Here is a 144179-nt window from a genome sequence, read left to right as displayed (position 1 = left end):
GCAGAACATTTGCCAAAGTATTCCATAATCAATCATCTGTGGGAACTGCGATGCCTTTAGTAAAGATCACTAACGCATGATACCGCTCATCATTCAACTCAGCATCCATTGAAAAAATCCATGCTTTGTTAATTATCACTCTTCTTGAAGTGTACCGAGTGCTTTGCAGAAGACATGTGCAAACATGACTTTTACCCAAATGGCTTTCGGTGCATGCTTCTGCTGTATCCCAACAAAAGCAACAAAAATAGCGGCAGAATTGGGTGTAACCCAGTATAGAAAGGACAAATTGTGTGAACTGAGGAAGTTTCTTCAAAATACAGACTCAAAGTAATACTGATCCCTTCCTACCTATTCTTAACCTATGTGCTTTTCAGTGCTGATAAAACAGTTTTGTTTCCAAACCCTAAATTGTGCATTGTCTAACAGCATCCTTTAGATGTCTATAATTACCTATGTCATAACAATATGCAGATGAATTATGGTACATATTAGTTAACGTGCTAAATAACAAGTCTACGTACAACTGTGTTTTTGTTGCTTTATCTACATGTACATGGAAGTGCACATAGAATCACAAGGTTGGAAAGGACCTACAAGATTATCTAGTCCAACCATCCTCCCTTTACCATGCCTATGGAAAACCACTAAGCCATGTCTCCTAGCTCCCTATCCAGACATGCCAACTGAACTCAGCGATACTTGGTGTTTCTCCTTTTAGATCTCTGATAAGGAAAATTTTTCCTAGGATACCGTGGGATCCTGACTCGTTCTTGCTGAAATTGTGGATGTACAGGAAATTGAGCGTTCATGTCAAGAGAGAGAACACTGGAGCAACTGCATCTCAGCTGTCCATTGTATGTTAGAGATAATGGGTTTCATATGAATGAGAGCAGTTGCCAATATTGATTGCAAAATCAAAAACTTCTTTAGCGAATGAATGAAATAATGTTTTTTTTATACAGCTCTCTTGACACCTTTCTACTTATTCTATGCAACCAAAGACATTCAGACTGAACAGCAAAATTTAGTAACACAATAAAAACACAGAAGGGTCTGGAAACAAAGCAGTGCAGATCCCTTACATAGGTTGTCTTACACCTCAGGTTTTGTTGAAGGTACGAAAATGCCACACCGGCATAAGCTTTGTGCAATCACAGTGTGTGCGCATATGCTTGCATTTGCCAAGCAGGATGACTTTTTCAGCTGATTTAAACCAGCATATTGGATCAATGCTGTTAGTGTTTTACATCAATGGAGAATGATGCCTGTACTATGCAGCTGGCATGCTAAAATAAAAAGCTCGTCTTCTCCTGAACTTGCTGCTGTGCTTGCCACAGCAGGAGGCAAAACTGAGGGGCACATCCCCCTTAAAGCATCCACAGGTGAATGAAAATGTGATATACAAGAAATATTTGACTTAGATGCAGTTGGATTCATGTAATAGACACAGCATCTACGTGGTTCACTCTAGCTTCTGACACCTGCTCTTTACCAATTGAGTGTGATTGTGCTTTCACGTTGGAGTGAAGCTGACAGCATTCTTGCAGACCCTCCAGGGTCTCGTGCTGTTGCTTTTCAAGCTAACAGATGAAAAACGAGCACAAGAAACTGTTGGTATGGTTATTCAAAGTTCATTTTCTCTTTCTGTTTATTGTCCTCCAATAGTTTCCTTAACCCTCGTTATTGATCTAGGGAGCAAAGGCTTAGTGCTATGCTACAGTCACCTGCTCCTTGGGGAAGGAATAAATGATCCCAGAAAAAGAGGGGAGAAAAAGGAGGAAGAGAAAAAACCAAACCACCAACAAAGAAAGGAAGAAAGAAAGAAAGAAAAAACCCTCAAGATTGACTGGCTTGTTGGATACCCTAGTGGATTTCTTCTTACACCAGAGCATCATTTAAGTCTATGTTCTCCCATCTACCTTGTTTGCAGTAAATAGCTGCCCATTATGTCAGGTCAGGCAAGCGCCGTGGCGTCACAGCTCAGCAGCCGTGAGCGGCTTGCCAAGTGTGGAGGGGACAGCCTCCGGGGAGCAGACACATGTGTCAAGTTCTTGAGCTGTCAAGGCTCAAAGCGACAGTTTATCTGGAGGGTTTAAAACATCCCCGCGAAGTTTTCCCCTTTCTTCCCTTCCCACTGCCCTTGTTGACAATCTGCTTGAAAGATGACAGATGCTGTGGAGCAGTTTTCTTTAGACTCACATTAATTCCACAAGGTGCAATACACCGAATGCAATTCTGCCCCTTGTTAAAATGCCAAGCTGAGAATCAAGGTATGCTGTTGATGGGAGGAGAGGCGTCCCCTCATGCTAACGTAAGTATTTCCAGATAAATTTGATGCTCTCACTGTACAGTCCTGGTTTTCTTTGCCCACAGTAAACACATTACATGGGAGTTCCTGGAGAAAACAAAGATGAGGTTTGTCAAGCCGCTCTTCAACCATGTTTGGCTGAATATTTTATACGACTTTAACACAACGTTGAACATTGATGGGCTCAATGTGAAATATTTTCTCTTACATCATTCTAGCCTAACAACACAGGATTTGTTTTCATGAAAATTAGATTTATCTTGTAAACAGAGCTGAATTGCCTATGACAGCACAGCTTACAAAGTCAACCTCATAGACTGCTGTGTCTGCAAGATGGTTCTGTTCATGGTACAAATCCAGATCCACCTGTGGTATAAGTATCATTTAAAAGTATCACCTCTAAATGTATGTCTATGTAGATTACAGTTATCATTGTTACCAGTGGTCCCTTTCACGCCAGGATTCAAGGGCTAAGCCTCCGCGAATCCGGCCTCCTCCAGCCGGGGCCCATTTAACTACACGTTCACACCAATATGGTGAATAGCTAAATGGCGTTTTAATGTGTGTGTTAGCGGTTTAAATAAGCCGCTATCTACTTCGTCTACACCCCTTCTACATATGCATAACTCCTTCTACATATGCATAACCGAGCAGGGGAGGGCCTATCGCGTTACATCCCGAGTGTTCGTGCACGCCTAATGCAACATATCATATCCAGTGTTTGTTGTTTGTCATCCATTGATCAAAGGGAGGAGTAGATTACAGTTATCATATCCAATGTTTGTTGTTTGTCATCCGTTGATCAAAGGGAGGAATATTTGCACTCCAGACGAACGTTTTCTGCTTCCGAGTTCCTTTTGCCACACAAAGAAATATATCTTCTATATTTCCTTCCTAGGTTGCCCTTGTGTAAGGAGGGAAAACACACTCTTCAGGCCAACTTTTTACTCTTTTCCCTCCTGTTGGCAAACATTACTCAGGCAGCTTGTAATAGCAAATCTTCCTCTGAGACCCTCCTGCTATTTGCTATCTGTAAAAAGGATGTGACAAGCATACTAAACAAATGGAACAGTCCTCCCCCACCACCACTATATTTTCCATGCTCAATCTCGTTGAGTAACAGCATATCACCACTAAACGTTATGCAGTTTAGAAGATCTCCCACCAGGAGAGGCACAGCCCGAACCAAAGAGATGGCAGAAATGTGCAGTAGGTTTATTCTGATGCTCTGCTTTTCAAACAGGTTAGGAAGAGTTCTTGGGCTATCTAAAGACATGAGCAATCAAAATGTCTAGGTTGTCATGGTATTTTCAATCAATTCCTTTTATTTTCTTCTGATTTGCAACCAAATTCAGAAGAAAAAAAAGAAAAAAATCTAGTCGATCCTGCTAATACAAGCAATGATATTGAGCCTATTTCTCTGGGCTAGACCTCCTATTTCCTTGGTACAAAGACTCTGCAGAACTTCCTTATCTCCTTAGTACAGAGACACAGCTCTTCCTGTTATCTAAACAAATGCAGGGCAGAAGTATCCATCAACAATTGCTAGCAAGCTTAATAATATTGTCACAACAAGATATGAGCCTGGACATCACTGTGCATAAATGACAAAATGTAAGAACTCTGAAGCTTCTCCAGCACTAATATTTTACTGGTATTGCTATCAGAGAGACATTTTAGGCTCCTCAAACTTATGCTCCGCACAGTAGAGGCTGAACATGGTCCCAGGACAGCAATGCAACCCAGGTGCAATGGGTTATACCCCAGTTTGTGGTCTCCAGATGGTGGGAGAGTGCAGTTCTCTCACAAGGGCAGCAATAGCTGTCCGTCCAAAACTAAGCCTGTATCATTTGCATCCCTAGCCAACTCTTCTCTTAACCATCCTTGTTCATAAGAGTATTTGAACTTGTGTCTTTCCTGTTTGTCACATCCAGCATCCTTAATATTTTCTTCCACTAGATGACTGCACACTGACCCAGAGACTAAATTAAAAGAATGAATATATTGCTTTTTGTCAGAGTTTATTTTCTTCCATTTCTTGAAATGGTAAGTGGCATAGAAATGTTTAAGGGGCAGGTAAAGTTCCTTTTGTGCAATGCAAGACGTTAAGGATGTATCCCGTGCATAGGACAGTCCCAGATGGTGCAGAGAAAACAAAATATTGACCAGGCTATGCTAAATAATAAAATGAACCTTTGTAAAGTATGTGTTCATGAAATATACAACTAGATGATGCATCATTGCATTTTTGAGGGCAATTCCCTGTGTAAACATATTTCAATGGAGATGTTTCCTAAAAAAAATGTGCTTTTTCCCTATATATGTATTACATACGCCTTCCTGGAGAGGCACATTTGTACTGACCACATTCAGTGACTGACTGATAGGTACTTAAAAAAATACGTATCCAATCATGTAGAAATCAATTTCCTCAACATCTCCGTTTCCTCTCATCTAACATGATTCAAAAGTCAGCACCATTCTGTCTATTCTATGTCTTCCAAAACTGGGAAAGCGATGAGTTTAACTACCTTACATGGTGGTGACGTTCTCTCTTAACAGTGCCCTTCAAAAAGTGACCCTGCACAGTGCAACCAGTAACCAAGCCTTTTGTGGGAGCAATTCTCCATCATTTTGTGGGAGCTTTGAAAGCCTTTCTCAACTTTAAACAGTGTGTTTTATCTTGAACAGTAGAACTGTGTGTATTTGGCATTCTCCATTAAAATTCAAGATTTCAGAGTTAGTAAGAAAACACAGGATATCACTGTTAGGATTCTGCTAGTGCCCTACTTGTTATATGGTCCAGTGGAAACTTAGCAAGCCGTCCTTTAGGATATCAGGATTCTGTACAACGCAGGAATGCTCAGAATTATAACTAGGAAGCATCTCAATTCATAAAAAACAAACTGCAAAAGAAAAAGAAGATTTGTCTGGATGAAGTCCGAAAGTGATTTTTTTGCTTCTAAAACGCATCAAACGGAATAAACAAACTACATCATTTCTGTTACTGAAGGAAAATTTGCCTGGTGATTAGAAAATGCCATTAAAAAGAAAAATGATTGGCTGTAAAAGTCCTATCCTGACAAAATGTGTTGACCTAAATGATATTCCTCAAAGGTAAGTCAGAGTGTTATGTGATGTTCTCCTATCGATTGTTGATTCTGCGTTTCCCCTTGGGAACAAAACTCACAAAGAAATGTTTTGAAAGAAAAAAGAGTGACCTTTTCGATGGAGGCATTTTAATACTACGTGATGCTGAAATAACTAATAGAAGTTATAACAAAGGTGGAGGGTGGAGGGGGGGGAATCTTTGTGTAAAAGTAGGCGTTTCTATGTATTTGGGATAAAACCAGAGTTATAATGCAACAATTGCTATCCACTCTGAAAGCTATAACTTCAAACCTGCCCTTGAAATTCATACACTCAAGACAGGAGAGGTAAGATGAAGTGGGAATCTTTATCTTTTTTTGCATATAAAGCATAAAATCACTCTTTTGGATGAGTGTCACATCACTGTCAGCATTAAGAACAGCAATTTCTGCAGTTAAGTTTTAGAATCCTCTTACAGCATGAAAAGAATATTTTCCATGGCTTCACATTTGTTTGATATTTCACCCAAAGCTAGTGGTATTGTTTATTAGACAAGGTTGTGCATTTCCATGCTCTTGAAAGAAGAGGCATGGCAGATCCTGTAAATGTAGAAAGAAATTAAACTGCATTTACATTACTGAAAGAACTCAAAAGACCGAGATTATTTTTAGTGCTATATTTGAATCTTGTCACTGGAAAGCTTATTTCTGGCCATCTATCAGCCTAACATATATGCCAGGTTATATACAAGCCTTGCAGGGAATGCCATGTGAATTATTCCTCGACAGATTCTTTATGGTCTAAAGAGAACTAAACAATCTATCCTAAGCATAATGCATTACAAATACCGAGAGGAAGAAAGAGAGTAAGTATGGATCTATAGAGGGTTATGACCTTTAAGAGAACTCCAATTACAGGTACTGTGGGTAATTTCTCTTCTATCTTCACACTCCTTCAGACTGAGTAGTTATTAGTCCTGTGTTCGAGTTGTAGCTGTATAAGCTAATAAATATCATGGAAGCATTCCTAAACATTTTATCTGGAATATATGATGGACGTGGTACTCTTGAAATATTTAATATTGAAAATCAAACAAAACAGAATGAAACAACAAGGCACTTTTATTGAAAAGAGTTTGTGTAGAATAATGAAAATATAAGTTGTTTAGACAGAATATTCCACCTGTTTTTTGTACCTCGTTATAGTTAAATTGTAGTAGTTGTAAGACTCAGTAAACTGATGAGTATCTAGAATTAAGAACTAATTCTAGAGCTGGGATACCAGGTCCCAACAGGTCATGGAGGCCAGTGGCTTAAATCTTTGCCTTTCCTTCTAAGGAAACCACTGCCACCACACCCTCCTTTTTTTCTCATTATTAAAAAAAAAAAGCGTTGATTAAATTGTTTCCAAGTAGTTAACTTGCTCTGCTAAAAGACTCTCCCATCTCTGTCCTGTAGCCCCATTTAGGTACTGAATGGCCACTGCAAGGGCTCCCCAGGTCCTTCTCTCTCCAGGCTAAACAACTGCCAATTATTCAAATTATTGATTGGGCAAATATGTGCTTACCAGAGCTTGCTAAAAACCATCTCCCTGCCTGAGTTTCTGTGTGGTGTAATATCTGAAGCAGTGATGTGAACAAAGAAAAGCATGGGAAAATTGTTACTGCCTGAACAATTTCTTGCTTTATACATGGGGTTTTGTCTTTGGCTTCTCTCAACATTTTATACATATTTGTTGCTGGTATTTTTCTTCAATGCCTGTGCTCAGTTTTAACTATCGCTGACTGCATTTACTTTTCCAGTTTGCTTATACGATCTATTTACATTATTTTTCTTGTTCTTATCTCTCTTTGCTTTTGATTTCATTGTTTGTACAGTTCATACCTATTAAACACTCTGTCTGCACAAACAAATTGCCTTCTGAGTGAGAGGCTTAGGTATGGAGTATCAGGAGAACTCCCATTGCTTGCCTTACACAGATGGTCATGCTGTCTGGGAGAAGTTGAATGGGTTGAATGAATATGATTGCCTGTTTCCTAATTGATAAAGGAACAGTGCATTCATTCACTGATGCAAAGTGCAAAGGCTTAACTCGGAAGGACCCACCCCTGGAGGTGCTCAAGGTCAGGTTCAATGGATGGCGTCACTGTCAAGCAGTTGGATCTGCAAGATATTTAAGTTCTCTTTCAACCCAGACCATTCTATGATACCATGATTCTATGCTTTTCTTCATATTGTTTCCAGAGTTTCATCTAGGGAAGTCTTCCAGTCCTCCAAGCCCGGTGCTTCATGACAGCCCTGTATCAACAAGTAGTTTTCTAATGAGAAGCATTCACTGATCCAAACACTGTAAGTCATGACAGAAACACACAATCAGAGATGAGAAAACTCTTTTCCTTCATCATGATAGTTCTTGCTGAGCCAAAAGCTTGTTTTGACCACTCTGTCTAGTGTATAGTGCAGTATTAAAGTAGTTTCACAGTTGTTTCTGTATGTCTAAAACAATCTCCAGCCCCTGCCTGGAAATAGTCAGGATAAAACAAAGTCATGCCAACTCCTCCTAACAAAGGAACGGTATGATGCATTTTGGGGAAGGCAGAACAAAACTGTAACCTTATTTAGCATTTATATCAGCCATGTCTACATGGACACAGCGAAATAAGGTCTTGAAGATCATCTTGGCGGTTTTGTAAACAAATAAAATATAAGATCTTATCTTTTGTATGATTTTATCTGTTCAGGTGATAGATTTATTGTGCTAATACCAAACATGACTTTAGAAAATTTGTGATTGCTTGTAATCGAGCCAGTCTTGATTGTATCAACGTTTTGCTGGGAGACAAAAATGTGACTCTGAAAAATACCCTGATCTTGTGCAATCTTTAGCTTACATGGGGGAGATGCTATCAAGATGTATCCAAACATTACAACTCAAGGAAAAGTAATAGAGAGAGATCTGTGTGGCAACAGTAAACTGTGTTTGTCTTCTTCAAGGCATTGACTCTTGTCCATTTACTGCTACGGGCTGCCTTGTAGGTTAATAAAAAATAATATCTGGTATGAGACTGTGCTCTCTGCTTTGACTGAGAACGACAAAACACACAATTAAGCTGCCTGCTTTTCTCCTCCTGATCTATTTCCATGCCTCTTCATGCCAAAACAATGTAATTCATATTAAACTGAAGTTAAATTTTCAGCCATTTGCAGATAGATTCCTCAGTGCTGAGTGTTGCTGCAACTCCCTCAGCTTCAGAAGAATGACTCAGTTTAATTTGGTGCAAGGTAACTGCAGATTTCTTCTACAGATTAGACAAAAGCTCAGAAGAGACTGAAAGTGGAATATTTATGATTAGAAAGGTTCAATATCTTCATGGGAAAAAAAAAAAAGTTTTAAAAATTTGACAAATACTGGATATATTTGGAGACAGAATGATAAAATCACAGGGTCATAGAATGTCTTGTATTGGAGGGGACCTTAAAGCCCCCACAAAGACTGTAGCTGATTCACAGATCATTACCAGGAGTAGTCTTCAGTAAATGATCATTACAAGTCAAAAGGCTTTTAGGATTTGCTGCCTTTGTAGAGCCTCATGAAATATGTACTTAGGATTTTTAATTGAGTATGTTAACAGATGAACCATTTTCAGTTGTTCAGTACAATAATGGAAAGAAGACTTTGTGATTAGATTTCTACTCTTCCGCCCTTATTCTTTACACACTTCTTATTGATTCAACTAATGCATCCATCAGGGAAATAAAAATGTTAGGCCTTATTTAATTAAACCAAATTACTTTAGTGGCTTTTACATACTTTTGCTTATTTTTCCCCTTCTGGGAGTCCTGGTAACTTGTGTTGAGCTTTGCATTTTATTTGTAACCAAAAATATACGAGCAGAAGTATGAGCCGCAGTGGTTTGACAATTATCAGACAGCTCAAATCAAGAAGCAATAAGTGAATGTTCTTTGGAGCTACATTAAGCTTTAGAAAAGAATCAGAAAAGTCACAAATCTAATATTATTTGACTTTAATCAAATATCTGTGTGGGACAGGGCAGGATAGCCGCAGGAAAAGGGGTTTTGCATACACTGCGCTAAGAGCGTCCCAGCTCTACTGCTAACCCAAACAGATTGCAGACCCGATTAGGTAGAGCTCAGTAATGGAAAACCCTCTGATTCATTCAGTATTCAGGGTGGGCAGCTGTATAACAATTTGTTTCACAACAAAAAAAGTTGACAGAACAAATCCAAAACAACTCTGTGTGCATGTTTACATGGGAAACTATTGGCATTAGCAGTGCATTTGAAGGTGTGCTTTAAGTCCCTTATGCTTTTTGTAACATTTTCAAATTCATTGCTGTCTTCAAGATGACAGGAAATTCAGGTCTGCCTTCCTCCTGGGGGATCTTTATTCACAGACAAGTCAAAAACCCTTGACAAAAGGCAACCAAGGGAACTTGCTGACCTTTTAGCTGCCTGTCTAACATCAGAGCAAGTATTGCTTCCTGATAAAATGAGAAATTCAATTTAAGGGGAAATGTAGCAGGTACTTGAGTAGAGCCTCATTTTATTTTACTTCTTGGGCTGTCTCTCAAACTGAAAACGAATGTAAATAAACAGAATTGCATCCTTCATTCCCCAGTTACCTCACAATACACACAGAGGTAATATTATTCTTGCATGATTGTCCATCCCACTGTCTGCTGGTTTTTATCTCCTCAGCATAAAACATTTAAAAATCCTCTTCTCTTAAGACATTCTGGTATTTTTTTGTCACTAATTTTAGGAGGAGTGGTCTCTTTCATATTGAGAACCAGTTAGAACTATATCTAGGGGAATTAGGTGAGTCCCTAGCTGTGGTAACATCATATTGCCTAGTAGAAGGATGCATTAAGTTTGCTGGGGAAGAGGGATTCCAGATTGTTGTCCCAGAGTATTCAGCAGCCTTTCAGTTTGAACACCATTTCCATCTACATATTTGTTATTTGCCATTAGTATCTGCATTGTGGTAGGTACATTAGGGAACAGTAGCTCCCCATCTCAATCGAGTGATGTAGCACAAATGACTCCTGGATCTTCCTGCGCTTTCAGTTTGCGACAAAAGTAGATAAAATAAACTTGGTCTCTCACCACCTCCCTTCAAGTAATCTGTAATATTTGTATCTAACAAGAAGAGCAAAACAGATTCCTGTTTCCTGCATTAAATATAAAGAGAAATAAATAAAAGTCTTGAGAGCAATTTGCTTTCTTAACAACGCATGCTGGTTACACGGCAAAGTATTCGAGCACGCGGGAAACATCTTCTGGCATAGGAGCACAATTATCTGTCACAGTAAGCGGCTAAAATTGCTTGGCGTCACGCAGGTCAGCAGGTAGAACAATGCTGGGACCAATCACAACAAGGCAGATCATGTGAAGCCAACTATTTGGGTCATTAAGGAAAGTTTATTTCAACTGCCGTGAGTTGTTCTTTGTAACTTGGTCTAAGCTGAGCCCATTTAATAAATTAGCAGAAATTCAACTGATGTAGGGATGGAAACGTAGAACTGTCTTATTTCTCCTGGCCTTTCTAAAGATCCTGGTTAATGCTTCGGGATACCACGGGAGTGACATTTCAGATTGACATCACAGAGTTCTCTGTTACCCCTTCTAACTTTTACATATAACTTTGTAGGGCAAACGTTTTTCTGCGTGCCATCATCTTGAACTTTGGATTACTCATGACTGACAGCTAGAATGTGATGACTGAAAGACTATCTGCACACTCCAACAGAGTATCAAAAGGCTTCTAGGTGGAAAATGTACTTTCCTATGTAATACACACGCATTATGGTCAGGTCTGTCAGTGTGTGTAAACTTCAACACAGTTTTGTGTATGTGGAACAGAGATTAGCTGGAGACATTGTGGAATGTTTTATCAAACCCAGTCGTCTGCCAAACACCACCTGTTCCTAGAAACCAAGCATCCAGAACATTCAGAGAAATTCGTTTCTTGAAATATCAAGCTGGAAACAAAAATACAGAAGTAAGACTTCTATTATGTGACATTTCTTCTGCAAATTGTTAAAGAATCACAAAAACGAATGACTTCACAGCAGGTTTTTCCTCTATTGCTACCTGCCCGTGGCATAGACTTGATCCAAGTCCAGACCCTCACCTTAGTGGGTGATATTTTTCTTTGGTAGTGAAGCACCTTGTTATAGGTAGTCTGCCTTTCCTGTGATTTCCCTAAAGCTGAGACAATTTGGGTAGGAAGGGGAAGGGGAAGGGGAAGGGGAAGGGGAAGGGGAAGGGGAAGGGGAAGGGGAAGGGGAAGGGGAAGGGGAAGGGGAAGGGGAAGGGGAAGGGGAAGGGGAAGGGGAAGGGGAAGGGGAAGGGGAAGGGGAAGGGGAAGGGGAAGGGGAAGGGGAAGGGGAAGGGGAAGGGGAAGGGGAAGGGGAAGGGAAGGAAGGAAAGGAAGGGAAGGGAAGGGAAGGGAAGGGAAGGGAAGGGAAGGGAAGGGAAGGGAAGGGAAGGGAAGGGAAGGGAAGGGAAGGGAAGGGAAGGGAAGGGAAGGGAAGGGAAGGGAAGGGAAGGGAAGGGAAGGGAAGGGAAGGGAAGGGAAGGGAAGGGAAGGGAAGGGAAGGGAAGGGAAGGGAAGGGAAGGGAAGGGAAGGGAAGGGAAGGGAAGGGAAGGGAAGGGAAGGGAAGGGAAGGGAAGGGAAGGGAAGGGAAGGGAAGGGAAGGGAAGGGAAGGGAAGGGAAGGGAAGGGAAGGGAAGGGAAGGGAAGGGAAGGGAAGGGAAGGGAAGGGAAGGGAAGGGAAGGGAAGGGAAGGGAAGGGAAGGGAAGGGAAGGGAAGGGAAGGGAAGGGAAGGGAAGGGAAGGGAAGGGAAGGGAAGGGAAGGGAAGGGAAGGGAAGGGAAGGGAAGGGAAGGGAAGGGAAGGGAAGGGAAGGGAAGGGAAGGGAAGGGAAGGGAAGGGAAGGGAAGGGAAGGGAAGGGAAGGGAAGGGAAGGGAAGGGAAGGGAAGGGAAGGGAAGGGAAGGGAAGGGAAGGGAAGGGAAGGGAAGGGAAGGGAAGGGAAGGGAAGGGAAGGGAAGGGAAGGGAAGGGAAGGGAAGGGAAGGGAAGGGAAGGGAAGGGAAGGGAAGGGAAGGGAAGGGAAGGGAAGGAAAGGAAGGGAAGGAAAGGAAAGGAAAGGAAAGGAAAGGAAAGGAAAGGAAAGGAAAGGAAAGGAAAGGAAAGGAAAGGAAAGGAAAGGAAAGGAAAGGAAAGGAAAGGAAAGGAAAGGAAAGGAAAGGAAAGGAAAGGAAAATGCTTTTTGAGTTTTTAGCTGAATCTGTTTGTTCTTTTGTGATAGACCATGTATAGTGTTATGCAGGAAACAACTACTTAATAATGGATGTGTATTCACACATGCACTTTGTAAATCATTGCTGCCTTCACCATATGGTATTGACATGAGATGACAGAGATGATAACTTGCTGTCTGACACCTTATGTCCTCACTCTCAGTCCATTATCCTTTAATGCTGCAAGAGACTGGACTGAGACCTCCTTGCCATCTGGCTGTCTCTCAGTGTTTGTTCCTGCATCACCTATCTCCATGCTATTTCTAGACTGAAGGGCACACATAGAGTACGCTTACTGCCCCTCAAGCCATTTGGGTATGTGTGCTAGCAGACTGTGTATGCACACCACCACTACTCCTAGCAACACTGTTAATATGCATTTTCAAAGAAAGTTGAATTCCAAAGAGATCCCTTCAATCTGCTGCTGTTTCTTCATGTTCCCATATGCAGAAAACAATCTATAGTAGAAAATGGTTCACTCTAGCAGCTCAAAAGCAAAGGTAAAACAAAGCTGGTATACAGAGTTTGAATTAAGTGGCATGCAATGGAGTCCTTTCTACTTGTTTTCATTATCAGTATGTTTCCAGTACACTAACAAATGAAAGTTTATCACGCAGTCATCAGCCTTTTCTTAACTTACTTAATATTCATCATCTAAACCTGTTTCTCTCCCAAGCCCAGCTCTGTTAGTGAATCAAAATGATTAAGCACAGCTCTACTGGCTTGGGCTTTATCACACCAGACTGACAGCAGCATTCCCTCCTATTCCTGCCTTCTGATGTCAGATGTTTTCATAAATTAATTTATTGTTATTATTTCTCATTAGCCTTGCCAATTTAGAGAAGCACATCACTTTTCTTAACGCGTGAGCTATTCACATGCTCCTTTCTGGGACCACTGTAACAAGGATCATATCAACAATAAGAAGAAAATAGGATGTTAAGATTCCTCTTTTCATGACCAAGAAATTTCCCCGTTATTTCTAAGTGTGCAGCTGTTGCATCAGACAAAATTTGCCATCTCACAATGGAACCCTTCTCCATTGCTCACTGCTTTGTGGCTGCCATGGGCTGCTGCATCAGCTCTCCTTCCCTATTCCTTGCCAGTCCAATTGGATATTTCATCTCCTAACCTTTTTCTGCTTTCGCATGACCTAAAAGCTGTCCCTGCATAGATTTACACCATGCACAGGTGGCCACTGACTCAAGCAGAGGATTATAGGTTTGTGTCTGAAACCTGAAGGGCTCATTCTCTTTCTAGGTTTTATTCCCCATTTGGACATATATCAGGAAGATTTTCACCATGTGGCCCCGCCAACACCTAGCTGCTGGGGAAAATGTGCAGACATCCTGGGAGATTAGATATGCACATTTATACATCACAGAAATGGAAACTAAAACCAACTGAAATACACTGAAGGCTTCAGGCTCCATCCCCTCCTGGGGTCCCATCCCAAATCCAGGTGAAGAGCAGCTCCCTTCTGCTTCCCCCACTGCCCCACAAACAGCTTGACCAGGCAGTGCTGGACCCATGGGGAGATGAGGGGTCTGTGGTCCCACTCCTTTAAACTCAGGGTCCCAGTGGTCATCACATCTCCATAGTGCCTACTGTGGCAGGTCCTACCTTGCTGCTGACTCTCAGCCCTCTCATTTCACTGCATCTCTACACAGGAGAATTTTCCACCCTCTGGAGGTGGTGTCTTCAAGAGAAGATGTTGGTTCTCACTCTTTTACAACATCAGAGACAACCTGAAGCTCACAATGCCTTGAATAACACAGAAAATAAGGTTTTCTGTTCTCTTTATGAAAGAAAAAAAAGAGAGATTTTCGGAGTTGTGCTTCCATCTTTATTAACTGCGCAGTTCTGCTTGGCATGGCTTAAAAAATCTTCCTAAAACTGGAAGGAATCCTTTGAATCTTAAAAATGCAATGTTAATATCACTGCTGCCACAAAGATATCTGTGAAGATGAAGACTGATTTTGAATGAGCGCGAAACAAACAGGTGTTTTTATAAACATGAGACGTGGGGGCGAGTGGACCAAATTTATTCTCCTTTGAAAAGACTTACTAACATTATCAAGGAAATTTGGCTGATGGTCTCTTTCCAGGAGTGAACTCTCTTCAACAAATGAGTGTTTAATAATCCTCATGCTCTCATTTTTGCAGTCACTTCAGTATGATTATTAAATACGACGTGTTCAGATGCCTCTCAGATACAAGGTATGTGTGCCAGTGTTTGGACAGAGAATAATTGGATTTATATCTCTGTTGTGCTTTTAAATTGCTAGGTCAGATTTGGGTCTCTGGCAGTAAATTCTTCAATTCTATTCTAAGTCAAAGGAATGTGACAGTTTTAATACCTGGCATAAGTTATTAGCTGCAGTGGTGCATAAACCAGTGGCACTCTTATAAATAGTACGTCCATAGCGCTCCTGTTTTCTAAAGGGAAATAAATAAATACGTCTTATCTGTTTGTTTCTTGCAGTTCTTGTCAATGTTTTTCTTGATTAATCTATGAAGAACTTGAAGGTGAGCCCAAAGGAACAACCTCCTTTTGCTTTTTTATTACAGTAATAATTTGTGTTGGAATTAGTTTTACTTTCAACTTAAGTACATAATTTATAAGAGCAAGAGGAATTTGTCCACATACATGGCGTTAAAGCATCACTAGCTATAAGCAGTTAGTGCCTGTTCATACCATGAACTGTTTACGAAAGGCTAACATAGAGTTATGTGCTGTGTGGAAAGAAATCAAATAAGACTGTGCAAGCAGGGAACCTGGCCATCCTGTGCGCGTGCCCAGCTGAAAACTAGGTAAATAGATGTTGGAGTTTACTGGGAGATTTGGAGAAGGAAAACTACATTACCTGCCAATGATTCGATTTCCATTTTCTTATCTTTGGGAATTTGTCCCTGCTTAACGGTCTAATATATATATATATATTATATATCATATATAATATGGGCTACTCCATATTTGTAGAAAGCCCATGAGAAATGTAATAATTTTTCAATACTTAAGATGATACAACCAGAAAATAGAAAATAGATCGGATTTCCAGCACTCTGTTTTGCTTCGGGGAATTTTAAGACATGAAATGTAGCCACATCTTGCCATGGTTAATATGTGCTTAATGTCAGCTAAAAAACAACTGCCATATTTCACATTTCAGATCCTGATATCCCTCAAGATTGGCTGGAACACGGTGTATACAGTTTTTGCCAGATATCTGTGTTTTCTTAGCAGCTGTTTGGATGGATGTCTTCAGAAACAAGCCAGTTTCCTTTTCTGTTTTTTGTTTTTTACTTTTCTGAATAAATCAGGGTTTCTTCTTTGTTTTGTTTTGTTTGTTTGCTTGTTTTGTTCCCTTTAACCAGAATAATAAAATCTTTCACATTGTCCGAATGGTAGAACTAACTTCCTCGTTTATTGCAGGAAAACTGATCTATAGCTGGGACTTGAACTTAGGGCTCCTATGTCTGAGAAAAACAGCATAATTTCAGAATTACATCTCTCATTTTCACTGCAAGATTTATTCTAGATCTGAGAAAACAGTGCTTTTGTAAAAAGTTCACATCTCAATACGCTTTCAGAAAACATTTTTGCTGAAAAGTTGCCAATTATCCCTAACAAGAATACAGAATATAATACATAGCACAGAGTGACTGTGGAAGAAATAGACTTTAATAAGTCTTACATCCTTTCTACTGAAACTGAGGTGTTTTGGGAAAACTGCCTGCTAGGTTAGAACCAAGAGAATTTATGAAGCTGTCATGAAAGCCTACGAGGACCAGTCCCATTGACCTAAAGAGGACATTTTTGATTATTAAGTAGCATAATAATCACAAGACATGATGACAATGTATTGTCCTTTCAGGAGTTCTCTCATGAGACTCTTCATCCATTCCACTCAGAAGCCATGTTTAATAAGTATTAAATATCTTCCTTGAGGTAGTCAGCATCAGATGGTCTAATGGCTCTTGGCTACTAAGGAGCCAAGCTCTGGCAATAAGAAAAAATGATCGAGAAATACTTATTCTTTTTTATTTTCATGGTGTTGATACTGATCTTTATAGAGCTTTACTACTGTCTTCAGCTTTTTACAATTTACAGAGTGATTTAATATAAATACGACATCATCATAGCTAAGTGCTTGGGCTTAAGTGATAAATTCATGAAGCTGAGATTGTCTTTTATTCACTTTCACTGTATTTTCTCTAGTTTTGAAAGGGATTCTGAAGCAGAAGGGGAACACTTGTAACTATAGGTCAGGACCAGTCCTCACTCCTATTTTGATGTGGGAATCACTTTCTGATGTTTAACGTACCCTGGGCACATAATTTGCTTTACGAATAGTTACTTTTATACCAAATGATGTGTTTTGCTTTGACAGCTTTACCTTTTTGTGTAACCAAAACTGGTGGCTGCCATGGGGAGGCTGCAGGCTCATTGGAGTCCATACAGAATGACAGAAATCCACAAAATGGTGGAATTAGAATCATCAGGAAGAAAGAAAATGTGGAGCATGTTTCAGAAGATTGCTACTGGGATCACTCATGTGCGACTCTGTACTGTCTATAGAGTCACTGTGCTGGATCTCATGACAGAAGGTTTGTTTTTTCTTTTCAAGAGTGGCAAAAATCCCAGTAATTTGAGAGATATGGTCAACTAAATTGAAATTAATTCGGAGGGGCTAGAGGTTCCAGTCTTTATCTTTTAGGAAGAAAAAAAAAGAAAAAGAAGGTAGCAAAAACCAAATTGTATCTTGGAAAATATGTTGAAACAGGCTTTCATTTCATGGTCTTTTTGATGTATTGGAGGTAGTTTTTATGATGTCATCCAGGTAGTTTAAATAAACTGTTTGCATATAAGGTTAACAAGCTGCAGTGGTAGCACAGTCTGTGTGGGATTATATTAGAATTAATTTGATCAATTACTTTTAGTTCCAAGGGTCTCCAGATGAGACAGAAGCCAGCATATGCAGTCTGGCAGATGAAGAATCAGTGCAGTCAACACATGTCGTGAAGGTAATGAACATTCTTTTAAACTTCATTTTTCATCCTGAGTGGAGAAGGCAACTAAGCCCAGACATTGCTGCTTGGAGCGGCCAAAATGATAACCATAAATTATCATAATAGAGAGTCCACGGCTTAAATACAGTTGTGCAGTATAAAATAAGTATTCTGCCATTAAGATGATATTGTTAAACCCAGAATTTTCATTACAGTTTGCCCTGGAGCACGTGAAAGTTCCTCTACCTTGAGATGCACATTCTAAATTAAAAGATTGCAGAGCATTTTCATTTGATAAACTGCTCAAAAAAGAAGAAGCTGGGGAAAACATCATATAGTCAAACCAAGGAAAACCTCTCTGACACTTCATTTCATTTCCACAACTAAATTGAAAGGATCAGGTCCACCTGCCATGCACGTACACCCTGCTTTCTACTAAGCTTGTTCTGTAGCATGAGACTGGACTCAACCATCTCCAGAGTTCCCACCCTCATCCATTCAGTGTGTGATTCTCTGTGAGATATAACTAGATTTACTTGCCAAGTAAATGAATACATTCTAAATGAGAGTTGGCTATGCAGACACTTAATGCGGTTTAGCCGATCCATTTTAAAAGTTAATTCAGATTGATTTTTCTGCACATTCTAGACAAAACCGCCAGCTCTCAAAGCAGCTATCTCTGAAATGGAAAGCAAAATACTATTTATTCCAGGGATGTAGTTTAAAATGTTACTTGCAAGCTCCTCTAAGAGTTATCTTGCTTGTCTGTACTGTATGCGCTATACCTGGATTTTATTTCTTATTGAAGAATTGAAATGCCTTCTGTGTCCCATTTACTTGGCAACAGAGGATTCCTACAGGAATGCCACTCAACATCTTGGGACCTTCGAACAGCAGTAACTTTTATAATAGAGTTTAATAATACGTGTTTTCAGCTCATGCTTTAAGAGCCGTCGCAAATGTTCATAACAAGAAAAATTAGCACACAAATTAACACATCCTATTCACACAGATGTAGTTAGGATATTTTCTATGGGAATGTTTTAACTATTTATCAAATTCAGAGCAGGAGAGGAACTATTACTTTTTAAAAAGCTGAAGCACATTTTGTTCTGCTGGAAAGAACTGTTAGTATATCATTAGTTTGGCACTAGCACAAGCAGCCCCAGTTGTTGACTGATTGATAGATAGACAGATAGAAGAGCAATATTTATTACATGTATGTGCTGCAGAGATAAGTTAGAGGAAGACTTATGAAGTGCCTCACTGAGTTAGTATAACAAATTTTACTGGCAGTCAATAAAGATTTGTGTTCCTAACCTTCTTGGTGATTTTGATGGGAAATTAAAGATATGTCTGCCTAAGAAAGTGCAATTGTATAACATCCTAGTATACTGCTTCTAATTTAATTAAGTGTCCCTGGAGAGTTTCTTTCCTGATAGCACACGCTAAAATTGCTGCTGCAATGGCAGTTATTGCTATCAGTGCTATGAGGTTAGTGTAGATAAACTGGGATGTCACTGTGTTGTGCAGATGAGTCTGAAGAGGACAACGTATCTCTGAAAAAGAGATACTGAAAGACTTTTGGGAAAGAAGGAGGCAATAATTTAGGTTAATATCTCAGAAGTTTGGGGATAGGAAGAACCTTAGGACTGTTAGATTTTAAGTTAAAAACCATGAGATAGAACAGTTTTCTGGTGTTCCACTCCCATGAATACCTGATTTCACTTACAATTGTAATAATGAAATGGTTAGATTATGTTTACAGGTTTTTAGTAGGCCATGCAGAAGGCCTTCACAGTTTTCACATCTGGTCTCAAAGTCTTATCTTTCTTTTTAAGATCGGTTGGTACCTCAAAGATCTGAGTGTAGTAAATCTTCCAAAAATAAAATCTAGAAATGCCCAGCAAAGTGTCACACGTTTAGATCTTAAGCAATCTGAATCTTATCACACAGCATAATCTTGCCCAGGAAACATACAAAAATCTAAGCTTTCAATGTGTATACAAGACACATTCAGAAATCAGACCGTGTACCTGTGGTTCTAGCACTGCGTTTTTGTACTTGTTAATACAGAAGAGATGTTTTATCTCTGTACAGCTTTCTACCTTCCCTTTCAAACCAGTAGTTAGGCTCACGGGAATAGTAAAAACCAAATATCCTATGAAAAATATATCCCTATTATTCACATCTGTGTCATACTTCATGTTCTAACCCAAACCAGGACCTTAACGGCATACACACCACCGCAAGACTTCATTCCTATGCTGCTAATATAAGGATATTCTGAGAAACAATAAACTACACTGAAGAAATGAAAAACCTTTAATTAACTGTGGAGCAAATTGATTCAATTTTCTATTTGGCAAAGGCTATTTAATATTCCTTCCTGAATGTACAAAGATTTCTCTGGGACTGCTGAAGCAAGATAATAATAATAGAAGTGGAGCGCACTCACCGAAATGTCTAAGCTACCACCTTCGTGACATAGAAGATTTATTTAAAGTACCACTGGCTACTCGATCTCCTGGGGATATGGCAATATGAGCAAGTAGAATGATCCAGTACAAAAACATTTGCAAGCTTTCTCATGTGAAGTTCTGTATGCGTGAAAGCTGTCCTTCAGCTTGTATAAAGCAGTTCCAAATAAATAAATGAATTCATCCATGTTAGAATAAGTGGGGAAAAGGTATAGATAACAATATATAAAGGATAGTATGTATAGGTAGAGCTTTGAAGCTCTTCTAGGTTTTGCTGCTTGATATATTGGAACAAATACCAGCTGCATTACAAATATACGCAATCAATTTTTAAATGCGAAGGCTTTACCAATCAAAATAGGATTTTATCTTCCTGGTTAGAGTCTACAGAAGTCTTATTTATGCTAGATGGCACAACTAAGGTCTTTTTGCCTTCCTGCTTTGGGCCAGCCATTCAACAGTCTTCTCTTCCAGTATTCCTTGAAGCTATAGCAGTCATTCATAATGCTTAGGAATCAAGACAGAAGTTGGCAAAGGTTGTGTCCACAAACAGTGGCCATTCTCATGTGCTATGAGCCAGCCAGAGGCTGACACCAGTGTTTACTGGAGCCATCCTCTTATAGATGGACAAAGTCTGCCTTTGGAAATCCATCTCCCTTGGCAGCGGAGCCAATAAAGACACCCACTGTAAAGGAGAAATGAAATGGGGTTGCCTTAAATGCTGCTTGTGTTCTGGGACACAGTTGTGAAGCTAAAAGATATAAAGTTGTGTGGGAAGTTAAATTGGCTCAAAAAAAGCCACATCTAACTCAGCAATGATCAATTAGACTGTAAGACCTTTTTTGACAGCCAAAACACAGTGCTTGTAAGCGCCTAAAGCAGTGGGCTCCCAGCTGATGACATGGGCTCAAGCATTCAATTGCATTGCAAAATACTAGTAAGTTATTTGATGATATTATTATTATCCAGTGAATGCCATAAAGTGCAACAAGCCAGTTTAGCTCTGCGGTGTTGCAGCATTGCAAGTAAACCTTCTCTAGCTCGCCAGAAGTCTAATTACAACTCACTGCAAGCAGACAAATGTATCTGTGCTCCAGGTTCGCAGGGCAGGCACATCAAAGTGTTTGATGAATGATGATGAATCCATGATCCCCTACTATATATATATATATTTTCAAAGCATAGGATTTGATATCTGTTCAAAGTACAAAAGAAGGGGTAAACAAGCATCACTCATTTTTAACAAGAGATGTTCCGTGGGGGGAAGGAACAAAATCCGTCTTGTGCTTATGCTACACATAAAAGAAACAAATTCAAACGCAGAGCTTCTGTGGGAAAGCAATGAGAAAAAAATACAACTCTTGTATATAAAAAAAATAAAATCCACATCCTGACAGAGACATTTTGGAGAGCGAAAAAGAGAAAAATAGATGCGGGAGACAATCACTTTGCTCTGTGCTGCTCAAACAGACCTAGATAAAATAGCCTGTTAGCTCAAAAAAACATCTCTTTATGGTACGGAGAGGAAACTCCCACTGGTATCAGTATAGTCCTTGTGGATGTCAGGGGCCATGGCCTCTGCCCAGTGACTTCGCTACTGCAAGACACGGTCCAGACACAGCTGTGTAACACAAGGTTTACTCCACAGTCAGTAGCTGCTCTCAGATTGAAGTATTTTGACAGGTAGGAGGATAGAAGGATACCATGGCACAACGCCATGGTACCATCATTGAGGAAAGAGGGGAGAGGCCTTGCCAAAATACACTCCCTAAAAGCTTGCTGCTTACTGTAATCGCACATCATTTATTGAACGTGAAAGACAGTCTGAGACAAGCAGAGTGCAGTGACCTTGCAATTTATTTCACTTTTCTTTGTCACGGACAAGACACTTTTGGGTCAGATGGAGGTTCTTATCCACTCTCCAACCAACACATGCTTTTTTTCCCCCCTTATATTAACTACCTTTACACAGACCAATTAGGAGAAATTCCTCTTCAGAAGTCAGCAGCTCACATACAGTGCAGGTGTTTATACTGACCTGTCTCAACTACTTGCTGTGAAACCAAAACACAGTCCAGTATCTTGGTGATTTCCAGATAACACACAGACCCTGTCTTACTGATCTTGGATGTGCCCGCCAGGGCAGAAAGGGTGACAAGGATTCATCCAGCAGCAGGTAGAAATAACACTTGTCCTTGCCCATTGCACCCTGACACCAACAATTTAGACATCCAAGAAAGTAATTTGGAGGTTTGTTTTTCAGGTATTTCTTTGGGACCATATTAAAGGTATCAGAGATTCTCACTACTGGAATGTTCTGCCCATATCAAAAACATCCGGGCAATTTAAGGCAACAGATGGATTTGCTGAGTTTTAACAGGTTATTTTCTTTCACAGCAAACATCACCGGGTATAGCACAACTGTGCAGACTAGGGTGCATGAATATGCATGAACATAACGATCTTTTGGATGCTCCCCAGTGTCCATTGGATACACCTTGGAAACTTGGCGTATTTCATTTACCCGTAGACAACCAGGATTAACATATTATTGACACATAAACAGATAAAAAGTTGTGGGCAACTTTTGGCAGGTGACCATCTCTTGACGTGACAAATGTGCTGCTTTCATGCCAGGTGCCATAAGCAACCATTTACGCTCTGCATTTTGTAATACACGGTACATCATACAAATAGGGGAGTTCAAAGATCTCTTCTTATGAAATATACACTATGAGTGCGCAAACATAATTTATTTACCTAATGAGCTTACCTGCAGAAAGTCGTGCTGCTCAGAATAAGAAAGCATGGTCAGCGTACTCATCAGCAGGTCTAGCGGTAGTCCTGTGGCAAATAAACCCTTGTTTCATATCAACTGTTAAACTTACGCCTTAGTTCTACTGGTTAGTATTCAGAGTGCTCGCTATTATTTCTTCCTTTCTTCCTTTCTTGCCTTTTTCTCTTGGTTTGAGGACAACAAATTTGACAGCGCAATACTCAGTCCAAGTCTTTTCCCTTAAAAATGAAATAGAAGCAAAACGTTCACCTCTGGAGTGCTTTTATCATCAATGACTAAAGAAGAATTTAGGTTTTAGAATTATTTTTGATTAAAAAACACCTGGCAGAATGTTCTGAGACTCACGGTTAATGTTACAGAAGATAAAAGCAGGTAAGATAAGAAGATGTTCATGCCCTCATAACCTTGGGCTCCTGTCTTCTTCACCATCATCTCTGCTTTAGCACATCCTTTGGAGATGGATGCTGTTGAGTATCTCTCCTAGCATCAAAGATTGCTAGTACCTCCAAAATACATCTCCAAGGAGTTATAGGAGCCCCTGCACATTATCAGAATTATAATGAGTGTTTATAGTAAGGACATACCAAGGTTACTTTCAATTCCTCTTTTTCTATCGTCTCCACACTTTCTTACTTGTAATTCTTGGTGTTCTTGTTATCAAAACTCACCATTCTTGCCTACATCAAAACAAATGGCTGCCTGGGTAAGACCCAGTACTCTTTGGGGTTTCCCAGGGTACTCACTGAAATGGGTGGGCATTATCCAGACAACTGGATGTTACTATGCATGCTCAAAGTGTTCTCTTCTTCCCTGTTTCCAAGCAAAAACAAATCTTTGCTGTTAGATGCTGAGAAATACAGCATGCTTCTTAATTACTTAAATTCTTTTTCTTTTTGTATATAGGGTATAAAATTAAAGGGAGGAAGGGAGGAAGGGAGGAAGGGAGGAAAGGGAGGAAGGGAGGAAGGGAGGGAGAGAGGGATAGAGAGAGAGAGAGAGAGAAAGAGAGAGAAAGAGAGAAAGAGAGAAAGAGAGAGAGAGAGAGAGAGAAAGAGAGAGAGAAAGAGAAAGAGAGAGAGAAAGAGAGAGAGAGAGAAAGAGAGAGAGAGAGAAAGAGAGAGAGAGAGAGAGAAAGAGAGAGAGAGAGAAAGAAAGGAAGGAGGAAGGAAGGAAGGAAGGAAGGAAGGAAGGAAGGAAGGAAGGAAGGAAGGAAGGAAGGAAGGAAGGAAGGAAGGAAGGAAGGAAGGAAGGAAGGAAGGAAGGAAGGAAGGAAGGAAGGAAGGAAGGAAGGAAGGAAGGAAGGAAGGAAGGAAGGAAGGAAGGAAGGAAGGAAGGAAGGAAGGAAGGAAGGAAGGAAGGAAGGAAGGAAGGAAGGAAGGAAGGAAGGAAGGAAGGAAGGAAGGAAGGAAGGAAGGAAGGAAGGAAGGAAGGAAGGGAGAGAAAGCTGTAAAGTAGCCCAAGGAAGAAAAGAAAAACAAAATCAGTCAACAGAGCAACGTACTGAAAGATGGGCAGGACATATTTTACCACATTTTATTTAGGCCCGAAATACTATTTTTTCTACCATGAAATTTTCATCTCAGTTTTTCCAAAGATCAGAATGAGAAGAAAAATAGCTCATGTTCTAAAAATGGACCTATGCATTTTGTCAGGCAGGAGACAGATGAGCATTAGGCGGTGGGATGAACGAGAGATTTCTTGAGATCTATTCCAGCTCCACCTCCTACAACCCCACGATAAAGCAAAAAGTTATCACAGGCAGACACACAGCTGACAAAAATAACTGATCAGGTTGAACAAATGTGAGAAACGAGATCTTTTTCTTTTTTTCAAAGAGCCCTTAAGAAAATACTGTATACAGGATTTATATTGTGACAGAATGATCTCGGTGCTTTTGGTTCATGTTTTAGGATTACTATCTTGCTACACATGAATTGGAACACTTGTTTGTGTTGGATGCTTCCCGTTTAAAAATTCCCCCGTGGCTTCTTTTTCAGATATAAATAAAGCTGGAAAAAAATATGTGAAGTGTGGATGAAGGAAAAAAGCAACACATCCAGACTCCCTGGTACCATTCAGTGGTAGCAGATGCCAAAAATAACAAGTTTTACAAACTTAATGCACCAGTCACCTTTCTCAAGAAAAATGTGAGGCAAGAAAAAATGAGTTGAATTCTGCACCTCTCAATAGTCTTCACATATCCATAAAACATAGATATCTTCAATGCAGTGAATGAATCCTCTGCTTTTTTTGTGCCTTTATGGCTACAGTCTAAAACTGAGCAAAAGGAGTTATCCTACAGGAGCTGTGTAGATCCAGAGGTGAGAGGTCCCATCCCGTGACCTAAAAAAAGGGGCCCAAGTCTCTCCCTGATTTGAGGAAGGCCCTTTTAGACAGACACTACTTAGACCATTGCGTACTAAAGACACACAACTATTGATCTGCAGTCTGAGCTGTGTAGAAAAAAAAAACAAAACCAAAAACTATTATTTTTTTTCATTCTTACATAAAATGCTTCTGTTAATAGTCCAGAAATATTGCCTGGTTTTGATAAGACTATTTCACTCCTTGTCACGAGAGATGTGATAGCAACTAGTAGCCACCTCCCCAGTGGCTTCAGATGGCTTTATAAGGAAGGGGATATGTCTTTTAAAACGCAGATTACAATAATTACTCAAAAATATGAAGTGAAATATTTTATTTTCCTAAGCACAGCGAAGTATTTAGGGCTGCCAGCCAGTGGTTCACAATAGTTTTGATCCAGCTGATTGCCATGTTTCAATATCACATGTAACTTCTTTTTTCTTTGATTTTTAGTGTTTTCTTATCCTTTTGGATGGACAGTGCACAGAGCTCATTTCATCTGCCTAACAAGTTTTTATGATACTTTTTTGGTGCATGGATCCATGGCTTTTGTGATTGAATTCGACAACCACTTTATGAAGGAGTGTGAAGGCAGACTCCAGTTAAATTAATTTTATGGTAAGTTTTGGCACATATTCACCAGCATAGCTATGTTATCAACCTAGAAATGCAGCAATCCTTGAGTGATCTGGGTTTGCAGTTAACCGCCAGAGGGAGTTTACATAGCTCCACATCCAGCGCAAAATACTCAAGGAGGAAAGAGGAAAAGAAAGGGGAGAAAGTATTTCTGATCATAAATTTTATATGAATATGAATAATATATAAAGTCCGACAACGCATCTATGAAATATGAAAACATGAGTGGCAACCTTGCAGTTCTAGGCATAATCTTTGTGTCCAAGTGTGTTTTAAGCACATAGAAAAGGAAGTCTTGTATTCTATTGCCTTCATCAAGCATTGTGCTGCTTCTGCCTGCCAGCTTTGACATGTCTGGATAAAAAAAAATAAAAAAATAGCAATAATAATCTAACACATTGTTTTTCTTTGAGGAAAAAAAAAAAACAAAAACAAAATCCTTTGACTGAAAATGATTATTTTTTTCCAGAAATAACTTGTTCATCTAAAACAATAGGTTCCACACCAGCATACTGACTTAGCAGACAAAAATATGTCCTTGGCAGTAGCTTAGAACAGAAAGCTCACTGGCCCAAAATAGCATTTGTTTTGGTTCTTTATACTTCTGATTAAATAACAGCGTGAGAATTTCCTAAGTTGATGTCTTATGCTTACAGTTTTTTTAAAGAGAAATGGCTTCTTAGTAACATTTGTTCCCCAAACCAGAAAACTCAACAATGCATTCCTGTCATACTGAGGTCATCACTACAAATCCACTTGTGTTTTCAATTTGATCTCATTTTTACATGCCAGTGCTTGGATCTAGAAAGCAGTACATAGGGTTTAGAAAGCAGGACTTAGTCAGTATTTAAGTTTTCGTCCTTTGCTATCAGAGAAGACTTTTATTTCCTCTAAGTTCTAAATTGCTTAAGTCAAGACATGTAAGTCCTGGAAAAAATATATATATGGAACCTGATGATCTTTGAGGTCCCTTCCAACCCAAGTCATTTTATGATCCCATGATTATGCATCTTATCAAACAGAGCATTTATATTCCAAAACCTGAAGGTTAATTCAACATATAAATACATTATTTGGATGAACTGTGGGTGACACTAGGTGTTATGAACGTCTAAGCCCTTTTCATCATTTCAACACTTTACAGAAAAAAGGTGTATGGCAGCTGAATAATAGTTTAATCACTGTACATAACAAAGTATGCATTCTCTAAACATGGATATTTATTCAGGGTTACTGTTCCAAATCCACCACGTTTTCACCACATTCTCTATGTCAGTTATGAATTGCCTATTTTCTTATCGCCAGGCAGGAACTGGGAGGTTACTTTTCCTTCTTCCATGTTAATCTACAAAACTGCAAACAAGAAGGGGAGATATCAGTTCACTATCATTAAACTAATGCATCAGTACACAGGAAGAGGGCTCCGTGTTCTCCAGGAAAAACAAAAGTTTTTATTGTATGCTAAGAAATCGTACACAATTGTACAACATAATACTTCGACGTGCTCAGACAGAATTATATTAATAACACTTCAACTTATTAATTTTTCCCTGAACAGGTTAAGTGATTGTACTATTTAACCTGCTGGCAGAATCATATTGTATCACCTATTCTATTGAAACGAGATGCTTGAAACTCTGTTTTTTTGACATGCATAGCGCTGCTTTAATCAAAGAAAATGAATTTCACTCTAGAATATAGCGCATAACCCACACAAAAAGAAGATAAAAAAGCAATATGCACGAGGTTTTTAGCTAAATTTCTAGCTAATGTAGGTCAACCATTTATAAACAACCTTCTAAGACATCAAGCGAATCTCAGCAACTCACTTCTGATGCTCCCATCTCTATGGCAATGAATTCCTCTCTGTCTTGGGACTGCTGTGTTCCTCTATAAACTTCTCCGAGCTCATTAAGTAGCTTTCTTAGAAAAATAAAATAATAATAATAAAAAAAATTAATTTTAATAGAATAATTAAAAAGCAATCATTTATTTATACAGTATACTTTTTACTTTCTTGGTGTACTTGAGTGATTAAAGGGCACTGCAGTAAAACCAGATTTTTACCTAATACACATGAAAATAACTTATAGAAAATACACGTATTAATGCTTTTGTGGCTACAGTGCCAGCTTATTCTTTTGTGTTGGTTCCCTGTTACTTACAGGTCAAGGCATAATCAACATTAAATTGATAAACTAATTGTTGTAACAGCCAGAGACAGTGCTATTTGGTGGAAATCAATTGTGTTGGAAGATTTTCATTTTTCCTACTTATCTTTCACCTGGCCTGGCCATAATGTAGACAGATGCCCCAAGTCAGCTTACAGCAATATTGTAAACGATGCAAATTACAGCTGCATTTGGGCTGTGGAACTCTGAAATAAAGCAAATACTGTTTCATGTGTAATGAATAATTGCTCTCGTGTACCCTTATGTTACATGTTTCCAAAGAGGAAAAAAAGAAATCAGAAGGCCAGAAATTGTGCTCTGGAAAAAAAAATGACTAGAGATACTTGAAACATCCTTTTCTGGTACCTCCCTCTCTTAACGCAGGCAAAAGCAAATATTTTGATAGATATTTTTAAGTTTGAGTATTTATTTTCTTTAATTCTAAGGATCTGGGTTTTTCGTTTGTCATGTTTTGTTTTATTTATGCCATTTGTTACTTTTTTTGAGCAGAGCTTTATGCCTGTAAAAGAAGGAAAGTCCATTTTTTGGCAGGCTGATTTTGGACTGAGTATTATCAGTAGTACATTGAATCTAGTTAATTCTAATTACTTTATAATTAAGGCTCAATACTGAAGAGGGTTTACACTTTAGTATATACATTCATGGTTTGGTGAATGAGATTTTCTCACCTAAGTGCAGTTGTCCTAAGGTTCAGCACCTACGTATGTAGGTGATTTCTATAATCACCCGCTACACAGTGGAAATAGGCAGACATCACGCTATTCATTCTAATGCAGCAGCTTAGGACAGGTAGGATTGCAGAGGAATCACCTTTTATTTTGACTCCCTCTTTCTATTCCCTACAAACTGAGCTGAATACGTTACAGTAGATTCCTGACTTTTAGAAAGCTAAAGACAGTTAAACCCTACGTATATACGGAAATGCTGAAGATTTAAGTCTATTAGTGCTAAAATAAAAACAAATATTTTCTAGAGGGTTTTCTGTCTCTTTTAAAGCATAAACAGCAGAGGATGATGATGACAGCAGATAAATGATGAATGTGTACTATGGTAACCAAGGTTTACCTCTTGGTTCTTATCTGATATGAATGATTTTGAAAATGGAAAAAATAAAAATAAAAATAAATAAAAATAAAAATACAAATGAAAATGAAAATAAAAATAAGAATGAAAAAAATAAAAATAAAAAAAATAAAATAAATAAAAATAAAAATAAAAATAAAGATAAAGATAAAGATAAAGATAAAGATAAAGATAAAGATAAAGATAAAGATAAAGATAAAAATGAAAATGAAAATGAAAATGAAAATGAAAATAAAAATAAAAATAAAAATAAAAATAAAAATAAAAATGCCATATGCTACACCAAAGAACAGTCACCATAGTTATATATAGGATGATAATATATAATTGTATTATATATATTTTTCATTTATTATATACAACATATAGCATATTATATATATAATAATATAGTAATTATTACTATAATTATATAATATATATTATAATATAATATTATAATATTACTATAATTTATTATTATAATATATAATATTGTATTATGATATTATATTATGATATTATATTATTATACATATAACATATAATAATATAATATCATAAATTATATAATTATATAATATTTTAAATAATATCTAATAATATATTATTTAATAATATTATATTATATTGCTAAATATAATAATAAATATTTTTATTACTTATATATGATAATATATTTATTTTTATTTATATAATATATAAATATATGTTTATATAGATATTTATTTTATATAAATAAAATATTTTTATTTTTTAATTTTATATATATATGAAATATGTATTTATTATTATTTATACAATAATATATCTAATATTTAATATATGGATCAATACAATATAAATAATAAATTCATAATATAACATATAATAATATATGTTTAATAAATAAACATAAATTACATAATAATAATATATTATATATTATATTTTAAAATATTTAATATATTATTTTTTATATTTTAGTATATTATATATATGTAATTACATGATATATGTAATTATTATATAATTATATAATTATATATGAAATATTAATATAATTATATATGATATAATTATATTTATAATATTCTGTATAATATTTTTATATTAGATCCATATTTTAGATCCGTATATTAGATTAGATCCATATATTAGATCCCATAGACCCCCATAGAGACCCCATAGACACCCATAAAGACCCCTTAGATCCCCATAGAGACCCCATACACCCCCATAGAGACCCCTTAGATCCCCATAGAGACCACATACACCCCCATAGAGACCACATAGACCCCAATAGAGACCCCATACACCCCCACAGAGACCCCATAGACCCCCATAGAGACCTCTTAGATCCCATACAGACCCCAAGACCCCCATAGGGACCCCATAGAGACCCCATAGAGACCCCATAGATCCCCACTGAGACCCCATAGACCCCCAGAGAGACCCCATAGATCCCCACAGAGACCCCATAGACCCCCATAGAGACCCCATAGACCCCCATAGAGACGCCTTAGATCCCCATTGAGACCCCATAGACCCCCATAGAGACCCCATAGACACCATAGAGACCCCATAGACCCCCATAGAGACCCCTTAGATCCCCATAGAGACCCCATAGACCCCCATAGAGACCCCATAGACCCCCATAGAGACCGCTTAGATCCCCATAGAGACCCCAAGACTTCCATAGAGACCCCATAGACCCCCATAGAGACCCCACAGACCCCCATAGACACTCCTTAGATCCCCATAGAGACCCCATAGATCCCCATAGAGACACCATAGACCCCCATAGAGACCCCAAGACTTCCATAGAGACCCCATAGACCCCCATACAGACCCCATAGACCCCCATAGAGACCCCACAGATCCCCACAGAGACCCCATAGACCCCCATAGAGACCAGTTAGATCCCCATAGAGACCCCATAGACCCCCATAGAGACCCCTTAGATCCCCATAGAGACCCCTTAGATCCCGATAGAGACCCCATAAACCCCCATAGAGACCCCATAGACCCCATAGAGACCCCTTAGATCCCCATAGAGACCCCTTAGATCCCCAAAGAGACCCCATAGACCCCCATAGAGACACCATAGACCCAAATAGAGACCACTTAGATCCCCATAAAAACCACATAGACCCCCATAGAGACCCCTTAGATCCCTAAAGAGACCCCATAGACCCCCATAGAGACCCCATAGACCCCCACAGAGACCCCTTAGATCCCCATAGAGACCCATAGACCCCAATAGAGACCCCATAGATCCCCATTGAGACCCCATAGACACCCATTGATACCCCTTAGATCCCCATAGAGATCCCATAGACCCCCACAGAGACCCCATAGACCCCCATAGAGACCCCACAGATCCCCACAGAGACCCCATAGACCCCGATAGAGACCCCATAGATCCCCATAAATACCCCATAGATCCCTAAAGAGACCCCATAGACCCCCATAGAGACCCCATAGACCCCCACAGAGACCCCTTAGATCCCCATAGAGACCCCATAGACCCCCATAGAGACCCCTTAGATCCCCATAGAGACCCCATAGACCCCCATAGAGACCCCATAGATCCCCATAGAGACTCCATACACCCCCACAGAGACCCCTTAGATCCCCATAGAGACCCCTTAGACCCCCATCGAGACCCCATAGAAGCCCATAGAGACCCCTTATACCCCCATAGAGACCCCATAGACCCCCATAGAGACCCCATAGACCCCCATAGAGACCCCATAGACCCCCATCGAGACCCCTTAGATCCCTATAGAGACCCCTTAGACCCCCATAGAGACCCCTTAGACCCCCATAGAGACCACATAGACCCCCATAGAGACCCCATAGACCCCCGTAGAGACCCCTTAGAGCCCCATAGATCCCCATAGACCCCCATAGAGACCCCATAGACCCCCATAGAGACCCCATAGACCCCCATAGAGACCCCATAGACCCCCGAACAGACACCATAGTCCCCATAGAGACCCCATAGACCCCCATAGAGACCGCATAGACCTTCATAGAGACACCTTAGATCTCCATAGAGACCCCTTAGATCCCCATAGAGACCCCATAGACCCCCATAGAGACCCCACAGACCCCCATAGAGACCCCACAGACCCCCATAGAGACCCCTTAGATCCCCATAGAGACCCCATAGACCCCCATAGAGACCCCATAGACCCACATAGAGACCCCTTAGATCCCCATAGAGACCCCATGGACCCCCATAGAGACCCCATAGATCCCCATAGAGACCCCAAAGACCCCCATAGAGACCCCATAGATCCCCATAGAGACCCCATAGACCCCCATAGGGACTCCATAGACCCCATAGAGACCCCATAGACCCCCATAAAGACCCCTTAGATCCCCATAGAGACACCATAGACCCCCACAGAGACCCCATAGACCCCCATAGAGACCCCTTGGATCCCCATAGAGACCCAAAGACCCCAATTGAGACCACATAGACCTTCATAGAGACCCCTTAGAGCCCCATAGAGACCCCTTGGATCCCCATAGGGACTCCATAGACCCCCATAGAGACCCCATAGACCCCCATAGAGACCCATTAGATCCCCATAGAGACCCCTTAGATCCCCATAGAGACCCAATAGACCCACATAGAGACCCCACAGACCCCCATAGAGACCCCATAGACCCCCATAGAGACCCCTTTGTTCCCCATTGAGACCCCATAGACCCTTATAGAAACCCCATTGACCCCCATGGAGACCCCATTGACCCCCATACAGAAAACATAGACCCCCATAGAGATCCCTTTGTTCCCCATAGAGACCCCATAGATCCCCATAGAGACCCCTTAGATCGCCTTAGAGACCCCTTAGATCCCAATAGAGACCCCATAGACCCCCATAGAGACCCCATAGAACCCATAGAGACCCATTAGATCCCCATAGAGACCCCATAGACCCCCATAGAGACCCCACAGACCCCCATAGAGACCGCTTAGATCCCCATAGAGACCCCATAGACCCCCAGAGACCCCATAGATCCCCACAGAGACCCCACAGATCCCCACAGAGACCCCATAGACTCCCATAGAGACCCCATAGACCCGCATAGAGACCCCTTAGATCCCCATAGAGACCCCATAGACCCCCATAGAGACCCCTTAGATCCCCATAGAGACCCCATAGACCCAGAGAGACCCCTTAGATCCCCATAGAGACCCCATAGACCCCCATAGAGACCACTTAGATCCCGATAGAGACTCCATAGATCCCCATAGACACCCATAGACCCCATAGAGACCCCATAGACCCCCATAGAGACCCCATAGACACCCATAGAGACCACTTGGATTCCCATAGAGACCCAATAGACCCCCAAAGAGACCCCATAGATCCCCATAGAGACCCCATAGACCCCCATAGAGACCCCATAGACCCCCATAGAGACCCCTTAGATCCCCATAGAGACCCCATAGACCCCCATAGACACCCCATAGACCCCCATAGAGACCCCTTAGATCCCCATAGAGACCCCATAGACCCCCGATAGAGACCCATAGACCCCATAGACCCCCATAGAGACCCCATAGACCCCCATAGAGACCCCTTAGATCCCCATAGAGACCCCATAAACCCCATAGAGACCCCTTAGATCCCCATAGAGACCCCACAGACCCCCATAGACACCCCATAGACCCCCATAGAGACCCCTTAGATCCCCATAGAGACCCCATAGACCCCCATAGAGACCCCTTAGATCCCCATAGAGACCCACAGACCCCAATAGAGACCCCATAGACCCCCATAGAGACCCCAAAGACCCCCATAGAGACCCCATAGAAACCATAGAGACCCCTTAGATCCCCATAGAGACCCCATAGACCCCATAGAGACCCCTTAGATCCCCATAGAGACCCCATAGACCCCCATAGAGACCACATAGACCCCCATAGAGACCCCACTGATCCCCATAGAGACCCCATAGACCCACATAGAGACCCCATAGACCCACATAGAGACCCCTTTGATCCCCATAGAGACCCCATAGACCCCCATAGAGACCCCATAGACCCCCATAGAGACCCCATAGACCCCCATATGGACTCCATAGACCCCCATAGAGACCCCATAGACCCCCATAGAGACCCTTAGATCCCCATAGAGACCACATAGAGTCCCATAGAGACCCCCTAGAGCCCCATAGAGACCCCATAGACACCCATAGAAACCCCATAGACACCCATAGAGACCGCTTAGATCCCCATAGAGACACCATAGACCCCCAGAGAGAACCCATAGACCCCCATAGAGACCCCTTAGATCCCCATAGAGACCCCTTAGATCCCCATAGAGACTCCATAGACTCCCATAGAGACCCCATATACCCCCATAGAGACCCCATAGAACCACATAGAGACCCCATAGACCCCCATATAGACCTTTTAGATCCCCATAGAGACACCATAGACCCCGATAGAGACCCCTTAGATCCCCATAGAGACCCCATAGATCCCCATAGAGACACCATAGACCCCCATAGAGACCCCAAAGACCCCCATAGAGACCCCATAGACCCCCATAGAGACCCCATAGACCCCCATAGAGACCCCTTAGATCCCCATAGAGACCCACAGACCCCAATAGAGACCCCATAGACCCCCATAGAGACCCCAAAGACCCCCATAGAGACCCCATAGAAACCATAGAGACCCCTTAGATCCCCATAGAGACCCCATAGACCCCATAGAGACCCCTTAGATCCCCATAGAGACCCCACTGATCCCCATAGAGACCCCATAGACCCACATAGAGACCCCATAGACCCACATAGAGACCCCTTTGATCCCCATAGAGACCCCATAGACCCCCATAGAGACCCCATAGACACCAAGAGACCCCTTAGATCCCAATAGAGACCCCATAGACCCCCATAGACACCCCATAGACCCCCATAGAGACCCCTTAGATCCCCATAGAGACCCCATAGACCCCCGATAGAGACCCATAGACCCCATAGACCCCCATAGAGACCCCATAGACCCCCATAGAGACCCCTTAGATCCCCATAGAGACCCCCTAGAACCCATAGAGACCCCTTAGATCCACTAGAGACCCCATAAACCCCATAGAGACCCTTTAGATCCCCATAGAGACCCCACAGACCCCCATAGACACCCCATAGACCCCCATAGAGACCCCTTAGATCCCCATAGAGACCCCATAGACCCCCATAGAGACCCCTTAGATCCCCATAGAGACCCACAGACCCCAATAGAGACCCCATAGACCCCCATAGAGACCCCAAAGACCCCCATAGAGACCCCATAGAAACCATAGAGACCCCTTAGATCCCCATAGAGACCCCATAGACCCCATAGAGACCCCTTAGATCCCCATAGAGACCCCATAGACCCCCATAGTAACCACACAGACCCCCATAGAGACCCCACTGATCCCCATAGAGACCCCATAGACCCACATAGAGACCCCATAGACCCACATAGAGACCCCTTTGATCCCCATAGAGACCCCATAGACCCCCATAGAGACCCCATAGACACCAAGAGACCCCTTAGATCCCAATAGAGACCCCATAGACCCCCGTAGAGACCCCATAGACCCCCATAGAGACCCCATAGACCCCCATATGGACTCCATAGACCCCCATAGAGACCCCATAGACCCCCATAGAGACCCCTTAGATCCCCATAGAGACCACATAGAGTCCCATAGAGACCCCCTAGAGCCCCATAGAGACCCCATAGACACCCATAGAAACCCCATAGACACCCATAGAGACCGCTTAGATCCCCATAGAGACACCATAGACCCCCAGAGAGACCCCATAGACCCCCATAGAGACCCCTTAGATCCCCATAGAGACCCCTTAGATCCCCATAGAGACTCCATAGACTCCCATAGAGACCCCATATACCCCCATAGAGACCCCATAGAACCACATAGAGACCCCATAGACCCCCATAGAGACCCCATAGATCCCCATAGAGACCCCATAGACCCCGATAGAGACCCCTTAGATCCCCATAGAGACCCCATAGACCCCCACAGAGACCCCATAGACCACCATAGAGACCACTTAGATCCCATACAGACCCCAAGACCCCCATAGGGACCCCATAGAGACCCAATAGAGACCCATTAGATCCCCACTGAGACCCCATAGACCCCCAGAGAGACCCCATAGATCCCCACAGAGACCCCATAGACCCCCACAGAGACCCCATAGACCCCCATAGAGACGCCTTAGATCCCCATTGAGACCCCATAGACCCCCATAGAGACCCCATAGACACCCATAGAGACCCCATAGACCCCCATAGAGACCCCTTAGATCCCCATAGAGACCCCATAGACCCCCATAGAGACCCCATAGACCCCCATAGAGACCGCTTAGATCCCCATAGAGACCCCAAGACTTCCATAGAGACCCCATAGACCCCCATAGAGACCCCTTAGATCCCCATAGAGACCACATAGAGTCCCATAGAGACCCCCTAGAGCCCCATAGAGACCCCATAGACACCCATAGAAACCCCATAGACACCCATAGAGACCGCTTAGATCCCCATAGAGACTCCATAGACTCCCATAGAGACCCCATATACCCCCATAGAGACCACTTAGATCCCCATAGAGACCCCATAGACCCCCACAGAGACCCCATAGACCCCCATAGAGACCACTTAGATCCCATACAGACCCCAAGACCCCCATAGGGACCCCATAGAGACCCAATAGAGACCCCTTAGATCCCCACTGAGACCCCATAGACCCCCAGAGAGACCCCATAGATCCCCACAGAGACCCCATAGACCCCCATAGAGACCCCATAGACCCCCATAGAGACCCCATAGACCCCCATAGAGACCCCTTAGATCCCCATAGAGACCCCATAGACCCCCATAGAGACCCCATAGACACCCATAGAGACCCCATAGACCCCCATAGAGACCCCTTAGATCCCCACTGAGACCCCATAGACCCCCAGAGAGACCCCATAGATCCCCACAGAGACCCCATAGACCCCCATAGAGACCCCATAGACCCCCATAGAGACGCCTTAGATCCCCATTGAGACCCCATAGACCCCCATAGAGACCCCATAGACACCCATAGAGACCCCATAGACCCCCATAGAGACCCCTTAGATCCCCATAGAGACCCCATAGACCCCCATAGAGACCCCATAGACCCCCATAAAGACCGCTTAGATCCCCATAGAGACCCCAAGACTTCCATAGAGACCCCATAGACCCCCATAGAGACCCCACAGACCCCCATAGACACTCCTTAGATCCCCATAGAGACCCACAGACCCCAATAGAGACCCCATAGACCCCCATAGAGACCCCAAAGACCCCCATAGAGACCCCATAGAAACCATAGAGACCCCTTAGATCCCCATAGAGACCCCATAGACCCCATAGAGACCCCTTAGATCCCCATAGAGACCCCATAGACCCCCATAGAGACCACATACACCCCCATAGAGACCCCACTGATCCCCATAGAGACCCCATAGACCCACATAGAGACCCCATAGACCCCCATAGAGACCCCATAGACACCAAGAGACCCCTTAGATCCCAATAGAGACCCCATAGACCCCCATAGACACCCCATAGACCCCCATAGAGACCCCTTAGATCCCCATAGAGACCCCATAGACCCCCGATAGAGACCCATAGACCCCATAGACCCCCATAGAGACCCCATAGACCCCCATAGAGACCCCTTAGATCCCCATAGAGACCCCATAGAACCCATAGAGACCACATAGACCCCCATAGAGACCCCATAGACCCCCGTAGAGACCCCTTAGAGCCCCATAGATCCCCATAGACCCCCATAGAGACCCCATAGACCCCCATAGAGACCCCTTAGATCCCCATAGAGACCCCATAGACCCCCGAACAGACCCCATAGTCCCCATAGAGACCCCATAGACCCCCATAGAGACCGCATAGACCTTCATAGAGACACCTTAGATCTCCATAGAGACCCCATAGATCCCCATAGAGACCCCATAGACCCCCATAGAGACCCCACAGACCCCCATAGAGACCCCACAGACCCCCATAGAGACCCCATAGACCCGCATAGAGACCCCTTAGATCCCCATAGAGACCCCATAGACCCCCATAGAGACCCCTTAGATCCCCATAGAGACCCCAAAGACCCCCATAGAGACCACATAGACCCCCATAGAGATGCCTTAGATCCCCATAGAGACCCCATAGACCCCCATAGAGACCCCACAGACCCCCATAGAGACCCCACAGACCCCCATAGAGACCCCATAGACCCGCATAGAAACCCCTTAGATCCCCATAGATACCCCATAGACCCCCATAGAGACCCCTTAGATCCCCATAGAGACCCCACAGACCCCCATAGAGACCCCACAGACCCCCATAGAGACCCCATAGACCCACATAGAGACCCCTTAGATCCCCATAGAGACCCCATGGACCCCCATAGAGACCCCATAGATCCCCATAGAGACCCCAAAGACCCCCATAGAGACCACATAGACCCCCATAGAGACGCCTTAGATCCCCATAGAGACCCCTTAGATCCCCATAGAGACCCCATAGACCCCCATAGGGACTCCATAGACCCCATAGAGACCCCATAGACCCCCATAAAGACCCCTTAGATCCCCATAGAGACGCCATAGACCCCCACAGAGACCCCATAGACCCCCATAGAGACACCTTGGTTCCCCATAGAGACCCATAGACCCCAATTGAGACCACATAGACCTTCATAGAGACCCCTTAGAGCCCCATAGAGACCCCTTGGATCCCCATAGGGACTCCATAGACCCCCATAGAGACCCCATAGACCCCCATAGAGACCCATTAGATCCCCATAGAGACCCATTAGATCCCCATAGAGACCCAATAGACCCACAAAGAGACCCCACAGACCCCCATAGAGACCCCATAGACCCCCATAGAGACCCCTTTGTTCCCCATTGAGACCCCATAGACCCTTATAGAAACCCCATTGACCCCCATGGAGACCCCATTGACCCCCATACAGAAAACATAGACCCCCATAGAGATCCCTTTGTTCCCCATAGAGACCCCATAGATCCCCATAGAGACCCCTTAGATCGCCTTAGAGACCCCATAGAGACCCCCATAGAGACCCCATAGACCCCCATAAAGACCCCATAGAACCCATAGAGACCCCTTAGATCCCCATAGAGACCCCATAGACCCCCATAGAGACCCCACAGACCCCCATAGAGACCCCACAGACCCCCATAGAAACCCTTTAGATCCCCATTGAGACCCCATAGACCCCCAGAAAACCCTTAGATCCCCACAGAGACCCCACAGATCCCCATAGTGACTCCATAGACCCCCATAGAGACCCCTTAGATCCCCATAGAGACCCCATAGATCCCCATAGAGACCCCATAGATCCCCATAGTGACTCCATAGACCCCCATAGAGACCCCTTAGATCCCCATAGAGACCCCATAGACCCCCATAGAGACCCCATAGGTCCCCATAGAAACCCTTTAGATCCCCATTGAGACCCCATAGACCCCCAGAAAACCCTTAGATCCCCATAGAGACCACTTAGATCCCCATAGAGACCCCATAGACCCCCAGAGACCCCTTAGATCCCCACAGAGACCCCACAGATCCCCACAGAGACCCCATAGACTCCCATAGAGACCCCATAGACCCGCATAGAGACCCCTTAGATCCCCATAGAGACCCCATAGACCCCCATAGAGACCCCTTAGATCCCCATAGAGACCCCATAGACCCAGAGAGACCCCTTAGATCCCCATAGAGACCCCATAGACCCCCATAGAGACCACTTAGATCCCGATAGAGACTCCATAGATCCCCATAGAGACCCCATAGACCCCATAGAGACCCCATAGACCCCCATAGAGACCCCATAGACCCCCATAGAGACCACTTGGATTCCCATACAGACCCAATAGACCCCCATAGAGACCCCACAGATCCCCATAGAGACCCCATAGACCCCCATAGAGAACCCATGGACCCCCATAGAGACCCCTTAGATCCCCATAGAGACCCCATAGACCCCCATAGACACCCCATAGACCCCCATAGAGACCCCTTAGATCCCCATAGAGACCCCATAGACCCCCGATAGAGACCCATAGACCCCATAGACCCCCATAGAGACCCCATAGACCCCCATAGAGACCCCTTAGATCCCCATAGAGACACAATAAACCTCATAGAGACCCCTTAGATCCCCATAGAGACCCCATAAACCCCCATAGACACCCCATAGACCCCCATAGAGACCCCTTAGATCCCCATAGAGACCCCATAGACCCCCATTGAGACCCCTTAGATCCCCATAGAGACCCACAGACCCCAATAGAGACCCCATAGACCCCCATAGAGACCCCAAAGACCCCCATAGAGACCCCATAGAAACCATAGAGACCCCTTAGATCCCCATAGAGACCCCATAGACCCCCATAGAGACCCCTTAGATCCCCATAGAGACCCCATAGACCCCCATAGAGACCACATAGACCCCCATAGAGACCCCACTGATCCCCATAGAGACCCCATAGACCCACATAGAGACCCCATAGACCCACATAGAGACCCCTTTGATCCCCATAGAGACCCCATAGACCCCCATAGAGACCCCATAGACACCAAGAGACCCCTTAGATCCCAATAGAGACCCCATAGACCCCCGTAGAGACCCCATATACCCCCATAGAGACCCCATAGACCCCCATATGGACTCCATAGACCCCCATAGAGACCCCACAGACCCCCATAGAGACCCCTTAGATCCCCATAGAGACCACATAGAGTCTCATAGAGACCCCCTAGAGCCCCATAGAGACCTCATAGACACCCATAGAGACCCCATAGACACCCATAGAAACCCCATAGACACCCATAGAGACCGCTTAGATCCCCATAGAGACACCATAGACCCCCATAGAGACCCCTTAGATCCCCATAGAGACCCCTTAGATCCCCATAGAGACTCCATAGACTCCCATAGAGACCCCATATACCCCCATAGAGACCCCATAGAACCACATAGAGACCCCATAGACCCCCATATAGACCTTTTAGATCCCCATAGAGACCCCATAGACCCCGATAGAGACCCCTTAGATCCCCATAGAGACCCCATAGACCCACATAGAGACCCCTTAGATCCCCATAGAGACCCCATAGACCCCGAGAGACCCCTTAGAGCCCCATAGATCCCCATAGAGACACCATAGACCCCCATAGAGACCCCAAGACTTCCATAGAGACCCCATAGACCCCCATAGAGACCCCATAGACCCCCATAGAGACCCCACAGATCCCCACAGAGACCCCATAGACCCCCATAGAGACCAGTTAGATCCCCATAGAGACCCCATAGACCCCCATAGAGACCCCTTAGATCCCCATAGAGACCCCTTAGATCCCGATAGAGACCCCATAAACCCCCATAGAGACCCCTTAGATCCCCATAGAGACCCCTTAGATCCCCAAAGAGACCCCATAGACCCCCATAGAGACACCATAGACCCAAATAGAGACCACTTAGATCCCCATAAAAACCACATAGACCCCCATAGAGACCCCATAGACCCCCACAGAGACCCCTTAGATCCCCATAGAGACCCATAGACCCCAATAGAGACCCCATAGATCCCCATTGAGACCCCATAGACACCCATTGATACCCCTTAGATCCCCATAGAGATCCCATAGACCCCCACAGAGACCCCATAGACCCCCATAGAGACCCCACAGATCCCCACAGAGACCCCATAGACCCCGATAGAGACCCCATAGATCCCCATAAATACCCCATAGATCCCTAAAGAGACCCCATAGACCCCCATAGAGACCCCATAGACCCCCACAGAGACCCCTTAGATCCCCATAGAGACCCCATAGACCCCCATAGAGACCCCATAGATCCCCATAGAGACCCCATACACCCCCACAGAGACCCCTTAGATCCCCATAGAGACCCCTTAGACCCCCATCGAGACCCCATAGAAGCCCATAGAGACCCCTTATACCCCCATAGAGACCCCATAGACCCCCATAGAGACCCCATAGACCCCCATAGAGACCCCATAGACCCCCATCGAGACCCCTTAGATCCCTATAGAGACCCCTTAGACCCCCATAGAGACCCCTTAGACCCCCATAGAGACCACATAGACCCCCATAGAGACCCCATAGACCCCCGTAGAGACCCCTTAGAGCCCCATAGATCCCCATAGACCCCCATAGAGACCCCATAGACCCCCATAGAGACCCCATAGACCCCCATAGAGACCGCATAGACCTTCATAGAGACACCTTAGATCTCCATAGAGACCCCTTAGATCCCCATAGAGACCCCATAGACCCCCATAGAGACCCCACAGACCCCCATAGAGACCCCACAGACCCCCATAGAGACCCCTTAGATCCCCATAGAGACCCCATAGACCCCCATAGAGACCCCATAGACCCACATAGAGACCCCTTAGATCCCCATAGAGACCCCATGGACCCCCATAGAGACCCCATTAATCCCCATAGAGACCCCAAAGACCCCCATAGAGACCCCATAGATCCCCATAGAGACCCCATAGACCCCCATAGAGACCCCTTAGATCCCCATAGAGACCCCATAGACCCCCATAGGGACTCCATAGACCCCATAGAGACCCCATAGACCCCCATAAAGACCCCTTAGATCCCCATAGAGACACCATAGACCCCCACAGAGACCCCATAGACCCCATAGAGACCCCTTGGATCCCCATAGAGACCCAAAGACCCCAATTGAGACCACATAGACCTTCATAGAGACCCCTTAGAGCCCCATAGAGACCCCTTGGATCCCCATAGGGACTCCATAGACCCCCATAGAGACCCCATAGACCCCCATAGAGACCCATTAGATCCCCATAGAGACCCCTTAGATCCCCATAGAGACCCAATAGACCCACATAGAGACCCCACAGACCCCCATAGAGACCCCATAGACCCCCATAGAGACCCCTTTGTTCCCCATTGAGACCCCATAGACCCTTATAGAAACCCCATTGACCCCCATGGAGACCCCATTGACCCCCATACAGAAAACATAGACCCCCATAGAGATCCCTTTGTTCCCCATAGAGACCCCATAGATCCCCATAGAGACCCCTTAGATCGCCTTAGAGACCCCTTAGATCCCAATAGAGACCCCATAGACCCCCATAGAGACCCCATAGAACCCATAGAGACCCCTTAGATCCCCATAGAGACCCCATAGACCCCCATAGAGACCCCACAGACCCCCATAGAGACCGCTTAGATCCCCATAGAGACCCCATAGACCCCCAGAGACCCCATAGATCCCCACAGAGACCCCACAGATCCCCACAGAGACCCCATAGACTCCCATAGAGACCCCATAGACCCGCATAGAGACCCCTTAGATCCCCATAGAGACCCCATAGACCCCCATAGAGACCCCTTAGATCCCCATAGAGACCCCATAGACCCAGAGAGACCCCTTAGATCCCCATAGAGACCCCATAGACCCCCATAGAGACCACTTAGATCCCGATAGAGACTCCATAGATCCCCATAGACACCCATAGACCCCATAGAGACCCCATAGACCCCCATAGAGACCCCATAGACACCCATAGAGACCACTTGGATTCCCATAGAGACCCAATAGACCCCCAAAGAGACCCCATAGACCCCCATAGAGACCCCATGGACCCCCATAGAGACCCCTTAGATCCCCATAGAGACCCCATAGACCCCCATAGACACCCCATAGACCCCCATAGAGACCCCTTAGATCCCCATAGAGACCCCATAGACCCCCGATAGAGACCCATAGACCCCATAGACCCCCATAGAGACCCCATAGACCCCCATAGAGACCCCTTAGATCCCCATAGAGACCCCATAAACCCCATAGAGACCCCTTAGATCCCCATAGAGACCCCACAGACCCCCATAGACACCCCATAGACCCCCATAGAGACCCCTTAGATCCCCATAGAGACCCCATAGACCCCCATAGAGACCCCTTAGATCCCCATAGAGACCCACAGACCCCAATAGAGACCCCATAGACCCCCATAGAGACCCCAAAGACCCCCATAGAGACCCCATAGAAACCATAGAGACCCCTTAGATCCCCATAGAGACCCCATAGACCCCATAGAGACCCCTTAGATCCCCATAGAGACCCCATAGACCCCCATAGAGACCACATAGACCCCCATAGAGACCCCACTGATCCCCATAGAGACCCCATAGACCCACATAGAGACCCCATAGACCCACATAGAGACCCCTTTGATCCCCATAGAGACCCCATAGACCCCCATAGAGACCCCATAGACCCCCATAGAGACCCCATAGACCCCCATAGAGACCCCATAGACCCCCATAGAGACCCTTAGATCCCCATAGAGACCCCTTAGATCCCCATAGAGACCCCCTAGAGCCCCATAGAGACCACATAGAGTCCCATAGAGACCCCCTAGAGCCCCATAGAGACCCCATAGACACCCATAGAAACCCCATAGACACCCATAGAGACCGCTTAGATCCCCATAGAGACACCATAGACCCCCAGAGAGAACCCATAGACCCCCATAGAGACCCCTTAGATCCCCATAGAGACCCCTTAGATCCCCATAGAGACTCCATAGACTCCCATAGAGACCCCATATACCCCCATAGAGACCCCATAGAACCACATAGAGACCCCATAGACCCCCATATAGACCTTTTAGATCCCCATAGAGACACCATAGACCCCGATAGAGACCCCTTAGATCCCCATAGAGACCCCATAGATCCCCATAGAGACACCATAGACCCCCATAGAGACCCCAAAGACCCCCATAGAGACCCCATAGACCCCCATAGAGACCCCATAGACCCCCATAGAGACCCCTTAGATCCCCATAGAGACCCACAGACCCCAATAGAGACCCCATAGACCCCCATAGAGACCCCAAAGACCCCCATAGAGACCCCATAGAAACCATAGAGACCCCTTAGATCCCCATAGAGACCCCATAGACCCCATAGAGACCCCTTAGATCCCCATAGAGACCCCATAGACCCCCATAGAGACCACATAGACCCCCATAGAGACCCCACTGATCCCCATAGAGACCCCATAGACCCACATAGAGACCCCATAGACCCACATAGAGACCCCTTTGATCCCCATAGAGACCCCATAGACCCCCATAGAGACCCCATAGACACCAAGAGACCCCTTAGATCCCAATAGAGACCCCATAGACCCCCATAGACACCCCATAGACCCCCATAGAGACCCCTTAGATCCCCATAGAGACCCCATAGACCCCCGATAGAGACCCATAGACCCCATAGACCCCCATAGAGACCCCATAGACCCCCATAGAGACCCCTTAGATCCCCATAGAGACCCCCTAGAACCCATAGAGACCCCTTAGATCCACTAGAGACCCCATAAACCCCATAGAGACCCTTTAGATCCCCATAGAGACCCCACAGACCCCCATAGACACCCCATAGACCCCCATAGAGACCCCTTAGATCCCCATAGAGACCCCATAGACCCCCATAGAGACCCCTTAGATCCCCATAGAGACCCACAGACCCCAATAGAGACCCCATAGACCCCCATAGAGACCCCAAAGACCCCCATAGAGACCCCATAGAAACCATAGAGACCCCTTAGATCCCCATAGAGACCCCATAGACCCCATAGAGACCCCTTAGATCCCCATAGAGACCCCATAGACCCCCATAGTAACCACATAGACCCCCATAGAGACCCCACTGATCCCCATAGAGACCCCATAGACCCACATAGAGACCCCATAGACCCACATAGAGACCCCTTTGATCCCCATAGAGACCCCATAGACCCCCATAGAGACCCCATAGACCCCCATAGAGACCCCATAGACCCCCATAGAGACCCCTTAGATCCCCATAGAGACCCCATAGACCCCCATAGAGACCCCATAGACACCCATAGAGACCCCATAGACCCCCATAGAGACCCCTTAGATCCCCACTGAGACCCCATAGACCCCCAGAGAGACCCCATAGATCCCCACAGAGACCCCATAGACCCCCATAGAGACCCCATAGACTCCCATAGAGACGCCTTAGATCCCCATTGAGACCCCATAGACCCCCATAGAGACCCCATAGACACCCATAGAGACCCCATAGACCCCCATAGAGACCCCTTAGATCCCCATAGAGACCCCATAGACCCCCATAGAGACCCCATAGACCCCCATAAAGACCGCTTAGATCCCCATAGAGACCCCAAGACTTCCATAGAGACCCCATAGACCCCCATAGAGACCCCACAGACCCCCATAGACACTCCTTAGATCCCCATAGAGACCCACAGACCCCAATAGAGACCCCATAGACCCCCATAGAGACCCCAAAGACCCCCATAGAGACCCCATAGAAACCATAGAGACCCCTTAGATCCCCATAGAGACCCCATAGACCCCATAGAGACCCCTTAGATCCCCATAGAGACCCCATAGACCCCCATAGAGACCACATACACCCCCATAGAGACCCCACTGATCCCCATAGAGACCCCATAGACCCACATAGAGACCCCATAGACCCCCATAGAGACCCCATAGACACCAAGAGACCCCTTAGATCCCAATAGAGACCCCATAGACCCCCATAGACACCCCATAGACCCCCATAGAGACCCCTTAGATCCCCATAGAGACCCCATAGACCCCCGATAGAGACCCATAGACCCCATAGACCCCCATAGAGACCCCATAGACCCCCATAGAGACCCCTTAGATCCCCATAGAGACCCCATAGAACCCATAGAGACCACATAGACCCCCATAGAGACCCCATAGACCCCCGTAGAGACCCCTTAGAGCCCCATAGATCCCCATAGACCCCCATAGAGACCCCATAGACCCCCATAGAGACCCCTTAGATCCCCATAGAGACCCCATAGACCCCCGAACAGACCCCATAGTCCCCATAGAGACCCCATAGACCCCCATAGAGACCGCATAGACCTTCATAGAGACACCTTAGATCTCCATAGAGACCCCTTAGATCCCCATAGAGACCCCATAGACCCCCATAGAGACCCCACAGACCCCCATAGAGACCCCACAGACCCCCATAGAGACCCCATAGACCCGCATAGAGACCCCTTAGATCCCCATAGAGACCCCATAGACCCCCATAGAGACCCCTTAGATCCCCATAGAGACCCCAAAGACCCCCATAGAGACCACATAGACCCCCATAGAGATGCCTTAGATCCCCATAGAGACCCCTTAGATCCCCATAGAGACCCCATAGACCCCCATAGAGACCCCACAGACCCCCATAGAGACCCCACAGACCCCCATAGAGACCCCATAGACCCGCATAGAAACCCCTTAGATCCCCATAGATACCCCATAGACCCCCATAGAGACCCCTTAGATCCCCATAGAGACCCCACAGACCCCCATAGAGACCCCACAGACCCCCATAGAGACCCCATAGACCCACATAGAGACCCCTTAGATCCCCATAGAGACCCCATGGACCCCCATAGAGACCCCATAGATCCCCATAGAGACCCCAAAGACCCCCATAGAGACCACATAGACCCCCATAGAGACGCCTTAGATCCCCATAGAGACCCCTTAGATCCCCATAGAGACCCCATAGACCCCCATAGGGACTCCATAGACCCCATAGAGACCCCATAGACCCCCATAAAGACCCCTTAGATCCCCATAGAGACGCCATAGACCCCCACAGAGACCCCATAGACCCCCATAGAGACACCTTGGTTCCCCATAGAGACCCATAGACCCCAATTGAGACCACATAGACCTTCATAGAGACCCCTTAGAGCCCCATAGAGACCCCTTGGATCCCCATAGGGACTCCATAGACCCCCATAGAGACCCCATAGACCCCCATAGAGACCCATTAGATCCCCATAGAGACCCATTAGATCCCCATAGAGACCCAATAGACCCACAAAGAGACCCCACAGACCCCCATAGAGACCCCATAGACCCCCATAGAGACCCCTTTGTTCCCCATTGAGACCCCATAGACCCTTATAGAAACCCCATTGACCCCCATGGAGACCCCATTGACCCCCATACAGAAAACATAGACCCCCATAGAGATCCCTTTGTTCCCCATAGAGACCCCATAGATCCCCATAGAGACCCCTTAGATCGCCTTAGAGACCCCATAGAGACCCCCATAGAGACCCCATAGACCCCCATAAAGACCCCATAGAACCCATAGAGACCCCTTAGATCCCCATAGAGACCCCATAGACCCCCATAGAGACCCCACAGACCCCCATAGAAACCCTTTAGATCCCCATTGAGACCCCATAGACCCCCAGAAAACCCTTAGATCCCCACAGAGACCCCACAGATCCCCATAGTGACTCCATAGACCCCCATAGAGACCCCTTAGATCCCCATAGAGACCCCATAGATCCCCATAGAGACCCCATAGATCCCCATAGTGACTCCATAGACCCCCATAGAGACCCCTTAGATCCCCATAGAGACCCCATAGACCCCCATAGAGACCCCATAGGTCCCCATAGAAACCCTTTAGATCCCCATTGAGACCCCATAGACCCCCAGAAAACCCTTAGATCCCCATAGAGACCACTTAGATCCCCATAGAGACCCCATAGACCCCCAGAGACCCCTTAGATCCCCACAGAGACCCCACAGATCCCCACAGAGACCCCATAGACTCCCATAGAGACCCCATAGACCCGCATAGAGACCCCTTAGATCCCCATAGAGACCCCATAGACCCCCATAGAGACCCCTTAGATCCCCATAGAGACCCCATAGACCCAGAGAGACCCCTTAGATCCCCATAGAGACCCCATAGACCCCCATAGAGACCACTTAGATCCCGATAGAGACTCCATAGATCCCCATAGAGACCCCATAGACCCCATAGAGACCCCATAGACCCCCATAGAGACCCCATAGACCCCCATAGAGACCACTTGGATTCCCATACAGACCCAATAGACCCCCATAGAGACCCCACAGATCCCCATAGAGACCCCATAGACCCCCATAGAGACCCCATGGACCCCCATAGAGACCCCTTAGATCCCCATAGAGACCCCATAGACCCCCATAGACACCCCATAGACCCCCATAGAGACCCCTTAGATCCCCATAGAGACCCCATAGACCCCCGATAGAGACCCATAGACCCCATAGACCCCCATAGAGACCCCATAGACCCCCATAGAGACCCCTTAGATCCCCATAGAGACACAATAAACCCCATAGAGACCCCTTAGATCCCCATAGAGACCCCATAAACCCCCATAGACACCCCATAGACCCCCATAGAGACCCCTTAGATCCCCATAGAGACCCCATAGACCCCCATTGAGACCCCTTAGATCCCCATAGAGACCCACAGACCCCAATAGAGACCCCATAGACCCCCATAGAGACCCCAAAGACCCCCATAGAGACCCCATAGAAACCATAGAGACCCCTTAGATCCCCATAGAGACCCCGTAGACCCCCATAGAGACCCCTTAGATCCCCATAGAGACCCCATAGACCCCCATAGAGACCACATAGACCCCCATAGAGACCCCACTGATCCCCATAGAGACCCCATAGACCCACATAGAGACCCCATAGACCCACATAGAGACCCCTTTGATCCCCATAGAGACCCCATAGACCCCCATAGAGACCCCATAGACACCAAGAGACCCCTTAGATCCCAATAGAGACCCCATAGACCCCCGTAGAGACCCCATATACCCCCATAGAGACCCCATAGACCCCCGTAGAGACCCCATATACCCCCATAGAGACCCCATAGACCCCCATATGGACTCCATAGACCCCCATAGAGACCCCACAGACCCCCATAGAGACCCCTTAGATCCCCATAGAGACCACATAGAGTCTCATAGAGACCCCCTAGAGCCCCATAGAGACCCCATAGACACCCATAGAGACCCCATAGACACCCATAGAGACCCCATAGACACCCATAGAGACCGCTTAGATCCCCATAGAGACACCATAGACCCCCATAGAGACCCCTTAGATCCCCATAGAGACCCCTTAGATCCCCATAGAGACTCCATAGACTCCCATAGAGACCCCATATACCCCCATAGAGACCCCATAGAACCACATAGAGACCCCATAGACCCCCATATAGACCTTTTAGATCCCCATAGAGACCCCATAGACCCCAATAGAGACCCCTTAGATCCCCATAGAGACCCCATAGACCCACATAGAGACCCCTTAGATCCCCATAGAGACCCCATAGACCCCGAGAGACCCCTTAGATCCCCATAGAGACCCCATAGACCCCCATAGAGACCCCATAGATCCCCATAGAGACCCCATAGACCCCCATAGAGACCCCATGGACCCCCAGAGAGACCCCATAGACCCCAAAGAGACCCCATAGACCCCAAAGAGACCCCTTAGATCCCCATAGAGACCCCATAGACCCCCATAGAGACCCCTTAGGTCCTCATAGAGACCCCTTAGATCCCCACAGAGACCCCATAGACCCCCATAGAGGTCCCATAGATCCCCATAGAGACCCCATAGATCCCCATAGAGACCCCTTAGACCCCCATAGAGACCCCATAGACCCCCATAGAGACCCCTTATATCCCCATAGAGACCCCATAGACCCCCATAGAGACACCAAAGACCCCCATAGAGATTACTTAGATCCCCATAGAGACCCCATAGAGACCCCATAGATCCCCATAGAACACATAGACCCCCATAGAGACCCCATAGACCCCCATAGAGACCCCATGGGTCCCCATAGAACACATAGACCCCTAGAGACCCCATAGACCCCATAGAGACCCCTTAGATCCCCCATAGAGACCACATAGACCCCCACAGAGACCCCTTAGACCCTCATAGAGACCCCATAGACCCCCACAGAGACCCCTTATATCCCCATAGAGACCCCATAGATCCCCATAAAGACCCCATAGACCCCCATAGAGACCCCATAGACCACCATAGAGACCCCATAGATCCCCATAGAGACCCCATAGACCCCCATGGAGACCCCTTAGAAGCCCCATAGAGACCCCATAGATCCCCATAGAGACCCCATAGTCCCCCATAGAGACCCCATAGACCCCCATAGAGACCCCTTAGATCCCCATAGAGACCCCATAGACCCACATAGAGACCCCATAGACCCCCATAGAGACCCCTTAGATCCCCATAGAGACCCCATAGACCCCCACAGAGACCCCATAGACCCCCACAGAGACCCCTTAGATCCCCATAGATCCCCACAGACCCCCATAGAGACCCCTTTGATCCCCATAGAGAACACATAGACCCCAAAGATACCCCTTAGATCCCCATAGAGACCCCATAGACCCCCATAGAGACCCCTTAGATCCCCATAGAGACCCCATAGACCCCCATAGAGACCCCTTAGATCCCCATAGAGACCCCTTAGATCCCCATAGAGACCCCATAGACCCCCATAGAGACCCCATAGATCCCCATAGAGACCCCATAGGCCCCCATAGAAACCCCATAGGCCCCCATAGAGACCCCTTGGATCCCCATAGAGACCCAATAGACCCCCATATAGACCCCATAGACCCCATAGAGACCCCTTAGATCCCCATAGAGACCCCTTAGATCCCCATAGAGACCCCAAGACCCCCATAGAGACCCCTTAGATCCCCATAGAGACCCCATAGACCTCCATAGAGACCCCTTAGATCCCCATAGAGACCCCATAGACCCCCATAGAGACCCCATAGACCCCCATAGAGACCCCTTAGATCCCCATAGAGACCCCATAGACCCCCATAGAGACCCCTTAGATCCCCATAGAGACCCCAAGACCCCCATAGAGAACCCTTATATCCCCATAGAGACCCCTTAGATCTCCATAGAGACCCCATAGACCCCCATAGAGACCCTATAGGCCCCCATAGAGACCCCATAGACCCCCATAGAGACCCCATAGACTCCCATAGAGACCCCATAGACTCCCATAGAGACCCCTTAGATCCCCATTTTTGTATTAAAAAATAACATTAAAACCGATATTAATTTAATTGCCGTACCACACAGCGCCGCGCGCTCCCGCCTCCCTGCGCGCTCCCGCCTCCCCACATCACGTGCCCCACAGAGAAGGCGGGACGGGGAGTCACGTGAGCTCTGTCGGCCGGGGTTGGAGGCAAGATGGCGGCGGAGCGGGAACCCCCTCCGATGGGGGAGGCACGGCCGGCCGAGCTGGAGGAGATGGAGGACGGCGAGGATCTGTTCACCAGCACCGTGTCCACTATGGAGGTGAGAGCTCGGCCCCTGCCTGCTTGGCTCTGCCTGACACTGCGGTATAAAGCCCTGCCTTGGGAGCGGCCCCTCCTTCTGTCGGCTCTGACCCACAGGCTGCTCGGCCCCCCTCAGGGAGCCGCCGCTGCTTGAGATCTATATAGTGCCAATATTATTAATAATAAGAATAATAAATTAGGGGAAATGGTTTTAAGTTAAATGAGGGAAGGTTTAGGTTGGATGTTAGGGGGAAGTTTTTTACTAGAGAGGGGTTAGGGCCTGGAACAGGCTGCGCAGGGAGGTTGTGTTCAAGACTAGGTTGGACGGGGCCATGGGCAACCCGATCTATGGGGTCTCTATGGGGATCTATGGGGTCTGTATGAGGGTCTATGGGGTCTCTATGGGGGTCTATGGGGTCTCTATGGGGATCTATGGGGTCTCTATGGGGTCTATGGGGTATCTATGGTCTCTATGGGGTCTCTGTGGGGGTCAATGGGGATCTTTGGGGTCTATGGGGGTCTCTGTGGGGATCTATGGGGTCTCTATGGGGGTCTATGGGGTCTCTATGGGGTCTATGGGGTATCTATGGTCTCTATGGGGTCTCTATGGGGGTCAATGGGGATCTTTGGGGTCTATGGGGGTGTCTGTGGGGATCTATGGGGTCTCTATGGGGGTCTATGGGGATCTATGGGGGTCTATGGAGTCTCTATGGGGATCTATGGAGGTCTATGGAGTCTCTATGGGGATCTATGGAGGTCTATGGAGTCTCTATGGGGATCTATGGGGGTCTATGGAGTCTCTATGGGGTCTCTATGGGGATCTATGGGTTCTCTATGAGGGCCTATGGAGTCTCTGTGGGGATCTGTGGGGTCTCTATGGGGATCTGTGGGGTCTCTATGGGGTCTATGGGGGTCTCTATGTGGTGTCTGTGGGGTCTCTATGTGGTGTCTGTGGGGTCTCTATGGGGGTCTATGGGGATCTATGGGGGGTCTCTATGGGGTGTCTATGGGGTCTCTATGGGGGTCTGTGGGTTCTCTATGGGGTCTCTGTGGGGATCTATGGGGTCTCTATGGGATTCTATGGGGTCTATGGGGTCTCATAATGTGTTGTCAACCTGCAGTTGATGTCATTATATCAACAGTCTTCTGTCCATCCCCGTGCAACACAGTGTTACTGGAGTCTTTTACTGTCCATTTAGATAGACTGCAGTGAAACTGGTGCTGTATCCAAAGTTAATGTTCAGACAAGGAATAAACCCTGACTGAAGCTGAATAATTCCTGAGGGCCATTGAAAGATGGGAATTATCAGCAAAAGGCTTTTGGAAGGGAAGATGCTTTACCTAGAAATCATCTTAAAGTTAAACTTCAATATTTATTATTCTTAAAAACAGTCAGATTATGCAACACATACACATTTTATGTTATGTTCATATAGTAAATAATTAATAGAGTGTCTTTTTCACTGTGAATATTACTGTAAAGAGTCACTTTTAGATATTTTAACTTATTAACAGCTGCATTAATAACCTTTGTTTCTTGGGCTGTGGTTCCTCTAGGGTTTGTCTATATATATTATATATATAATATAAGGTAGATTAGGGGAATGCCATGAAGATGTGAATAATCTTCAGTGATCTTTATGTATTTAAGTAGTTTGAGAACACCCCCATAATGCAAACTATCTGTACTATCATCTGTAGAATAACAAAGCGTGTCAAGAAATAAAGTTAATTTTAAATTTCATAGTTTATTTCTTCTAAATAATATATTATAATATAGTAATATAAGTAATATAACTTAGGATCAACTTCTTTTAAAAATCATTGAAAAACTGATACAGAGAACTTGAAGATATGGTTATTAGTTATTTTTTGTATACACATCCAAACCTAAAAAATATAAATCTTATAAGTCTATAAAAGAGCTCAGTAATCAAATTACGATCAGCAATACTAATTAATTTATTATTGATAGTTCTGTAGCAGCTTTAGTTTCATGTTACTTAAGTTTGAGGAAATGAGTTTTTCTCCCCTAGCAAAGACATGGAGGCTGTGTCATATCCTTTGTTCATTGTTATCACACTAGGATAGGAAATGGAAATAGCTGACGTGGTTTCTTTTCTGCACATCTTCCCTTGTTTCTTTGCAATGAAAGAATGTTTGTTGCAGTAATTCCTACATGCTGATACATAGGAACTGGTTGTGTGATAGTTATTTCAGTGACATTTATTTCACTTATTGTTGTTGTTTTTTAACAGTCAAGTCCTTCATCTCCAGAGCCAGCAAGTCTTCCAGCAGAAGATCTCAGCACTAACTCCAATGGTCCAAAGCCAGCAGAAATAATAGATGATGATAGAGAAGATCTTTTTGCTGGTAATTAGTTTTTTCTTCTAGTGTGTCTGTGTAAACTCTTACTGCAGGAGCTTTCATCATCACTGGATTCACCAATATTTATTAATTATATTTATTTCAAGCCCTGTGATCTTATGAAATACGCTGTTATATTTCTGAACTTGAATTATGGCAGGAGCAATAAGGAAGGAGAGATGAGTTTCTTCTTTGCTCAGAACTTTTTGTTCTGTAATTGCTTGATATTGACAATATACCGATAGAACATTGTGAAAATGTTAAATAAATTCTGGGCTTATTTTTTATAGATATCTGTGTACACAGCTCCATTATCTTTATTCTGAACTTATCATATATCCATACACTTGAACTATTATTTACTTATGGCACCTTCAAATATATATTGACCAGTTTGTTGACTCTCTCAAACTATTTTAAGAAAGGAGAGGAGAAAGAAAGTATAATATATTAAGAAAGAGAGTTTTAAGAAAGAGATATTAAGAAAATATATTAAGAAAGAGAGTATATGAAGGCATTCCAGAGCTTTCTGGAATGGATATGTTTTAGGAAAGCCAATTCTAAGCTGGCTGGATAATATAAAAGAAGGTGGCTGGATTAAATATTGATATTTGTGAGGGGCAGTTTATGTACAGACTGAGGCACAGTGGAGTTTAATTGCATCAGCCTTAATTTCTATGGAAGAAAGGCCTAATTAAAATATGAATGTAATCAATTGGGTTTGAAGTTCCATAAGAGCGTGCCTTCCTGGCCTCTAGGAACAGATTAAATGGAGAGGAAAATGATTGAATTCTACTTTTCATAACTTCTGGAGTTCCTTCATATTGAATTAATATAAAATCCAGGTAAAGGGAATACTGTGGATGGCTCCTGAAAGAGGGGCTGCTCTTTGGGACTATAAACAGTGGCAGTTTTGTAGCTGTATTTGTTAAAAATATGGAGATATTCAAGCCTACAGGAGCTAGAGAAAAACATTTTATTGTGTGTTTTTTTTCGTTATCCATCAAAATAATGAAACCTTAAAAAAAAGATGACAGAGTAAATTATGATTTCCTAATCTGTATGGATGTAAGTCTGGATCTCATAAGTCAGTCTCTGTATCAGATGTCACTATATGTTCTGAAACAAGTATTCAGCTTCTAATGAGTTGTTATAAGCCCTGAGAAGATTGTAGAAAGTCAAAATGATTTTGAAAGTCAGATTGCCTCATCTGATAAAAATATTTGTTTGTTAGGCTATGGGTTTTGGGGCGGAAGGCTGCATTATGATTGTGTAATTTCCTTTAAAGCATATTGCTTTAGTCAGCCTATGACTAAATTAGTCATTCAGGATACAAAACCAAAATAGTCTTAAGGACAGAAAAAACTTAATTCTCTTTCAAAGTATCTTTTTAGTCAATTTTTTCTATGAATGCTCTGAAAGAGTATTTACCTGACTGTATAAAAAGATAACTATAACACTAATCATACTGTAGGCTGATATAAGTGATACATGTAGTTTTACTACTTATTTAAAGAAGTTACCAGCACAAGTAGGTGCTTGTTACAGATGCTCTTACTAGACTTGTATACTGTCATACTTTTGTTTGTGTTTGTTATCTCAGCTACACAAAAACTGTCTCAATTTCTTTATCTAGAAGCCACAGAAGAAGTCGCACTGGACAGTCCTGAGAGGGATCCAATACTTTCACCAGATCCATCTCCTGCAATCACTCCTGTAACTCCTACTACATTAATAGCTCCTAGAATGGAATCAAAAAGTGGAACAGCCCCTGCGAGTTTTGATAGATCAAGAGAAGAGGTATACTGCGAGTTTAGAACTGTCTTGTTTGGACTTTGAATGTTCTGGGTTATTTTCTTGTTGTTTTGTTTTAAATTCCAGTTCCTAAATATAATTTCACCTAGGCAAGTATCTAGAATTATCTACCTGCGACTTCTTCCTTCCCAAATATCTGTATTTTGATTTAAAGATTATAGAAATACTTCTAACAAGAGCATATTTTTATTTTTATTTTTATTTTTATTTTTATTTTTATTTTTATTTTTATTTTTATTTTCATTTTTTTAACTCCAGCATCTGCTGGGATTGGAGGCAATGAAATAAGTAAACCCACAAGATCAATATTTACTAAAAATTCTGAGGCTGACTTGACCTGAGAAGAAGCTGCCATACTAAAAGGCTTTGCAGGAAGGCTTGAAATTAAGAGAACTATAAGAAATTACGTTCACATAATGTTGAATGATGGGTCTGGAAGGGATTTTAATTACACAAGCATAGTGACTTCTGCTTCCACTGTTCTCTTATTTTTGTACCTGCATATAATAGGAGTGTGTATTAACTTGCTAAATATTCATTTCCTAGATTGAAGAGGAAGCAAATGGAGATTTGTTTGATATAGAAATCAATGTGTCAGACCCAGAGAAAGTTGGTAAGTTTCTTCGGATTAAAAGTCAAACACAGACTGTGTCCTGTTAGAGGCTGTTCTAAGATTGTAGCATTATTTCTTACTCAGCTATCTTTGGTGCTTGTAGTATCCAAGTGGAAATAAATACATGTAATGTGTATTTTGGATCAAAAAGTATCTGGAAGGATTAAAGTAACTAATTCTAGGATAAATGTTTTAATTTTCTTTCAGGGGATGGCATGAACGCTTATATGGCATACAGAGTAACAACAAAGGTAACTAGTTCAACAAGTATTTGCAGGTACGTTTGTATCAGATCTAGGTAAATACATCAGCAAGTCATCACTAAAATTACTGTTGTTTTTTTTTCCAAGACATCCATTTCTATGTTTCACCAAAGTGAGTTCTCTGTTAAAAGAAGATTCAGTGATTTTCTGGGCTTGCACAGCAAGTTAGCAACAAAATACATGCATATTGGGTACATTGTGCCTCCAGCTCCTGAAAAAAGTATTGTAGGTAAGTAATTCCTGCACATTTGAAGGTGTATGTGCATGTCATTTAATTAGCATAGTAGAAATGAAACATTTTAATACCCAACTGAGCTTCTAAAGTAATTACTGTTCTGCATGGATATTTTTTCCTTCTTATCAGGTGTTCCAAATTACCATATAGTCCTCCTGTTTTCAATTTTTAAACAGTTAGGGTTAAGCTGAAAAGATAGGTTGTGGCAACTCACATCAGTGTTGGTAATAAGAAAGACATTCATCTTAATGCATGGTGCTCTGTTTCTTATCTACTAGTCTTTCTTCACTGTTGCCCCTCAAGAGCCAATTAGTCTGTCAAAACAGAGATGCTGAAGGAAGGTTTATTTTTAACTTGTGTTGTTATCAGCTGCTCACAATACGCAGAGCTTCATACATACTTCACCCCTCTGATACTTCAGTTTGTTTCTTCTAATGGTAGTGAATGGTGGAATGCTCAGTTAATTCTTTAAAGCTCTAATTTTAAAAATATGGATAAGATTTTTGCTCCATCTGGTAGAGAACATAGTTAAGTAAGTTAAGTTTTTTAGCTCTAACTAGGAGGAGATCTTAGATAATAAAACATTTAAAATAAGAAACTTGTGGAAGTCTAGTGTAAATAAATCACTGGACATTAGAATGCAATTTGATCTGTAGGGAATGACAGGACTTTTCTTCTTCTCAGTTGTTTCATCTGTAAAGCTGATCAGAGCAACAGCTTGTCATTAAGGTAGAGACTGACTTTAAGATACAGATACTCTGGGAAGACTTGATTATGTAGATTGTTTTCAGGAGGGCATGAAAATCATACTTTAAAGTTGAACTGCCTGCCATTCAGAGCAAGTTTGCTGTTTATTTCTATCAAGGAATATGTGGTTTAATTCTGGAGGAGTAAAAGGATTCTGGTTTAAGATACATCTGAGAGCTAAAAGATAGCAAATGAGTTTAGATCGCACATATATCTTAAGATGTAATATGAAACAATCTACATCCAGTTTTATGTGCGGTGTGTTGTACAAAATCCTTAATCTTTCCATTCTATTATAGGGCTTGGAGTTCTAAGTTAAAATAAAAAAACAAAACAAAACAAAAGCAATTGGAACATAAATATTCTACAGGTAGAAGTGGGATGTTTGGATTATAGCATAACTCTCCCATATGAGTGATTTTGAATGTCACAAGCTTATCTTCTTATTCTGCTTTATTAGTGTGTTTTCTTCTTTTGAAGATGACTGACCAATAAGACTCCTGATCATTTATGTTGTCCTCATAAACCCAAATTCAGATATTCTCTTTTTTTTAATATTTTAACCACAATAATGTAGTTCAGAGAATTGTGTATTTCACAGGACTGTTCCAAAACCATCAGCCTGCAGTGTTTGTTCTTTCTGATCTGGTATAGTAATTTTTAGAGCAATTTTACTTATGATACCTGAACCTAGATGAGCTTTATCTTCTAATCATATCAGCTATACTAATGATTTCTGTGTAATAAAGTAAAATCAACATGATGCCATTTTCTTCAAAGGCATGACCAAGGTTAAAGTCGGGAAGGAAGACTCTTCATCTACTGAGTTTGTGGAAAAAAGAAGAGCAGCTCTGGAAAGGTAATGTGTATATCTAAGACTTGTTAGCCTCCATTAACAGGGATCAGAACCATCTGTGCTTAGGTGTGTTCTGAAGAGTGTGTGCAGCTGTCTATTTTCTTGTGCAAAAAAAACACAAAAAAAAACCAATCTTAACAAAGAAATATCATGTTAGATTCTTGTTGCTAGTATCTATCTATTTTCTTAATAATAGAAAAACATCTGAACAGATATTGAACTTCCAGATACCGATAGGTTGTACTATCTTACCTGTCACTGAAAATTGGTGTATGACTTAACATTTACCACTTAAAATTACACCCAGAAGTTAACGAGGTAGTTCCATCACCTGGAGTAGAACTGTAAAACATCATGTGTGTTGAAAACTTGAAGTCTCTGTCAGTAACAAAGATCACTGTTTTCCCCCTTTGTTTTTTCATGTGATCAATAGAACTATGATTAGGACAAGTTTAATTCATGAACTTGTGTATGTGCTTTAAATGCTGTGGGTTTTTTTTCTTCCATTTATTTGTTGAAGGAGTTTTGCTGATCTACTAGTTCTAGTGGATGATGAGTGTAGCTCCTATACTGAGGAATGGGCTCATCAGGATATTTGATGATGTTTTTCAGAAACACTGTGAAAATATTACCTGGCAAAAAGCAGCTTTTTTATCGTGTCAGTTTTAGCTGGCTTTTGCTTTCAGAATCTTAAAGTTACATCCCTGTCAAGGTGTTCAAATATGATCTAAAAGTGGTGGTTTAGTTGTTTCCCAAGGGAAACATACTAATATGCTCCAGAAATCCAAACCAAATAAATGTGATTCAGCTTGCTCTTTTATAACAGGTTTTTAGATGGGATTTCTTATCTGTTATCTAATATTTTAATTTTTAAAATCATAGGTATCTACAGCGAACAGTAAAACACCCAACCTTGTTACAGGATCCAGACTTAAGGCAGTTCTTGGAAAATTCTGAGGTATTTCAAGTTCTCTTGTTTATTTTTTGATATAGTGACATATGAGGTAATATATTCTCCTTCTGTTGAGGCCTAATCTCATAAGATAATCTAAGATAGAATTGGATTGCACCCTGCGTCCTGCAGTTTCTCTGAATACTCAGCGTTTAGGTGCAAAAATATGTCCACCTTTTATGATTTTATACAGTATAAATCTTGCTTTATGATGAAGTGTTTGACATAATTTCTTCCTTCTAATTGTAAGCATTGCTCTTCCTGTAGCGGCAGCTTATTCTCTGTTGCGTATAGGTGGCTAGTTAGGACCTTTAGCTAGTTCATAATAACTTTGGACAAGTTGGCTGATTGTTCCATTTAAATGTAAAGATGTAGAAGAAAAGTAAATAGTCTATATTTTTAAGTTTTCCTCTGAGAATGTAAAAGTAGTAAATCCAAGAAATTAGATTCCACTATATTGAAACACACAGGACTAAAGAAAGCACTATATCCTTTCCTTTCCCCCTTGTGCCCCGTTAAACCTCCATCCTTTTAACCAGTCTGTTTGCTCTTATTTGTCATTCAATTCCAGCTGCCGAGAGCGGTTAACACCCAAGCTCTGAGTGGAGCAGGAATATTGAGGATGGTGAACAAGGCTGCCGACGCTGTCAACAAAATGACAATCAAGATGAATGAATCGGATGCAGTAAGAGCTGAATTTTCGACTTGAATAATGAGACGAATTAATGAGGCTCAACAATTGCATTTTAAGGCTGTAGAAGTAGAAAATGTGTTATTAATTTGCTTATTGGCTTGGATTCTTAGCTGTATCAGTTGACCACCCTGGCAGTACATGGGTAATTTGCTTCTTTAAACAAGAAATGTTGTTGGTAATCTAATTTGTAACGCTTGGTTCTTTCATCTTTTGTCAGTGGTTTGAAGAAAAACAGCAGCAATTTGAGAATCTGGATCAGCAACTTAGAAAACTTCATGCCAGTGTTGAAGCATTAGTCTGCCACAGAAAAGGTAGCTTCTCTTTTTGTGTGTCTACATGAACTTAAGTGTAGGAAATGGTGATGGAGGGAGAATTACCGTGTCAGAACTCTTGACTAATGAGTAGAGTTATATAGGAAATTTTAGTGCAAAAATCTTATAGTTGTACCTTTTAGCATAAACTGCTGTTGCGATTTGATATACCTGATATTCATTTTAATTTTCTCCAGAATATCAACCATCCCTTCTGTTGACCTTAAAAGTTACTATATTGATTTAGTATGGGTTTTTTCTTGCAGAGATCTAATACCATACCTAGCAAGTGATTCTATGCAGTAGGCATCTATAAATATATCTGTAGGTCTCATGGCAAGAGTAATTTTTTTTTCTTTTTTTTGAGAAAAAAGTTATTGCATAAATCCATTCAAACATCTTACGGTTCTTTACTGCTCTGCTAAATGAGTCTAAGCTCTAAAATAGGAATTTTCTGTTATTCATTTGGTGCGCATTATGATACATCATCAAGCTGCTGTTTAGGTAAACTTCTCTGAAAAGATAATCTAAGAATATCAAATTTTTAATTTATTTGTATTAGAGGGAAGTATTGCCTACAAGTTTATGTTTTAATCACCTGTGTAGCTGTTATGTCAAAGGATGCTTTCCATTAGATTAAAAACAGAACAACAAAACCACTGTTATTTGCACTTCCAATTCTTAAGTCTTTTGGATAAATATATATACATCCAAAGGCCCTTTGTAGGAGTTAACTTTGTACAAGATAACTTGCCTGGGATTTGATGAAACAATTGCCATAGTACTTAATAGTAAATAAGCTGAGAACTTTGGTTTCAAAGATACTTAGCCAGTCATGCAGGTATATGTTGTGTTTTTTTGTTGTATTTTTTTTCCTATAAGGTGAGATTCAGAAGATAACAGTGTGTTACGTTATGCTCAGCTTAAAGAACTTCAGTCGATAGGTAATCTGATCTGTGCTGCAAAGCAAGTCAACTACATTGTACTGAACATTATTTCTGTATTTTAGAACTTTCAGCCAACACAGCTGCCTTTGCTAAAAGCGCTGCCATGTTAGGTAACTCTGAGGACCACACTGCTCTATCTAGGGCTTTGTCTCAGCTTGCAGAAGTTGAGGAGAAGATAGATCAATTGCATCAGGAACAAGCTTTTGCTGATTTCTACATGTTTTCGGAGCTGCTTGGTGATTACATTCGTCTCATTGCTGCGGTAAAAGTGAGTACTGGTCAAAAAAGAGCTAATTTTGTGTTTAAAGTCGCAATCCTCAATTTTTACCTACAAGGTAAATGAATATTTGTATGTACACGCACGTTTTTTACACATTTAAGACAAAGCTTTTGCCTTTCACTCAGAGTAAAATGAATGAATTTGTGATCAGTTATTACAGCAATAAGAACATGGACAAATTTATAGGATGTATTAAAAATGTAACTGGTCGATATCTTCTTTAAGCAGAACAAATTGTACATAGGATTGGGGCATGCTATATGCCACGAAGTCTAAGCATGAGAATAATTTATCCACATTTGTTGGCTAGCCAAAAGCTTCCTTAAATTTGAAACAAGTATAGAATTTGGATCTACGTGCCATTAAAGAAAGCATTGGATTCTGTTGTCAGTCATACTGTAGAGTGTAACTCGGCTTTGAAGGGATGTCTGAGAATTTCATCCAGAATTACCTCTGGATTTCTCAAAATATTCCCTTTCTCCATTCCCACCCACTTTGGTTGCTTTGGTAATATTTTGTTGGAATGAGAAACACAGGCTTCCTGAATGCCCTCTGTTATTTATAGATGGTATTTAGCTGTGCAAGCATAATTGTTCTAGCTTTATTCAGAAATACCTTTTCCTACAAGAAATGTAAGTACCTCTAAGAATACCAGCTGTTTAATAAATGCCTTCGTTCTCACAGGGTGTGTTTGATCACCGAATGAAATGCTGGCAGAAGTGGCAAGACGCTCAAGTTACTTTACAAAAGAAACGTGAAGCTGAAGCAAAGCTCCAGCTTGCCAACAAACCTGACAAGCTGCAGCAAGCTAAAGATGAGATAAAAGAGGTAATGTTATCAAACGTTGTTTTTGGAGATCAGACTTTCTGCTTCGACTCATTCATTCTGCATCGATGCACTACTTTATACCATTTTTATTTAAGAACTGCTTGCTCATTTTGCTGTCCGCCATATTTACTGAAATTGTTGAAATTTAGTTTTAAAATGTGCACGATTTCTACACGTTGTAGGGATCTGGAAGGCAGTTGAAGGCTGTCTCTACAGAGTCTGGGAAATGGGAGGAGGGGAAAAAGGACAAGTTGAATTGCATTTACATTTTAACAAGTGACTTGGATAGAGACAGGAGCATCTTGACTAAGATGCTAAAATTTCTCCAAAAAAAACAATCAACACAAAGAACTAATGGAGAACTGTTCCCATGTTTTGCTTTATTGTGCAGCGTGTATCTACCCATATATATATGTATGTATATATGGTGTGATTTCAGTAAAAATAAGTCTTACATGTTGAAGTGTCATAATTTATACACTTTCTCTATCATGCTTCACTAAGGAAATTGAAGAGGTAGGACAACTTAATTATTTAACATTAATGCATTCTGATTATGCACCAGTATTCTCTCATTAAATAATGGGAGAACAGTAGATTTCAAACCCTTTTATGCAGTTATTTTGTTCGGCTTCCTCATTGCTCTCTAATCACAAGCTGCTTTGTTCTTCTTACATTTCAGTGTATTTTGTATATGGTGTTGAAGTTTCTCATTAACTTGGCTTTGCCATTGAAATAGATTCAAATAGATACAAATAGATTTGTATTGTTTTAGTTATGACTGCTCAGGTTGTGTTTCCCTGAAGCAAATCCAGTTATGACATAATGTGTGCATTCATAAATGTGTATCTGAACATGAGGAGTTTCTGAGTAAATGTAAACCAAAAATATAAGTGTCCAGATACTTATTGGAACAGATTCATCTCATAACACAACAGCAACAATTGGGTAGGCAGAAGCAGATAGCTCATAGATTTAGGTTCCTGTTATAGCAGTACCTGCAAAGTAATGTATAATAAAGCTGTAGAAGTCTTTTTCCATTGCTAAAGGTTCTCTAAAAGGTTTTAAAAAGCTTTTATTAGTAATGATACTGAGCTGTTTTTGTCATCTACAGATATTGTTATGTTAGAGGTACCATTGTTTAATCTGATGTCATCGTATTTGCAAATTGTTACGTGGAAGTTATTATTTGTCCAAAGGATGAACAGGTCCTTTTCATTTCCTGAATTAATGTTGTTATTAATGTTAATTAACATATGACAAAGTTCACATATTGATTGGGAAACACAAAAGTCTCATCTCTGCGTGTCTTTCCTTTGCCAGTGGGAGACAAAAGTTCAGCAAGGGGAAAAAGATTTTGAACAGATCTCCAAAACGATTCGCAAGGAAGTGGGAAGATTTGAGGCACGTATAATTTTGTCTAAGTCAATGTTAGCTTTACTTTAGATAATACTGACATGCAAAGTAAAATTGGTGAAGAGGTTAATGTGCCATAATTTATTTATTAACAGAAGGAACGAGTGAAAGACTTTAAAACTGTTATTATCAAGTACTTAGAGTCGTTAGTGCAAACACAACAGCAGGTAAGAAAAACTTTCATATATAAAGTTTCATATATATTAATATTTAAGATGTTACGTACCAGCTTAATTACAAAGGACAATCTTTGAACTACTTCCAGTAGTGCTGGACTGGAATAAATGGTGAACAACAGCAATGTGATGCACGTTAGAGGCAAAAGTAGCAAATTAAACCCATTCTCTGTAAGTGTATTCTGTAGTACAGTGCTCACTGTGTAATAATTCCTGCTAACCAGACGTATTAATCATCTTTTTGTTGCATCATGTAATGATGTGAGTGATGATATTCAGCATCTGTGTACTTTGAAGGAGGAAGGTATATTTGTTTTCCAGTATTTGTTGCTGTAGTGATTCTTTATTTTTGTGTTTTTCTTTTTCCTTCAAGCTAATAAAGTACTGGGAGGCATTCCTACCTGAAGCCAAAGCCATTGCCTAAAGGAAGAATATTCCAAATGAGAAGACACTCTATATGTTTCTCCTGGATAAAATTAAATTCCACAGTGAAATCACTTTAAATCATCGAAATAAACCACTATATATTTTATGAATTAACATGTGGCTTTTTTTATATACTACAGCATTTTATTAACAAGCTGCACGTCCTGACCCTCGTTGAAGTGGACTGTGGCATGATGTTCTGCAATACGTTGCTGAATTGAACACTATTGTGTCTTAATACTTGCACTGAAACGTGCACTGCAAGGCCAGAAAGCTGGTATTTTTGTTCTTTATGATACAGTGTTCTGTAGTTCGTTTATCTGATCCTTTGTGAAACAATCTAATTGCTTCGATTAACGTTCACTTAAACATTCCTGTCAAAAATCATGTTTTTGTGATCACAGTAATAAAGGGGATATTCATTGTGAAACATTAAGCTCTGCCTTTGTGTCTGCTGTTTATTTGAAGTAGGATTTGTAACAGCTTGAGATTGCATGGACCCACACTGAGGAAAGGATTCTGAAGGTGGCAATAAGGATCCACAGATAATTACTTATGGTAAACTCTTTTCTAATTCTAATTTGCTTTTTTACAGGTGTTCTTTTCACTTAAATTTACCATTGCATTAATATTCATAGTCAAAAGACATGTACAATCTCATACAGAGCTTGTGAAGGACTAAAATTACTTGTATGGTCCTACAGGACTGGTAATAAAAGGAGGAGGAAAAGCCAGTCATTTGGTGGAGAGCATCATGTAGTTTTTATCATTGTTTTGCCCAGCTTTTTTTAGAACTTGTTTGTTTTGCTTATATCAGAATTAGATTACAGTTGAATTCAGGATGCAGTCTCTTTTGTCTCCAATAGGAGAATGAGAAATAGCCTTCACATAAGTATTCTGGGACTTGTTCATCTCCAGTACTAGACAACTGAAAACAGAAAAGGCTTAGGTATGCTTTTCTTCCTAAAACAAGAAGCCTATGGTAAGTTCAGTTGCATTTTTGGAGCCCTTGTTGTTTCAAGGACCTGCTGATCTATTTTGTTCATATTCTCCCTCTACCTTACCTGCAATGTGCCCAGCACAAGAAGGACATCCCTGAAACTCCAAAACTGAAGGAAGCAATTCTTTGTGTCTCTTGTTGTTTCTTGTTTTATTTTCATTCATTTTTGTCTTCTTTTGTCAAGAGGAAGAGCTTGTGAATAAGCAAAGTAACATTTGGACATGCTACAGAAGTAGTTTGCAGCAGGATTGTTCCGTTTTCTTCTACTTTTCTCCCTCAGAATCAGCAAGGGAATGATGAACATCAAGAAGGCAAACAATATAATCAAAATCTGCCTCCTGTCATTGAGAAGGTTAGTAAAGTAGGTGTCAGAACATAGCTTACAGAGCAGATATTTATTTGAAAATAAAAGAAATAAGCAGCAGAAATGAAAAGGGGAGAGGAGACTCAAGATAAACCATATAGCTGTGGTTTAGAGATACCAAGATAGGAAGAGAACTAGGAAGGAGGGTAGCACGAATCATGAGAAATAAAATGCCTTTATCTTAGCCTCAAATCTATTGTGGTGCTCTGGGGGGGGGGGGGAAGCAGGTTAGAGGAGCACTGTATGAAAGCCTGTGGTTATCTCATGTAGTGGTAACAGACTCATTTCCCCCTTGCCCCACAACCCACCTGATACATGCACTCTTGCTGTTCAGAAAACTAACTCCTTGTCAGCTCCAAGAGTTCTGGCCATTAGGAGGAAGGACAAGCTTTTCATTTGGTACTGTGAGTTACTACAGAAAAATGGCTGATCTTTCCAGATTCAGCCTTTTCCACCTCTTTGTTCCATCGCAGCCCTGTTTGCACTCTTTAAGTTAAAAGAGGGAAGATTTAGGTTGGATGTTAGGGGGAAGAGTGGTTAGGGCCTGGAACAGGCTGCACAGGGAGGTTGTGGATGCCCCGTCATTGGAGGTGTTCAAGGCCAGGTTGGATGGGGCCACGGGCAACCTGATCTATGGGGTCTCTATGGGGGTCTATGGGGTCTCTATGGGGATCTATGGGTCTCTATGGGGATCTATGGGGTCTGTGAGGTCTCTATGGGGTTCTATGGGGTCTATGGGGTCTCTATGGGGATCTATGGGGATCTATGGGATGTATGGGGTCTCTATGAGATCTATGGGGTCTATGGGGTCTCATGGGGGTCTATGGGGTCTCTATGGGGATCTATGGGGTCCATGGGGTCTCTATGGGGTTCTATGGGGTCTCTATGGGGATCTATGAAGTCTCTATGGGGATGTATGGGGTCTATGGGGTTCTATGCGGTCTCTATGGGGATCTATGGGGATCTATGGGGAACTATGGGGCCTATGGGGTCTCTATGGGGATATATGGGGCCTATGGGGTCTCTATGGGGTTCTATGGGGATCTATGGGATGTATGGGGTCTATGGGCTATCTATGGGGTTCTATGGGGTCTCTATAGGGTCTATGGGGTCTCTATGGGGTCTATGGGGTTCTATGGGGTCTATGGGGTCTCTGAAGTTCTATGGGGTCTCTATGGGGTCTATGGGGTTCTATGGGGTCTATGGGGTCTCTATGGAGTCTATGGGGTCTCCTGGGCAACCTGATAAAGTAAATGTATATGTTTGGTGGCCCTGCCAGGCAGGGGGGGTTGGAACTACATGATCCTTGAGGTCCCTTCCAACCCGGGTCATAATGTGATTCTGTGATTGATTTCCTGCTGTGTATTTAGGAGACCAATGTCTGTCTGGTCACCATTTTACATAACACCACCTGGGCTAGTCAGCAAACCGATGTTTTGCATGACTTTTGACGGCAAAACCGCATAAATTGACTTACCGCTTCTTAAATCCTTGTTTCTCAACGTTACGAGATGGAAGGACGGTCCTCTGTGTGGAGAAATCCTGCTTTTCCTCCTTCAGCTGCGGCTTTAGAGATGAACAAACTAACGAGGATGTATTGTGTAAATCAAGTAGTATATCATTAAGCAGTATATAATTCAGTAGTATATAATTCAGTAGTATTTAATTAAGTAGTGTGTAATTAGGTAGCATATAATTAAGTAGTATATAATTAAGTATAACATCGCTATAATGTCTCCTCCCCCCTGTGGAGTGACGTGCCTCCCAAGATGGCGGCGGGGGCGGCCCCTTGCCTGCAGCCCGCGGGCCTGAGAGCGGCGTTGTGTCGGTGTGTCGCCATGGAGGTGTACATCCCCTCGTTCCGATATGAGGAAAGCGAGCTGGAGCGGGGCTACACGGTGAGACGAGACGGGATGAGACCACATCGGGGGTCGCGATGGTCGGTGGGGACGGGGAGGAGGGGGCTCGTCCGGGTGGGGAGGGAGGAGGACGGAGGGAGCCCGGCTCCATTGGCGGCCGCTGGGGCCTCCACAGGCCCCGTCCTTGCAGGCTGTGGAAGCGTGGCCACAACTATATATGTATTATATATATATATAACTATATATGTACTATATATATATATAATACATATATAATATATGTGTATTTTTGCCTCTTAGTTTGGCTTGAGTGCAAGTGGTAACCTGCAGCGTGATTCTGAGAGGACACCTATAAATCACGGTAGATAGTTTAAAACGTGGATTTAATGGATTTGCAGCATGTCCCTCATCCCATATGAAGACACGCTGAGGGAGATGGGCTTGTTTAGTTTGGAGAAGGCTCCAGCAAGACCTCATTAAGCCTTTCAGTACCTGAAGGGAGCATATAAATAGGACAGGGAATAGCTGTTTGTGAAGGTGGATAGTGATATTACAAGGGGGATGATTTAAACTGAAACATGGAAGATATAGGTTGGATCTTAGGAGGAAATTTTCCACCCATAGGGTGGTGATGCATTGGAACAGGTTGCCCAAGGAGGCTGTGGATGCCCCATCACTGCAGGTATTCAAGGCCAGGCTGGATGTGGCTCTGGCCTTGTATTTGAGTTAGTATTTTTTTGGATATTTGCAGTCTGAATCCTGCTACTCAGAGGACCCGTGTTTCTTTATTTTGCATGCATCAAGCTGTGGAAAGCATCAGAGAAATAAGAAATGAAACTATCCAGAAAACATAGAAATAATTTTGGAAGTGACAAGTTGTTATGACACTGTTATTTTCTGGTCAGCAATGCTGGCTGAAGCTCACGCAACTAAATCCTGCTTTTAGCTCTGTGCTGATGGATGGTTATTCCTACCTGGTTACCTGACCTCTTCAGTGCCAGAATTCCTATACAACATCACATTAAAAGCAAAGAATTCTGTAAAAAGTTGGACCAGTTCTAAGGTTTACCTGAATATGAACCCATACTGAAATGCATAGGCAGAGTTCCTCTGGGTCAGAGGATATGGAAATCAATCCTAATGGTGTTTTACTATGAGGTCTGCCTCCTGTTTTATTCTGTTGGGCCACGATGTCACAGGTGGATGTTTGGTGGTATGGCAGGAAAGGCTGAGCCTTCCACCAGTATTCTTTAGTAGAGAGTTTTCTCTATCAAACAGTGTTACTTTGCTTTTTGTGGTAGTTTCTCTGGACATAAATAAGAGGTGTCACTTTTGGAACCACCTACATAAATAGCTAACTTAAGTTCTATATCAGGCACTGAACAGGCTAAAACACTCTTCTGTTCTGCAGAGCCATGAAAGCTTTCTTTTTCTCCAGAAAAATCTAGGGTAACCTTACACTTCTGCCTTTTTTTTGTGTGTGTATACATAAAGTCTGTTTTCCTTGTGGACAATTAGATTTCATCGTCAGTTTAAATTGATGACACTAGCTTCCAAACTATTGAGCCTGTGCTAATAAATGCAACAATTGTTCATAATTTGGCAGTGAATGACCTTTAAATGTAGACGCCTTACTAAGGGTATCCCAAGGGAACAATTTAACTTCAAAATGACACCCGTGTGTTCTTGTTATCATTTAAATATGCTGCCTTTGTCAATAACAGAATAATAAATACTGGTTAGATTTCTAATGTTGATTCAGATGCTAGGAAACTTACTGAATATATTACTGTACATTTGATTTATATTGACCCAAAAAAATTTTACAGTGGTGCAGTGCTGGTCAAGGTGACATACTTTTAAACACGTTCTAGAGCAGAGGTCGTACTTGACTGACACATGTGCTTACTGTGTTTTTGATTAACACTTATAGTTTAAACTCCACATATAGTTGAAAATACGCTATTCTCATCCTTAGCTGTCTCTCCTTTTTGCTTCTTTCAATCATTATTTTTTTTTTCTCTGTGAAGGTATTTAAAGGATTTCTTACATAGAGGCTTTCATTTTCACTTCTCGTCAAGCTTTAGATTTCTGTGGTTTGAGGAAGACTAAAGCTGCGTTTTGTAGAGGCCTATGAAAGATTTTGATGACAAAGCAGAAGCGTTGTCGTTTACTTTGAAGCTGACATTGTATTTTTTAACGGGAAATGAAAGGATAAATGTATGAAGTCTTTTATCAACCTGTTAACCCTTGGATTTCCTTATGGCAAATATCCATATCCAACCTGCAAGATTCTCTTTCCGTGTATGTTTTAATCTTATTTCTACCTGAATACAATGCTGAAAGCAATTAGCATTTTGTAGACTAATACATATTGTATGTTACTCTGTTTTCAATGATGCACTTGGACTGTGAAAAAGATGCTTGCGTACTTCCAAGGTCTGAAATAAGCTGGGACAGAAATGGGGGCAGGATGCTGTTTGTATTCAGGTCTCTCTTCTGTCCCTACACAGCTGGCAGATGGGAGCCTCCATCCCATCCTTAGCATTCTCACCTCTAAAAACATGCAAGAAACCCATGGAGTTACTTTAGGGTGCTGAAGCTGCATCCAGCTCAGGTAGGGGAGCTGTTTGGAAGGACAACATACAGGAAGAATAACATTACATCAGTAATCTCTGACTAACACTCTGCTGAATGTTTATGGAGACCAAACCATGGATGTGAGTGACATGAAAAGTGACCATACCCACATTAGCTGAATGCCTTTACTTCTGCCCTTCCACAAGTCTCTTCTGTTTCTTTGGGGTTAGATTGCCTTCTTATTACTCAGTAACCAAGCCCTTTCCAGGAAGAGGACTGCTTGGTCACACATCTGCTTTGCAGTCAAGCTGCGATAGTAATTACGGTCTAACTTTATTGTCCTTTAGAGATATGGAAACGTAATAAATGTGTCTTCATTTTAGTCATAAATTAAAGCACTAATAGATTCGTAGGAACGTCAGAAAACGTCTTAGAAAACATTTAAAAGTTAAAATTTAAGTAAAAATTAAAAATTAATTTAAAAATCTTAAAAAAAAATTAAAAATCTCCCTGTAAAATACCAAGACCTTGTTTCTGGTTTGGAGTCATAGTACAGGAGCCTGGAAGGGCAGTAAGGAACCAATGCATCTGTTCCTATATTGAACTGAACACGTCATAGGCCTTTCATTGTGCTGAACACAGAAAAGGGAATGAGCAGTGATTTGTTCTTTTTGCCATTTCATTTTAGTGTTTTAAGAAGTCCTGTTCTACACAGGTTACAGAGCTCAAGCACAATCTGAAGTAGGGCTGAATATACTGTATTTTTTCTTTTGAGTCTCCCCTGTCCATCACAGTCTGGTTTTCTGGTATTTTCAGTTCTGCCTTCCCTTGGCAAATAGTTTTTTCTTCTTTTTAGATGTTTTAAGAAAGAACTTGGTGAGAACTTGCTAGGAGTGTTAAGAGAAGACTTAAGTTACACTCCTCTGTATACGAGACAATCTTCATTTTGGCTTGAATTAGAGAAGAAGCAGGAGAGGATATTTGAAGTTCACCACTCTCAGTTAAGAGGTCTTTCAGTATTTTCTCTTTACCTCCTAGCACATAATTGCTATGGAAATTGTATGGAAATTCCAATTGCTATTGGAATTGTATGGAAAGAAAATCTAAGTGGAGTGCATTAATAGGAATCCTAAACAGTTCTAGGAAGCCTGTTGTGTCTGCACGCATTTTAGTATTCACATCTGAAGTTTTCATTTACTACTAGGTGCTAATTTCAGCTTTAGAAAATCTCTGAACAGTTTTAAGACTGGAAAAAAAAAGAAAGATAGTACTGCCCATGCTAAGCTCCCTTGACTACCTAGGTGTCTGAATAACACATTTTGTGCTCTTCCACAGCAAATGCAGTTGCTTCAGTCTGGAAATAGATTTGGTGCCTGGGAAGGAACCAGCAACATGCTGCACATTCACAACTAACGCGTGCGACTTGCCGACTGAATTGTCAGAAATGGCTGATTTGAAAGGGGGTAAAAACTTGCTTAAGGTAATCGCAGATATAACTGTTATCTGTTAAGGGCTAGGAACTTAATGCCCCGTTTCTCAAATGAGATTTTACTATAACGAGATAGCTGTATCACGCTCCTAAGTGAAAAGCTCATGAACTTGCCTGCATGGTTATTTCCAACCTCTGTTCTGCTAACAAGCTCCAGAAGTTGTTGTTGCTTATAAAAGTGGTAAATAGACCTGATAAAAATGTTTAGTCTGCAGGGCTGGGTTTTATTTATCATATCACAAAAGAGCAATGTTTTGTTGCATCATGGTCAAAATAGAAGCGACCTTGCTTGTTCATGAGTGCTCAGAGCTTACAGATAAGAGGCAAAATAATAGAGTACAATAGAAAGAGTGTAGTGTAATTATTTGTGGCTTGTCAAGTGAAGCCCTTCTCAGGCCCCAAGTGATTCAAATCTGGGAACTCTGCACAATTCCGTACACTAACCATAGCCAGCATCAGAGAAATCTCACCCAGCTTCTCCGACAGTGCTGAAATTGCATCAGTTTGTCATGCACTGAGCATGCCAGCTCCACGCAATATCATTTGCTTGCAAATCGGCCTGGCCCCAATGCCCTGAGACACATTTCTTTGGTATCTGACTCTTGGCCTGTGATTTGTCATGTCTCTAGCGCTATCGGCGCAAAGTAATTTTAATAGATTCTGATGGTTTGCTCGCGGAAGGTAAAGAATGCAGTGGCATGTAACATGGTTGAGCTCTCATGATGGTGATAGCCAAACAGAGAGTATGGAGAAACGGGAACCTTGTTTTCAGTAGTATTTAACACCCCTCTTCTCAACACTCTGCTGGGGACGGACACCTTCGCTAACTCAGCAGAGACAGGAATTTAGCAGCTCAAGAAAAGAACATTATTTATGCTTAAGAGCTGTTTGTGGATGGAGCATGAAGGCAACAAATGGCTTTGCTCCTTCGTGCTGGGGCAGGGTGTAAAAATGTTCAGTAATTTCTGTGGAGGAAACTGAATTTATTCCATTTTTATTTCCTTGGTGCTTAACCAAGTATTAATTATTTGGAGGTGTAGTACTCTCTAAGCAACATCACTGCATGTTTTTAGCACTTAGGGTCTTCAAACAAAGAGGGAGAGAAGGACTTGTACAATTTGTTCTAAAATGATATGAAATTGGATAAATTTGATTTAGAATGTAGATTTCTGATGAGTTTATCTGTAGTTTTTAATTACCTATTTGAGACTTGTTGGATAATTAAACCTTTGTTTGGAGTAGTTTTGTTTCGTTACAAAATAAATGTGTGACTTTTTGCTCTTCCTTTGACACCACTGAGATGAGATTATTTCGCCATTGACAACTCTGATCTTTGCATCATTTTATTTTTATTATTTATTTAATATTTTTCAGCTGACTTCCTAAATTGATTACTACTTCTGTGTTGGAGCCTGCAGCATAGCTCACCAGAATTCTGCTGACACCGATCGATTAATGTGAAGGTGTTAATGTTAGTGATTTCATCTAAGAGACATTCAAAACCATGTCAGTAATCTGTTCTTAAAAACTGCCAGATCCTCGAATCTTGTTGTTTTGAAACATGTTAGTTTGGGTTAACAAGAATTTCTATGAAGAGCAGAAAAAAAAAAGAGTGTGTTACCGAGTCCTGTGGGAAGGGCAAATTTTAATCAGTTGTTGTACATTAGTATGGCGTACATGCTTTAATATTTAACAAACTGCTTTAAAAAATGTTCTTATTAATATTCATGGCATCTCTGAGGGATTTATAAAAATGCCTGAGCACAATCCATATTTTATTTTATTTTTTTCCAGTTTTACCTTGGGAATTTCTGACAGCACTGTAACTCTGAGCACCCCGCTAGCAACTCTATGCAGCATTTTCCTTCCCCCTTCAGCTCTAACAGTTTTTAGCATTTTTCTTTAGCTAAGCACAATGTTCCAGTGAGCCTGCATTTTTTTTTCTTCCCCCTTTCTGTTCTAAATATATTCAGAAAAATACTATTGTGTTACACAATTTCTGAGAGAAGTTCTGGGCTGTTCTCTTCCCTTTGGAAGTATTACAGCTTCTCATAGTGGCACGGTTGCTGAAATAATCATGAGCTGCTCCATCTTTTTTTTCTCTGGGCAGGAAAAGAAACATATTTAGTTTGCTAAAGGGGGATTAGCCATTCTTTCTGTTCCTAAGTAGCATTACATTTTGAGGCAGACTTGTTACAACAGATGTTTTTTTCCTTGTTTAAACACCACTAATACTATTCCGTAAAGCATTTGTGTTCATTATTTATCTTCTTTAGTACTTCAGACTTAAAAATGTTTAACAGTGAAGAATGGGACCAAGCCTTTCTGTGTCTCTGTGTACATGCATAGCACATCCAGGTAGCTTAGCTTCTCTGTATTCTCAGCGTCAGTGATTTACTTATTGCTGATTTTTAGATGTAGCTTTTCCCCCTTAACATCAAGGAAATGATCAAACAATCTCCTGCATTTCCTAAAGGACTAAAAACAGAAGACTTGGGTGTGCAGCATTATGATGGTGTGTCTCTGGTCTAAGCACTAACGAAGCCAGTTGTCTTTCATTGCTATCCTTGGTGCTTGCAGAACATTTGATGTTGAGCAAATTAAAAGCATGCAAAAATCACTGTTATTAGCAAGAGTGGTCGCTAAGACAAAAAGTCTTTATTTGTCGTATCTCATGCAAGCATTTTCTGTGTTTCTCAGGAAAACAGTGAGATTATTTTGGGCAGTATGATAAGCAAAGACTCAGTGTTCACTCAGCCCTCAGATGCAAACTTGGTATGATGGAAGCTTCTTTTTACCTCCCTCATTGGTAGCAGTTCTTAGCTGCTAGTTTGTAGACATTGAAAGACAGTTCCATTTACAAATCTCCAACATATTGACAGAAGAGCATTTAATGCCTAAATGTATATTTTTACAGGGTATGTTGTAGTGCTCCATGTACTTCAGTGAAAACAGTATCAAAGTTCATTGTATAGTTTTGGAGGGGGAAAAAAGAAGTCAAGTTACAGGCTTCTTAAATGTTTTATAGCATGCCAGTGTTGTTTTTGCTGTTATTTTTTTTATTCTTTTTATTCTCCTTTGTCTAGCGTTGTAAATATTTAAATACGGGTCCCAAAAATAAAATCTCTATAAAATGTGTATCTTAAGCTGAAGACTCCAGGGGTTTAGTGTGCTAAATTAGCACTGGTTGAATGCATTCTAAAAACATCTTTGGGCTGCAATTGTTCACTTCAACAGCTTTGTTGACTGGTCAGAAGTGAAAAATCATGTTGTAGACCAGACTGTGACCACTGAGAAGTTCAGAGGTCTTAATTTTGCCTCCAGGACCCAGCTAGCCCTGAGCAGCTGGGAGTGGTAATGTTCATACTGTGAGCTTACAGAAAACAAGTCTTGAGCAATGCTGGATTGATGTGGAAATGTGCAGTAACTACAGAATATTCCCCTTACTTTGCAGTAATTTTGGAACAGTGAGAGGAGAGCAAAGGCTTCCTTTAGGAGTGGAAATCAGCAGTGCCCATTGCTGGTGAAAATACATAATTAGTAGCAATGGCTGTGTTGAAAAAATGGTGTTTTGTAGCTGAGAATTTTTCTTTCTCATATTGCTGTTAAGATCTTGAACTGTTTCTCCAACAACTTCAATTGTTAAATTAATAAAGAGTGTATCAGGTGATATGTGCATTGCAGAATCCATTATTGGTCACCTAATATTGGGTTATTAGTTGCATGTTAAAGCAGCTAGTGTTTAGACAGATACTTCTATGACACATATGTCTAATATGTGTAATATAAATAGAAGTAAACTTAATCTGATTCATGGGGACTTGTTGTAGCAACTGGTATTAATGTTCAATTGGGAAAGCACAGTAAAAAATGTATTTTTCATGTAAAGACAATAGACTAAAGATTGTTCCTTCTAGGACTTTTTGGTGGGGGAAGTTTAAATTCTTAATAACCTCAGTCTTAGATGCAGGTATATGGTAAGTGTTATTTACAAGACCTTTTCTTGATTATTTTCTTATTTACATTAAAAAGAACTGAATTTTAAAAACTCCTTAGAATACAGTGGTGGATTTTTGCTTCCAAATAATTAGCCTCAATCATTCTGTAACCTGAAAGAAGTAATTATTGTCTTAGATGAGGTTTGTCCATGTAAACTTGTATGGATTTGTTCCTGCTGGGTTTATCTTTGCTCAGGTGCCTCGCTGACCGGCAGGGGTCACTCTGTGCATTGAATTTGGGAAGTATGTAAAGTCATTTTAATTACATTATTTTAACATTTTTAAGGAAATTAATTCGAAATTGAAACTTTAAGGCCACTTTTAACAACTCCAGTGGAAAGATGTCAAGCATGTGTTGCCTTATACTTAAGTGTGTATTTATTAGGCTAAGGAGGTGGTTGATAGTATCCTGCCCAAGTCTGATGGTTTATTTATTCATTTATCATGCAACTAGTTCATAATCAATGTGGTCACTTCAAACCTCTGTGTAAAATCCATTGCCAGTTTTTCTGCATTGGCTGTGCTGAGGAAAATCTCTTTCCCTTCTATAAAATCCATAGCTAAATATTTCTAGTATAAGAAAATGAAAGGACATAAGCATCTTGATCTATTCATAAATATAATTTATCAAATTCTGAAAGAAATGGCAAGACTTTGTTACTTGCAGTACTTTAATTACTGGAATTTCTCAATGGGGTATACGTTGCACATAATTAAATGGAACCAACTATGTTAATTTTCATATCCTTTACTTGATCTCCTCTTCTAAACATAGGGCAGAGTTTTCTGTATCTGTGAAGAATATTTCTGCTTTTTTTCCTTAGCTATCTTCTCTTTACTATACATCGATTATATTATTATTATATTATATTATATTATTATTAATTATAGCATTGAGAAGGGGAATAACAGTTGGCAGAAGGCAACACCCCTGTTTACACTGTATTTCTGTTTTGCAAAATTGATATGTGGGTTGATTAGGTATTATAGAAAGTGACAGCTTGCAGGCACAGAAAAGTCTTTAAGTGACTGATAAATACTTGATTGGAATTGAATAAAAAAATTTAATCATTCTGACGAGGTGATAACATATTGTTCCAACTGTTAGTTGAATAATATTACTCCTGTTAAAGAGTTTCATAGTGTAGTGTGAGCTAATTTGCTTTCTCTTTATATTTGTTCTCTGCATCTCCAGTGAAGCTGTTATAGCCTGTAAGAATAAGAGCTTTCCCTCTGCCTCTAAGTCTACTAATTGTTCTGGTCACTTAAACATAACATTTTAACACTTCTATTTCCTCAGAACTTTGAAACAGGCCTCCTGCCAGATTGCCTTATATCATATTTGTCGAAAATCAAGAAAATTGAATATTTCTGACTCTACAGTAGATGAATACATGGCAAAATTCTGCTGAGGTTTTGTCACGATGATACTTACCAGCCTTTTTAAGACAACAGCCTATGGCACTAAAATCTATATTTTTCCACTAACAAAGAAAGGTGCCTCTGATGCATAATGAATTGCAAGCATTTGCTTTTCTTTTGACTTTGACTTTAACTCCATTGAGTTTAACAAGGAAAACAAAAGTCATTGCTTCAGCTTTGTGTGCCTGTCTGGAAAGAAGTGAGGATACTGCTACAGGCGTGCTTTGAGCAATGGCTGGGGCATTTACCCAGCTCATATATCCCTGTCATAAAGAGTCAGTTTCTCTTCTTCTGAAGTCAGATGTAGTGATGTAGGCTTTCTGTGAATCATTCACAAGGAAGAAAAAGCATTCTGTCTCCTCTAAAAGAGAAACATACCTATGATGGATGTTTTCCTGTAATGAAATAAAGGAATATTAAAATAATGTCCTAAATTTGAGCAAATAATTTGGATTATTGCATGATGCAGTTAGGAGCTGGCTATTGCCTTAGAAAAATGAAAGCTAAATCTAAAAAAGATTAAGTTGTAGCTTTCACGTTTTTAAGTTAACACACATATCTTACTTTAAGATAGTAAAGTGTGTTTATTGTAATTCTCCTTCAAATTCTGCTTGTCCTCATGGATCCATATGTTAACAGCCTGTCATACAGTCTGTGTTTCTGGTCCTTTTAGCTCCTACTCTGTTACAGTCAAAGTCCATGGCTACAAGATGCATCCTGGAAAAATAGGGAATAAATACAGGGTGGTATATCCTTGATATTCAGGGTGGTTCAAGTTTATTGAATAAGCAGGAATGTTTCTTGTGCTTTGGGTACTTTGCACTTGAATTAAAAGTCAGATTTCTGGTTCATTTAAAAGTAAGTTCACTTTGGTTTGAGTGTTTGAGTTGTTTTTTTCCTAATTGGTTGTGAATTGCTGCCATCATCAGTATCAGCATCAAGGCTTTGAGCCCACATAGTTTTTTATATATATATATATATATATATATATATATATATATATATATATATATATTTATATATATATCAGACAACTGAGATGAATAGAATTTCCTGTTTTCTCTATAAGCACGACATACAAGAACCAGACTTGGAAAGGACAAAATGTAATTTGTCTGTGACTTCTTGTCTAAAGATATTCTTTCTGATACTGTAGAGTTCTTAAGAATAAAAGTTTATGCCGTAATGTTAGGGCAGAAATGTTAAGAACTTCTTTATCTTTGTTTTCTTCGTTTATTTTTTGCAATGACTCTTTAAAAACTTCTTAAATACACATAAAATAATTCTAAGATATACATAAAATATCCACAGTTGTAACTCTCTTATGACTGTACAGATTCAGTGAAACAGAAAACAGCAACTCTTGCCATCTTTTCCCATTGTTGCTTATAGATGGAATTGTCCAAGTTGTTTCTGCTAAGAAAAATCAGGTGGATTAAGTTATTCGATTACATTTCTCCGATACTCTTAAAGCATGTATTTCTTTAGTTATATGGGACTTTGATTTACAAATTTCAATTGTAAGTAGTTAAATAAGTGTATGGATTAACTTAGGCTGAGCAATAGTTATGAATCGTGAAGGATGACTCTTGGACCATCTTTTTCCCCTTGGATTTTTCTTGTTTGAAGCAAAGACTTTCTTGCTTATGTCCACTCTAAGATATAAAATGAAGAGCAGGTTCTTCTGAGCTCTGTTCATTTATCAGCCTAGAACCCAGAATTTTGTGATTTAAAGTTCTTCTGTTAATACGTGGCATTTTTTAGTCGTTGCAGGTTACTTTGTCGTGACTGCTTTGAGTCTTGCATTTATACAGCTAATACAAACATAGGTTCTGTAAGGACTGTTTGTATAGTTACATCCTGACAAATTACTCTGTGCAAAATAAGGTGATAGGGAGATTCTATTCAAGGCTACAGAAAGAAGGGAATAAAAATAAGAAGATGGATATTTTCTCTGTAGGGCACTGTAGGACAGTGCATGTGGAAAGCTGCTGTCCAAGAACTCTTCAGCATTTAAATCAATATAGTTTGAAAGACTCTCATGCAAGTAGATATAATAACCTCTGTAATACTAATGATCAGTTATCCCTTCCACTGGGAAACTGTACCAGTCCCAAGTACAAAAATGGTCATTTTAAATGTCTTTACTAAGCAGCACAGTATTCTACAGAAGTAAATGTTGAGTAGATCTGGCTCCCTAAATGGTAATTCCATCTTTTTTTAAAAGGTCAGCTCAATTAAATTTTGGCAAGATTGAGTCTTCATTGTCTCTTAGTGTATTCATCAGGACACATTGGCTGGTAGCTTGCAAGTGTTCATGAGCAAATCGGGTTAATAATACACTGGTACCAGTACAAATAGATTGTCCTCATCCCTGCATAGACAAAACACTCATGAGAAATGTGCAATTCTTTAAGCGCTAGTGGCATGATATAATGAAGTTGTATTCCATTAAGCAGTTGTATACAAGGGAGCAAAATGTCATCACCTGAGTGTGGCTGCATTTCTGTGATACAACCTCATCTGTTCCGTCAACTAGTTTTGCTGTGATCAATAAGCAGTTTTCTGTGGCCTTTCACTACTGTCAGATGTCATTGAATGATGTAAATACACGTCAGAAACTAGAAACTTGACAGCTCACCTAGACTAAAGAGAGAAGTGCAGGAGGGGGAGTGCTGCTGGGATAGATGAGATGACAGCTGGATGTCTGCTGAGTATTAATGGTTTGATATTGCTACAGACAAGATTTTTCATTTTCCATAAGCATGCAGCAAGATGATTGTGCCTTGTACACAAGTCAAATAATTCAGAAATACTGAAAAAAAGCCTTCTTGTATTACAGGGCACGGGACAAAGCGTTTTAAATGGTCTACTTACCTGTGACCTTTTATTCTTGTGTCTTTATACTAAGTCTTGACTCCAACCTTCTCTTAAAATAAAGGAAGATTAAATAAGTGTTGATAGTCTCCTTAGTGGGTAAAGTCTCCAGTCATGTTGGCATACTCCATCACCTAATAGACTTCCATCAGCAACTTCAGGTTTTCATTAGAGAAGCACAGGATCAGAACTTTGTGAGTGTTGTGCTGTGTTGTCAGGTTCTTTTGTTTGTTTGCTTTGGTTTAGATTAATTGTGGAGTAGTTTTGAAATGGCTTTCAGAACTGACAGTGGAGGATTAAAGAGAAAGTAATCCACTGTGATGAATTTGAGATGGAGTGTGAAGTTTTATTCTTACTTGAAATGTTTGATTGAACTTCATGATTCCAACAGGGCATTAGCTGGCATAACTGGTAATAAAAAGATGTTAGTGGTACTCAGTTTTGCATTTACAGCTTTGAGGAATGGACTTTTGTTCAGGTTTTAATGCAAGAAACTTATACCACAAATTCCAAGCACAATTTTATGGGAAATGGGGATGTTTCTGTAATTGGTTTTAGAGATGAACAGACACTTAAGCTGATGAAGAAGGAGCTTTTTGTCTTAAGGGTTGATTTACTCCTTAAGAAACAAAGACATCCTTCCCATACTCACAGTATCACAGGAAGGAAAGCATGGAAGCTGTGAATTTGAAGAGAAAGCAAATAGGAAAATCAAATCTGCTTTAAAATATATATATAAAAATCTAGTAATGTGAAGTAGCATGAGATCTCTGCTTTTACCTATTTATAACAGCCATCACTGCCACTTCCTTCCACTCTTGCTCTCCTGGACACTAGCAAAAATGCTTAGAAGATGAAGATTGAGGATTCACAGCCTTAGTAAGACTAACCATCATTTATATTGTTAATTATTTGGAGTAAGTTATCTCTGTTTCATATAGGAGGAATAGGCTAGTTGGTTACTGAAGATCAGCTTTTCTGCAGCATAGTGCTTTCCTGTGTTTTCAGATGCTTTCAGCTCTAAATGAGTCTACTCTGAATTAATTCAGTTTATTTTACAAAATCACTTTTAGTTTACTCTATTTGACTACTAACACTGGCAAGTTAAGATTAGATATTTTGCAGTCCAGTGTAGACCCTCCAAGTGTTCTAACCTCCAGAATACCTTGAAAATTGCCACATTAAGAGTGTGAAATTCCGTTTTTCCATTGCTTACAATCTTGCACTTAATACTGTGTTTTTAAAGCTCTTTCTAGAGATATTTCTGCAGTAGTTCTGGAATACTCTTGCAATTCTAAATGTACTACACGGTGATGGTCAGATTTAGGATAAGAGAATCGTGTGGTTGACCCAAACTTGTTGAGATCATATCAATTTTCCATATCCTTCTGGTGTGTTTTTTTTTCCCTCTGTGTATTGCATCTAATAAGATAAACATATAGTTGTATTTTTGTATTTACAGATTTTGCAGTGTTTCTGTCACTTCAAGTTCTTGTTCCTTATTAAGACTTCAGAGATACAAACCAGTAGCTCAGTAATTGCTTTCTTGAATCTGCCTTTAATAATTACATTTAGTAAAGCTGTATCGAAAATTAGAAAGGCAGACTAATGGAAAACTAGATTTTTCACTGAATTAGAAAGCAAGACAATCCATATATTGACAACATTTCAAGTTGAAACAGATCAGGAAAACTGTTTTGGACTGTCTGTGCAAAGAGGCAAACAGAGGCCTGATGTGCAGTGTCATCTGCATTTTATACAGCCAGAGAAACTATAAGAGATTTCATGTACGTAGGTGTCTTGAATGGGGACAGTACAAATCCGATTTGGGAGCAAGTCACTTGAGGTTTTTGGTTTTTTTTTTAGTCAGAGATCTTTTTTCTTAACACTACCAAGAAGTCCAAGAAAGTACAACTTTGTGCTGATTAAAGTGCCTTGAAATAAAAGGCCAGGGAGAGAGGAAGCATATTTTAAGCTGTTATTGTAGACTGGACCATAATCTGCAGAAGAATGTTTCTTGAGTTTGTTATGACAGCCACTGTGAGCCAGTCTGTATGGAGAGGGTAGAAGAGGAAAGGTATTCGGTCATTGTTTAGTCACAACTGAGACCTCTCACCAAAAATTTAAGGCATCTGGATTCCCATTTTAAAAACAAGCAAAAACATTAAAACTATTTTCAGACTCCTATTCCTGATACGCTGAATGTTTTAAATGCTTTAAATCAAGCAAGCGCTTGATTTACTTACAAGCATAGCGTTTACAGTAATAAACGTGTGCTTGCAGCCATAGTGTTAAAAGTGTTATGCTAATATTATTCTCATTTGGAATGGAAATAGTGAATGTATGAGAAAGTTATTCTCTTCCTTCATGTCCATTAGAAATGCTGTCAGGTTTTCCAATCAGAAATGTTAATGTTCAGTTTCGGTAGAACATTACAATTATACACGAAGTTAATGATCAAGATCTTACAAAGCTGGTGTGATAAGAGAGTAAGAAAATCTCACCCTTCTACCTATTGCAGCAGGTTTTTTTTACCTGTATGTCTTAATGAATTTTCCTCCATTTTCTACGAGCTTAAATAATAATTAAGGATTTTTTTTTTTTCCTACTGAAAAATCCTCAGCTGGGTTAATTTCATATTTTTAATGCATTTCAATGATAGAGAAGTTTTGAGAGAAATGTCATGGATAATGTGTCTGTGTAAGCATATTGGCTGTCTCTGTTCTAGATCTGTTGGCTCTCTGCGGGCTCAGGCTTTTAACCTTAGGCCTCTGAATCGTGCCCAAGTGAGATGCTTTAAGTAGGTTTTCCTGGGGAAAACCATAAATTAAATCCTTCAGCTCTGCAATAGCAAAATTCCCAGAGTCTGTAGATTTACAGTTTGCATTAATCTTAAGGCCATACTTACTGTACGCTCTATTTTTTGTACTATTTCTTTTCACGTTCTCATTCCTACATGGGAAGAAGCCATAAAGGTATGTGCTTTGCTCATTAGTTCCCACAACAGTGGCAGCCCTGCAAGTGAAGCAGAGACACATATAAGAAAGGTAATGTGCAACTGACTGCTGAGAACCTCATATACAACCAAGGCAAAGTAAGTTGCTGTGAACAGAGCAGTGATGTTTCTTGTAAATAAATAGAAAACTCAACTCAAGTGAATTAACAAAAGTCTACATCCCTCCTGAAAGGAGGTACTGGAGACTCATAATTATGGGGCTTTAATCCTCTGGCTTTAATTAGTGCAGTATCCAAGCCAAGCTGGCTCCTCTATAGTCTGTGCACGGCCATGACTTAGAATCATAGAATCATTTGAGTTGGAAGGGAACCTTAAAGGTCATCTCATCCAACTCCTGCAATGAACAGGGACATTTTTACTCCATGACTGTATCACAGTCAGAACAGCAGGCAACAATGCCTGCAGAATGACTTCTTTTTTTCCCTTATTTGACAAAAATGGCTCTTCAGAAGCAAACGCCGATGTTTGAAATAAAGCTGCCAGTTTTGTGTAAGAACCATATAGATAGCACACAACAGCTTAGGTAGTTTTAACTCAGTTCTGAAAGGCAGAACAGTGTTTCTTTGCCTTGCACTACGAAGAATGTGAAGTTGATTTTTAGTACTTTGTGTTTTATGTGGCTAAATCCCATTTAGTATTCCTGTGTGTTTAGCAACCTTTAGCAGATATTTCTCTAAATGTAGTCTTTACACATCGCTCATATGTTCTAAGTAATCGCTGTTTGTGCCAAGTGTTGGGTTAACTCCTTCCTTAATATATCAAAGCCTTGAGGAATAGGATGTAACACATTCATTTTGGAAGTCTTGGATAACCCACAAGTTTTCAGACAGCAATTATAAACGCAAACAAAATAACACAGACTTTAAATTATCATAGAAGCATAGCAGGAAGGGACCTTTAAAGGTCATCTGATCCAACTGCCCTGCAATGAACACAGACACCTACAGCTCAATCAGGTGCTCAGAGCCCTGTCCAGCCTGACCTTGAGTGTCTGCAGGAGAAAACTTTGGTTTCTAGCTTCCATTAAATTAGAGTTTCTTGCAGTTAATTAACTGCAGCAGGGGGACGTTTTCATTGTAGCTGGGAGCTGCTTCTTACCTTGAAAAGTGCAAGGATTCTTCGCAGTCTGTGGATGAAATAGCAGTGTTTTGTGATGAAATATAAGACTGCTAACATTTTGCCAGATTTCATCTGTCTCATGAATATATTTCTGTCATCTTTTTTTTGGTTTTTTGTTTTCAAGTATTTTATCCCAGTTTATTGTTTTTATTAGGAAATTCATATCTCTCCCATAACAAAGCCTCATGGTTGTTCTATTAGTTGAATATTTCTGATAAGAGACATTGAGATAATCCAGATGAAGAAGTGGAGCAGAGCAGGCTATTATTTTTGGTTTTGTTCTGTGTGACTGTGAGGATTGCGATGGATTCAGAACCTTTTCCTTTTTCAGTAAAAGATCGAGACATTTTTTTCCTGAGTTTAATTCAAAGGATGTTAGCCAGATAGCTGCCCACACTGACAGCTGGGCTTTAAAGGGGTGCCATCTCCTTAGCAGTTGTTCTCAGCAGGTCTAATAAAGAAAAATACCAAAAACAAGCCAGATCTTGTAGGTTCTTGCTTGGTTACAAATTAGATTTCCATAGTTTCACCAGCAACGGAAAGGCTTTTTAGCTTGGAAAGCCAAAGAAAGTTATTCTTCAGGAAATGACAGCAAAGCTCCGATGGGATTTTTTTTATTATTTTCTTTTTTTATGAACGACGTGTTTGGAAAAGATTGGTTTAAAGTGGGTTGAAAAAATCAGAAAACTACTTACGCTTCCATGTCAGCATCTCCTTCACTCAGCAGTGACACTTGCACAGAAGCCTCCCTCGAGCCTCCCAATCTTTCAGGAGTTAGTCTCACCGGGTTGTGCTATAAATCGTTCTACCAGCTCTCCCTAAAAACCCTGAGAAATGTGACATACTTAAAGGCCATCTTCAGAAAGGATACCCTAGAGTCCTCTGCACGCTTTTTGTGTGTAATTCCTACCAATACTCCATTTTATGACTGTGGAACACCTGTACTGCAAAAGAGGGTAGAATATGGATTATACTTAATTATTATTAGACTAGAATTATAAGACTGTTGAAGAGTCCATAGTCTGGTCTTCTTTTCTGGGCTCTAATTAATACCTGATCTTGTAGGTTGGACTCACGGCGATGCAACACCAATTATTTGCTCTTACATTGTACATTGTAGTTATCTATCTTATCTGAAGGTATCAGAGCTTTGCTCTTCAATTTGGCACTGCTATGTGCAGAAAGCTGTGGCTCTGTGTTTGCAGGTCTCCTATCAGGAAGACCCAGTAAAGTCTCCTTATCCGCAACATGTTTCCTGTGCAATCAGAAGCATTCTGTGCCTTGTGGAACTATTTCTTCCATGCGGTGTGTAGAGTATAAGATGTAAGTAATGTTTTCCTCTCATATAATTAGGGTGTTAAGTCTGGACTAGAGAAAAAAGTTTGCATTGATTTTTTTCTTTGCATCCGATCCTCTTTACAACTCTGAACTTAAAATATATTCCTGAGGGTACCTTGGAGTTTTTGCACATTGAGAGGAGAATTCTTTAATAGCCTATAGCTGTTCTCCCAAAATAGTCTAAATAGACAAGGAAAAAGAAAAAAAATCAATGCGCCCAAATAAGGTCATTTGCTCACAGTGATTAGGACACAGAAATAGTCCTTTTCAAGGAGGTGGAATGTATCTCAAGTTATTTTGATGGATTACAAAGATCTGAACTAATTTTGGTAGCGTAAACATCGGTGTGAAGTGACTCTGGTCCCATCCATCCCGTGTTCAAATGGAGGTGGATGTGTTTCGGGCTGGATTGAATCAAGTGCCATCTATTTCTCATGTGGTTTGACTTGCCATCAAGAGCCATTGTGTTTAGACCTGTGTTAGAAAGGTGGGTTCCAGCTGATGGGGAATAGGTTCCAGCAATAGGGAAGCATTTATCCTGCAGGATTCCTGTCTGTTTGCTCTGATCCAAGCTCCATGTACATAACTGTGATAGAAAACTCCTTTCTTGGAGCAAGTACTTTCACTTGCTCCAAGCCTCAGGGTCTTGATGTGATCATCTTTCCTGACCATTGTCTTTCATTCTTCTGGAAATAATTATTTCCAGCATATTCTGAGCAAAACAGAAAAAAAAAAAAAATAAGGAAAAAAAACCACTTTTTTTGTATTGCTTTTCTGCTGATCTTGTCTTCATTTAATAGACCATGTTTTCTTGAGTACTTCAAAATATTTCTCGCCACTTGCCCTTAGTACTGACCTCGCAACCTGAGAATGAAGGAAGTGTCATGTTAGTGACTACTAATTAGCGCATCCGGAGAGCTGCTTCTCCTGGCCTTCAACCTCCCAGAGGCAGCAACAAAAGCTGTCACTTGTATCATACAAAGAAAACAAGCGTTCGCGGTGGCTTTTTTTGTTGTCCCCCCCACACACCCCAGGTTACAGATAGTAGCTCGATTGAAACTGCATCCGAGTTTGTAGGTTAGGAGGTAATTAACCCGCAGAGTAGTGGTTGAATGTTTTTCTCCATGCATAGCACGAGGCTTTTATTACCTGGGTTTTTACTGCATGCGTGCTATTTTCATGGTAAGAAAAGAGAATAACCTTTATTTCCTTTCAGCCTTTTTGTTGTTATTCCCGCCATCTTCCTTTTTAATATATACTTCCCACTGTGTTAAATATTTCTGCAATTGTTTCAACGTTTTATTATTTATAATTTCTCAGGTCTTCAAGATAGAAGTGCTAATGAGTGGAAGGAAGCATTTTGTGGAGAAGAGGTATAGTGAATTCCATGCTCTCCATAAAAAGGTAATTATCTCTTTTATATTATATTATATTATATTATATTATATTATATTATATTATATTATATTATATTATATTATATTATATTATATTATATTATATTATATTATATTATATTATATTATATTATATTATATTATATTATATTATATATTTATATTATATTTTATATTCTATTATATCTTTTATATTATACGTAGCAGATTCGTTTTACTCTAATTGTTTCCCCTCACTCGAAATTGTTAACATTTATGCCTTATCTTAAATACATCTTGTGATTCATGTCTTTGGAAGACAGTCCTTAGCTTAAGCACTGGCCTGCATTGTGGAAGTGAGGATGGTGGGTAGTGGGCTGATATTTCTAACTCTCCTTTTAGGTTGTTTTTTACGTGCTGCATTGCCAAAATGCCATCTGTACTATGTTGGGTTGTTTTTTTTCTTATAAAATGATGAAATACAGCACGTTCCTATAGCAAAGCAATACGGCTTTGTTTTTTTTTTATTCTGTTAATGCAAGTAATTTATGTTAAATCTATAAATTGAATTGCTAACCTTCTGAGCTGAGGCAACAGCTCGTGCACACCAGGAATCTAAGCATGAAAAAGGCTGAATAAGCTGGCTCACTCTGCTGCTCTTCATACAGTGAACGTGGTAGGAAATATCCCTTAAGCCCGTCTACTGAGTCCTCTTACTGGTGTGTGAACTTAATTCTCTCATGATTGAGCATCCACTAATTGTTTTGCTGTCTGTTAAAGGGAAGGTATAACCTCCTTTTGTTTGGTATCCCTGAGTCATCTTAGGAATGGTCTCATTCAGGGAGGAAGCAGAGAGGTGGCAGAGGGAATGAATTTTGACAGCCTTACATTGATATGAGCCAACCTGGGACAACAGGAAGAAACTGTTGAGATATGTCTTTGTCCTAAAGAATTTTATAAACAAATATATTTTGCTTTACTGCACAGTAATCAATATGTGCTATTATTTCTTGGCCTTTTGCTTCTCGTCTGAGTTGTGGTAATTGACTGCCACTTTATAAAGTGCATTTTCTTGTTTATTGCTTTAATTTGGATCTCTGTCACATCTTTTTTTTCTTGTGTTTTATTTGAATATGATAACATGAGCAACAGTGTCAGAATCAGCAATACAACTGTAACCAACCTAGCCTTTCCCATATATGTGCTTCATTTTACACAAACATACAACAAGTGAAAGCAAAATAGAGTGTACTGACTAAAAATTGCACACAACTGGATCTCTGTCCAAAACAACAGCAAAATGTTCAGCTGAAACTCAAACAGGACTCTTGAATCACCATTTAATACATCTTACACCTCATCTGCTTGGTGTCTGTCTTAAGTTGTGCTGTGGTTTCCTTACTTGTTCCAGCATAGATGCAAAGCACCCAACATATTTGGCACAACGTGCTATTTAAGTCTTCTTTTTTCTTCCACAATAATACTTAGGTCTGTAGTAAACAAAGAGCCAAAGAGCTCCTGGTGCGAGGCTGCTTCAGTGCTTTAGGTGTTGCAGAAATACCTAACCCTAATATCTCTAACAATACATACCATCATTTCACCATTTATTCATTTGTTTTGTGTTAGAAAAAAACAGAAAATCCCAAAGGTCTTAAGATTCTCTTCTTCCCCTTTAATTCAGAAGGTGAGTTCTACTCTCCAATGCTGTACGTGCCTAAGAATTATAAAGGTATTATTAAATGTACTGCACTTTCAAGGTGCCCTTAGCACTGGAGATGAGTGGTGAGCAGCAGAAATAAAGCCTTTGCTGGGGTAGAGAGTGGGGCAGATTGCTCCTTTGCCTGAGGAGGTTGTGCTGCACTAGGATCTTATTTAGGAAGGGAAGGACAGCATAGCTGATGAGAAATTATTCATTCATCAGAGTGCCAATAATGCCAATTAATAGATTCTTTTAGTTATGAATTTGGTTTTTGATTTTTTAGGAAAGCCATTTCCAAGAAAGTGGCTGGATTTGTCTTACTGTGCTCACCTTCTCTTGTATACCAATTTCCTGTGCAATCTGGCTGTAATGGAAAGGGTTTAAAATCTAGCACTGTTAAGAAATCGGGAAGTTGCAAAATATTTCCAGAGCAATGGAGATTTCTACTCTGGAGCTTCGTTACTTGTGATTGTAGAGACGTCGAAATGTTGGCACTGCTTTTTCCTATAGTGACATCTCAGCAATCTCAAAGATGAAATGTAAATTCTCAGTCTCCCATGGGTACACATGTCAAAGTCAATTTTGAGCTTCTTTCCTTGCCTCCCTTGCCTCAGATTTACTCAGAGGCGATATACAACAGAAAGAATGTCCAATGTCACCTCCTATTAAAATGCACTGAAGCCTATTCCCGTTATTGTTTTTGCTCCGTAGTTTTGAGGGAAACGTTAATATTGGCTGGTTGCTCTAGAAAGAGATTTCTTACTGCTGTCATAATAGATACTGCTGTCATAATAGATATCTGTGTCTGTCTGTCTGCTCTCATTTAGGCCTACACACACATATTTCTGCATATATCTACAAAGGATTTCTTATGGGAATCTTCAGAGGAACAGTTGTGGAGCTCTTTTGAAAGCATATTCAGTGGCAGTCTTGCTGTTTCTCTATGTAAGCTATTAAACACAACTGCCAATCCATTTGGGCAATGTGAGGGTGTGCATATCTTGCTCTCTTGATTACTGAAAAATGTTTAGCTCTCTCAGACGTTTAGTCTGGATTTCTTTTTGTTTTAGCTGAAGAAATGCATAAGGACTCCAGAGATCCCCTCAAAGCACGTAAGGAACTGGGTCCCAAAGGTGCTGGAGCAGAGACGACAAGGCTTGGAGCTGTACTTGCAGGTGAGTCTCCTCTCACTTTAGAGCTGTAGTATTGAAAGCATCTGTGGGTAGTTCAGGTATAAAGAGGGCTGTTTCAACAAGAAGCAATTTAAAATGAGGACAGCGAGTTGCATCCTTACTGACAGTGTTCACTTAGCAAGTCTAGCAGCTAGAAACCTGGACTGTTTGCATTTTGCTTCTGATTAGGCTGCTTCTCATTAGGTTGCTGTCTGACTTCCACAAACTTACAGGCACATAAAATAGTAATTCTGTTCTTTCAAAATCTGATTTTGTTGTGCTAAGGAAGAGTGTTAAAAAAGAAGTAGGGTTTAACTAAGTGGCCTCAGATTAGGCAGACTACAGAAGAAGCAGCTCATCGAATTCATATCCCTCTTCTGTACATCTCTGTATCTGAATTGTTCATCTAGTTGAAGTAGGCATTCATCATCTCTTATTCATCTCACTGGGGGCACTTCATTTAGAGTCCTACCTGGGCACTCATTTTGCTGCAGACTGTGATGGGAACCCACAGGGAGCTATTTGGACATACAAATATATAAATATATGAATGATAAATCCCATCCTTTTTTAATAGATGAAATTTCTACTCTCACTGTGATTGCTTCAAAAATTATTCTCTTGCAAGTTAAAAATGCCCTCATTTTCAGAACAGAGATTACTTAAGGAGGAGGAAATAATTGCAATGTGATGCAAGAAAGTATTTCTGATATTCTTTATAAAGCAAGTTGGAAAGAAATAGGAAAGATCAGCTCAGTTTTTATTCTGAGGTATAAGGAGAGTTTCTGGAAGTAGAGTTTATTTTTGTTTGGTGATTATTTTTCAGCTGAAACATAGAATCATAGAATTGAGTGGGAAGGGACCTTTAAAGGCCATGTAGTCCCCACCTCTCAGCCTGTCCTCATAGGGTGATGTTCCATCCCCACTGTGGATGTCATTAAGGAAGATGTTAAAGAGCTTTGGTCTCAGTACTGCCTCCTGAGGGGTTCCACCTGATCTCTATCTGACAATCAGCCATTGACCACCCGTCTGCGAGTACAATCTTGCAGCCAGTTCCTGGTCCATCCAACAGATCACCTCCCACATCCATGTCTTTCTAATTCAGAGAGAATTATGTCATGGAGAACCAAGTAAAAAGCCTTACTGAAGTCTAGATAGATGATGTCAATGGATCTTTCCTTGTCCACTGGTGCAGGTACACCATCATAAAAAGCAGCAAAGTTGGTCAGGCAGGGCCTGCCCTTAGTGAAGGTGAATTAGCTGCCCTATAGCACCACCCCACTCTTCCATGTGCCTTCCATGGTCTTCCCTGGCACAGAGGTAAGCCTGACAGGTAGTAGTTCCCTAGGCCCTTCTTCCTACCCTTCTTATAACTGGATGCAGCGTTGCCTTTTCCAGTCACCGTGACTGTTCAAGTATCATCAAGAGTGGCTCAGTTTGTTATTGTGGGTTAAAAATAACACCACAGTTGCCAAATCCTTTTGGTTTTGAAAGAAAAAAAAAAAGATCTTTTTTGTTTCAGTGGCTGTCAGCACAGTTTGTGCAATCATCGGCGTGTTCTTGTTTTACAGATGTTTTCTTTCACTTCTTTTTTTTATTACTGATTAAACTTTAAAAGAACATCTCCCCCTACTGGAAGAGTTAGTCAAGTCTTAGATTGTGCATTCTTCATGTAATTGACTCATACCACCTTCTGTCACTGGTGGCTATCGCAAGAATATGCAGTGGTTAAGACTTGAAAGGACAATGCCAAAAACAAATAACATGCTATGCCAATTGCAGTCGCACACAGACGTCTTTCTGACATAGCCTAATCATGCTGAGTTTTTAATATATTTTTAATATATAATTCCCTATGGTTGAAATTTGGATGAAAACCATGAGATGAAATTAGAACATTTGATCTATCTCTGTATCACATAGTAAGGAAAGCAAAGAATTCCATGGTCTGAGATTGAGAATACTGAGAATGTGTATTCTAGCTATATTAGCAATATTCAGCAAAATTCTGCCAGCTAAAATTCATCACACAGGTTATTTTTCTTGGTTCTGAAAGCTAGCTGAGAACGTGTTTGTCCTGTAGTGGCCTGATATTCCTGAAATTGTCAAAGATTGGTTTATATCTGTTATTTTTAAGTGACTTTCATATTCAGTGACCTTGTCTGAGATTTACATCTTTTGTTTTTAATACAGTGAGACAGTTGACTGGTAATGCACTAGTGCACTTATTGGAATAGTGTACATATTAATAATAGAGAGCCCTTGTGAATGTTAAATATATTTTAAAAATATATTTAAAAATATTTTAACTCCCAATCCTACCTGAAAAAGAATGGTTAAATAAAACTCAACAGAGAGGAAGAAATAAAAAGAGTTCAGAACATTTTTACCGTGTTTTGAGAAATATAAAGATCTCCGTATGTGATAAGTGCACTTCTGGGAGACATTGCTTTCCCTTTGCCCAACAGATACTGCTGGTTGCTAATTAGTTCTATAAATGTTAATGGCGAAATGATCTTAGGACTGCTCAATGATCATTCAGCTATTCAAATTTTATTTCCGTGTTCTTTATTACCCATTCTGTCAATTTTAACATTCATTACAATTATCCTCCCTTTATATTCTCAGACGTGTGCTCCCCATCAAGGGTTATTCCTGAATACCCGTGTGTTAATGCATAAAGGTACTGAGAAGGCAAACGTTGAAACTATTTAAAAGGAAGACTGGAAAAGTTTGTGGAAGACTTTATGCTTATCTTAGGAAGTCTGTGACTTGGAAATAACTTTTGAGGCTTCTGATCTATTGAGGGAAGGTATCTCGTGCTAGTCCTGTTCATTTATGCTCTTCCTTGGTGACCTTTTATCACAGCTGATTTGGGGACGGGATGCAGTAGTGAATGCACCTCTGAGGTTAATTGCTTTGCATGTGTTGGGTATCTGGCTTTATTCTTTGAAGCTGAATGCACAGGAAGAAATTTCAAACGTTGGAACTTCTGTGCAAAACGTGGGCCTATTTTTGTTCTTCTCCACCTTACTCTGTGGGCTTTGTCTCACTGTGCTTCTCTTTAACCTATCACCGTATCTGAGAGCAAGAGCTGGATAGGGTTCTCTGTGACTTCCTTATGTCATTCATTAATCACCACAAAGATTTCTGTAGAAGCCGTCCTCCCCTTTGTCCTATGTACCTATTCTCTGTTGGAATCTATTTCTAACTAATTTAACACCAAATTGGCTTATTTGCAGGGGGAAAAAAAAGAAAAAAAGAAAAGAAATCCCATCAGGTCCAGAATGGATGCTTATCTTCCTGATTGCTGTTTTTGGGAAGCAGTTTTCTTTTAAATTCAGATGCATACATCTGAAGAGGCTGGTTTTAGGAAGCCGCAAATGAAAGTTGGGAGCAGTGAAATAAGATCTAACTCGTGTCTTGCTGGAAAGGTAGTTGGATCACACGTGTCCATTAATCACAACAAAAATTCTCTCTATCATCCAAAATTAATCAGTGTCATCCTTCTCTAATGCCGTTTAGTCTACGGTAATCGAGGTTGAGCTCCACCTGTAAGGAGCTATAAAAGCAATGGTATGACAAGAATAAAAAGGCAAAATGTTCTTTGTCCTTATTAAAGACTGTGAGCAGAGTGTTAAATAATATTAATGGCTTGGATTGTCAGTACTTAACAGTACTTTCCTAGTACAAGTGATTTTATTGATCGATACAGTCTCAATGTAACAGGGCAGATTATTCTACTGATTTTATCGAAACCTTAACTAAGTTTGTTAGTATACCACATATCTTTAAATAGATCTAGATGATGATGTAGATTAAGGAAAGCAGACCACCATCCATCTTTTTTTGATTGGTTAATAACTTAAATCCATCATTGCTAAGACCAGCTCTTTTAAGATTCTGTTGTGCATACACGTTTCTTTGGTGGTACAGATACGTAGCTGGTTTTCAGTGGCTGTGGGTTTTCAGGGAGTGTGTTTGACAGATGCAGACTTCCACATTGGTTCAGCGGAGCTATAAAACAAAAGAGGGAAGCAAAATTAATTTTGCAGATAATTTAAAAATGGCTTTTTAATTACAATCTCTGTTTACAGATTTTTATATGCTGTGTTTCCTACAGCAATGCTTAGGAAAGTCACCTGATTTTCTTATTGATTTTTAAGTGGTGGCACTTTGTAATTTTATGCTTTGTATATTTTCCTTTATCTTCAATAATCTGTAGATTCTCTTTTGCTACATAGAGCTACTCTACGTGACTTTCTCTCTCATTCTCATCTTAAGTCAGAACTGATGACAATAAACTTTACTCAGTTTATATTGTATATACTGTGAGAAATGGTCTCCATCATGACCTGCATATGCTCAAAGTAACCAGAAGATTCTGAGGGAAGTGAAAGAAATGAAGTTTTTTGCCCTGTGTCGCAGCCTGTATGAGCAAGATGTTAAATCTGGAGTCCCCATTATGTGCAGTCTGCTGACTCCATCATTCTAATATCCAGATACCTTCTAGAGCAATAGGAAGTTTGAGTCTCTCATCTTATTTATCCATGATGAAAGGAAATAAATGTGACCATCTGTGATCCTGAAGGCTGAATCCCCATTTAACACATAGATTTTACTTTTTTTTTTTTTCCTTTATAAATATTAATAGATTTGAGTTTGGGGGGAAAGAAAAAAGTTAAACAACTTTTGTCTATTGTGGTAAGGGAAGGAGGGAGCTGCAGTTCTTATAAGGGCAGTTATTATCCCCACCCAGTACTACGGTGGAATGGCAGTTGCTCCCACCTTTTCATCAGTACATATTATTTTAAACAAGTTTTCATTTTCTGCTCTGTGTTGTCTTACATGAGCCAATTCTTACTTTTTTCACGTACAAATGATTATTGCTTTTTTTAAACTGTGCTTTCAAGGCCAGTTAAACCTTATGGGCTTTCTCTTAAAATCAACCTGCAAAGTTACTTAATGAGGAGAAAAATACTTAATAGTGAAAGAGTATTTTATTACTGCGTGTGTAGTGCAATACAATATGGTTTGTTATGATTATTCAGTAGTATATGGCATTAGATAAACCTGAGTTTTTACACATTAGGGCATATTTGAAGGTGGGAGGTTGAAAACAATACAGAGAGTACATTCTGAATAACTGAACGCCATTCATTCTGTGCTTTGGATGAAGAACTGGCTCTTGGGGGGCAAAAAGAGGGGATCACGTAAGCAACAGTTAATGCATCTTCTTTAAGAAAGCTGAATGGAAGTTTGAATGATAAAATTATTCTGACAGTTCTTCGCTTTGAAGTGTGTGATAACTTCCGTGTTTTTATCTAGCGTTGTTTATATCCGCTAAAGGGTCTGGAGCACCGGTCTTATGAGGAGCTGCTGAGGGAACTGGGATTGTTTAGTCTGGACAAGAAGAGGATGAGGGCAGACCTCATTGAAAGGAGGTTGCAGCAAGGGGGGGTGTCAGTCTCTTTTCTCAAGTGACAAGTGATATGACGCAAAGCAATGGCCTCAGGTTGTGCTGGGGAGGTACAGACACAAAGCAATGGCCTCAGGTTGTGCTAGGGAGATACAGACTGATTAACAGGGAGGATTTCTTCACAGGAGGGGCAGTCAAGCTTTGAAACAGGCTGCTTTGCAGCAGGCTGTCCATAGTGGAGTTCCTGGAAGTATTTAAGAGATGTAGATATGGTTTTTAGGGGAATGGTGTAGCATTGGGTTTGGCAGTGATAGGTGATGGCTGGAACTGGTGATCTTATGGGTCCTTTCCAACCTAAAATGGATATTGCCTGTAAAGAGCACAGAACAGTGACTGGTATGGCAAAAGTGTGGACAACACAACTAGTCTTCCTTAGATAGGTTGTAGGAGGATGATGCTCATTATTTTCTGCTGACACAATCTTTGAACAAATCAGCATTGCTTGCCTTGAGTTTTCTTTTCACCGTCTCGTTGTCTCTGTAATGGAAACACAACAAAGATTTAGCCAACAGCTTAAAAAAAAATGCACGTTGTACTGAAACTATTGATTATAGAAGGTCTTGACTGAGACAGACTTGAATTTAAGTACACACACATCTACAAATAAGTAAGTGTTACAAAATAATGGTAAACTTCTATCATGCGGTGCATTTTTGCTGTGGTTGTTAATGCCAGAAACATTAGTAGAGATTCACTGTGATAAATACAATGAATTCTATATAAGAAAATTTTGTAAAAATTTTATATAAAGGAGAATATATAGATAAAGGTAAATAGCATAAAAAATGCTATATAATGTAATATATTTTTGTATATATATTATACAAAATATAATATATTTTGTATATATTATTGTAATATAATGTAATAAAGGAAAGTTAGGTTTATGGTCCAGTTTCTTTTTTTAAGTTACTGGTAGCTGCTGTGGTTTTATCTAATATACTTTTTCTTCCGTAGTTGAAAAAAGTTTGCAGAAACAAATCATGGAGTAGAGGCAGAACCTTAATTTCATTAGGCACGCTGTAACTGGTGAAGATTAATGCATATATCTCTTGCTAATTCTTTTCAATTACTCAGTTCATATAAATTCCCAAACCTTGTTAATTATGCTGAAGTCAAGTGGTAATTTTTAACAGTATTTCCACAGCAAGGGAATTTTCCTGGTGTAACCTTGCCCTCCTGCAGAAACTCTCAGCAGATTAGGCATTCTGACTCTAGTTCATTCATTTTCAGCACAAGCCTAATTGCTGCCGACTGCCTGCCACAGGTACCCTGGTTATCGTACGTTTAAGGGATGCGGGTTCTTCTGAGAACAAATAAGGAAAGATTAATTGTTTGTTTTGTTTCATCCCAAGAGAAATGTGGGAGCTTAATCAAGAAAAATAATTTCTTCTGTTGATTTGGCTTATTTGTGGAAAGGGATAATTGTATAGAGGCAAAGCATAGAGCTATGCATTTTGAAAGAAATTTTGCCATTTACCTACGTGGGAAGCAAAGATACAGCAAAATGAATGTAACACAGCATTGGAACTGATGGGGATGGTTCACATTTCTCATAGTAAGTAATTTGGCTGCTAGGCTTTTATTTGAACCAATATTGCTAGGTGGTATTGTCATTTGTTTTGTCTGCTTCTTTGGAAATCTAATCAAGGAGACAATAGTAGGTGGAAAAACGCTTTTCCAAATTGTCCTTAATTGCTGGAGCACGAAGTGAGCTAAACACTCTGGTATTTCCAATTAAAGAACTTGTTTCCAGCAAGGACCATTAAATCTATCTTTCCCAATCTGATAAATAAGCTATCAAAGAGTGGAACGGATTAATTGAGAGCAATTAGTTCAAAGCTCAGTATAAAAGTCAGACTAAACCAATGTTATCAATGAATGCAAATTTTACACAAAGAAGCACCGTTGCAAAAAAAAATGGAGTTGAGAATAACCAGAAAATACAAAAAAAAATTCATCTGTGATGCAGATGTTTTCCCTCACATCAAGAGCATTAAAAGCCACGTATTTGAAGACCTTAGTCAATGGGACGTCCAAATGTATTTGACAACTCCTTTGCTAGATACATGTCTCTGGCAATGTAGTACAAAGAGTAATGGACATGAGATGATCACTGATCCCACAGCTACGAGCCAGTCACAAGATTTACTCCACTTGTATATAAAACTCAAGAAAGCCCTAATTGTGGAGCCATAGAATGGCTTGGGTTAAACAGCACCTTAAGGCTCCCTGCTGAGGTCAGGGCTTTAGTGCCATAGTTTGTTACTGACTGGTGGATGTCATAGTCTCTACCATGGGTAGACCAGCAGCTTTTGGGGTGTGGTTGGATCCTGCTTTTGCAGAATTACAGTTTTTAAATGGTTGGATAGAAATCTTATTTCTTATGCTGTTACAACCCACTGGGCATATCTGTTCTAGGAAAATGAAAAGGTCAGTGCTAACCTTCCTGATACGCATTGTGAGAAAATGTCATTCCAGTTAGATATATCAGGCTCGGGCAGTTCATCTTCAATTTACGAGTACGTTTGTTTTAATTATTTCTAGAATATCATCATCAGTGGGGAAATACAGTATCCATAACTGCGATAGTGTGCTGTCACATCACCCCATGTTCTGATGATAACATGGTTCAACAGACATAGTGCTTTGAATGGTTTGTTTCCAGGATTCTTCTTTAATCTTTGCTCTCGAGCTGATGGTCACAGCTGTACCCTGAGTTACTGGTTTTCTGAGCAGCTCCCCATTGCATTGGCTTCTGGAAGTTTGTATTTTTGAGTGTCCTCAAGACACCACAAGGAAGTTAGAAGAGTGGAGCCTCTCCAAGTTTCTCCAGATATCAGGACATCCAGATTTCCCAGCCTGCTAATTTATTGCTAATTTTCAATCAGCTCATACAACCCAGTAAGTTATCCAGCTTTAAACACTGAAATGATGAAGATTACCAGAAATTACCATAGCATACTGGGAATATTTTTAGTTTTGGAAATAAAAGCTGGTGGGTTTTTATGGTTGAATGCAGATATCCAAGAATAGCATTAATCATGTAGAAGTAGAGGGGAGCATTTCAGTCTGGCCTAGCAGCCATGCTTGGCATCTGAAAATGAATGGACACTAACCTAAAGGACAAATAAAAATAACCCAGTTGTTCTAATTTGGGGAAATAATTTTGCCCAGGTATTTCCAAGGGGCAATATATTCACTAAAGGAATTAGGGGGAAGTCCAGCATCAGACCAGGTGGTTGATGCTGACGTAGTGGACAAATGGAGAGGTTGTTCTTGCTAATGTGTGGATGGAGACACGTAAATTATTTTCCCTGTATTGTACTTACCTGGTTTCTCAATCAGCATGTTGTCATTTTAAAATGTATATTGGAGCCATTCAGTTTCTTCCCAGTTTTTCTGGATTGTCAGTTTTGTTTTAAACTTTTTGTTCTCTTGTCTCATTCATGCGATTGAAGCAGCAGTCATACTGTTGTCTTGTAATGATCGAGTGTATTACCAGAGACTAATCTGTCTCCTAAGAGGCACTAAGAAATATGACTTAAAATAACAATTTAAACTTCAGATGTCTACAAGGTTTATTTCTAGGGTAAGCCAAGGCCTTCAGGGACACAGTAACCACTAGGAATGGTGCAACAACCTTTTTTGCAAGTTTTTCTTCCTTGGGAAACCCAGGGACCAAAAATGAATAATAGAAGTAAAGAAAACATCGGTCTAAAAAACATCACGACTGTGTGCTTGATGAACTAATGATTCCCAGTTTCAAACTCACCAGTAAGTTTGATTGGCAAAAATAAATTAGCCCTCCAATTGCTGGTTAAGGAACACGAAGCAATTGCTAAGTGGGAACATAGTTAAAAGCATTTTATTTACGGACAGCAGCTCAGCCTTCTTGCACTGTTTTAACACTGTGTTAATTTTCAACAGAAAAGCTGTGTTACTTCCATTAGGGAGCTCACTTGCAATCTTATTTGTCCTTTGGAGGGAACTCATCCCTCCTTTAATAGTATATTAATTTATTAATAGTTTAATAAAACAGGATATGGAGAATTTTAGCCATATCGGGACCTTATCTGCAGAGCTGAGGGCTGTAATAAATGCAGCCTCCCGCTGACTTTGCTTGTTGGCCATCAGCACAGAGGAGGTAAATAAGCATTCCCTGACCAAGTTGGGGCTGTCTCTTTTCACAGGTAATTGCATTGTTCTCACCTTTATTGAGGAATCCCTTGCTGGCCAGTTTTGGGAGGGATAAGTGTCAAAGAACAGAACCGTAATGAAGTACCTGTGATTGAGCAAAGATTACATTGCTCCGTTAATTCTGTAAAAACTTGTCAGTTTGCCACCCAAATAAATGCCTGGAGTGCGTAAAACATGGAGCAGAGTGACCTCTAGAAGAAAAATCAATGGCAATTCATATTTCATATGTCTATAATTGCTTGTGAGAGCATGGCAGCAGTTTGTTTATAGTGCAGCTTGTTCTACCAGGAATTGTTTCCTGACTTTTTCTTCTTTTCAGTAGCGGTGCCTCTCATGGATCGTGAATTACAGCCAGATGCAGCAATAGAGAACTTTTATTGGTGGCGATTTTTTATTATTACTTTCATAGTCCTGTCTTCTGAATTGCTGCGTTTGAACCGGAGCACTAACCTGTCGTCACAAGTACTTCGTGTTCACAACTGTTTCCTCAGAGGACTCCCGGATGCTGTTTTCTATTTTCCTTTTAGTAGGCAAGGCTTTATCTTCTGTGAAGTTATTCATTTGCTAGCATTTTAGCTGTCAAACTGAACACGCTGTGAGGCCTTCATCTTTAAGCGGTTTCTCAGAGAGACAAGGAATTCTCCGTCTGCTAATTTAGAGACAGGAATTTCAAGGCGCCTCCCCCCGCCCTCTGCTTTGCTTTGTTTTTTCATTTCTCTTTTTTTTAAGATGCTGTTGTAAGATTTGTATCCCCACTGAGGACCAAGATGTCATAGGGATAGAGAAAATGCCGCTCACTTTATGGATTACTGTTAGGTCAACAAAACTTTGGCAGCATTGATTAACTTGACAGTGAGTACAGCAGTACATTTATCACTTATGGCTGTGCTGTAGAAAATCTAATAAGAGGCAAACAATTCCCTTTAGAGCAGTAACAGGTTCACTGTGGCTAACGGTGCATGCACTGGAAATTTCTGACTTTAAATTATACCCTTGCTGCTAGTTGGGTCATTGACTCAAAGCTACTGCACTTTTGCTGCCATGTTCTGTATTATTAATTTGATCAAAATTGCTTTGGCTTCTATAAATGTGATCAAACCGTATATTGGAGTTCATATCAGCTCATACGTGTTTTTGAAGAAGGCAAGTGGAATGAGCTTGCTCAGGAGGGGCAGCTATCTCTTACAGCTTAGGGCAGGGTTCTCACTAGGTTATAAGATGAAAAGACTGAAGTGTTGCTCATGAATTAATCTCTCATCCAGATTTTGATAAGCCCAAACCCGACCGTGTACCTTGATACTAAACAATTATATCCACGGTTGATCAGGAAGACTTTTTTCATACCTGTGATTCTATACTTTATTAATAGCCAGCAGCTGCCTTAAAATTTTCCTGCATGTGTGTTTATAGGTATGTTCATACAGTTATCCTCTTTATTCACAGAATTACGAGAGATGAATAATGGATAAGTGACTCTTTTTACTCCATTTCTGAGTGCTGCTGCATGACCACTAGTTACTGTTTGGTTCTCATACCTTATTTTTGATGGGAAATGTCTTTTTGTGCAGTCTGTTTATGCTTACTTTAATAAATATTTCCTGGAAGCTCATGGGCAGGGCATTGGGAAGTGCCTGTGTTGCAAATATATAGAATATATGCTTCCTTTTGTTGCTGTTGTTGATTGTTCTTTTAAATGAAGGTAAGATATCATTTTCATGGAGCATCCAAAAGCTTTCCTGCTCTTGAGACAAAGGCCTTGTGCCTAAATAATTGCATCCCTGCCCACCAACAAGAAAGAATGAGAACACACAAATCAGAACATACAGCGTGCAGTTTAATTTGTGGCTTTGTTCTTCCTGACGTATTCAACAAAATTACTGCTCAAATGAGAAAGCAATTAATTTTTTTCACATAGGGGATGGAGCTCACTGGAGAAGAGAGCCCTTGTGATTAATAACTGTTATTTCGAGTACTTTGAGTTGGTTTTGGGAACCATTTAAATTGGTGGGTTTGTTCTGCAATATCTGTAAAAATGATGTTGGTTTTTTTTTGGTGGGAGAGAGGTATTCTACTCGAATCAATTGTCAGGAGGCTTAATGTAATAAGGCAGTTTGTGGTCTGACTAAAAGAAACACTGTGCAAAAGAAATTCCCATAGCAGTTTGTTTTTAACAGAAAAACTGAGTTCACCTGAAACATAAATACACTGAAAACCAAGACTTAATAAGGCGGAGCAGTTTCAGTGGGTTTCTGTCCAGCACGAGCCTCGTAATGGCTTTTATTTAACCAGGTATCTGTGCTAATGGTAACATAGCTCAATTAACAGCATAGCAGCAGGCTCTGTGCAGCAAATCATCAGGCAGGATGGCGTAAGTAAGGCAAGACGCTGAAATGGTGATTTCAGTTTCATTCCCCCTTTCTTAATTTGAAGGGCAGAAGTTGTGTTTCTCGCTCAGATCATACATTAGAGGCAACAAGACACGTTTCCACACGTTTTCCAGGGTTCATGCAATAAAGGAGTTACCCTACTGCCTGCCTTACTGAACAGAGACCTGATATTGATTAACTATCACAGTGGCATCAGAACTACTCTTAGGATTCAATTTTTTTGTTGTTTTGCATATTTTATTGATCAAAAGTGGTAAATGAGCATCAAGCGTGCAAGAAGACGATGAATTGTTTACTTGCATAAAATAACCTTTCAATAAGCGAAGATGCATTGCTCACACTTTTGGTGCTGTTCTGCTGCCGAAGCAGATGGCATTCAGCTGCTATTGATTTGCTCCTATAGTTACAGAGCAGCATGTAACAGGGCACGCTCGTTTCACTGAAAGAGAGGTGAGGGATTTTTTGCCAAGGGTGGTGGGCTTGAAAAAGGGAAGGGAGGGAAGGGTTTTTTTTTTTCCTGGCCTTTATTTTTTTTTTTTCCTGTTTGTTTCGTGTTAAGGCTTTTCTAAAGGGAGGTGGGAAGTGAATAATAAAAAGTAGAGAACCTTGTAACTCTATTAGCAGCACTGCGAAAACAAAAAGCAAAGCTTGCATGGTTGCAGAGAAAGGGAGAGTTACTTTGCCTAATCCTAGCACTTCCAATAACATTAATTCATGATGTACTTGCTGCACATTGACTCTGTGAGCAAGCAAGTGCCTGAAATTGCAGTAAACATCCAGGATTTATTATCACAAAATCTACACCTGACTTCTTAGTTTGTGTATTTATATTTTTTCTAATTTATACATAGTTTTCTTATTTGTGTGAAGACCCTCGGCTTCTTTGCAAGAGAAAATCACACTGGGATGTGCTGGGCTGGATTCTGCACACAGCTGATTTCACTGATGAGTGAAGACTTTGGTAATTTGCTGTTGTATCTTTCCAAGAGACGGCAGGATGGCAAAAAGAGCTTTTTCTGACAGCGCGTTTGAAAGTGATTTCAATGCAGTGTTCTGGCACTGAGGGATTCAACAGCAATAACTCTGGCAGATTTTAATGGGATGCAGATATATCATAAAGCACTGTGAACAGAGCAGAGGAATGGCTGTCCTAGGACAAAGCATTGCGCTTAGCTAACAGGCTCCTATCTGGAAGAGTAGCGCTGTTGCCAGCATGGGGAAGTCCTGGGTCTCCCTTAAGATGGCAAGAAGTCTAAGGAATGTTTTTCAAAGAAAGCAAACCTTAGTGTTTCTTCAGAAAACAGATGCTTTAGAATCAATGTGTAGTGCTGTCAGCCAAGCATTTACCGCATTGTTATGAGTTGATTGGATCTTGGCCTCCTGTGGGGCTAGGGAAATGTTTTAAACATAAGAACTATTATGAGCAGATGTTAATTTAATGTGATCTGGAAAAGTTGGGTGTGTTTAAATGGAATTTTTTTTTTTTTTGTGCACAGTGTTTCTAGAGAAAACCAGTTGCTATCACAAATTAAAACAAATACCTTTATGTTGTTGTTATACTCCCATGCTGTCTGTCTGTGCTATTAGAGCTGACTTCTGACTTCTCAGCTACCCTGTCTTCCATTTCTGAGTGTATAAGTGGTAAAAACTTACTTTGTGCTTCATTGCTTTTGTATAAGAAGCCACCTCATTAGCTCCAGAATTTGGATATCAAAGTAAATTGCTCTAGTATTAATCATTCAGCAAAAGATGAAAAAGATTTTTTACCACGCATTTGCTGCTGAAGATGAGTAAATATTGTGCAAAAGCAATGTAGTATTTTCTTTTTAAGATGATTAAAATTTAACGAAAGCTTCTGAATTTTATATCTAAGTATACCAGTTTCCTTACAGTTGCTCTTATAACATTGTAGATCCCAGCAAAGTAGCCTGCAGTCCTTATGCAGCACCACATTTTCTGCTGAGAAGACTATCAACTCTCAAAACTTAAAGAAAGAAAATCAAAACAAACATAAATCTGAATGTATTTGGTGGGTCACCTCTTCTTCACCTCTGCGAAAATGACACAATGAGTTCATTAACCCCCAGAGCAGTGAATTCCCTGTGCTTTCTGCGTTCACTTGTTTGGACTTTGGAGTGGGCACCTGCTGCTTAGTCTAATTAGTTTCAAAGGGAATGTTGAATCGTTACTCAAGAGTTTACTCTGACCCAAAATGTCTGACAAGAAAATATCAGGGAGACAAAACAAGTAATCGTAGGGCTGAAAAGCATTTTTGTTACAGTTCCTTCTGCAAACAGTGTGGATGGGGAATCATCCTCAGGTGATTTCTAGATTTTTTGATGGTGTTTGCATGAAATTGTCAGTTTTGTGGAAAGTGAGATTTGTTTTCACAGTTAATTTCCTGCGTCTTTATCAACCACCTGATTCTCCTCGTTCCCAGCAAAGCCAACAGTATGAGTTAGTGCTGTTGAATATTTTCTTATGAGGCAAAAAGCAGAGAAGAATACTATTTCAAGGCTACTCTACAGACCTTATGGAGACTTTTCAGTATTTCATTGATTCCTTGTTTTTTTTCAGTCCATTAGACGCTATGTTATCTAACCAAAGCCTCATTATCTAACCAGAAAACACCAGGTACTTTGTATGGAGAGCCACTTCAAACATGGTTGGTACCTCCTCTTATTGAGAAGCTGCCCATTGGGGAATGTTTTGGCGGTAATGAAAAGTGGCGATTCCTTAATGTGACAGTGTAGGTGTTGTATTTAGAAACAATCCCTGCTGATAGATGTAGCTCTGCCTTTCTGATAGTGTGCAGCCACGTCCTCACCGAGCTTCTTCATGGTTCTTCATGATGGGTAATACAAAGCGCTATTCTACCTGCTATTTAGAAAGGGGGACGTTTGTTCTTAGAAGTCTCTCTCTACTTGTTTTTTAGTTAATAAGTTCTTTTGGTAACCTTTTTATCATTTCATGGGACCGTGCAAAGCAGTTCAGAAAAAGCAGGTTAATAGAAGAATGTAGACTAAAGTGCTGTAAAAGATGTGGGTTTTGGTCCCAGTGGAGACTGACACTCCAGCCTACTTACTGTAGCTGGAATGTATTGATTTTCTTCTCCCCCTTTTTAGCTGCACGGCTGAATTAGGTATTGTGAAGCATCTTTCTCTGTGAAGAGAGGAAAAACTGTCATGAACTTTTTCACCCTAACAGCAAAGCATTTCAAACTAAACCCGATTGAAGGGAAAAGCCTGTAAGGACTCTTAAAAACCCTAAAACTCCACTCCCCACACTCATTTCTCTCTCTTTAAATGGCTGTTCCAGCAACCTTGAGAAGGAATTATGTATATCCATAAGAAATTATTTTTAAGCCTTTTTTATTAAAAAAAGAAAAAAAATAATAATTACCAAAAAGTCTGTGGAAACTATGCATCCCATGTTACGATCTCCTAAGGTTAGCGAAGTGGTCTTGCTCAGGTTTTCAGCAGGCTGTTCAGTTACTGTTATAATTGGCTGATGAGTAGGTTTGGACCTAACTAGAATGCCAGTGTTCGATTTCATGGCGTCCTCTGTGAAGATATGTCACCACTTACCCTGGCTTTAGTGACAATTTTCTAAAAAGGAAACTCGTGGGAAATCATTATGCTGTTTATATGTCTCCCCTGTTGGAGAGCGTTATCCTGTGATATTTTAGCACTGTTTTCCACTGCATGATGGCATCTAGCTAAGGTTAAGGCAGAACAAATCCCTTTGCAATTTTGTGACTATATTTTACTTGCTGAAGGAGAAAAGATGACCGACAATTAAGTATTTTGGATGTCACTGAAAGAACATGTGCAACCAATCAATGACATCCTTAGGGAACGTGATTTTATGGAACTGATAAGGTAGAAAAATTGGGATTTCTGTGGTGTATGCTACATAATAATAATTACACCCTTTCAGTAACCAAAAAAAAAACCATTTCTGCTGATATAAACATCAAGCTTTCCTGTGTGTGTATGTGTGGCTTTTGTTTGTTGTTGTTGCTTTGGGGTTTTTCTTCTGAAGGATGGAGTAGTTGATTAAAGGATGGCAGTAATGGATAAATACCATTCATAATTTGTTAAGAAAATACTGCATTTATGCTCTTGGTTCAGCTGAGATCAATGAGTTTGATAAATGTATGTTTGGAGTCACTTCTCAGATCTGCCAGAGATTGTTTGTGATGGGTGTTTTAGCTCATCAGGGTCATTTTTTTAGTGAAGAAATGCATGTTCTGTTTTTTTGTCTTTAATTAGTTTGCTTAACATGCCGAGGCCCATATTTGAAATTCATTGCTGTTATCTTTATAGGATTCAGATGTGTTAGAAAACCACATTACTGATAAACTAACTGTGAAGTTTTATTATTGTTAAGTTTCTGGTTGCAGAGCAAGTGAGGTGTAGCCGTGTCTAGAAGTGAATGTCATACATCCACTAGAATGAAGGTGACTTTTGAGCATCCTTACATCACAAGTTACAGACTGTGGTTCAGAGGCTTTACCTGCTCAGCTCTTCCTTACAGACAACCGAGTCTGTAAAATGATATTGAAGTTTCCAGTCAGAAGTCAAAAAACTGTTGTATTGCAGGATGCTAGAAGTACATTGAACCAATCATATAAGCACATGTGCTGGCTCTTTTCTGCACTGAAGCCAGTTAAGCCAGTGTATTATTTACCTGCTTTTTAGCGTAATCCACTTGTCCTTAAAATGATGCCATATTGAATCAATTGGAAAATCCTCTTTTTTTCTTTGTTTTCGTTGTAGTCATAGAGTTCTGGAAATGGCAAAATCCCCTATCAGCAGAGGTGGCATCCAGAATACAGCACCATGTAAAACTGCCTTTGCTTCTCTGCAAGTTCTGCTTCCTGAAGTTTATTGAAGAGCTTATTGGAAAGCAGAGCTATTGATCTGTTTTTCAGTAAGACGCTAAAAGAAAAGCCGTTTCCTTTTTATTTTGTGTGTGTGTGAACTATGCTTGGTCGGGGCAGGTTAGCGGGGTTTGAACTGATGTGATGCATACCATGAAAAAATATATTTATATAGAAGGAAATAGAGTGCAATATTCATCATCCACAGTGAGCAGGAGCAGCAGCAAATAGGTTTGTAACAGCTGCCGAGTGATTTCTTTTTATACTACAGCATATTCTCCTTTTCTTTCCTGCCAATGGCTGCTCTGTGCATCAGCAGGCAACTTTTCTTTGGGACAAAGCTGCCAGGAGGTGCAGATTTGAGGTTCCACACAAGCGTTGGGTGCCCTTAGGCATCTTTAAACAACTTCTTATAGCTGTCCGTTTAAATATAATTCATGAGCTGTTTCTATTTGAGCGCGTTGTGGACATTGTTATGCAATTCACACACCCTCTGAATATGCATCCACCTCCACTCCTCCTCCTGTGCATAACCCGACTGCAGAACAAGATAAATTCTGCAGCAGCAGAGTGCTGATTTTACAGAATGCAAACGAAGTGGCATTTTTAATGCACCATCTTCATGTAGAGGTGAACTGAAAGGCTTAAAACCTGCCAGCCTCTCAGATCTTCCTGCTTCTTCTGTTAAAGTTGATAGGTCTGTTTCAATCTAGAACAGAATTCAAAGTAGAAATAAAGAGGCAAAAAGTAATGATGTGACTAACAGGAATGTTTTGGTAGCTTGATCAGAAAACTGCAATATTTAACATGTAAAAAAAACTCTTAATTTTTTGTTGTCCCTTTTGTGGTTTTTTTTTCATTTATTACAGACAGTCATTTTGGAAAATGAAGAGCTTCCTAAAATATTCCTCGATTTCCTGAACGTTCGACATGTCCCTACCCTGCCAAAAGCAGAAAGCTGTGGGTAAGCTCTCATTTACTGAAAAATAAATGGAGGCCAGAAAGCCCGTATCCACTCAGTGCTGATGCAATTTCATTGACTTAAAATGGCCTTGCTGCCAAATCTTAATGCCGTAAAATAAATGGGCACTAGGTTCACTTAAGTGTGTTTATATATCTTCAAAACATGGTAAAATAAATCCAGCTTCTTTAAAGGCAGAAGCAAAGTTTAAAGTAGTATTCTTGGAAAGTAAAGAAGAGATGAAATAGGCTTTTCTTCAAGTACCTACTTAGGTGAATTTTAGAAGATATTCATAAATACTTCCTGCCTAGAAAGCACTTGTTTGTGTGTATTTTATGGTTATTTGTAATGTTTGGTCAAAGTAGAAATTCATTCTGTCATCACTTCTGTGTTCACCCTCTCTGGGACTGAAAAGGGGTCTTTCACTTCTCCAGTGACCCCAACAGCCCCACTGCCCTCTGCAGGTAAGGGTCTATTGCTGGGGTTGAAGAGAGACTCGTGTTATGATCATGGTGGGCATAGAGGAATTCCAAAAACAGTGTGACTGGAGGTTGTGTATCATCATCTCCATGACATATGGAGCTCCAGAATGGAACTGGAGAGAAAGGGATTGTCCTCTAGTTACTTCTGCATGGGAATAAACCTTCTGCTGGTTTTCTGTAGGAAATCCTTTTGACAGAACCTTAAACCATTCCCTACCTCCCTATGTAGGCGTTCCCATTAAGATAAGGTCTGCATCATAAGCCACGATTTTTCCCTGAGAATAATTGCTTTGCCATTCTAAAAATGAGCAGTTGAATACTGAAATTACTGTTCAATTATGGCATAGCTAATGTTAAAGATCTGTAGAGATGATTCTGATGGTTTGTGAAGGATTTGGGTTTGTTTATTTTTGATTGTGGAGTAATTTTATTAATCTTATTGTAATGGAAGTTTCCTTTCACTTTAATTACAGCTCTTTCGATGAAACAGAGTCTGAAGAATCAAGGTGAGCTCTGTTCTTACTCCTTTTGTGAGGTCAGGTTTGTGAACTACTTGAAACGATGGGCATTTTCTTTGCAGCTGTCAAAATTAGAGTAGTTTAGCACAGTGTTAAGATTTATTTGTTACACGTCACGGCTGGTTTAATCAGTTCTGTTAGCTCCATCTATTGAGCATGCCTTGATGCTTGTATTTAGAAATTCCCTACAAAACCCCATAGAATACCATTCTATGGCTGCTGTGACTGTACCCACCATGGGCAGGCTGTGAATGGAGCCTGCCTGCAGCAACAGCAGCACGTAGGATGCAGGGTGGCTCTAAGCCTGGCAACCTGTCTATTGAAGCTGGTTTGTACATTGCTCTGTTCTCACTGTTCCCCAGTACCGACATCTCTGCTCTTCATCTTTGCAGCAAACTGTCCCACCAGCCTGTGCTTCTGTTCCTGAGGGATCCCTACGTCTTGCCTAAAGCCAACGGTAATGAAACTTGTCATCTGTTAACAGCGCTGTATGACCTGCCCTGCACCGCACCGACCGCATTATTATTAATACAAGCCGAGTCAAACAACGCCGGTCTGAAACCTAATAACCTGCCAATAAGGCAATGGCTCTTGAGTGAGGAACCGTTAACAGCTCAGGATAGTGTGGGTGATTTATAAAAGGGTGGGCTTTTTCTCCTAGTTGTTTCTCAGACAAATCTACTGAGAATTCAAATCAGGAGGATGAGGACATTGCTTCTCTTTCTTCTTGTTGACCCTCGGGGCTGCCCTGCCTGAAGGGTTTGAACTTAGAGGCCCAGTCCTTTATAAGTGCTTTTTCCCTAAACACCAGTCGATCTGCGGTGAACGTGTTTGTATTTCCATGTGGATTATTACTATTTCTTATCATTTATAACCTCTACAGCTCTTGAAAGGGGGGGAAAAAAAGAAAAGGAAAAAAAAAAGAAAAAAAGAATGTATACTTTTAAGCATAATGGATGTGCTCACAGAGCATTTATGTTAGCCTTCATCTCTTAATATGTTCTTCAAAAGAGTGTTTGAAATAGCTTGCTATAAACCTTTTTTCCTTTCATTTTTTTTTTAAGTTCTTTGCATTATTAATTTAGAGAGTATATCTTCTGTTCTCTTGATAAAATTAAATATATGTGGGGATTAAAAAGAGAAAAAACACCATTTTTATACTGTGTTCCACACAGATTTGACATTTTATTGTGAGAACTGTTGCTTTTACTAAACCTTGTGTTAAAACATCAGTTTAGTGAGCCATATTGCCTGTTCCAGTCTTACCGTGCAACACTTGTCTTAACTGCAAACGTGGATTCCTCTAGAAGAGAGTGTAAATTGTGAACGTCATTCACTTGCACACTATTTCTGAGAGATAAAATGGACTTTATGTTGTTATCTTGAAACACAAAGACGGTGCTTAAATGTTTCCAGCCTTGACATAAGGGTTTGCTGCAAGACCTCTGCTCTATGTCCAGAGGTTCTTCTGTGCTGACTCAGCTTATCCGGAAAGAAAACAATTTACACATGAAAACAAACAAAGCACTGCCTTTAAGATTTCTTTCTTGCCAGTTTACACCATGGAGACAATGCAGAATGAGCTTTCTAAAGTGTTGTCTCTGCTCCAACTATGGGTTTTAATGAAGTAATCAGCTGATTTTAGAGTACAGTGCACATTACTTGTCTTATGAATAAAGCACTCAGTTTAGAAGGGAAACATCAGACTGCTCTTATTTTATTGCTTATTCGTCAAGCATCTGGTGAGTCTTGTGGATGCAGCATCTCCCTTCTCTGAGTGTGCTTTAGACTCACAGCCAAATGAAGACTGGTTGGGGTGGAAAGTTTCCTATCACAAATAAGTCTGATCTTTGGGTAGACCCATTGCTGCTGTCCCAGCAATTCTGAGGTCGTAAAATGTAAAATCATTAATTCTTACTCCTGATGGCTGGTAATTTAAGTCAAACTCATCACCAAGAAGGAGGGAGTTGGATGGAGAATGTGTTTGCTTCAGTAACATGATTCCTGCCGTTCCTCCGCATGGGTATTTTATTGCCTTTCATCAGGTAATTCCTTCATGTTAAATGTGACATTACAATTTAAGTGCCAGCATCCCACACGGCTATGCTAAGAACATAGTGTTGTTGTTTTTTTCCTTAATATATGATAGGGTGAGTTGTGTTGATCAGTCAGACTGACGTTTTCCTGCCTCACAAAACCATCTGTTTGGTAAAGGCATCCCCCCAGCTCTCCTCAGCCCGAGCATCTTCTGCTTTAAACCACAGTGGAAAAACAGCTTTGAAGTATTCCCTGTAGCACTCTTGGAATTCCTTCAAGTATATTGAGATTTTGTTAGAAATTGAATTGCCAGTGTAATCCATCTTCCTTGTGAGAAGAGATTCAGATAAAGAGCGGGAGCCCAGCAGCATTAAGTATGAGAACATCCCTTTAAATCAATAAGCTACAAATCTGGCAGCGCATTCATGCAATGCCCAGTGCTGCGCTGAAGTGGCTTTAGTGCTGAAGCAGCACTACCATTAGCACATCCCCAGCGTGGATAAGCAGTTTGGCAATGCAGTAACACAGGTTAAACCAGGCCTTAACCAGTTTATTTTCACGACAACGCCTGTCCTGTTGTGACACAGACAACAAAGCAAAGTTTTCTGTCTTTCTTTTCAGATGACTTTCCAAACGTGGTTATAGAAGGCATCCTACATGGAATATTTTATCCTCATTTACTGCCAAGGTAGAAGAGACACGCGGCTGGAAGAAGCTTGAAGCAAGTCTCCAAGCAACATTTAATCCACTTAGTAAGGAGGAAATGGTGATGTGATTATTGTGCTCAAAATCAAGAAGCACAACCTCGGATTAACTTCAAGTGTTACTTTTTCTTTCCATCCATGTCACTTTTAAAAGCTTCTTTTAAAAGGATATGGAAACAACTAGAAGGTAGTTATACCTTGTTGATAGACACTCTGTGACTGTTTAACACTACAAGCTGAAAGTCATACACTGAATTACGTTACCCTCTGAAAGGAATTAAAAGCTGTACTAATATTTTCTACTGTTTCTATCCTAAATTACACTAAACCTTTTTGCACCAGGCTTTCCCTCAGCACATGGACCCATTGCTGGCAGTGGATGGATTCAAAGTGCTGGCACTGAAGTGAGTGCATGGGAAACTGAGAAATGGTTCGTTTTTCTTAAGTTATTTTCAATGTGCTCCATAATTACTGTTTGGAGAAGAGCCAACGTGGGTATGTGCAGTTGCCATGAGAAATCATGCTTTTACATCCTGAAATACATAGCTCTCTTTTAGAAAACTATCAGGATTTGAGTCACAATGATGTTTTCTACCAGGGGATCTTATGCACCTCATTCAGTTATGACATATAATCTGTGTGCATTCTTAACTCTTCGAGTTACCTTGCAGGCTGTATCTTAACATTTTATGAGTCACGGAGCATACAGCTCTGTGGTAAGCTAAAGCAAGAACGTGATTAAGTAGTAACATGGTAAAACTCATAGGTATACATATATACTCGTGTGTATATATATTCAGATTTAACTGGAAACTGTAGGTGTGCTACTGGAGATAACAAAATAAATGACTAGAATGTGGATGTACTGCTTCAGTGTGTTCTGTTGTGTGTTTTTGCTCAAATAAGACATTTCTCAGAGGTTCTCAAAGAGGTCCATCGAATCTGCCACCCTGCTCTGACCTTAAAACCCCATTGGAAAAGCAGCACCCCTGCATTCACCCATCAGAATCAACCAAAGTGAAAAGAAAGCAAAAAAGGGAGACAAAAAAAACCAAAAAAAACCAAAACACATAGCTCTTAATTGTTTATTATTTGAAATCAAAGTTTATTTATTCAAAACATTTCTGTATTTTACTTTTTTTTTTCCCCAGAGACACGTACTTAAAAGACGCAGATAGTTTTACAGAAAATGACATTTTCAGATGAAAAAACGGTAGCAAATATTGCAGAAATTTCCAAAGAAAACAAAATGACTGCATTTCAAGCCTTGACAAAACTGAAGTAATTCTATAGCCTTTCATGAGAGACTTTCTTCACAACCTAGGGATTAGCAGGCTGTGTCTTGAGTTCTAAGGCCGGACAGCCCCATCCAGCCCTATCTTTATGTATTTGGCAACTCAGGAGCATCACCTGCATAAAGCTTAATGTTTTTTAAGGAGAAAACTCAATGGACAAGTGAAATCAGTAAAAAACTTAAGACTTAAAAAGGATTACATTGTACTTTCCACTCTCCAGTACTGGTCTCACCAGTCATCTACTTCCACTACGAACGGTTCCTTTACAGCTATTTTGCCACTGTTCACAATCACACAGTCATGAAGAGGGCGGTCGTGTTCATCCGTCTGCTGAAGTTCTATCAAGTGCACCACGGACTGTAAGAAATAAAGCACAGATCAGCTGGATCAAAGAAGCTCCAGTGGCTCAAGACTGGCTCACAGCAAGCAGCTGAGCGCTCCTGGTGAGCACTCCTACCTTTATTACATATATTAGGCAACAGATGGAAGTATTCCACAGATGGAATTTCTAAAGGGCAAAATTCAGTTAGAAATCATGAGTACTCATTTTGTTATCTGCCAGTTCATCTAACTAGACTAAAACTTAGTTTAAATCTCTCTTCAATTGTTTTTTTTCAGCTAATGAGCTCCTAAGAACTGAGCTGGGTATTCAGGATGGGATGTGAGGGGAAGAGTTCTGATGAGGTTTGCAGACTCCTCCAAGAACTGTCCGGTGCAGCAGGTCGTGTCTCCCCACTCATTTCAAAGTACAGATTAAATGGAGTAATAAGTTACATGGAATTAGAGGGAGAAGTATAATCACTTCTGAACTTAAATACTGTTTGGCCCTTGCAGTGATACAGTTGATCAGTTTTGCTGCTGTGTGCACATGGAGGGAACTGACTACCAATTATTTTCCTTTTTAAACAGTTTTGAATATATGTTTGTATACTTCACATTCATGTGCCCTAACAACTGAAGTGTTACCTATACCTTGCAGAAATGCAATTATTTACTAGTAGGGAGACCTGAACTTAACTCTTCAGAGTTGTCAACATTGACTTCGTTGGCTATTGGTCTGAAGCAGGAGGCCAAAGGGAGGTTTTCAGTTTCTATTTACTTCTGCAACCATCCATCCTTTGGTATTTCAGTTCTAAATCTCCCAGCTTCAAGTTCTTCACATCCACTTTCTACACTCAATTGCTCAAGATAGTTCTAAGTTACATATATAATGCAGGAGAATATTTTCTTTCAGCTTACCATTCCATCAAGGACTTTGCCAAACACTACATGTTTTCCATCTAACCAGGAAGGCTTTGTCACGCTGATAAAGAACTGGGATCCATTGCTGTCTGGGCCAGAATTAGCCATGCTAACCCATCCAATTCCATAGTGTTTCAGCTTGAAGTTCTCATCTGGAAACCTTTCTCCATAAATGCTTCTTCCTTCGACATAAAAAAATATATTAACTAAGTAAGTAATAAAAACAAACAACGCACAATCTTGTTAAAAAAAACACCATATACATGGAAAGAATATTTAAAGCTTGTGATGCTCTAGCCTCTGAATTTAACTAGCAAATTCAGTATCTGCTAAAATACATCACTGAGCAGCAGTGTACTTCATCTCAGCAAGCTCAAACTACATCAAAGTGGCTGCTAAAAATAAGGTAACCATGTTTTAAGACACCTTTGGTACTTCTGCAACACTTTCTGCACGGTATTTCACCTTAGCCACGTTTATTAAGGCTAGGGAAGCTGGTGTACTCTGTGTGTATCTGCAGAAACATAAGAATTTTGGTGTTTTAAAATAGTTAATAAGAGAAAACGTTATTCATGGTTAAAACACTGTAACTTTGACAAGAGAATGCTGTTGCTATCCCAACAAACAGTACTAGCAGGCAAACAAACATTGCCTACCTTCAATGCTAAAACTGTGTCTTTGGTATTTTAGCCTTCCCACTGTTTGCTGCAAGGAAAAGGAATGTTTTCCATTCTGTCCCAGCAGGGAAATCACTAACACTGCACGCAGACAGCTCAAATCGTAGCACCTGATGAACACGCGTGTAAAGGAAGAGAAGAAATCAGGCCAGAATGCATGCAATGCAAGAGATGCTGAGCTGAGGACAAGAGAGGTGAGACTGCTCTTCCCCTACCTGCCTTCTATCAACACGCTTTCCTTTCTTTATCACAGATTAGTTTGCTGCTGGGTGACTGGAACTGATCCGCACAAACATGCATTCAATGAGTGCCCCAGGGAAGCAGCGCTGTTGCAAAGCAGAGCAGGGGAATGATGGAGGCTTCCATGGTTTGGAGATGAGTGCTTTTTTTTCTCATGTATTGAAAGAAAGAAGGAAAAAGCTCTTTTGTCCATCTTTTCAGTACACCCTCACAGAAAGGAGAAGCCAAAAGTAAGAAATTATGTTACCTCCTGACCCATCTCCAGCTGTAAAGTCCCCTCCTTGAATCATGAAGTCTTTGATCACACGATGAAATTTACTTCCTTTGTAACCGTACCCTCTCTGAGAAAACGAAATAATGAATGTAACACACAGTTCTGTACGGCGGTATGGAAATACACACGCGGTGTGTGGTCAGCTATAGGAGAACACACCACTTCCTGAGCCAGATGCTGGCAAGGAACAAACAGCAGTGAGATGCAGGTGAGCCTTGGGGATGGGGAATGGCACAATTGCACTGACCGCACTGAGTTGAAGTGTATGGTTCACAACCAAAGTGGCACTTAAATACTCGTTTCCCACTCCAAACCTTAGCGCACAAAAGAACTGCAAACCTACTTCTCCAGTCGCCAGCACGATGAAGTTCTCCACCGTTTTGGGGACAACCTTTCCAAACAACCCGATTGTAATTCTGCCAACATCTTTGTCTCCAATCTTCACGTCAAAGAACACCTGGATGTATTTGTGAAGCAAAGAGATACAAACAAGAACAGCAGTAAGAAGCAACCTCACTATTAATGTTACAATCCTCAGGTGCTGGTTTCCTTCCAGCTTCCAAACCCAGGTTATGCAATGGGGAAAAAGTGGGATGAAAACCCTGCTGCTCCAGCACGGTGTCCACTCCCCACATAACAACCCAGAACAGACTGGAGGAAGAACCAGGCTGCAGTAGAGCTGGCTGCCCAAAGGCTTCTACATGCGTGCTGCTACAAAGACCAAAGAGTTAAGAGGCATTTAACATAGTTCAGAATATCCGAGTTTGTCTATGAGCAGCAGAAATGTTCAAACAATTAGGAGCAGCTGTAAGGAAATGAGGCGTTCGAAGAAGTTACATAAAAGCTATCAGCTTCACCAATGTCAATGCCTCTTTTATGCTTTCCTACCAAACGTTCCTACTGTTTCTTCATCTTCCATGTGGTTTTTGACTGTGGATCTCCTGGCTAACATTACAGCAGCTTCATAAAGAACATAACATTCCTTTTGGTGCACCTCATCCCATAAAGAAAACAACATTCCTTTTGGCGCACCTCATCCATTTCCTTGGCACCAAATAACATACTTGTTAGATGCGCGGCTCCCAAACAAACTGATTTCCTGGCATCTTTATAAATGCACCTCTCTTCATTTTGCAGTCAATTATCTTTAGGTATGGATGAAGAGAAGAAAGAAACAAAGCTGTGCAGGTTTTCTAAACTCCCCATGTTTTATATGGAAATCTCGATCAGGAAGAGCAGCTGGTGGCTGCCAGCGATGCCTGCAGGCTATAGCACTATCAAATGCATGCACAGGGCATGCAGAGAGGCAGAGCTGAAACTGGAGGCTCTGCAAGTGGCAGAGCAGCACATCAAAACCCCTTTTGTACATGCAACGTTAGGAAACGTTTTCCAACACCCAACCTGGCAGAACAGGGGGCTACGATGGAATACTAGACTCCATTAAGAAGGGAAGGAGCTGTCAAGCCTCCAAATTCCAGGCATAGAAGTAATTAATGGCTGTGATAGTGAGCACAGCGGTCACATTGCCTTCCGGGATTGCAAGGAGGAGCCACATCACGGCTGTACACGTCACTGCAAAGCAATGGCAGCCCCAGCAAGGGGAAATATAGCCGGGGGGGCTCCCCGGGCTCGGCATTGCGGTCCAATACAGCGCACACCGACCGACCGACCGACAGACCGACCGCCTCCCACCCGGCCCGGCACGGAGTCACCTTGGCTGTCACACTCGGTCCCCTCCTCCGCAGCCCCTGTGCTGCTGCAGAAAGCAGAACGAGAACGGGGATGGCAATGAGAGCCGTCCGAATAAGGGACATGGCGACACTCGGAGCTGCGGCGCCTGCGTCAGCAAACGGGAGGGGAGGAGCCGGGATGGGTGTGATCATAGCGGGGATGGAGCTGGGGGACACACGGATGCGTTACCTGTTACCCCAGTTCCAATGGTTCAAGTGTTAGAGCAGGCGTTGTGTGGCTTAATTGCAGTGCCATCTTTATCCTCTATAACTGAAAGAACCACAGTTCCAATGGTTCAAGTATTAGAGCAGGCGTTGTGTGGCTGTGTAGCTTTTAATTGCAGTGCCACCTTTATCCTTTATACCGGAAAGAACCACAGTTCCAATGGTTCAAGTGTTAGAGCAGGCGTTGTGTGGCTGTGTAGCTTTTAATTGCAGTGCCACCTTTATCCTTTATACTTGAAAGAACCCCAGTTCCAATTGTTCAAATATTAGAGCAGGCGTTGTGTGGCTTAATTGCAGTGTCACCTTTATCCTTTATACCTGAAAGAACCCCAGTTCACATGGTTCGAGTACTGGAGCAGGCGTTGTGTGGCTTAATTGCAGTGCCACCTTTATCCTCTATAACTGAAAGAACCACAGTTCCAATGGTTCAAGTATTAGAGCAGGCGTTGTGTGGCTGTGTAGCTTTGAATTGCAGTGCCACCTTTATCCTTTATACATGAAAGAACCCCAGTTCCAATCGTTCAAGTATTAGAGCAGGACCTGTGTGGCTCTGTAGCTTTTAATTGCAGTGGGACACACAGATACATTACCTCTGACAGAGGTAACTGGAAGGCCTTGGTTGTCATTCCTGTGCACTAAGAAACCCCAATTCCAATGGTTCAAGTGTTAGAGCAGGCGTTGTGTGGCTTAATTGCAGTGCCACCTTTATCCTTTATACTTGAAAGAACCCCAGTTCCAATGGTTCAAGTATTAGAGCAGGCATTGTGTGGCTGTGTAGCTTTTAATTGCAGTGCCACCTTTATACCTGAAAGAACCCCAGTTCCGATGGTTCAAGTGTTAGAGCAGGCGTTGTGTGGCTTAATTGCAGTGCCACCTTTATCCTTTATCCCTGAAAGAACCCCAATTCCAATGGTTCAAGTATTAGAGCAGGCATTGTGTGGCTGTGTAGCTTTTAATTGCAGTGCCACCTTCATCCTTTATACCTGAAAGAACCCCAGTTCCAATGGTTCAATTATTAGAGCAGGCGTTGTGTGGCTGTGTAGCTTTTAATTGCAGTGGGACACATGGATGCATTACCTGTTTGGGAGAGGGAATGGAAGGCATTGGTTGTCATTCCTGTGCATTAAGAACCCCAGTTCCAATGGTTCAAGTGTTAGAGCAGTCGTTGTGTGGCTTAATTGCAGTGCCACCTTTATCCTTTATACTTGAAAGAACCCCAGTTCCAATGGTTCAAGTATTAAAGCAGGCGCTATATGGCTGTGTAGCTATTAATTGCAGTGGGACACATGGATGCATTACCTGTTTGGGAGAGGGAATGGAAGGTCTTGGTTGTCATTGCTGTGCACTAAGAACCCCAGTTCCAATGGTTCAAGTATTAGAGCAGGCATTGTGTGGATGTGTAGCATTTAATTGCAGTGGGACACACGGATGCATTACCTGTTTGGGAGAGGTAATGGAAGGCCTTGGTTGTCATTACTGTGCATTAAGAAGCCCAGTTCCAGTGGTTCAAGTATTAGAAGTAGGCGTTGTGTGGATGTGTAGCTATTAATTGCAGTGTCACCTTTATCCTTTATACCTGAAAGAACCCCTGTTCCAATGGTTCAAGTATTAGAGCAGGCGTTGTGTGGCTGTGTAGCTTTTAATTGCAGTGCCACCTTTATACCTGAAAGAACCCCAGTTCCAATGGTTCAAGTATTAGAAGTAGGTGTTGTGTGGATGTGTAGCTATTAATTGCAGTGTCACCTTTATCCTTTATACTTGAAAGAACCCCAGTTCCAATGGTTCAAGTATTAGAGCAGGCATTGTGTGGCTGTAGCTTTTAATTGCAGTGCCATCTTTATACCTGAGTAGTCACAAACAGGTGCTCTGCCTCTGGTGTTAATAGACAGATGGCACAGGGCTGCTGTGGCAATAAAAATTGGTGTTTTCAATCTGCCTCATGTTTGTGGTGTGGATCTGGTGGCGTTTTGTAGTGCAGCACTAGCAGATGTGCGTCACTTTGGTGCTCGTTGTCTTCTGCAGTAATCAAGCCTTTAAGAGAATGAATGGCTACTGCCTGACAGCCTCCCGTTTCTGTAATAGTGTTTGTAATGAGGTGTTTCATCGCTTCTGAGAGAGTTTTTACAGTTTAAAATGGGTACAGAAGAGAGATATATTAAGCGTTCCACATCTGACACGTTCTGATTTCTGGTGGTACGAGCGCTGGCAGTAATTCCAGCACTTCCTTTCAGCTCTATGGCATTTTAGTGCGCTATGATTTATTGCAATGGTACAGAAATATTTCATATCCAAACTGCTCTAGTATATCATGTTATACAGGTAGAAAGAATTCTGGGCATGACATACATAATAATAATGCTTTATGGGCCTGTAGGCACTTTCATCAATGTTAACTGCTTGACAGTTGCCAGAATGAAACTTGAAGTAAGTATTGTGTTCTGTAAGGCTGAAGCAGATGAGCTTTTATCTTTATTTCCCCGCTTTGAAAGAGGCTTGTGACTCTCAGACCTGGATGGCTGGACGTGTGTCATCATTACCAGCCTCAGCCTTGGTCCATATTGATTCAGAAACCCTCTGCAGTACTTCTCTTGAGATCTGATCCATCATGGACAGAGCTGTTGTGTTTAAAGCCAAACTTTACTCCCCATAAAGACTTAAGAAATGACACCACTTCATCTTACGCATTGCCTGTGTTATAATAAAGTTAAAAGCTCTAAAGTATCGGGGCAGTGGTGATGGTGTGTACTTCTAAGAGACCACAGTTAAACAAGACAGCAGTTTAAGGTCCACGAAATGTAAGTCACTATCTATGGCCTTCGTGAATAATGAAGAAATAAGTTTATGGGGAGTTTTGTTTGTTTTTTTTTTTTTTTTGTCTTTTCCTTTATGTAACTTCAGAAAAATAGAGTGTATCATATCTGCTGTCTCTTCTACTAAATCACTTGTAAACTGGCTTAGACTTCTCCTGTCATCCGGTGCACTTACGCAAAATGAATGTGTCCCATGCTCTAGATAAGTGTCTTCCTTTCGATGAGTAGTTTTCAAGCTTTCTAAGTGTTGTATCCCGGCGCAATTTGAAGTGTCATCCTTTCCACTCTAATGGTCAAAGCATTTATTTAGGTGATACTAGAAACGTGTTTTCAAAATACTGCAGCTGGAGCCAGAACCGGTTTTGCTTTGAGCCCATTTGTTTACAGGATAGCACAGCTATCTGTAATTGCACTTCACGCTGGAGTGGGCATTTAGCACATAGTCATTCATTTGAGTCTGTTCTACATGCAGCCTGAAGTTGCTTAAAATTCCATAGGGCAAAAAAATATATATAGGAGCTGTAGCAGTAATGTGTAGCTGTAGGAAGGGGTGGAGGCAGTTCTCTTCGTTTTCAAAGCAACAGAGTTAAAACTTCTCCATAGCATCTCAGGTTTATGGTGATGTATATTTCTTACTGCTCTGATTATGACTTAGAATAAACATTCCAGTGCTCCGAACACTTCTGAGCATCGTTTGACTTTGGCTGTGGTCTCACCTCCATAGAAGTGGGTTCATTGATTGATAGGAGGTAAATAGCAACTAAGGACTATCAGAATAGGACTGACATACTCAGCCTTGAGGGAGCACACAGATGGAGACCACCTTCCAAACAGCGGAGAGGGCTGCAATAGTGAAGAGGAAAAGTGGGTCTTGCATCTACTTAAGATGGAAGAGACATCAGTGTGAGTAATAACTTCTCCTGGTTAACGAGCAAATAAAACAACCAGATATTCAGAGGAATTTCATGTGAACAAAAATGATATTGTTCAGAAAAGACCTTAGAACCAAGGATGGGGGTGCTTCAGAGATGGTTTTACAGGGACAAAAAATAACATTGGTTTGTTTCCAGGTGAGGATAAATGATGCTTTTCAGCTTACCTGGGAGCCTGCTGTGCTGACAGAAGCATGATGCTAGCTTCGTTAGTACAGAAAATATGGCTTAGAAGATACAAAGGGAGCAGATATGTGTAATTTCAGGCTCTGTAGTTCAGCATTGTTACTCGAATGCTAGCAGTATGACCAAGGACCCCATCTACTTAGTTTTTCATCTGGGTCTCTCCTCAGTGAGATGCAGTGTTATGCTAAGGATGAGTCCATTTGCTCTCTGACAGGGTGTGCTAGGAAAGTCTGCTCAGATTTGGGGCCACTTCCTCATCTGTGTCTTTCCTCCTAATTTTGAAAGAGATTCATTTTTATGTACATAGCTCTGTGTTTGTATGGGCACTGTAGTGGAGTTTCTTTGCAGAGGTTTTGTAGCTGAGCATTGAAGCTCTTCTTTCCCTATGTTGTATATTTGAAGTTGATTGTCCTATTTTAAACCATTTATTTCATAAAAATCCCATTAGATCATGTTTTCCAAATTCTGCATTTCAAGCCCATTAACTTCTTTCAGCAATTACCTTTACTGTGGGCCTTTATGTGGTGCTGGCAGTAAGAGGTAAAATGCGTGTGTTATTTTTGGGAAGGTGGTTCTTGTTCATTTGGAAATAACTCTGATTTTCAGTGTTAGAGAGCTGTGCCAATGGCCGTGGGACCCTTCCTGTTTACAAGTCAGATGTTCACAGGTGATGGAAGGAGCTCAGCTTTACACTCCTGTCACCAAAGAGGTCCCAGGAGACCCAGCGCAGGGAGAAGCTGTGTTCCTCACTCCCTCTTTTCTTTGGGAAGGCAGGTTTCAGGCACTGGGGAACTTTTCCATTGTGTTTTTAGACTTAGCAGCATTAGGGTGCTGGAATGGAACAGTGCTTTAAAGACCTTTTAAAAGTGTGAACAAACCCCTGTGTGCCCTGAAGACTCTGCCAAACATTTTAAAAACAGAACTCCCTACAAAGTACACTGAATATACATAATGCATGGAAGGGCAATTGTCCGCAATGACGGTTTGCTTACACTGCTGTCACTTCTCAATATTTAATTTATCAAAAACTGATGCTTACAACATGTTTTATGTGCTGCGTTGTCTAGTGTAACTATAATACCACTGAAACTTTTGTTACTCTCTCAGTACTTAAACTGCATCATACTTTGCTGGATGCCAGATTTTTGTCTCTGGGAGCGTACCTTCATTATGTGTTTTGGATGGCACTTCTCACACAACTGTGGTTGACAAAGTAATGGTCTGGGTGGTGAAACAAATTACAGAATCTCATGTATATTATTTATTCCATTACATTCTAAATAATCCTCATTAAGGGCTCAAAAGCCCTACTTTGATTATTGTTTTCGAGTTCAAAATAGACCTTAGGGGATTCCACGAATGCTACCTGGAAGCTGGTTTACTCGTGTCCAATTTTATGTCTCTTAAAATATGTCCCTGGTTTCTAGCAGAAGCAACAAGAGTAGAAATAGAGCAGATGTTTCTTTGATTGTATCTTGACATAGGGATATGTCAATGGTATTCTTAGAAATAGAGAGATTTTGGCTTGGCAAACTGCTGGTGGCATTTTTCTTCTCATTAAAACTTCAGATTGATAAAGTCCATGTACTGCTCTGCTCTAAAATGCTCAGGCTTTTTTAAACATTAGCATTCTTATCATTTCATTGGCACTGCAGGCTTCTAGGGAACTTGCTTTCTCCAGATCTCTTCCTTCATGTCTGTCCTTCCACCAGCCTGACAAGTGAGAAAAAATTCACCCCTAAGACTGCCAGTTGTGGCTGCTGCTCGAGGCAGGGGATTACAGTGAATGCTTAAAATTCAGTTCCAGGAAAGCTTTTTTCCTTTTTAGGGCTATGCCCTGTCTCCCTCTCGGTTGGCAGAAAACCCAGCACTTTCCTAGATTTAGCAATGTTTTGTGTCAGAATTCTCTAACTTCAGACAGCATTGCCAGAGAAGTGACAGCTTTATATGTATCCCTCTGTAAAAAAAGCCTAGTGCTGTTGTAAATCCAGAGTTTATTCACAACTGTTGTGCTAACACATGCTATAAAGGCAGATTGATACATCACGTGACCTGCAAACTACTGTTTTCACACTTACGACACCAATCTGAAAATCTGAACCCGTAAATCTTCTTAAACATGAAGACAGAATTTGGTACTCATTTCATAAACATGCTGGCTATGTATATTATGTCTAATGCAGCAAATGTTCCTTTGGAGGACAAACAATGTCATGCACGGCGAAAGTGTTATCCTTCAATGACGTGGCTCGTAAATTATAATGTCATTAGGAACTCAGATTCAAATCATTTAGAAAAGCAAAATGAGTGTTTGAAATGTTAAATTAGAACTTGGATCTTTTTTTCTGCCTCTCTAGCATCGTGTAAACCCTGTTCTTACATACCAACATTTGCCTCCGTCGAAGCAGGATACTCGAGCCCATGAATGGCGCGTCTATGAAGCCTTCCAGCAGGGGTGTCCTTCTTGGCTGACCTTCCCTTCCACTGTTTTCCATCTGTGATGCTTCACCATTAACTGTATGTTCTTTCTGAGTAGGATTTTTACATTTGGTGGTGTAGGATTTGTCCGCTTTGCAGTCTGTAAGGATTGACTTGGCTAGGGATGTTATTCTACCGAGACAAAGAGTGTCTATATGTATTCTTTTCTGCCAGAAGGTAAGAGTGGTAGAAGAGACATTTCACAGTTACCATCTGATTAAGTGAAGCTTATCCGTAGTTGTGTCTGAACCTCTTACCAGCTCAAAGATAGAGGCAATTGGCACGTCTGTGTTCAGACCTAGGACAGGCCACTGTGTTAGTGCAGATATTATCGCAAGTCGTATTTCAGCCATAGCACGAGTGAGCAGAATTGTCAAGTGTCCCAGCCCCGACTGCTAGAGGAAAATAAGATGGCTGTGGCCTTTTGGGTCAATTCATTAGAACGAACTTCTCAGTGAGAGCTGGAACACGGAGCAGGTCATCTGGCCTAAACATGAAGAAGAGCCTTCAAGTTTCCTTTCCTTTCTTTCCCACTGAATTTATGAGATTTATGGAAAGTGCCAGCACAGTAACTTATCACTACCTTATTACTGCAGAGATCAGCAGCTCAACTGCAGCTCCGTCTGTATTTTTCAGTAGTTACCATTGTGAGAGAAGGTGACGAGTCTTCACTGGAGTTTATTCCAGCAACACAGTGCCAGCTGTGTCCCTCTCTTCCAGGGGATGCTATAATACATCAGGATGTAGGCAAGAAGTCGAGTGCGATTAAGTCATGCTGAATCATATCAAACTGAAAGCTGTGTTGTTGAACTACCTGCCTATTTCCAGCAGTAAGAAGATGTCTGTGTCACTGGATGAAGCCTGTGTGAAACTGGATAATCAGGCAGTGTCAGTATGCCATATATAACCTTTAGCTTGCCTGGAACCTGTGTCTTTTCCTGCTGGACAAGAAACTTATAAAGCCAGCTGTGAATTTTATTGATATCTTGAACAAGGCCCAGCTGCTTCAGTTGGAGCTGGCTGGCTGAGGCCACTGCAAGCACATCTGAATTCATATTCACCTTTGCATCCACTTTTCCAGCAAGATCATCTCCAGTGTCGTGAGTTTTCTCAGTGAGCTGAATGAGGTAAAGAACAATTATCCATCCATAAGCCTGTCCTTCCATAAGAGCTGACAACATTCTCTGTATTTACCTGGCAGTAATGTCAGCAAAACAGGTTAAAAAGTATTCAGAGCTACGCTTTCTTCTGACCTGAATAATCACACGAGTAATCATGGTTGCCATCATTATTGTCATGCATGTCATGGCTATAAAATCAAGTGTATACTCAGGGTTTTATCATAGAATCCTAGAATGCCTTAGGTTGGAAGGGCCCCGAAGGATCATCAAGTTCCAGCTCCTGTGCTGCAGGTAGGGTTGCCATCTGCTAGACCAAGCATTAGAGCAGGTTGCCCAGGGCCCCATCCAACCTGACCTTAAGCACCTCCAGGGATGGGGTATCCACAACCACTCTGGTCAACCTGTTCCAGCACCTCACCACTCCCTCAGTAAAAAACTTCGCCCTGACATCTAATCTAAGTCTTCCCTCCCTTAGTTTAAAACCATTTCCTCTTGTTCTATCACTATTTACCCACATAAAAAGTTGATTTCTCTCATGTTTATAAACTCCCTTTATATACTGGAAGGCAGCTATGAGGTCTCCCTGTAGCATTCTCTTTTCCAGGCTGAACAAGCCCTGTTCAGTCAGCCCTGTCTCCATAGCAGAGATGCTCCAGCCCTTGGATCATCCTTGAGGACCTCCTCCAGACCTTCTTCTAAAGTTCCACATCATCCCTATGTTTCAGGCCCAGACTTGGATAGAGTACTTCAGTTGGGGCCTCATGAGGGCAGAATAGAAGGCATCATCATCTCTCTGTCTCTGCTGGCCATCCCTCCACATGAGGGACCTGTTTGTCCCTCATGTGCCTTAATATGGCAACCAGAAGGATCTGCTCCATGATCTTACCAGGCGCAGAGGTGAGGCTCACTGACCTGTAGTTCATCTGGTCCTCCATCCTTCCTTTCCTGTAGATGGGAGTGAAGTTTCCCTTTTTCCCAGTCTCCAGGGGCTGTATCTGACAGCCATAACTTTTCAGATATGATGGAGAGCAATTTGGCAACTACATCAGACAGTTCCTTTAGGATGCGCGCCGTCAGAATGACAGGTAGGTTGCTCCAGAAGTAATGCCCCCTATTTATCTTCACAGAAACCACAATAATTACAGAGGGTACAATAACACTATTCAATACAGGAAATTCTCAGCTACAAAAAAAATTAGATGTGCACCATCTCCAGCAGTGAACAAGAGCCTGCGTGCTGAGATCCTAAATAGGAGCAGGATAACTTGTAACAGTGGCGGCTCTGCTAGGTGTATGGGTCCTTGGGTGTACAAGGGGTGACATGAAATTCAGTTTTTAACTCAAATTCTTGTTAAACAAAATACCTGAGACACTTTTATTTTTAGGAAGAAACAGGCTGAAAACGTAAAGAATGGATATGCTTTTTATTTCCAAGAAATACGTGCATGAGTCATGTAGGCATAACCTTTTCCGTTATTGTAATCTTAGATAGCTTATTTCCATTATTTTCATTTCTTTTTAATTCAGTCAGTCTTCCTGACCTGGTGAAATTACGTTTTGACTTGTTTGTGTTCAGCCACATAGGTAATAGGAGTAGCAGTACAGAATTTTGTGAAAAACAGAGAAATGTGGTGTTACATCCAAAGGTCACTAAAGGAGTGATTCCTACTGGATTTCAGGGGAAAAGAAAGGGGAAAAATATCAAGAGCTTTTGTGTTTCTCAGGGTTACTCATGAAACTTCTCCAGAGAAGATCTCTGTTGTAGATGGAATTGAGCAGAAAAGGAATGAGTCCAAGCAGTCACTTCAGCATCTGTAGTGATAACATTAGGCTCCCTTTTTACATATAATTCCTGCGTGTATGCTGCCAAGGGTTAGGAAGTGAACACTGCTGGTGAGAAGATTATTCTCTATCTCTGTAACTGTGTCTTGTTTTTCATTCTTTCATAGCCACACTTCTTAACATGCTTTTCCTTAAGGAAAAAGGCCTTTTCTCCAGTAGTTGAAGAAGGGGACAGGTATGTGTATAAAAACTAGACGAGATGGTACAGGGCCCAGGGCATGGCCTATGGCGTGCTACTGTCAGCAAGGAAGACTGTTAGGAGCCAGCCTGTAATACACCAAAAACAGCAAAAATGTAAAACTCCAAAGGGAGCCCTTGTGTCCTTATGGATGTAACAAGACTAGCTAGAGTCAGAAACAATACTTGTTGCACTGTAATGGTGACCTTCAGTGCGGTAACTACTCGGACTGATGACGCACTGGAACAGGTTGCCCAAGGAGGTTGTGGATGCCCCATCCCTGCAGGAATTCAAGGCCAGGCTGGTTGTGGCTCTGGGCAGCCTGGTCTGGTGGTTGGTGACCCTGCACACAGTAGGGGGTTGGAACTGGATGGTCTTTGTGGTCCTTTTCAATCCAGGCCATTCTAGGACTCTATGATTCCATGATTCAGTTGTGGGTTGTGCAGGTTCACAGAACTGTTGACAGAGATAAAACTGCTAAGAGAGATCTACTTGGCAAATTGTGTTATTGTTTTCTGCAAAACATTTCAGGTAATTGAGCTAAACCATGCAGCTGGGCTCACACAGCACAATTCTTGCTAAAAACATTCTTGCTGCTCTGCGTTTTTTCTCCAGAAAATGTTTGCTTTTTTCTCCTCTATAGCATCATTAATTTGTATTAAATAATGTATCAAACTGGAAAAAACAAGTTACTATTTATCATCATTTTAATGTTAAAATGTGTACTCTAAGCCAGCTTCAATGCTGGAGTGGATGATCAGAGGGCCACATGGACACACCATTCCCTGCAAGCCTTGACCATCCTCTGCTTCAATTAACCTGTTTTCACCACAAATATGAACTGCTGTCACCTGCTGCGTTTGACCCTTTTTGTTGATACATTATAATGTGATTTCCCAGCGTGTCCAACGGCGCCATATGATTCACCCACCAGAAGAAATATCAGAATTATTGCCATATGCACTCTGTCTTTAATCTTACAGAAATAAACACTGAAGCCACTGAGGGTGTAGCAAATTGCTCAGTTGCCTAAAATAGAACAAGCAACGATGTGGCATCCCCTTTTTCATCATGCAGCGGTAAGTGAAGAAGTCTCTGCTAGTAATTGATACAGATAGGGGAAAAAAAAAAAGGAGAAAGGAAAAAAAAGAGGCAAAACTTATATGGAAGCAGTTAAGAAAAGATTTTGCAACATGCAGTTAAACCCCCAAATCATCCCAGTGGTTAGCTCCAAGAACAGTGTACTTCATGATCTTTAGCATTTGGATAGGGAGCTAGAAGATATGATTTAGTGGTTTTTCTGTCAGTAGGGTAAAGGGAGGACGGTTGGACTAGATGATCTTGTAGGTCCTTTCCAACCTTGTGATTCAATGATCCAGCTGCTACAAACAGGACTTTCAGTGGGTTACCAAAGACCCAAAGACTCTCTTCATTGAATTCAAGGGAACTGGCAAGGAAAACTGATCAACTTTTGGACCACTTTCCACTGAATTTCCACTGTGAAATCCAAGAAATGAATAGCCTGAATGCTTCAGTTCTGTGGCTACTACCAGTTGGGGTTCATAAGACTACTATATAGTTTTTTTCATGTTTGAAATGAAGCTGTCATCCTTTTTCTCTCTGTAAGAATGTCACTCATTCATTGGGGGTTATTACTGCAATATATGCTGTGTACTTTGTGCAACAGGCTGTGACAGCAAAATAATACCTAGGACTCTTGGATCTTGCCCCCAGAGTTTTGTATTTTGGTAGAAAGATGCTCTTGCGGCGTTGGAAGGAAGGTTTGTCTTATGATGGTCTGTAGGCTGCAGTTTGACTTTCTTTTCCAGGGTTAGGCATTCTGGTTATTTTAGGGTCATAATAGAAACAAACCTAGAGGTGAAGCACAGAATCAAAATCGCTGTATTAAAATTACAGGTTGTGCAGTATTACAGAATCACGGAATTGCAGGGGTTGGAGGGGACCTCGAGTCATGGAATTGCTCAGGTTGGAAAAGACCTACATTTGCATCCTCTGCACAGCGCACATATGTTTAAATGTTCACATTTATTCCCTTGATTTCAAAGAATGTTTTTATATCTGAAATCTATGCCCTACTTACCCCATGTAGGATCAAGGCCTGTTCTTTTAGCTGACTTGATTCCATCATTTGGAGGGTACCTGTTGGCTGCATGGGTGATATTCATAGGAAGCTTTGGAGAAAAACATTGTAAAGGAGAAGCTAAGTGCCACTATTCCTTTCTACTTGTTCTTAATGTTTATTCTTGGCCAGATCCCCCAGAAAATGTTAATGGAAAAAAAGTCTGAGTAAAACTTCAGTGATATTTTTGATACCTCATCTTTCTGTTCATTTTTCTGATTGAACATAATTGTTGGGCAGACAGGAACAGTTTCCCGTTATATTACTGATTACCCAACGAAATTATTCTACGTATGTAATGGCTGAACCACCCTCATCACATCCTGAAGGGCACAGCACTTCTGCAAACCCTTTTTTGGAAGACGTACTCAAAAACGAGTGTTCTGAGCTGCAAGTTAAATGCCGCTTGAGGGCTCCTTGACTGTCTGTATGCTTACAAGTTGGACCATGTAAATGTGCACAGAGATGTTTCGAAACGAGCCAGATCTGCTTATTATTCCAACTTAATTGCCGAGCGGGCAGTCTGCCCTACTCTCTTGTAACTTTTTATTGCAAGGAAGCTGTCTAATCTGGCTCTTCCTCCACCAACAGAGCTTTTGTGAACTGTTCACATTCTGCTTTGAGAACAAAATTAAGATCACTGGGAGTCAGCTGCCCTCTAGCAAACCTGCCAACACTAACAATTCCATGATTCCAAATACTGAGCCTGTCACAATTCTCAGGCTACAAACACTTTGGCATTTAATGCTCCAAAGCCTTGGGGCACTATTATGTTTTGCCAGATCTTCGGTCTTAGCAGTTACAGTTTTTCTTAATTCTCTAATCCCTCTGGGTTCTCACGTTGTTAATCTTTCTTTGATGATGGAGAAATTCTTATTAATGACATGAAGTAAAACAATTATCAGTCCAGTTTCAGATGAAAAAAAAAACCAAAAACCAAACAATAAGAATCTGCCAGCAGTGGAAGATCCAGCATGTTTTCATCTTATATTCAATCATCATTCCTTTTTTCCTTTTTAGTGATTGTAACACGTTGCAACTGTGGTGATGTCTTTCAAAGAAGGTATCTGGGCTTCCTCTATGGCTGGATCCTGTGAAACAATACTCTCAAGTGTTTATTTTGATCTTCATACCCTGAACTGATCATAACTTTTTTTGGCTGCTGCTGCTCGACCTCTCTCTTTGGCATCATTTTGATGTTAATATAATATTAGGTCTCTTGGCAACCCAGATTGAGATCTATTGCACACACAGTTGTTATGCCTTTCTTTCTTTCTCTTTCTCTCACACATCTATCTGCAAATGCAGACACTCAAGGGTATCGTGTATGTAATATAACACAAAGAAGGCAAGTGGAAGTGAATCAGTAGTTAATACTCATCTCTCTTGGCAAGTATGTGGGTTAATTCACTCTAATTCAGTTAATGGATGCAACTTATACCTCCTAGACCATTTTTCCTTGGAAGAGATAAGCTCTTACAAAGATGCATAAGAACCAAGCATCTCTGTTGCACACAGGAAAGTTAGCCTGCTTCACTGGTAGCTGATCTAGACACAGGAACAAAGATCTCGGCATTATAGGCCTGTGGCAAAAGGAAAATCATTACTGAAGTCCCCTGGCTATTCAGCCATCCTGTCTAAGTCTACTCATACGGCATAGTTTGGTGATCACTGTTTTCCATACGGTGAGAAAAAATGGAGCTTTAATTCCATTCTTCCTTCCTCGCTGCTTACCAGAGTCTTTTGGGGAATATATGAAATATTACCACTGCATTTAATCAAAATGTATTTTAGATGCCTGCATCCAGCAAGATCTCCAGGCATCAAATACCAGTGTTCTTATTTCAACAGGCATTATGTGGGAAATTGTTTAAAATACGGCTCTTTAGCGACTGTAACTGTGATGTAATGGAAAGGTCTTTGTTTTGATATGTCTCAGGTTTTCTGTATCCCATCTGCTCCTTTGAGGGCCTTCAATACAGACAGTTGTGAAAACCCAACCTGTGGCTGTTGTTTTTTCCTTTGTATCGCACCCTATCACAGATAATAAAGATTAAAGGATCTGAGGTTAGCCAATCAATCTGCTTATCTTATACAAATGGTAAAGTATCTAGCTTGTTCTCCCACAGCTGTGTTTATTCTACACAGCTACCAGGAATTAGAAGTGGTAAAAAAAATAATAATAAAATAAAATAAAATGTATTCTAATTGTAGAAAAACAGACGGGAAAGCAGCCATGACTCAATGCACACCGGAAGGAAGGCTTGTTGGCTGGTGCCATTTTTACAGTCACTCTTCTGACCTCATTCAGCTTGAATTTTAGCAGCCAGTTGTTCCAATTGTACTACACAAGCCTTAGGAAACGTTTTCAATACAGTAGGAACATTCCCGCTGAATAGGCTTGACAGTACTTTTATTTCTTTTAATGATAAATTCCACGTGCATATTCAATCTGGTAGGTGGCACTATTTAACTAACAGTGTTTTTCTCCGGTATTTACCTTGATAATTTGTCAAGTGAAAATGGACTCCAAAATGCTAGTGAATACTAAATGACATCCAATAAATCCGCCCCGTGCTCTGTTTTATGTAGAGTGCATTCCTTCTAACCGAATGCCTATGGATTTGCCCCTTTATTCCCCAGGATACAAAGGCAATATATTACACAGCCCCCAAAAGAATCTCCTGAATCCCATTTCCCAGATTTTAGTAGAAGTGAACAGTGATAACCGAGCTGGCAATCAAATTGTGTTTGGGAAAGGCCGGGTGGCAGAGCCTTGCATTAGTATACAGCTTCCCTTTCTTGAAAACCCCAAGTTTTTAATTAAGGAATCATTTTCCCTCCAAATCACTATTCTAGAGTAATACTGTAGCCTTCACCTACGACATTACTCTGCACTAAAATGATTCTTGCTGCTTTTGTCCATTATATGCGATCAAAGTGCGCAAATCCTCAGTCTGGGTTCTCCCCACATCTACTCAGCTTTTCTGAGCTTCTGCCATGATCTTCAGTGAATTTCTGTGAATCTGAAGAACTCCAAGGGAGAGCAATGGACAGCAAGTCTGCAGGATGGACAGCCAAACTAACAGGTGGGAATGGCAGGCAGAAAACATTCTGAAAGGCGTGTGCCAGGGTCACTTCAGCGCTATCACTAGTTGAATACCACCGAGGGCATGCCATAGTTTAAACTGTTAGATCTATGTTGAATCAGTTTATTTCATCTCTACAGGGAAGCTCGCTTGTAACCTAGGAGGCTAAATAGTACAAACTAAGTCAACCTTTAATTTTTACATTAACGGTGATTTTAATGGCGTTTTATTTTAAGTAGTGTTGACATATTGGAGCGCGTGGCATGTCTAAATCATCTGAGCAGGTGCAAAAGAGCCACAAAAAGTCAGAATTTCATAGTCTTTAAGACCTTCTGTCTACGTTGTCTCTAAGGTCAGAGCAGTAAGTTTTAAGGTCACTGTAATGGGCTCACTGTGACAAAAGTGGTTATCCTGTTGGGATGGTCTGGAAGAAGAACTATTTTCTTGCCAATAGTGGAGCATGGGAGAAACAGAGTTTGCTTTCAGCTTTGGGGAGAAACCAAAGTCTAGTAACTGGTTTAGCCAGATACTTTAGTTTGTGTTAGAGATGTAAGCTTTGCCTAAAAACAGTTGTAGGGCAGAAGCCTACGCTTTTGTCCATGCTCTTTCAGCCAGTGGTTTATCTGGACCTGAAGTGAATGCCATCGAAGTCTTCTCATTCTGGTCAAGTTCTTTCTTTTATTCCTCATGACCATTAGAAGTCTTGCAGACAGTCTGAGCAGCAGGATTGCAGGTAGCCAGTACCAAAATCTCCGCTTCTCTATCCTCCCACATTCCTGACTAATTCATTGTCAGGAAGTTAAATGGAGTTTAATAGCTTCTGTTTGATGCTTAACCCTTCATTTTCCCCTTGGTAATCCCAAACTGCCAGCACAGACATTACCTGATCCTAATTGCTAAAGGATGACTCCCACCTCCTTTATCTTTGTACGTGTCACAATGGGGTCACTCATTTTGTTGTATTCTTATTTTACTCAGCGTTTTAGCATGAGCAATTGCTATGGACACAAGGCTTTGCTTAGTATTTTGGAGGAGAAACTGGGCTGAATCTTCTGTGAGGCAGAAAGAACTCTAATATAACCCCTTAATGATTTAAACTGTTGGTTTAAATACACATGCTCGGGTGTTCATCTTCATATGCCATTCAGTTTTATTCTTTCTCTTAGGAAATCCCACTAATAGCAGTAGCGTTCGAGCAGCCAAAATTCTCCACTTGGTGCTGCAGCTGTGAGCAGATGTTTTTTGCAGAACACATCACATATCATCTCTTCCCAAGGGGGTATTGCACTCCCCCAAGGTGCCAGCACACAGCTAATATTCAGTGATATCAGAACGCTCATCTTCCAGAGTTTGGATAAGTTGGAAACTAAGAAAGAAGAGCTGTCAGTGGGAAGGCCAAGAAAATCTTCCAGAAAGCCTTATGTTGTGAAAAAGTGGTGAAGTGGGGAAAACAAATGCTAGGTTTTCCTATTAAAAAACACAGAGTCATGCTGATGAAAAGCCAGAAACAGAACACTGCCACTTATTCCCGTGTATACTTCCATTTATTTTTGCAAACCTTATGGTGAAACTATGGCATTCTCGTGGCAATACCAACCATCACAGTGCTACTACGCTTAAGCTTCCCCCAGGCCTTATCACTCTCATGTCACACACAAACAATCATCTTGAATGGATTCTGTACTTATGAGAACTATTTTTAGATAAGGTACAGGAAAACTTTCTCTGTGTTTTGCTGTTTGAGGCAGCTGCTCAGAGCTGCTCCAGCAGTGGGGATGTTGAATCCCTTTGCTATGGAAAGCTTTGCATAAGGCACTGTATGAAAGCCTGAATTTTGGAGTGCTCAATTACACCATTTCTGAAGCTACAGTCAATAAAATACATAAATGGACAAGCATATAGCAACATGGGAATAAAATTAAATAATAATTATTATAGCAATTAAAAGTAATAATAAACAACACAAAACCACCAGAAAATCCATGCTTAAAGATCTCAGTGCTCAGTCTGGCAAGCTTATTATTCAGATAATGGGTTTTAAGTTACATAATTGTCATTGGCAAAGCTACCATTTGGGTTGATTGGGTTTATTTCCTTGTTTTTTATAGTTGAATGGCATCACATTTTATCTTTGGTTAAGAGCAGCTGTGTTTGGTGATCTTACCTCTTACCTAAGAAGGCATTTTCAGATGGGCTGTGCATGCAAGGAGGCACAGAGCAAACCCGAATTTGGCGAGTGCTCCAACTTGGTGTACTTTTACTTGGTCTTTAGCTTCTCTAAAGCCATCTGGGGGAGTCCGCTTTGATGATGGCCACGAATATCTGAATCCACCCGTGTGGGGGCTTTGCTGGCTCAGGGGATCGGTAACAGACTACAGAGTGCTTCACATCAAAGGTCACCAGTTCATATCCGTGTCAGGTCAATAGAGGCAGAAAGTCATTACGCGTACGGCTGGCATCTGCTCGGTGGCTGTAGCCAAATCACTGAGCATCTCGAAGTGGTTCCTCATGGACAGGTGCTTTCTGTTCCCAGCACCGAGCTCCGCAGGGACCCTGACCCCCCAGCATCCCCCCAGCACCCCCCCAGCATCCCCCCAGCATCTCCCCAGCATCCCCCCAGCATCTCCCCAGCATCTCCCCAGCATCATCCCCCCATCATCCCCCCAGCATCTCCCCAGCATCTCCCCAGCATCCCCCCAGCATCTCCCCAGCATCCCCCCAGCATCCCCCCAGCATCTCCCCATCATCCCCCCAGCATCCCCCCAGCATCCCCCCAGCATCTCCCCAGCATCCCCCCAGCATCTCCCCAGCATCATCCCCCCAGCATCTCCCCAGCATCATCCCCCCAGCATCCCCCCAGCATCCCCCCAGCATCTCCCCAGCATCATCCCCCCAGCATCCCCCCAGCATCCCCCCAGCATCTCCCCAGCATCTCCCCAGCATCTCCCCAGCATCCCCCCAGCATCTCCCCAGCATCCGCCCAGCATCCCGCCAGCATCCCCCCATCATCCCCCCAGCATCCCCCCAGCATCTCCCCAGCATCTCCCCAGCCCCCCATCATCCCCCCAGCATCTCCCCAGCATCCCCCCATCATCTCCCCAGCATCCCCCCATCATCCCCCCATCATCTCCCCAGCATCCCCCCTCCCTTGGCCCCACCTTCCCCGCCCCTCCCGGCCTCTCCCTGCTCGGAGCCACGCGCGCCCCCTGGGGCCCCTCCCGGAGGCTGCAACCTGGGACCCCTCGCTGCCGGCATCAGAGACAGCCTTCATCGGACCCTCCTCCTCCTCCTCTCTTCGAGGGAAACTGCGTGCGAGCGGAGGGAGGAAGGGCAGAGCGAACCCCCCGCGAATCCCATCTGAATAAACGTCTGTATTAATGAATTATTAACTCGGCCGCTCGTGACCTTAAAGCTGCAATGAGGAGACGCCTAGGGCAAGAAGGAAAGCTGCTGCATCCTTTATCGGACTCCTGTCAGAGGGAACCGACCATTCGTCTTCTCCGGATCGGGAGAATTAATTAATATGAAAGGCAAACTTTTTAATTCTGTGTCAAACGAAATCAGATAGGGTGTCCCCGACTACGTCTCTTCGCAAAAGGTTTCATCTCCCTTTACTGCCACCACCCCAACGTAAAACCTACGGGATCCCAAAGAGATGGACATCCTTCCTAGGGGTTATTAAAAAAGAAGAGGGGGGAAAAAAAATCCCCGGGAAAATGATGAATTTGGGCAGTTAATTTATCGATCTTGGCTGCTCTTCCCGCTTGTTTTATTTTAGAGGTCATTAATCAATGAAGAAAAACACCACCGTGTTCCCCCTCTGCATTTAATACACTTACCCTCCTTATTTATTTCTTTTGAACAAATTCCTTGCAAATATTCACCGATCGATCGGCAGGCGATGGATTTTTATAAAGGTTTGATCGCTTTCTAAACGGTCTGTGTGATTTGTTTCAGTGCTCGTCCTCTGAATAATGGAAAAGACGGAAAGAAGGGGAAGGAGAAGTCAAAATCTCCTTTCCGCCTTCCTTCCTTTTTTCCTTTTTCCTTCCTTTTTTCCTTTTTTCCTTCCTTTTTTCCTTTTTTCCTTCCTTTTTTCATTCCTTCCTTTTTTCCTTCCCTTCCCTTCCCTTCCCTTCCCTTTCCTTCCCTTCCCTTCCCTTCCCTTCCCTTCCCTTCCCTTCCCTTCCCTTCCCTTCCCTTCCCTTCCCTTCCCTTCCCTTCCCTTCCCTTCCCTTCCCTTCCCTTCCCTTCCCTCCCTTCCCTCCCCTTCCCTCTCCTTCCCTCCCCTTCCCTCCCCTTCCCTCCCCTTCCCTCCCCTTCCCTTCCCTTCCCTCCACTTCCCTTCCCTTCCCTTCCCTTCCCTTCCCTTCCCTTCCCTTCCCTTCCCTTCCCTTCCCTTCCCTTCCCTTCCCTTCCCTTCCCTTCCCTTCCCTTCCCTTCCCTTCCCTTCCCTCCCCTTCCCTCCCCTTCCCTCCCCTTCCCTCCCCTTCCCTCCCCTTCCCTCCCCTTCCCTCCCCTTCCCTCCCCTTCCCTCCCTTTCCCTCCCCTTCCCTCCCCTTCCCTCCCCTTCCCTCCCCTTCCCTCCCCTTCCCTCCCCTTCCCTCCCCTTCCCTTCCCTTCCCTTCCCTTCCCTTCCCTTCCCTTCCCTTCCCTTCCCTTCCCTTCCCTTCCCTTCCCTTCCCTTCCCTTCCCTTCCCTTCCCTTCCCTTCCCTTCCCTTCCCTTCCCTTCCCTTCCCTTCCCTTCCCTTCCCTTCCCTTCCCTTCCCTTCCCTTCCCTTCCCTTCCCTTCCCTTCCCTTCCCTCCCCTCCCCTTCCCCTTCCCCTTCCCCTTCCCCTTCCCCTTCCCCCCTTCCCCCCTTCCTTCCTTCCTTCCTTCCTTCCTTCCTTCCTTCCTTCCTTCCTTCCTTCCTTCCTTCCTTCCTTCCTTCCTTCCTTCCTTCCTTCCTTCCTTCCTTCCTTCCTTCCTTCCTTCCTTCCTTCCTTCCTTCCTTCCTTCCTTCCTTCCTTCCTTCCTTCCTTCCTTCCTTCCTTCCTTCCTTCCTTCCTTCCTTCCTTCCTTCCTTCCTTCCTTCCTTCCTTCCTTCCTTCCTTCCTTCCTTCCTTCCTTCCTTCCTTCCTTCCTTCCTTCCTTCCTTCCTTCCTTCCTTCCTTCCTTCCTTCCTTCCTTCCTTCCTTCCTTCCTTCCTTCCTTCCTTCCTTCCTTCCTTCCTTCCTTCCTTCCTTCCTTCCTTCCTTCCTTCCTTCCTTCCTTCCTTCCTTCCTTCCTTCCTTCCTTCCTTCCTTCCTTCCTTCCTTCCTTCCTTCCTTCCTTCCTTCCTTCCTTTTTCCCAGCGCTCATCGAGCGGCTCCAGCTCCGCGAGAAAAAGCCGAAGGATGCGGCTGGGATCCTCCTCGCTTCCTTCCCTTCTTCCCCTGCTGGACGGGGGATGCAGAGGAGCAGCGTCCAGGCTGAGGGCTCTGCGTTTCGTGTCACCAACTCAGTCACGCAACGAGCTGCCCGAGGAAACACCGCGCAGCGAAGGAGTGAAGTCCTCCCAAGTACGAGCCCGAGCGGAATATTTCTGTTAACAGCCGAAGGCAAATGCAGATATTGACAATGTACTTAAGCCCATTAGCTGGGAGCTTTTCCCCACTTCATCACGTTCACGTACCGTGAAACGAATTTGTAGGGGCTGCTGCCACTAAAAACAACTCACTGTTTTGTTTTTTTTTAAAAAAAAAAAAGATGCTTGGTAATGAAAAGGGCGATAATGAGGAGATGCACATCAAAAATAAACTAGTAATATGGAAATAAAAATGGAGTGTGTGTGTATGAGGGAGGGGGGGATGGGGTGGGGAAGGAACCATAATAATAATAATAATAATAATAATAATTTTTAAAAAACGGAATAAAATAGTTACCGGTCAGGAGGTGGCCGAGAAGGAGGCACTGCGACAACGTGCACTGATGGAGCGAGACGGCTGGAAATTCATCGTATCTTACCCTCTAGGGTTGATCAAAGACATTAAGAACGTTTTATAGCAAACTTCGTAAGCCACAAGAATCAGGTTTTTTTGGGGTTTTTTCTTTTTTTTTTCGTACTTGTGTTTGCCTTTAACTTAGGTGTTATCAATCTATACAGAAGATGACGGATGACCTTGTCAAAATGACGCCAGTCTAAACATTTTTTTTTTTTTTTTTGTTCAAATTTGTGTTAAAATGTCTTGCCTTAGACACAGACAAAATCTAAACAGCAGAAGCTTTCCCAGGCTCTGCGAGAAGCAAGGGTGGGAAAGAAACAAACTGGAAGCAGGGTGGGGAATGGCGAAAAGGAGAGTGGGCTCACGCTGTACCGGTGAGAGAATGGAGCGGCACCTGGTAGCGGGGGATGCTGTTCCAAACAGAGAGATGTCCTGGTGATAAAAGCACTTGGTCTGTTCTGATAAAAGCCCTTGGTCTTCGGTGTGTCGGATGCTTGTGATACACCTCAGGCAAATGACGTTTATTCGCCTAGTTTTGTTGTACGATGTAGGGGGGGGGGGAAGAACCGGTGGTATTCTCCCTGATAGGCGAACACAACCGCTGAGTAAAGGAGTCGGAAATCACCAATTTTTAAGGAAAGAGAGGAGTGAAAAATAAGTTAGCGAAGTTTGCTGCCATAGGTTGCATCTCCACCAGCACACTCCTTGATTGGAGCTAACATCGACACACAGAGAGAGATTTGCTGGTGGCCGAAAGGACGGGATTTCGGTGGAGATGAGCTCCATCTCTGCTGGGAGCCCTTTGGGACAGGTCCTAGGTGACCGTGGGCTGGCAGAGAGGCGATCACAGGGGGTGTAAGAGGCTCAGGAGCAGCGTTATGGGCTGGGAAGGGCCGTAACACAAACCCCGACGGGCCGAGGACAAGGAGAGCGGGGCATCCTCACCCCAACCCGGCCCGGCTGCTCACCCGTGTCCGTGGAAGGACGGCAGGAGGGAGGAGGGACTGTGGGGAGGGAAGGCAGAAGGGGACACCTTTAAAAGTTGAGCAAGGAACAAAGTGGGGGGATGTTGCCAGAAGAAAAAAAAAAGGGCTTTGCGCTCAGTCTCGCTTGGTAACTTCCCTCCCCTCCCTCTCGTACACACCACACACGCTTGTATTTTTGCGCTGTCGTAAAACCCACGTGTCTAACCCAGAGTCTGCCAGAGAGGAGAGAGGAGCCCGGCCGTGACTACCATGCACAGCCACGGCAGAGGGAGCCTGGCTGCTCGCGTTTAACCGGCACCCGGAGGGGAACATCCCGCTTCCCGTTAACAAAGACCGAACAAAAAAACCCCTTTCCAAAGCCGAAGTTTCCCGGGATCGCTCACCATCCCGCACTCCGACATCGCATCTCCTGCGTGCCCAGCTCAGGTAAGGGAGCTCCGGGCAGGGGGATGTGCTCCCCGATGTGCTGGGAGAACAGACTCTTGCAGCGTGGGGCTAAAGTTTCCTCCGTCTCCCTGCTAAGAACTTTCAGAGCCGTTTGCTGCCGCAGAGAGAGATAAGGGAAGACGCTGTGTGCGCTGTTGCCGCTGGCACAGAAGCTTCGGGGCGATTCCGACCCCCCACCCAGGCTTCTCTCGTCCCCCCACCGGCCCCGAGGGGGATCGTGTCGGAGGTGCTCCCTTAGCCTAGAGCGGGGAGCTCATGCGTGGGCCGGGGCGGGGCGGGGGGTCTCACGTCTGCTCTTCGCTTCTTCCCCTCTCTTCAGGCAGCGCGATGCTGAAACCCGGAGACCCCGGCGGCTCCGCGTTCCTGAAGGTGGATCCTGCCTATCTTCAACACTGGCAGCAGCTCTTCCCGCAGAGCGGCCAGCTGAAAAGCAGCGGGACCCTCGCCCAGCTCCAGCCGCCCGATAGAGCCGAGCCCCCGGCTGACAGCCTCCGCCAGCGCCCGGCCTCGCTGTCTTCTGCCTCCTCATCCTCATCCACTCCATCTTCCTCATCGACCGCGTCCCTTGCCGGTCTGACGGCTCTGCCGGTCACCCAGCTGCCGGTTTTCGCCCCGTTGCAGAGCTCCGAGCCCACGGCCGGGGGAGCGCCCGCTCCCCTACAAGGCAAAGACTTGTGCGGGGCCACCGGCGGCAGTAAATGCAGCGAACGCTCTTCCATCCTTTTCCGCTGCTCGGCCGAGGAGCTGGACTACTACCTGTACGGCCAGCAGCGCATGGAGATCATCCCCCTCAACCAACACACCAGCGACCCCAATAACCGTACGTACCGGACCCCCCTTTCCCCTTCGCGTTTCCCCGCATTGCGCTCCCGATGGAGCATCCCTTAATGCCTCCTCTACCCGGCATCGGGTGAACGTCGGTGTCCCGCACCGTCGGTAGGAGGGTTCTGCAGCCCCGTTGGTGGCGGAGAGCCGGCTCCTTCATCAGGCAGGCTGTATCAGAACGATTCCGGTACGGTCTGTTTGTCTATGAGGGCTGCTAGGGATGTAGTTCCACAAACGGAGCCTGTAAGGAGTTTTGCCATTCACCCGGCGTTAACTCGCCTTGCTTGTACCACTCGTTTCCTGCCCGGCCTCGATACATCCCATGAAATCAATCAATTCCTGCTCTGGGTTGTACAAAACTTGTAGCTTCAGTCAGATGGAGCAGGGCGAAGTTTCCCTCCCTCTTATCTCGGAGTATCGTTTTCAGACCTCGTTAACACCTCGCTAAGTTTTAGTTTTCATGCTCGCTGTAAAGCAGGACGCCGTCACTGAGTACGGAAAGCGGCTTTCCTAGAGGAGAAAACGCCGTCTGCCCGAGTGTTAGAACTCGCTGAGCGCTTGGTGGCGAGGAAATCTTTAATCCCTTTGCTAATTACAGCTGGTTGTTTCGATTTTGGTTTTGTTTGCCCGCTTTTTTTGAGGCCGCGTGTTCGTTTTGTTTTGTTTTGGGAAGGGTGGAGACACCCCAGTTATTAAACATCGGTATCTACAGCAGGTTCGGGACTTGTTGAAGTTGATTTTGCTCATCTGTAGTTGCTTTCTCTGCCCCGTCCTCGGCGACAGAGGAAATTCGTGGGCTGAAAATAACCGATGAACATCATTAATTCACCCAATGCGCTGCTAACTTCGCGGGTTATCCTGTTTCAAGCACTGGTCCACGGCCTCGCCCCGTAGACCTTCATTAAATTGCATCAACCGCCCTCTCTTATCCTTAAAATTCTTTATTTCTGCGATCCCCGTTCCCTGAATTGTCTCTTTAAGGGTGGCTGCTGAGCAGACAAGGAGCCCTCGGATCCCAGCAGAACGCGTATTCGTTTCGTTTCAATTCGGATGCGGAGTTCGTTCTGAAAGTTTCCGTGGAGCTCTAAGTACCCAGCGTGGGTGCTGGCGTGGTCCTAAGCCTTGAAGATCAGAAGGAAAGTTGGTGCAGAGTCTGTTTGGTGGGCACTACTGTCCCCTCCTAGCATTGCAAAATCTTCACACTTTGGGCACCAACTTTGTTTTATGCTGTTTCTTTGTGCTGAGCGTTACCCCGTAGCGAAATGTATTTTTGTGTGTTTTCTGTTTCTGGGGGTGCATAAAAACGTGATCTCATAAATCACATACACTTAGTGGAATCTGAAATCCACTTCTAGACGCCAGCTGAATTTTTTTGAGACAACTTAGAGTTTCACTTCCACGGGCAGCTCTGTAAATCTGTAAGATAAAGGTTTTAAAAAAGAAAAAGGAAGATAAAAAAGGGATTTAGAGGGGCTGTTTTTACGGAATGAGCGGAATAACAGCGTGCTGTAGAACCGGTGGCGATGTCTGCGCTGTTTCTCCCCGGTCGCGATACTGGAGGTGGCTTACAGGGCAAGGGAGGGCTGCGACGGAACCCTCCGTTCTCTGCCGAGGGATCCAAATGTCCCACCGCCTTTCACTCTAACACCGGTTCGACTGTCTTTTCTCAAAGCTTTCGGCTTGAGCTTGAAATTTCTGAGGCCAGGTGTGTTCGCTTCGAGCACAAAAATCAAGAGAAAGCGACCCGAGCCCCCAGCTCCGGGCATCCCCTTTCCCATTCTTGCTTTCCCCTTCTTGTGACCCCCCTCACAGGGAACCTCCCCATCCCCAGCCCAAAGATCCCCCCTCCGGCGTCGGACATACGGTACCCGCGGGCACGGGGAGATGCAGGCGAATTATCAGCGTGGAAATGCGTTCAATTGAACGCGTGTTTAAGGAACTAACACAGCTCTGGTTAGGGCCCTGTAGCCTTGTTAAAACCCCGATAACACGACGGGGATCGCTTTCCTCCGAGCTCCGAGTTCGGAAGGATGTTTCCCGACGGTGAGGGAAACGGAGACAGCGGTTTTATTCCGTATCGAGGTGTTAAGGGTGTACGGCAAAGCCGCTCGGCGCCAGGGCTGTTGTAATGTTTTCTCCAGGCTGCTGGTAACCTGTATGATTTAGCTGTTTTACATCATTAGTTACCCAGCACCCTTAAATATAGCAGATAGCCATATATTAGATTGAGGTTAGGGAAGGTGGTGACTGTTTATTTAAGGTGATAAAATGGTCCATCAGCAGTAATCTCCATCGATATGTGCCACCAGGAGATGAAGGATGAGGGGACAAGCCACAATTAATTGCCCTATAGTTTTGTAAGAGAGAGTGGAGCTGGTGCGGACTGAACTTCGATCTCCTCTCCCAGAACCTATTCATCATCTCTACATTGTATATGGGGGTCTCTCAGGGGCAGGGGGGTGGCAAGGTTTATCTACACACAATATTCTCCTACCCTCCTTATACCTGACACGGAAATTTAATTCATTCAAACGTTCAATCGAAGGCAGAGAAAAACAAGCCCTCCTCCCCAGCCAGCCCCCCACCCGCCTCTACAAAGGCAGAACAGCCCCAGATCCGCTTCGGGTCTCGTCCGGGGCTCGTCGGAGGGTGAATCGCCACCCTGAGGCTGCAGGACCCTCTCGTAGCCCGTGTAAAGAAAGGGATCTGAAAGGAAGAAAGGGATCTGAAAGGAAGAAAGGGATCTGAAAGGAAGAAAGGGATCTGAAAGGGATGGGATGTCTGCGTTGGGTACCCAGAAGGGAAGGGAGAAGACTTGTCTCGAGTCAGGCAGGCTCAGAACGTGTGCGAAACCGCGATTAATTTCTATTGCAACAGTAAAAAAAAAGAGATTAGTGTCAGTGAGGAAACTGAGGCACAGAGGGGCGTGATATGCAGAAAAGAGGCGACCCTCAGGGTATGGGGGATCCGGCCT

At 42.0% G+C, this 144179-nt stretch overlaps 4 protein-coding genes and 1 long non-coding RNA gene across 10 annotated transcripts in view; 3 read left to right on the top strand and 2 right to left on the bottom strand.

The window, feature by feature from the left end:
- Nucleotides 1-25701: 25701 nt before the first annotated feature.
- LOC107306728 (uncharacterized) lies at nt 25702-52491 on the bottom strand. Of its 3 annotated transcripts, XR_001552252.3 has the most exons (4): nt 52429-52491; nt 27848-27941; nt 27267-27371; nt 25702-26372 (listed from the first exon to the last, which is right to left on the bottom strand). It is a non-coding gene; the product is annotated as an uncharacterized LOC107306728 (long non-coding RNA). The 3 variants fall into 3 exon arrangements; XR_001552251.3 differs by lacking the exon at nt 25702-26372 and having other exon boundaries at nt 27217-27371; XR_014939718.1 differs by lacking the exon at nt 25702-26372 and having other exon boundaries at nt 27217-27371; nt 27848-27937.
- A 33-nt stretch (nt 52492-52524) lies between these two features.
- Nucleotides 52525-65997, top strand: SNX2 (sorting nexin 2). The gene is made up of 15 exons (XM_015850062.2): nt 52525-52654; nt 54894-55008; nt 56639-56802; nt 57364-57430; nt 57638-57681; nt 57781-57922; nt 59456-59534; nt 60414-60489; nt 61055-61168; nt 61395-61488; nt 62498-62703; nt 63400-63543; nt 64867-64947; nt 65055-65126; nt 65509-65997. Exons 1-15 carry the CDS (start codon nt 52547-52549, stop codon nt 65557-65559), a joined length of 1557 nt encoding a protein of 518 aa, XP_015705548.1. The 5' UTR covers nt 52525-52546; the 3' UTR covers nt 65560-65997.
- Nucleotides 65998-68729: 2732 nt separating this feature from the next.
- On the top strand, nt 68730-113382 carry SNX24 (sorting nexin 24). 3 transcript variants are annotated; one of them, XM_085529839.1, is made up of 9 exons: nt 68730-68823; nt 72700-72844; nt 86491-86608; nt 87944-88027; nt 90769-90873; nt 108691-108785; nt 109738-109770; nt 110175-110239; nt 112441-113382. In XM_085529839.1, the coding sequence occupies exons 4-9, from the start codon at nt 87965-87967 to the stop codon at nt 112509-112511; spliced, it is 432 nt and encodes a 143-aa protein (XP_085385965.1). In that variant the 5' UTR covers nt 68730-68823; nt 72700-72844; nt 86491-86608; nt 87944-87964; the 3' UTR covers nt 112512-113382. The 3 variants fall into 3 exon arrangements, with proteins under 3 accessions (XP_085385965.1, XP_015705545.1, XP_015705546.2); XM_015850059.3 differs by lacking the exon at nt 86491-86608; XM_015850060.3 differs by lacking the exons at nt 72700-72844; nt 86491-86608.
- Nucleotides 113383-113607: 225 nt separating this feature from the next.
- On the bottom strand, nt 113608-118092 carry PPIC (peptidylprolyl isomerase C). Its single transcript, XM_015850058.3, has 5 exons — nt 117964-118092; nt 116595-116708; nt 116225-116318; nt 115058-115242; nt 113608-114175 (listed from the first exon to the last, which is right to left on the bottom strand). Exons 1-5 carry the CDS (start codon nt 118063-118065, stop codon nt 114047-114049), a joined length of 624 nt encoding a protein of 207 aa, XP_015705544.1. The 5' UTR covers nt 118066-118092; the 3' UTR covers nt 113608-114046.
- Nucleotides 118093-140011: 21919 nt separating this feature from the next.
- PRDM6 (PR/SET domain 6) overlaps nt 140012-144179 on the top strand; it is a 62936-nt gene continuing 58768 nt past the window's right edge. Inside the window, exons 1-2 of one of the 2 annotated variants that reach the window (XM_032441390.2) lie at nt 140012-140359; nt 140700-141200. In XM_032441390.2, coding sequence (XP_032297281.1) covers nt 140708-141200 — 493 coding nt within the window. In that variant the 5' untranslated portion in view covers nt 140012-140359; nt 140700-140707. Of the gene's footprint in view, nt 140360-140592; nt 141201-144179 lie in introns of those variants that run through there. The other variant, XM_085529837.1, reaches the window with a different exon arrangement.

Source organism: Coturnix japonica, chromosome Z (genome assembly GCF_054131305.1).
Source record: "Coturnix japonica strain WE chromosome Z, WE-NBRP24, whole genome shotgun sequence".
Classification (NCBI taxonomy): domain Eukaryota; kingdom Metazoa; phylum Chordata; class Aves; order Galliformes; family Phasianidae; genus Coturnix; species Coturnix japonica.
The sequence above is the reverse complement of the archived record's forward strand: the minus strand, read 5'-3'. Positions and strand labels throughout refer to the sequence as shown.

Bases quoted from the DNA above. Each gene is read 5' to 3' on its own strand.
- SNX24 (XM_015850059.3), top strand. From the start codon at position 68,792: ATGAGGAAAGCGAGCTGGAGCGGGGCTACACG. The intron at 68,824-72,699 runs GTGAGACGAGAC...GCTCTTCCACAG, and splicing joins AGCTGGAGCGGGGCTACACG to CAAATGCAGTTGCTTCAGTC. The intron at 88,028-90,768 runs GTAATTATCTCT...TTTTTGTTTTAG, and splicing joins TCCATGCTCTCCATAAAAAG to CTGAAGAAATGCATAAGGAC.
- SNX2 (XM_015850062.2), top strand. From the start codon at position 52,547: ATGGCGGCGGAGCGGGAACCCCCTCCGATGGGGGAGGCACGGCCGGCC. The intron at 57,682-57,780 runs GTAACTAGTTCA...TTTTTTTCCAAG, and splicing joins CATACAGAGTAACAACAAAG to ACATCCATTTCTATGTTTCA. The intron at 59,535-60,413 runs GTAATGTGTATA...TTAAAATCATAG, and splicing joins AGAAGAGCAGCTCTGGAAAG to GTATCTACAGCGAACAGTAA.
- PPIC (XM_015850058.3), bottom strand. From the start codon at position 118,065: ATGTCCCTTATTCGGACGGCTCTCATTGCCATCCCCGTTCTCGTTCTG. The intron at 116,709-117,963 runs GTGACTCCGTGC...AAATACATCCAG, and splicing joins GACCGAGTGTGACAGCCAAG to GTGTTCTTTGACGTGAAGAT. The intron at 116,319-116,594 runs GTAGGTTTGCAG...TCGTTTTCTCAG, and splicing joins TCGTGCTGGCGACTGGAGAA to AGAGGGTACGGTTACAAAGG.